This window comes from Triturus cristatus, chromosome 6, assembly GCF_964204655.1.
Source record: "Triturus cristatus chromosome 6, aTriCri1.1, whole genome shotgun sequence".
NCBI classification, from domain to species: Eukaryota; Metazoa; Chordata; class Amphibia; order Caudata; family Salamandridae; genus Triturus; species Triturus cristatus.
Genome location: NC_140589.1, coordinates 1,850,953,505 through 1,851,097,683, shown reverse-complemented (window position 1 = coordinate 1,851,097,683; position 144,179 = coordinate 1,850,953,505). Strand labels below are relative to the sequence as shown.

Genomic DNA, 144,179 nt, shown 5'->3' with positions numbered 1-144,179 from the left:
CCCAAGAACTCTGCTGTGTCAGAGCAAAGTTCCTCTGGGACAGGTCTTTCACATAGGCTGAGGTCATCTCCCTCAGGAGATCGACCCTTACTGGGAGTCTGGGAGGAGGATAAATCCTTACCCTTCCCAATCCTTCTCTTGGGAGCTGGCTGGTCCATTTTTTCAGGATCCAGGGATCTGTCTGTGCCTAGTCTCTTGGCCTAGCTGAGATTAACAACTGACAAGGAATGATTTGTCTTGACATTGCTGGCATTGGTCAGTTGGAACTCTTGTCCAAGGAGGACCGGTTCTGGGCACTCAATTTTCTCAGTCACCATAATTACACTAGCCCCTGTGGCCCTGTAAGCTACAGCTTCCCGACCGTTGATGAAAGGCTGCTGTCTGTATTTGCCCAATTTAGTAGGATTTACAAGTAAGGTGGCAAGCTCCATGCCACCATCACCAACCAAAATACCCTGAGTGGGTGTCCTGACTAGGCCAGAACCCACTTCTGTACCTAAGGTTAATCCTACTAATCCCTTGGGCACACTACTACCAATTGTGCTAGTGCTAGGGGCACTAGGTGCTTAAGGAGCAGTAGTAGTATCCTTGGTGCCAGACATAGAGCAATTGGCATGTTTTGCCCTATGGCTTTTTTCTTTACTGAGATAGCACCAATGTTTCTTGTTTGAAGAGGAAGAGGTTTGGGACCCACCCCCAGAGGAAGTTTTTGGGGGGCCTTGTGAAGACTCTTTCTGGTCTTTACCTTTCTCCACACACTTTTTCTTGGGCCTTAGAAGAATCTTGCTTCTTCTGGGCGCCACCAACATGATATGTCTGCTTCACCCTGGTATAGACCCACTTGTCTGTCCTCTTTCCCAATTACTGTGGAGAGGTTAGATCTGAGTCTACCAGGTACTTGTGCAGTTGCTGATTTTGACATTTATTAGGGATGTGTTTCCTCATCAATAAATTGTAAAATCCCGCATAGTCATGCAGATTAATTTCATGAAGGCAGCTTTCCAGGGCCTAGATAGCACTGTCCGCAAAATCTACCCAGTCTTGGATGTGTGTATTCTGTGTGTCCCTAAACTTAACACTGTATTGCTCAGTGCCAAAACCATACCCATTTATGAGGGCATTCTTCTAGACTCTGTAATTATCTGCATCTTCCTCCCTAACAGTGAGAAGACTGTCCCTACCTTTGTTAGCAAAGGAGAGCCACAGGATAGCACTGCCCTTGAGGGGCCTTCTGTATCTTGCAGGCCCTCTCTAAAGCAGTGATCCATTCATGCATGTCATCCCCCTCCTGGTAAGGAGGGACTATCCTGCTCAGGTTCCAAGTGTCAAAGAAGCGTTCCTTGACCCTAGGTTTGCTAGTGCTGCCACCATTGGATCCTAATACAAAATACTTCCTCTCCTTCTGCACTTTCAGGGTCTCCTAATCTAGGGTCAACTGTTCCTTCTTGACTCTCTCGAGCAGATGGTATTCCCTTTCTAAGGAGTCCTCTCTTCTGTTTGAGATGGAGGTCCCTATGGATGAGGTTGTATTTACAGAGGAGGACCTGGACCTCCCCTGAACTCTTTGTACCCTCCCAGCAGGAATAAAGGGGGACCTGCCTCTAGGGCCTTCCTCTGTACCTTCTGTACTATTCCCTGGGGGATCAGAGTTTACCAGTGAGGTGTCTTCAGACTCCTCCTAGTCAGGCTCAGAATTGGGGTGTCTGGGGTGAGACTACCCTGACTCTTCTTCTGGAACCCCACAACCCATACCCACATTGTCCTGCCCTTCTGACCTATCTGGATTCTGAAGGTCATCCTGCAGGAGCAACTCTAAGAGCTGCTTTGCGTTAGGGTTTACCTGTCTTAAGTCTTCTAGATGCAGCCAGGATCCTAAGTTCCTGGAACTTAAGACCACTGTATCTTGAAGGTTGAGCCTCAGTAGGCTCACCATTTAAAGACACGGTACCAGGTGTAGTGTAGTGTTGCACCTACCTAGCCTAGTGAAAACTAAACTCCCAAAGATTAGAGAAAGGGTTGTGCTAAGACCCTTGACAACCAATCCAAAACGTTCACTAGAACTTACTGATAACAAAAAGTATTATATGTGCCTAGCTAGTGATTGTTTTCCATGTAACCTTCACCTAGATTAAATGGTAAAACTGTGCAGGCTTGAATCCCACCGCTGCCACCAACGTAGGAGGCTGCCTCAGTATATGGTGCACACTTATTCAACTGGTGCACCTTGCACTAATCCAGCCAACCCTTATGGTGGTTTTAGTGGTCTTTGATAACCATAGAAAGCTCTCAAGTGGTAGCTGTGGAGAGAAGCCTTCAGGCTTATCTTGAAGGAGTGTTAAGCAGCTTGTTTTCCCAGTTTAATCTGTAGTGTAGATTAGACAAAAAAAATTAAACTGTGTTTAGCAAAATAAGTCAACTATTACAACACAATAACGCTATCACACTGGTATATCTCCTACCTGGAAATATCAGCACAATACACAAAAATACTTCACTTGTACCACAACAAATCAGAGGACCCACCCACAGGTAAGCCCTTAAGTACCCTAGGGAAAAGGGTGCCTGCCCCCGACCCTGCATATTCAACTTTACTACGAAGGAGGCCTGGACGAGGGTGAGTGCCTTATCGATGGTTGCAGCTGCTAAGGGAGCCGGGAGTAGGCGGGCGGCCGGGCCTTTGAGGTCCAACATTTATGGCATAGACATTGCTGGATCCTAGAGAGCTCTCTGCTAGTAACTGGCATCGCCTTCCCTCTGAGTCAACGCCAGCTGAGATGCTGACTGCCAATACAACTGTCCGAGGAGACCCAGAAGGGAGTGGTTTGAGGGGGGCCTCTCTCCTCTGTGAATCGCTACAGCGGCCACAATGTGAGAGACGCTACCCTGTAGATATGGCAACTCTATGTGGCAAGAGGGTCACGTCCATTAAGGACCTGCTTGCTAAAACCGCAGTGAAGCAGGGAGATGGCATGAAGGTCTCTGAACCCCATGCAGGAGGATCCTCAGACAAAGCCTGCAGAAGATGAATCTCCCATGGCTCGAGGTTTCATGGAAATCCTCTTCCTAACATTACAGGAAGATATAGCGACCCTGAAACAGGAAGTAGCTAGCAACATTAAGGAAATGAATGGAGAAGTGGGGCAACTACGTCAACAAACTGATACGCTGGAGCAAGGAAATTACGCTACAGAAGAGGAACTAGAAGCTTGCAGTGACCAAATCCTTGAACTTCAAGATCAAAATTCACACCTCAATTACCATCTAGAAGACTTGCGCAACAGGTTCAGAAGATCCAACATTCGAATAAAGTGTTGTGGCTCACCGTAGAGCACTGACAGCCCGGGGGCGACATGCCCGTAGGAGACGGGCGTAAAGGAACTACATATCCCAGCGCGCTTTGCGAGATGACGCTCCGACGTCATCGCGCACGGCGCGAAGACGATGAAAAGGAACTTCCGGCATCGAGCGGGTGCCGGTTATTTTGGATTTCCAGGTTCGAGTACGGACGAGATCGAGTGCGGACGATAGTGGCGTTCTGGTAGGGGTGCTTCGCACCAGCCTTGACTTCCCGCTGCCCTTGTCGCGCACTGGTGTGTGTGGTTTCCCCAGTCCGTGCTAAAAGACCGTGTTTGAAACAGAACCGCTGCGGTTCCGTTGGACGCCTTTCCAAGGCATTGCGGAATCGCCCGAGCGGTGAGACTAGTGCACTGTGTTTATGATAGATTGCATACCAGCGACTCCAAGGATCTGAGCCGTTCCTTTTTTCCTACTGTCAGAGGGAAGCCTTCCCGGGGAACGATAGTAGGCTCACCCGCTGGTGTTCTCTTTAGTTCACGCTATCCCAGGAGCATGGGAGTAGCGCTCTAAGTTTGTGCAGAAACTGGTGACGGAGCTGCAGGCACCGAACAGGGCTTAAGATATGGACAGGACAGGACACTGGTGAAGGTGAAAATGAGTTTCCCTGCTACATAATAGCTTCACTGAAACCTATACTGTGTGGTATTAAGCACTTTGTATTTATAAATGCATGCTTATTCCAGTGATGGATTTATTAATATATTCACTCAAAGGGCACCTTTTGGTGCATCCTGAACCCTACTGGCTTTCTAGTGAGCTGGCTGACTGGTCCAGTTCAGCCTGCCGCCACAGATGAGTTTCTGACCCCATAGGAGGTGAGAGCTCTGCTCTCAGAGGACAAATAAAATGCCTGCTCTGGGTAGAGGTGTTATCATCTCCTCCCCCTGGGAAGGATAGTAAATCAACATATCAAGGCAGGAGGCTTCAAAGGCCTCCTCAGCCTTTGATATGTGACCCAAGGTTTAGGAACCAGGCTTAGTATATGGTGCACACTTATTCAAGTGGGGCATCTTGCACTAATCCAAGCAACCATTATGGTGGTTTAGTGGTCTTTGATAACCATGGAAAGCTCTCAAAGTGGTAGCTGTGGGGAGCAGCATTCAGGCTTATATTGAAGGAGTGTTACCCAGCTTGTTTTTCCAGTTTAATTTGTAGTGTAGATTAGATGAAAGGTAACCACACAGTGTTTAACAAAAATACTCAATATCACTATCACATCCTACATGGAGATATCAACACAATACACAAAAATACTTCAAAAGCAATCAGGTTAGTAGCACCAAATACAGGGGTCGCCAGGGGGAGACCAAACCATACACTAAAAAAATGGAATGAGAACTGCGAAGGAGAACGGGACTTGGACCAGAAGACCCAGAAGAGCCAGGGATACAAGGACCCACCCAAGGCAAGTACCAAGGAACCCCTTGATGGCTGTGTACAGAGAGTAAACACAGCAGTGCTCCCAATTGAAGTCAATTGGGAAGTTGCAGTCTTGAAGAAGAACCCTTCCTAGAGGACCCTGAAGAGATTCTTTAGAAGACAGAAGGCTGGAGAGCTACCCCACCTGTGGATGCCCAGGGAACCAGGTTACCTACACCAGGGAAGCCGGGTGCATAGCGGTGAAGTGACATCAGAACATGCCGTAGACAACAATGGAAGACTAGGAAGAAGATGCCTCTGAAGAAGATGGTGAAGGACTCCAGTGGAATCCGAGAGTGGATTCTGGAAGTGAAGAACCTGCAAGCAGAGTGGACAGAGTCTATGTCACTTGGAGGTGACCAAGATGCACGGAGACGCAATGCACACCGATGTCAGGAGGTACTGAAGAGTCAACAATGACCTTGTTGCTGCAGCTGTGAGGACCAGGTGACACTGAGGAGCCATGCACGAGCTGTCCCATGTCTGATGTCTGTGACTAGGTGGTCGGTGTCTGGCGGGACCACCAACAAGCCTTTGTAGCCGCTACTGGCATGGAAGAAGAAAAAGGAGCAAGAGTCAGAGCAGGCCCTGAGCAAACAGAGGGGCCCACTAAAGCCCACTAAAGCAGTAGAAGACCCTCAGGAGGACCTACAGGCTAAAGACAGAGGAGTCACAAGAGGACCTTGAGCAGCTCGCCAGGGTGCAGAGGATGTGGTGAGGATGCTGATCTTGGAGGGAAGAGATGCTGGAGGCTGGGGTTTTGTGTAGCCTGCAGATCTCTTTAATGCAGAGCCAACAAGCCTTGGCAATGTCAAGTTAATGCAGTGCACAGGGGTTTGGTCCCATTTGTTCTAACAAGGAATGGGAAACAGAGTTTACAACGCTGTCTCCACAACGCGGTACCTATACAACACGGTCGTTACAATGACTGCATTGTTACCAAGCGTACCATTACATTGCAAGTCGTTTCAATGACTTGCTGTAGGGGGCGCGCTGGTATTGCATTTACAATCCAACACCTTCCCTGCTATTGCACAAACTGGAGTAGGAATAGTAAATAATGCTATTCCTAAGTCCAGAGCGCCCCCTACAGCAAGTCATTGTAATGATTTGCGATGTACTGGTTTGCATTGTAACAACGTGGTCATTGTAACGACTACGTTGTAATGGCATGCGATGTATTCACATGCATTGTAAGGAGACATATTACCAAGGGATACTGGCCTAAAATTGCAGAAAGGACAGTATAGGCCTCGAGGGAGTTGCAGAACCACCAACTGTGTTGCTAAGCCTCTGGAAGTCCGGAGCATTGTTGCGGTGCCTGCAGATGCAGGGGAGTGACTCCTTTACTCCAAGGGAAATTTCTTTGGGTGTACTTGATGCCCAGTGGCCTGTTGAAGAACCTGACAGAAGCACAGACACAGACGATGAAGAAGACTTGAATAACTGCGAGACCTGGAGCAGTAGGATTCTTCCTTGGTCCAGTCTCGGTTCCATTCAAAGTCCAACGAAGTCCAAGGGTCCAGATGGTTGAAGAGCAATGTAGTTTCAGGGTTGAGTACTGTAACACATCAAATCCAAGGACCCAACCATAGGTATGCCCTTAAGTACCCTGAGGAAAGGGTTGGAACAACTCGGGGGTCCCTCCCAGAGGAGGGGCTGGACAGAGGGAAAGATACTCCCACGTCCTTTGTCCAGTTTCATGCCAAAGCAGGAGCCAATGGCTCCCTGAATTGGCTCAAACTGGAGTATGCAAGGAGGGCACCAAATGTGCCCTTCAAAGTAGTATGGTGGCGCTGGCAAGCACTCCCACCCCAGCCCAATACACTAAGTCCTGTCTGGGAGGTGGTCATACCTCCCTGTGACATGAAGCGGGGTGTTCTACCTTCCCCTGCTTGAGCTCAGCTCAGCAGCAGGAGGGAAGAATCGTGTCTGTGGTCAGCAGCAGCACTAACTTGATTGCAGACCTTGGAAGGCTGTTACCAGGAGTACAGGGGTGTCCCTAAGGGGCCGCCCAGCACATGGGATCATACTTCCAACACTAAGCGGTGTTGGGGTATGATTACAACATGCTTGATTCCAAACCTGACCTGGTTCGGTGCAGCCACTATATAGTTAGACATCTCGTAATGACTGATGACCAATATATGTATTAAAATGGCTGACCGCACTTACAAAGCCTGGAGAATTGACTCCGGAGTTTGTAAGGGTGACCTGCTCATGCAGGGGCACCCTCACACTCATAACCATGCACCTTGCCCTCAGGACTGAAGAGCCTGCCATAGGGGTGGCTTATAGGTTTTAAGAGCAGTGATCACAGATATAAGGAAACTTATATCTGTTGTAAGAGGTGCAAGAACCAACTCACACAGACTGCAATCGCAAGCCTGTAGTCACAGTTTAAGTGGACTCCCATGGGTGGCATAATGCATGCTGCAGCCCATGGGAGTCCCCTGTCACACCTAGGCCCTGATACTTGAGTACCATATACTGGGACTTATAAGGGTACACCATTAGCCAATTATGGAGGTACCAAAGTACTTAGGGGAGAAAGCATAGGTGCTGGGATGCTGGATCCCAGTGGACTAGGCCAAAAACACACTGGCGAAAAAGCAAAAAGTGAGTGTAACCATGAAAGCAGATCCTACTTTCCTACACAACCCCCCCCCCACCTCCAAACGTAAGGAGGGGAGACTAACCTTGCCTTGTTAAGTCTTCATTTTCTAAATGGAAATATCTGGAGAGTCCATCTGCATTTGCATGGCTACTCCCAGGTCTATATTCCACAGAAAAATCCATTCCCTGTAGGAAAACAGACCACGTCAAAAGTTTGGGGATTTTGCCATTCATTTGTTTAAGCCACAAGAGGGGCTTATGGTCTGTCTGAACAATGAAGTGAGTGTTAAACTGGTATGACCTCGACTTCTTCAAGGCCCAGATCACAGCAAAGTCCTCCCTCTCAATTGCTGACCAACCCTTCTCCCTGGGGGTCAAACCTCTGCCTATAAACACTACTGGTTGACCTGGCTATCTGCATCAAGTGGTGACAATACTGCACCTACCACCAGCTGAGAGGCATCTGCCTGGACAGTGAAGGTTTTGGAGTAATCTGGACTTTGTAGAATTGGAGCATAGCACATGGCTTGCTTAAGGTCATCAAATACCTTCTGACGACTATCTATCCACTGAACCTTCTTAGGCATTTTTAATGAGATCATTAAGGGGTATCCATATGGATCCATAGCCCTTAACAAACCTCCTGTAGTACCCAGTCAGGCACAAAAAAGCTCTGACCTGAGTCTGGGTAGTGGGAGCAATCCAGTCCATGATGGTCTGAATGTTGCTCTCCAGTGGTTGAACCTGGCCTCCACCCACAAGGTGGCCCAAGTACACAACATTACTCTGCCCTATATGGCACTTTGTGACCTTTATAGTGAGGCTTTCCTTCTGCAGGTCCTCAAGTACATTTCTGAGGTGGAATTGGTGATCTTCCCAGGTGGAGCTAATGGCAGCAATATCATCTAGATATGCTGCACTATAGGCTTTCAGACATGTCAAGACTTTGTTCACCAACCTCTGAAATGTGGCAGGTGCATTCTTCAAGCCAAAAAGCATCACAATGAATTGATAATGCCCACAGGGGGGTGAAAATGCTGTTTTTGGCTTGGCATCCTGAGAGAGTCTGATTTGCCAGTAACCAACTGTCAGGTCAAAAGTACTCAGATACTTGAGAGGGGTAAGAGCATCAATCTGCTCATCTACCTTGTGAATTGGAGGGGCATCAGTCCTAATGATTGCATTGAGGCCTCTATAATCTACACAAAACCTCATCTCTCTCTTACCATCCTGAGGTTTTGGCACAAGGACTACAGGACTAGCCCAAGGGCTATTCAAAAGCTCAATGACCCTCAACTCCAGCATCTTTTCGACCTCTGTCCTAATACAATGTCTGACATGGTTAGTCTGTCTGTAGATGTTACTCTTCACAGGCAGACTGTCACCTATGTCCACTTCATGGGCATAACAAGTTGTTTTAACTGGGAGTCAGAGAAAAGAGATTAGGAAACTGATTGAGAACCTGCCTACAATCAGCTTGCAGCTGGTCAGTCAGGCTGCCTGCCAAGGCTACCTCTTCAACTGATCAATCAGCAGGGTCTTGTGAGAGGAGATCAGGGAGAGTGTCACTCTCTTTCCCCTGCCCCTCATCAGTGGCCATGAGCAAGCTCATGCCAGCACTGTCAATGAAAGGCTTTAGGCAGTTCACATGAAATCGCCTGTGGGGACTTCTTGGAGCACCTCGGTCAACCAAGTAGGTAATCTCACCTTTTTTCTAAAGTATAGTGTGGGTGTCACTCCACTTGTCCTGGAGAGCTACTGGGGCCACAGGCTCCAACACCCACACTTTTTTGTATTGGCTGGCAAACAGTCAGTACAGCCTTTTGGTCATGCCAAGTTTTCTGAAGCTCCTGGCTGGCATCAATGTTTTTGCTGTCCTTTTTCAAATAGTTAGCCATACGAGAACGAAGGCCAAATACATAGTCAACTATCTCCTGTTTAGGATGTCTGAGAGGCTGCTCCCATCCCTCCTAAACCAGATACAATGGACGCATAACTGGATGTCCAAACAGAAGTTCAAATGGGCTGTACCCCCCCCCCCCCCCCTTCTGAGGAACCTCTCTGTAGGCAAAGTGAAGGAAGGTAAGTAAGACATTCAATTTTTGCCTCTTCTTTTCTGGAAGTCCCATGATCATGCTCTTTAGGGTCTTGCTGAACCTTTCAACAAGCCCATTGCCCTGTGGATGATAGGGTGTGGTAAACCTACAGTTTACCCCACACTCCTTCCACATAGCAGTGATGAAGCTAGACATGAAGTTGGTAGCTCAGTCTGACAGGACCTTCTTAGGAAACCCTGCTCTGAAAAAAATCCCAGGAGTGCCCTAGCCACCACAGCAGCTGTAGTGGTTCTAAGGGGAATAGCTTCTGGATACCTAGTGGCATGGTCTACCACCACTAGTATGTAACTATATCCAGAGGCTGTTGGAGGCTTTAAGGGACCTACAATGTCTAGCCATACCCTCTCAAAGGGAACTCCAAACACTGAAAGTGGGATTAAGGGGGACTTTGTAGTGCCACCTGACTTATCACTAGCTTGGGAGGTGACAAGACTCCTTGGTGTCTTCAGACTTCTGTGGTGCAAGTGAAATTGAGGGACTACAATGTCCTAAGTCTTGATTTGCCTAAGATGTCCTGCAAGAGGAATGTCATGTGCCAGGGTCAAAAGAAAACCCCTGAATTTCTGAGGTATAACCAACCTCCTGGTGGCACCAGGCCTGGGGTCTCTACTCTAAGGAAATAGGAGCACATCTTCCCAATAAGTCCTAAGGAACCCATTGACATTCCCTGCCTCCTCCTCGACAGCTTGCTATCTGAGTTATTCAAGAGAGGAGTAGGATTTCTGCTCCATACTCAAGTCTTCCCTGGATGGTTCCCCTGCCCCCAAGAACTCTGCTGTGTCAGAGCAAAGTTCCTCTGGGACAGGTCTTTCACATAGGCTGAGGTCATCTCCCTCAGGAGATCGACCCTTACTGGGAGTCTGGGAGGAGGATAAATCCTTACCCTTCCCAATCCTTCTCTTGGGAGCTGGCTGGTCCATTTTTTCAGGATCCAGGGATCTGTCTGTGCCTAGTCTCTTGGCCTAGCTGAGATTAACAACTGACAAGGAATGATTTGTCTTGACATTGCTGGCATTGGTCAGTTGGAACTCTTGTCCAAGGAGGACCGGTTCTGGGCACTCAATTTTCTCAGTCACCATAATTACACTAGCCCCTGTGGCCCTGTAAGCTACAGCTTCCCGACCGTTGATGAAAGGCTGCTGTCTGTATTTGCCCAATTTAGTAGGATTTACAAGTAAGGTGGCAAGCTCCATGCCACCATCACCAACCAAAATACCCTGAGTGGGTGTCCTGACTAGGCCAGAACCCACTTCTGTACCTAAGGTTAATCCTACTAATCCCTTGGGCACACTACTACCAATTGTGCTAGTGCTAGGGGCACTAGGTGCTTAAGGAGCAGTAGTAGTATCCTTGGTGCCAGACATAGAGCAATTGGCATGTTTTGCCCTATGGCTTTTTTCTTTACTGAGATAGCACCAATGTTTCTTGTTTGAAGAGGAAGAGGTTTGGGACCCACCCCCAGAGGAAGTTTTTGGGGGGCCTTGTGAAGACTCTTTCTGGTCTTTACCTTTCTCCACACACTTTTTCTTGGGCCTTAGAAGAATCTTGCTTCTTCTGGGCGCCACCAACATGATATGTCTGCTTCACCCTGGTATAGACCCACTTGTCTGTCCTCTTTCCCAATTACTGTGGAGAGGTTAGATCTGAGTCTACCAGGTACTTGTGCAGTTGCTGATTTTGACATTTATTAGGGATGTGTTTCCTCATCAATAAATTGTAAAATCCCGCATAGTCATGCAGATTAATTTCATGAAGGCAGCTTTCCAGGGCCTAGATAGCACTGTCCGCAAAATCTACCCAGTCTTGGATGTGTGTATTCTGTGTGTCCCTAAACTTAACACTGTATTGCTCAGTGCCAAAACCATACCCATTTATGAGGGCATTCTTCTAGACTCTGTAATTATCTGCATCTTCCTCCCTAACAGTGAGAAGACTGTCCCTACCTTTGTTAGCAAAGGAGAGCCACAGGATAGCACTGCCCTTGAGGGGCCTTCTGTATCTTGCAGGCCCTCTCTAAAGCAGTGATCCATTCATGCATGTCATCCCCCTCCTGGTAAGGAGGGACTATCCTGCTCAGGTTCCAAGTGTCAAAGAAGCGTTCCTTGACCCTAGGTTTGCTAGTGCTGCCACCATTGGATCCTAATACAAAATACTTCCTCTCCTTCTGCACTTTCAGGGTCTCCTAATCTAGGGTCAACTGTTCCTTCTTGACTCTCTCGAGCAGATGGTATTCCCTTTCTAAGGAGTCCTCTCTTCTGTTTGAGATGGAGGTCCCTATGGATGAGGTTGTATTTACAGAGGAGGACCTGGACCTCCCCTGAACTCTTTGTACCCTCCCAGCAGGAATAAAGGGGGACCTGCCTCTAGGGCCTTCCTCTGTACCTTCTGTACTATTCCCTGGGGGATCAGAGTTTACCAGTGAGGTGTCTTCAGACTCCTCCTAGTCAGGCTCAGAATTGGGGTGTCTGGGGTGAGACTACCCTGACTCTTCTTCTGGAACCCCACAACCCATACCCACATTGTCCTGCCCTTCTGACCTATCTGGATTCTGAAGGTCATCCTGCAGGAGCAACTCTAAGAGCTGCTTTGCGTTAGGGTTTACCTGTCTTAAGTCTTCTAGATGCAGCCAGGATCCTAAGTTCCTGGAACTTAAGACCACTGTATCTTGAAGGTTGAGCCTCAGTAGGCTCACCATTTAAAGACACGGTACCAGGTGTAGTGTAGTGTTGCACCTACCTAGCCTAGTGAAAACTAAACTCCCAAAGATTAGAGAAAGGGTTGTGCTAAGACCCTTGACAACCAATCCAAAACGTTCACTAGAACTTACTGATAACAAAAAGTATTATATGTGCCTAGCTAGTGATTGTTTTCCATGTAACCTTCACCTAGATTAAATGGTAAAACTGTGCAGGCTTGAATCCCACCGCTGCCACCAACGTAGGAGGCTGCCTCAGTATATGGTGCACACTTATTCAACTGGTGCACCTTGCACTAATCCAGCCAACCCTTATGGTGGTTTTAGTGGTCTTTGATAACCATAGAAAGCTCTCAAGTGGTAGCTGTGGAGAGAAGCCTTCAGGCTTATCTTGAAGGAGTGTTAAGCAGCTTGTTTTCCCAGTTTAATCTGTAGTGTAGATTAGACAAAAAAAATTAAACTGTGTTTAGCAAAATAAGTCAACTATTACAACACAATAACGCTATCACACTGGTATATCTCCTACCTGGAAATATCAGCACAATACACAAAAATACTTCACTTGTACCACAACAAATCAGAGGACCCACCCACAGGTAAGCCCTTAAGTACCCTAGGGAAAAGGGTGCCTGCCCCCGACCCTGCATATTCAACTTTACTACGAAGGAGGCCTGGACGAGGGTGAGTGCCTTATCGATGGTTGCAGCTGCTAAGGGAGCCGGGAGTAGGCGGGCGGCCGGGCCTTTGAGGTCCAACATTTATGGCATAGACATTGCTGGATCCTAGAGAGCACTCTGCTAGTAACTGGCATCGCCTTCCCTCTGAGTCAACGCCAGCTGAGATGCTGACTGCCAATACAACTGTCCGAGGAGACCCAGAAGGGAGTGGTTTGAGGGGGGCCTCTCTCCTCTGTGAATCGCTACAGCGGCCACAATGTGAGAGACGCTACCCTGTAGATATGGCAACTCTATGTGGCAAGAGGGTCACGTCCATTAAGGACCTGCTTGCTAAAACCGCAGTGAAGCAGGGAGATGGCATGAAGGTCTCTGAACCCCATGCAGGAGGATCCTCAGACAAAGCCTGCAGAAGATGAATCTCCCATGGCTCGAGGTTTCATGGAAATCCTCTTCCTAACATTACAGGAAGATATAGCGACCCTGAAACAGGAAGTAGCTAGCAACATTAAGGAAATGAATGGAGAAGTGGGGCAACTACGTCAACAAACTGATACGCTGGAGCAAGGAAATTACGCTACAGAAGAGGAACTAGAAGCTTGCAGTGACCAAATCCTTGAACTTCAAGATCAAAATTCACACCTCAATTACCATCTAGAAGACTTGCGCAACAGGTTCAGAAGATCCAACATTCGAATAAAGTGTTGTGGCTCACCGTAGAGCACTGACAGCCCGGGGGCGACATGCCCGTAGGAGACGGGCGTAAAGGAACTACATATCCCAGCGCGCTTTGCGAGATGACGCTCTGACGTCATCGCGCACGGCGCGAAGACGATGAAAAGGAACTTCCGGCATCGAGCGGGTGCCGGTTATTTTGGATTTCCAGGTTCGAGTACGGACGAGATCGAGTGCGGACGATAGTGGCGTTCTGGTAGGGGTGCTTCGCACCAGCCTTGACTTCCCGCTGCCCTTGTTGCGCACTGGTGTGTGTGGTTTCCCCAGTCCGTGCTAAAAGACCGTGTTTGAAACAGAACCGCTGCGGTTCCGTTGGACGCCTTTCCAAGGCATTGCGGAATCGCCCGAGCGGTGAGACTAGTGCACTGTGTTTATGATAGATTGCATACCAGCGACTCCAAGGATCTGAGCCGTTCCTTTTTTCCTACTGTCAGAGGGAAGCCTTCCCGGGGAACGATAGTAGGCTCACCCGCTGGTGTTCTCTTTAGTTCACGCTATCCCAGGAGCATGGGAGTAGCGCTCTAAGTTTGTGCAGAAACTGGTGACGGAGCTGCAGGCACCGAACAGGGCTTAAGCTTCGCTGCACCTCAATTGTTTATTTGTATTCCAACAGGGGCGGAGAGGTGACTTCTGACATACGTCCTTCCCCTCCCCCTGTTATTCCCGAGATTCAGGAATTGTGGTAGGTCCGTTTGTTCTGGGTGTAAAGGAGGAGAAGGAGGGGAACAGCCAATAGGGGTATCTTGTGGCTAAACCATGTCCTTTCTATAGGTCACGAACTGCTTTGTTCCTCGGCTCTCCAGGTCTCCCAGTCAGGAGTGCTTTCTTTCCTTTACAGGTACAGCAGGGGAAGTAGGGGAAAACATTGGGTACTGGAGTCTAGGGGTTGTCCTAACCATATTGCCTTGTGATTTCTCTTTCAGATCTCCCTCCCCGCAGTCCCCTTCCTTTCCTTCCCTCGCCTGATCACCCTTTTGTGTCTGTCATATACATACCAGACCAAGGGGCTATCGGGAGGTGGACCCCTTACAGCATCGTGCGACCCTGAGGACGTTGGACTGCGACAAAATAACCGGCCCACGAATAGCAGTCCACCTAGTCGCACGGTGGGATGGCCACCTTAGAGGACGTGTTGGCTGCTTTGGCCCTGTTACAGGCCGAGGTAGTCGCCTCTAGAACAGAAACTGCCACACTACAGGCGCAGGTAGACCGCTTGGAGCGTAACCCCTTTGACGCTGGCACCCCCGCGCTATCCCAGCTGCTCCTGTGGTGGTAGAAATCCCCACGCCTGTTCCGTTAGCCCCCCCTGAAAGGTATAGCGGGGATAGCGGGAAATTACAGGTCTTTCTCACACAGGTAATGCTACATTTCACCTGTAAGGCCAGGGCCTTTAACACCAACCATTCGAAAGTCGCCTTCTTGCTCTCCTATTTATCCGGGGACGCTGCACAATGGGCCGTTCCATTGGTGAGAAGAGACGATCATATCTTGTATGATTGGAACGCCTTTTTGGTAGAATTTGAGAAGACCTTTAATCGACGAGCGGCCACGCTCTCGGCCGACAGAGATCTCCTGGAGTTGCGTCAGGGCAATCGGGACGTCATCTCCTATCTCAACGACTTTAGGAGACTGATTACGGAAACCGAGTGGCCTGAAGGGAAACATGCGGCCATCTTCCACCAGGGTCTGAGTGAAGACATGAAAGATGTGTTGGCTCAGATCGACTCGCAACCCACCTCCTGTGAAGCTCTCATTAGTTTGGTCCTAAGGCTGGACCATCGCATGAGCGAAAGAAAAGGGGAGCACCGAAGGAGGGAGAAACCCGTGCCAAGCGTGGACTACTCTCGATCTACGAACTCCGTGGTACAGAACAAGACAGAGCCCATGGAAATAGGCGCTGTTCGTTCCCCGCTCTCAGCGGAAGAAAGAGACTACCGGAGAAAGCGAGGGCTGTGCCTGTACTGTGGTCGAAAGGGACATTTCATACGAGAGTGCAGCCTACGGCCGAAGGTCCCCCATCCAGAACAAAAGGCCGCGGTAACCCGCACAAACGGCTCCACTGCGGGAAACGACTCTGCTTAAAGGAGGAGGAAGAGAGTCCTTTGAGCGCAATGTACATCCCTTCTTTGGAAGACCTACACCTACACAACAAAAACCACTTCTATGTCGAAGTACACATCTTGGTGGACGAGGAGTGGATTCCGGTTAGTGCATTGGCGGATTCGGGGGCCACGGGGTGTTTTATGGATCAAGCCCAGGTGGTAAGGCTAGGGATCACCTTGCAAGAGAAAGACAAGCCTGAGATGGTGTTCGCCGTAGATGGGAAGATGTTGGATTCCGGTCCGGTGAGATATCATACTGAGCTCTTAACGATGAGACAGGGGACTGAGCATCAGGAACTTCTTTCCTTCAATGTCATACCGGCACCCCATTATGGATTAATCCTGGGGTTGCCGTGGCTACGCCTCCACAACCCTCTCATCAATTGGCAGGAGAAGACCATATTATATACCTCAGGCTACTGCTTGGTTAATTGCAACGGCTCACCCAAGAACCCAGCCTCATCGTTGGCTATCTGCTATCAAGTAGCGACTGCAGTAGAACACGCAGTTAACTTACCAGACGCATACAAGGAATACGAGGACGTTTTTAATGAGGACATGGCAGAAGTCTTACCACCGCATCGGTCGTACGATTGTCAAATCGACCTGATCCCCGGAGCGGTCATTCCAGCTGGACGCGTATATGCCCTAACGGAGCCCGAAAATAACACCTCAGGGAGTATTTGGATAAATACTTAAGCTTGGGCTTTATACGAGTGTCGAAATCTCCCGCTGCATCGCCTCTCTTTTTTATCCCTAAGGCGAACGGCGAGCTGCGCGCGTGTGTGGACTTCAGGGCCTTGAACGCCGTTACGGTGAAGAACCGGTATCCCCTTCCATTAATCAATGTATTGCTGGAGCAGGTAAAAGAGGCAGTGATATACACATGCCTTGACCTAAAGGGGGCATACCATCTGGTCCGTATGAGGAGAGGAGACGAGTGGAAGACCGCGTTTAAAACGCGCTTCGGTCTCTATGAATATTTGGTTATGCCGTTTGGGCTGTGTAACGCCCCAGCGGCGTTTCAGTTCTTCTTAAATGATGTCCTTCGTGAACACCTTGACCGCTTCGTCGTAGTATATATAGACGACATCTTGATCTACTCTACGGACACCAAAGATCATACACAACACGTTAAGACCATTCTGCAAACCCTGCGACGACATCACTTATTCTGCAAGATCAGTAAATGTGAATTTGGGGTAACATCGGTAGAGTTCCTAGGAGTAAACCTCACCCGTGGGGTCAGGAAATGTCGGAAAGAAAAGTATTGGCCGTAAAGGAATGGCCAACCCCACGTAACCTTAGGGATGTGCAGTGTTTCCTGGGGTTTGCTAATTTTTATCGTCGTTTTATCGATCGCTTCTCGGAAGTGGCAAGCCCTCTCACGCAACTGCTGCGTAAGCAGTCGACGTTTCAGTTGACTGAAAAAGCCCAAAAAGGATTCGAAGAGCTAAAGGAAGCCTTTTCGACAGCCCCGGTGTTGGCCCATGCTCACCCTGAATACCCCTTCATCGTGGAGGCAGACGCTTCCGACACAGCGGTGGAGGCAGTCTTGTCACAAAGACATTGCGAGACAGGACGTTTACATCCGGTGGCTTACATGTCCAGAAAACTGAACCCCGCTGAATGCAACTACAATATTGCAGAAAAGGAGCTGCTAGCCATCAAGAATGCCTTCAGTGAATGGAGGCATCACTTGATGGACGCCAGACATGTAGTTACGGTCTACACGGCCATAGAAATTTACAGTTTATGACTGCAGCCAGACACCTCACACCCCGTCAAATGAGGTGGACACTCTTTTTCGCAGGGTACAACTTTCTTGTCACTTACAGACCCGGAAAGGATAACAAGAAAGCAGACGCGTTATCCCGGCAAGCATCCCAAGACATCACCTCAGCTGGTACTACAGGAGCCATAATCAGCCCAGAACACGTAATAGGGGCGACTTGCACGGATCCATTCTTAAGGAGTGTATCACAGAACGTTCGGACACCAAAGTGGAAGAACTGGCTGAAAGACAATCCTGATTGGAAACTAGTACAGGGGCTACCGATACGAGGAAAACAACTGCTCCTGCCCATCAGATCATTAAGGCTACAAGCGTTCAAATGGTGCCATCAACTGCCCTGTGCAGGTCACAACGGCAGGGAAAAAACACTTGACAGAATCCTGAGACAGTTCTGGTGGCCTTCGGTTCGGAAGGATGTGATCACATGGGTCCAGGAATGCGGGGTTTGCAATCAAATGAAGGCTTCCCATACCAAACAAGCAGGTTTATTGCAACCTCTTCCCACACCCGACCTCCCTTGGGAGAACATCTCGGTAGACTTTATTGTGGGCATGCCGCGTGATAAGGGATGCACAGTGATCACGGTGGTGGTGGATTATTTGACGAAGATGGCGCACTTCGTCGCCTGTAAAGCTCTGCCCTCGTCAGGTCAGTTGGCGCACTTGCTCTTGGAGAACGTGGCACGCTTACACGGATTGCCTAGAAAGATTATTTCCGATAGAGGCGGCCAGTTCACTGCCCATTTCTGGAAGGCCTGGTGTTCAGCCTTGGGAATCGAATCCAACATATCCACCAGCTTCCACCCGCAGACGGATGGGCAGACAGAGCGGGTTAACCAAACCCTTAAGCAATACCTTAGGTGTTACTCCATTGCTTCTGATAACGAGTGGGTGGATTTCCTATGGTTGGCGGAGGTAGCATATAACAGCGCTACGCACACGTCCACCAAACTTACACCTTTTTATTGCTCTTATGGGTTCCATCCTTGGTTTTCCCCCTTCCTGAATCCAGCGCAGGTAACCAAAGTCCCTGAGGCGCAGAGTAGGAGAGAACGCATACAGGCAAACTTACACGTAGCAAAGAGCAATCTGAGGGCCGCGAAGCGCAACTACAAGGCATCTGCGGACAAGCACAGAAGGTCAGGGCCTGTCTATAAAGTAGGTGACTACGTGTGGTTGTCCACAAGACACATACGTTTTAAACGCTTCAGCGTTTTTAATCCCAAATTCATCGGTCCATATCGGGTGCTTAAGTTGGTAAACCCTGTGGTAGTGAAGCTATCCCTGCCTTCAACGTTACGCATCCATCCTGCATTTCATGTATCCCTAGTGAAGCCCACACGGGTGGGGCCCAATCGAAAGCCTGCACCAGTGGTGGTACATAGCGAGGCAGAGTACGAGGTGAGGGGTGTGCTGGACTCCAAGATTTACCGCAACAGGTTGTGGTATCTCCTTGCGTGGGAGGGATACGGGGAGGAGGAAAATTCTAGAGAACCTGCCTCCCAGGTCCACGCTCCTAAACTCGTTGCCCTGTTCCACAAGAAACATCCCACGAAAGCGTGCTTATGTCAGTGCTCTTCGGGGGAGGGATGTACTGTTGTGGCTCACCGTAGAGCACTGACAGCCCGGGGGCGACATGCCCGTAGGAGACGGGCGTAAAGGAACTACATATCCCAGCGCGCTTTGCGAGATGACGCTCCGACGTCATCGCGCACGGCGCGAAGACGATGAAAAGGAACTTCCGGCATCGAGAGGGTGCCGGTTATTTTGGATTTCCAGGTTCGAGTACGGACGAGATTGAGTGCGGACGATAGTGGCGTTCTGGTAGGGGTGCTTCGCACCAGCCTTGACTTCCCGCTGCCTTTGTCGCGCACTGGTGTGTGTGGTTTCCCCAGTCCGTGCTAAAAGACCGTGTTTGAAACAGAACCGCTGCGGTTCCGTTGGACGCCTTTCCAAGGCATTGCGGAATCGCCCGAGCGGTGAGACTAGTGCACTGTGTTTATGATAGATTGCATACCAGCGACTCCAAGGATCTGAGCCGTTCCTTTTTTCCTACTGTCAGAGGGAAGCCTTCCCGGGAAACGATAGTAGGCTCACCCGCTGGTGTTCTCTTTAGTTCACGCTATCCCAGGAGCATGGGAGTAGCGCTCTAAGTTTGTGCAGAAACTGGTGACGGAGCTGCAGGCACCGAACAGGGCTTAAGCTTCGCTGCACCTCAATTGTTTATTTGTATTCCAACAGGGGCGGAGAGGTGACTTCTGACATACGTCCTTCCCCTCCCCCTGTTATACCCGAGATTCAGGAATTGTGGTAGGTCCGTTTGTTCTGGGTGTAAAGGAGGAGAAGGAGGGGAATAGCCAATAGGGGTATCTTGTGGCTAAACCATGTCCTTTCTATAGGTCACAAACTGCTTTGTTCCTCGGCTCTCCAGGTCTCCCAGTCAGGAGTGCTTTCTTTCCTTTACAGGTACAGCAGGGGAAGTAGGGGAAAACATTGGGTACTGGAGTCTAGGGGTTGTCCTAACCATATTGCCTTGTGATTTCTCTTTCAGATCTCCCTCCCCGCAGTCCCCTTCCTTTCCTTCCCTCGCCTGATCACCCTTTTGTGTCTGTCATATACATACCAGACCAAGGGGCTATCGGGTGGTGGACCCCTTACAGCATCGTGCGACCCTGAGGACGTTGGACTGCGACATAAAGGGGGTCCCCACATGATATTCTTACATGCCTGCATAACTATTATCAAAAAGAAATGATAATGGCTTCAGTGAGATATCGGCATGCTATTACTTTTGAAGACGTACAACTATGGCTCTATAAAGAATTGTTGCATATCACGCTTGGAGCAGGACCCTGAAACCAGTGACCAAAGTACTCCAGGAGAAGGGGATTCGCTATAGGTGCGGCCACCCATTATTTTAGTGTGGAATGGAGAAACACATGCAGTCCGTACACCTGGCAAGGTATCTTTGATTTTGGGGTTGGAACAGGAGAAATCTGATCTTTAGTCAAAGCAGCATCAACAGTCCCACTCTCCGCCACCTCATGCCACAAGAAGTTCCTGACACCGAGTCTGGAAGAAGGCCGGCAAATCGTAAGCTGCTGAGAGTCTAAGGGAGCACTTAGCCATGGTGCAGCACCTTACACAGAGGGAGCGGTCCATGGGCTCTGCCACAGAGTGAGAAGGTATCCCATCGCCTTTGAGGGAAGACTACCTTTTCAGACGTCAAAATAAACCATTCCCTAGGTGGTATATGCACCGAAAAGACAACCAAACAAATGAATGAGGTATACTATAATCCATAAATCACCACCTCCTACAATCAGAGATAATCATGTGTCAAACATAATATGACCCCAAGTGCAAAATGAGAATTTTGATGTAAATAGCATGCCAACTAAGTAAGTCATACAGCGTAGCCACCAACGGGTTTGCTGGCTGTCAATAAACGTGCCACATCCGGCAGATATTAACGTCTCAACACCTGATGAGATGAACAATGGGCCCGAAGAACCAAATTGCCTCACAGATCTCAATTGGTCCAAAGGAAAATTGGTCAATAAATTGCCCTGACCGTGGTAGACCTTCAAGATAAATTCACGGTCTCCGCGCATATAAATCAGGACCAAATGAAAAACAACATTTGAACTATTCAATAAAGCAGGCTAGCTGACTAGCAGTAGCCCCACCCTCCAACAATCCTGTTTAGATGCGTACGGTCGAAACACGGTGTCGGAACCCAAAACGCCCCTCTAGCCACTGGACATGAGTGTACCAGATCCCACACACATTCCCAAACATAATTGAATACACCTTCTGTCCAATAGTGTCGGAGCCGGAATGCTTCTCAAGCCACGGGGCATGAGTGTTTGAGACCCCCCATGGTTTATCATTCATAAATAAATAAATTTGCCCATATTGGCGGCCAAATGTACATTTGGCATCACGATATATATGAAAAGTAGTGATGCAGCGCAAAGCTTACCAAAATGTACTTCACCCAAACAATGAATTGTGGATCACTAGGCCCATTTCTTTATAGTATCTCTCTAGCCTCAATTGACTTGATCGATAACCGTTTACTACAAACCATGATCCTCAAATGGATCTTTTAGTTGAGCTGCCAGGGACTAGAATACTTGGAAACATGAACAATTATTCTATGAGGACCCTGAATAAAATAATTGTTACCTCAAACTCAATTCAAACCTTTCTCAGCTACTTGTATAAATGCCTTAAAATAAGAAATATGACTAAAAGAACATGATAAAATCAAGGAAGATAATTCAAGGAAAGTATTCATCTAATCCTCGTATTGCATGGAAAGGTCAAGATAATGCATTTCAAATTGGATTTACTAACACATTTCTATTACAGATAGCCTCACAAAACAAGGTACAGATTATTATTAGTCAGCTGAAAAATATTCTGTACAGAAAAACAAGATAAATCTAGAGGTTCAATAATTAATCATACAAACCAAAGCAAGTTTGTCCCCAGTTAGATCTGGTCAAGTCTGGACTGCAACACAGTGTATCACAGTAGGAGTCAGATAACCTCTCTGCCAAAAGGCTATTTTCCTGCACAACTTTACCAGCCGGCAAAGTACAGGAGTCGAGGTTGCAGTTTGATATAATTCAGTTCATTAAAGTCTATACCACCTAGTGTAGGTGAAAGGGAGCATAGAAAAGTCAATCGAGATCAAAATCTGTCCGACAGCATGCCAGGCAGAAAAAGAAAATGGCAGCCAGAACCCGACTCCTCCTCCGATGGGGCAATTGTTCCTCAAAATGTTCCTGGTGTACACCCCTTAACGTATCAATTTCATCAGTCCATGGGGGTCATTCACAATGGGCTGTTGAGGGTTGAGCAATGAATCACACAAATCCAGAGGAATTAAGTAATCCTTTTTGCATACTCCATTAAGATTCATTAAATTCAATTGTATTACCATTTCGTCACTTTCACGGAAATGGGTGGTACCTTACTTTGCTCACAGTCAGTCCGTTCTGAGGCGCCTTTCCCTGGGTTTGCAACAATATTGTTACATTTCTATCAAATATGCTTCTTAGCGAGAAATGACCCCACTGTTAATCCAAACAGAAAAGAAACTTCAAAGAAATTTCTCATAGAGCTTAGATGACTGTCTCACATGATTTCATATTAACGTAGTGAAATGGAAAGCACTTGAGGACTACATGAAAAACTAGCTGAATCACTACTGTTCAATATTGCCACTTATTACACATTTACGAATACTTTTTGACTTTCTTTATTATTTAAATTATAGTTTATCCTCTTCAGGAACCACACATCAATATTAGGTACTACTAAAACAAAATTTCTATAGGCATTATTTGTACTTTACCATTGTCAAGCATTTTTAACTATTAACTCTTCACTCTCAAATACATGTGTTACTTTATTAACGTTAGAGAAATTCAGGTTTGCACTATCTCAACTTTTCTCTAAATCGAGCAATTTTGCATTTCAAGAATTTCAATAGCTATATATTTTCCTGTTCGATGCACATTTAAATGTATATTGTCACAAAACTCTCGATCTTAACTGTATATTTTATTTTTTCATAACACGTAGATACATTTATGTGTGGTTCTCATTGTTTCTCTTTTTATTTACATTTTTGTTTAATTATTTTTAGGACACACTGCATGCTTTTGCGATGCAAATGCATTCTCACAGTTTTTTGACTTAGCCGGTTAACATGTCTTCGTCAAGTAATATTTGTCATAATGATCTTTACTGGTAAGAATTGATAAAGGTAAACGTCAAATAACATCCACGCTTCATCAGTAGCATGGCCCCTAAGCCCCCATTACGTGCTAAATGCCAGAAAGTCCAAAATCTCCCTATATCTAGGTACATCAGGCTCACCTGAATACGTATCAATGCTTGTTTCACATGTTCAATGCCTCTCCATAGTGGGTACTTGCTGTCAAAAAGGTGCCCTTATATTCGAACCTTATGCTCGTGATCCCAATCATGTATATCTGTATGTTGACAGCAAACAAATGCACTGCCCTAACTGTGAAAACAACCACATAAAAAGCATGGCGGCCATGTTGAAGCGTAGAGATTAAACTGTAGGCAATCCTGTGAAGAGAAGCAACCTCCCGAAAGAGATAATACATAAAACCCCATGGTACCAGCCATCTATTCTGTAATAACAGTAATCGACACAGTAACAAGCTTTATTATTCGAATTCCATGAGAGAAATGGATGTTGACTGGAACGTTAGCACTTAAAGTCATTCCCTGTTTATGAGTGTAATGACAAGAATGCAACGCGTGTCAAAATTCCGACGAACCAGTATTTAGAACATGTAAGGTACAATATGATAGATTTGGGGATGCTTCTGTGGCGACATAAGGTTATCCAGCATATACATGGACGGAGTCTATTTCTTTTGGCAAACATATTCAAAAGAAGTCCACAGCCAAAATATAATTTATCCTTTAACAAGAGAGAGGCACTCCTCAGGCTGCGTAATGATGATAACATAATAATTCAGGAAGCATAAAAAGGTGGGAATGTAGTCATTATGAACAAAGGGGACTACATGAATGAAAACAACTGACAGCTAAATAACCGCCAATGCTATGAATGAATTAAGACCAATCCTATGAAGAAACTCACTTTGTTCATCAATATGAAATTGGGTGACTGGAAAGACATGTACCTTTTGTCTGATGATGAATATCGAAATCTGTTGGTTTGGAATGCAAACTTCCTGTGTATTTATTTGTTGCCCACGGTCCATAAGGAGGGACCCTTCTGCCCAGGAAGACCTATCTTATCGGAAAGATTGTCTGAATTTGTGGATATCAAACGCCAGCAATTTGTCATCAACCTGCCATCTTTTATACAGGATGGCAAGAATATCCTCAACAAATTCAACAGCCTACCTTGGTCTAAGGAACTTCAATTTGTGCCATTTGATGTAAAAAGTTTGTGCACGTGCATGCACAAGGGTTTTGGGTTACTCGCAGTTAAGTTTATCCTGGACCGGGATAGGGCAGACCATTTTGAATGTAATCTAATGATACTGGATATGACCAATATCATATTGTTCAGGAATTACTTTATTTAAGATGGTCACTGGTACCACCAACTCCAGGGTACAACCATGGGTTCCGGGTTTGCTCCCTCTTATGCTGGCCTATTCATAGACTGGTATGTTAGGGAGCATGCCTGGGTAGAGGTTCCTATCCCTGGATTGAACATATAGTCTATTGGAGGAGGTACATTGACAACATTAGCTGCCTTTGGAATAGCTTGACTGAGACACTGTAGGAGTATTTCTCACATCTCAATGATAATCCCTATAAAATAAGACTGACAATGAGCCACATTTTATGTAAAAGATTGTGTGATTCATAGCACTGTGTTCTGCAACAAAACAGCATGCAACATCATTTTGCACCAAGCTCTAACTCATTGGAACTGTGTCTAAAGTGCGGTTAGTAAGGTCCGCCGTTGGTGCTTGGCTTCTGTGCTATTTATGCTTTTATAACACCTCTGCTCAGCCTAAACTGTAAATTGTATTTTGTAGTGACACAATTTCTTTACTTATACCCGGTCAAGGTCTGCCTTTGTTTATGAAGTACAGCAGACTGCCCAGTACTAAATGTATCGTCATATCACGACTAGTGGGTGTCAATGATTATGTTCAGAGTAAGTGGCAGAGTCAGGCTTTCACTTATGCGTGTGAATGCAGAAGAGCCAGAGTTCTGTATTGAGAGTTTAGACAAGATGGCAATGCTTGCCTGCAGGATCATCCAGGTGAGGAGAGGCAAACGTGCACAAACTGTAAATTGTTGGGGGTGTAAGGGCCCTGGGAATGGCTCATTCGTACAATTGCAATTAGTGCATTCTGGACCACTGCTGACACCCATTAAGGAAGAAGGAGGAGGGCTGTGTGAGCCATACGCCACCCCACTGCAGCATAGCAGAGAAACCGAGGTCAGAAATGAGGGGGGGGGAGAGGTCATAGGTTAGGACATTAAAGCCAGAATGCGCCTTTTGTTTGCTCTGGTATCAAGGGTGGGGTGGTTCATGAGGTGCAGGGTGGGGCTTGATCCCTGTTGGGCCAACGGGGTTCTACAGTGGGGTGGCGAAAGTAAAGTAGCCAATATGCAAGTGTGGGGTTGGGGTGTGTGACTCATTTAAGATTTTGTTCAACATCTACAAGGGAGAAAGGGCCACATAGCAGGTGCTACGTAGCCCCATCACTGTTTGGCATTCCAGGAAGATTTTGACAGTGACCTCTCTGAGGGAAATGCACGGGGCTAAAGGGCGGGGTGCCAGCCACAGTGTTAGCATAGTAATTACAGCAGGGTTAGACCTTTCTGTTACCTAGATGTAGCACCCACGCATGGGAAAGCACCATTCTCGAAGGGCCAACGTGTCCACTTCAGGGGTGTCAGCTCTGCCATCTTGGGTGACACAAATTCAGTGGTAAATTACAACAATCTCTACTGACACCAATTAGAAAAACAGAGTTTCACAGAAAAGCATCTGCTTTCCCTTCCATTTCTTTTGTGGCTCTCTCAGGGCCTGAGGATGTTTTACAGACCATCAAAAATACCAAGCCAGGGGTTGAATGGACACTGGGACTTGGTTAACACCTCCAGCGTGGACCAACGGAGAGGTGCGTGGCTGCGAACGCATTTGAGAAAGTTGATGAGTTGTAAAACTGGGAGTAATCTGGAGTCAACTGCACCATTACAGCCCTTGAACAGGCGACTCGAAGGGGCGGGTCTGCCATTTTGTCTCCTGGCCTGTGAATTAACAGGCTGTTAATAGATTGCCGCTCATAAAAGTTCCATCTAAATGCAAAGAACCTCTACCTTATTCAAACTCCATACCACATGACAAAATGAATTATAAATTAAATATATAAATTACAAATTAAACATAATAAAAACTGCATGGGTGTTCTGGACAAGGTTGGTACCCATATGCACGACACAAAGGAAACCATACTTAAAAGCAATGGAACATCTTGCAGTATCACCTAAGCAATATTTTAATATCCTATTCTAATTGTCAGGTCTTTCAAATAAACATTTTATTTTGTATTTTTTTATGTAGTATTTTCAAATGAAAAATAAAACATCAATCTTTTTCAAGGTTTTATCATTGTATTGCCATAGTTTGCTTTCTCTTTTAAATGTTCTCGAGTATTGAGATTGGGTTTTAGCAGGATAATGAAACATTTAGGAAAGAAAATGCAGCCCAGTAATCCGGCACTGGAGGACTGGATGGTAAACACCTCCACAGCCACCATATACTTTCCTCGGGTGCTGGTGTACGCTGGGATGAAGGACAACCACACACTGACAAACACCAGCATGCTAAAAGTAATAAGCTTTGTCTCATTGAAACTGGCAGGCAAAGCTCTTGCTAGAAAGGCCACAATTAAGCTAACCAGTGCTAGAAGTGCCATGTATCCCATCATACAGTAGAAGAAAAAGGAGTGCCCCTCGTTGCACTGGAAGATGGTCTTGCCCTCATTAGCTTCTGTGTTCATTTCTGGGAATGGAGGGGACTTCAGTATCCAAACAGTACATATGAGGACCTGGAGCACTGAGCAGAGGCAGACGACTCCATTGGCTGTGTTGGGCCCCAGCCACCTTCTCCAAGGGCTGTGGTGGCTGGTGGCCTTGAAGGCCATGACCACCAGGATGGTTTTGGCTAGGACAGATGAGATACTGACAGAGAATACGACCCCAAAGAGGGTTTGTCGGACCATGCAGCTGAGGCTGGTGGGCTGACCGATAAACACCAAGGAGCAGAGGAAGCAAAGCATGAGGGCCATGAGTAGGAGGAAGCTGAGTCCACGGTTGTTGGCTCTGACGATAGGTGTCTCGCGGTACCAGACGAAGGTGCACAAAATTGCAGTAGTGAGGAGTGTGAGGATAGTGGCTGTAGTGGCCAACACCTGGCCCAGCGGCTGTTCATAGGAGAGGAATTCGATTACTCTTGGGAAACACATATCCCACCTCTCATTGGGCCATTGATCGTCCGGGCATCGCTGACACTCGGCTGCATCTAAACAAGCGAAAGAGATGATATCCTTAGGAAGCATGAAATGGTGACTCATATAGTGTGGGATGGAAAGATAACATATTGCTAGTACATTGGTCAGATGCCTGTTCTTTCATATACCATGATCTAATTCCTGGTATGATTCTTTACATTCAGATGTAGTGCTCTATGCAACGTTTTACATGTGTTGCAAGGAAGCATCACAGGGTTAAGACAGTAAGTCCTCTTAACATCTCTGTTTTGAGGGCGAAGGGTGTAATCATCAGAGTGGGTAGCGGAAGAAATTGTTTCCCCAAAACAGGACCTTGTTCTGTAGCATGAGACTGCTCCACATAAAGTGTACTTTGAGTTGGTCAACCACATTGCCTCTGACTGCTCCGGTACTAATGCACCTAGTGCTGTTACTTGAGAGTGTGAAGACTTACCTACTTCATTTTTCCTGTTTACCTTATAAACCTCTTCCATGCTACTGGTGATATTATTCAAATAAATTCCTTACAGTAATAATGTCCTACATGTTTTGGGTTTTGTTAAGCTTTTTTTTCTTCTTCTCTGATTGTTATTGTCACATGCATGTTATACATTTGAATCTTCACTGTGGTCAGTTATGCTCTAAATTAATGCATTTATTCAATGGTTTTATATAGTGCTCTTTTCACAATATTAATTTTAGGGCACATTCTAGTGAACAATGAGAGATACCTGTATAAAAAAGCAACAGGTCATAAGTCACTTTACCGGGTGATATGAAGCAAAAACATATAAGAGAATAGTGACATGACTGGCTGTATAATGAGGGAAAGGGGAGTGCAGTAGGATAGGATAGGATAGGATAATTATTTATAAAGCGCGTACGTATGCCGGAGCGTCTTGGCGCTGGTAGAGAGAGAGGGAAAAATATTGTCATCATCAGCGGGTCTCGTTAAAGAGCCGTGTTTTTAACTGTTTCCTGAAAGCCTGATGATTGCCTAATATTTTCATAGAGTAGGGAAGCTTGTTCCAAAGACTAGCGGCACGGAAAGAGAAGACTCTCCCTCCCCATCTGGCTTTGCGTGTCCGATTTATCTTAATAAGGCCTTGTGTAGTAGACCTTAAGACCCGGCCGGGCACATAAGGAATGAAAAGCTTCTGAACATCCCTGGTTCCTCCTCCAAAAATAGCCTTGTGCACTAAACATATAGCCTTAAATTCTATACGTTGCTGGATTGGGAGCCAGTGTAATGTTTTAATGCCACTAGAGATAGATTGGTCTATGGGTACAGCTATCAGGAGTCTGGCAGCAGCATTTTGCAGAGTCTGCAACCTCTTCATCTGAGTCTTATTTATGCCTAGCAGCAAGGTGTTGCAGTAGTCAAGTCTCGATAGTACGAGAGCCACCACCACTGTCTTGCGAAGGTCAGATTCAATTATAGGAAAGTTCTTCCGCAGCGTCCTTATTAGAAAGGAACATGCTGAAGCAAGGTTGCTAACATGTGATGAGAAATTACGTTGATTGTCAAAAAGCATACCCAGATTCCTGACTTTATGGACGGGACAAGGACATTCCCCGGCCTCCACCGGCCACCAAGATCCGTTCCACACGGGGCTGCCCTGGCCAAACTCTATGATCTCGGTCTTCTCTGTATTGATTTTCAGGAAGCTCTCCCGCATCCAGCTCATAATCTCAGACAGGCAGCTATGGAACTTAAAAGCCACATCGTTCGATTGGTCCTCAGTCGAGACTATGAGCTGGGAATCATCGGCATAGGAAATAATGGTAAAACCATATTTCCTAATGAGCTTGGCCAAGGGGGCTACATAGATGTTAAAAAGTGTTGGTGATAGGGCGGAGCCCTGCGGTACCCCACAGGGTAGCTGGGAAGTGCTAGACTGTAGACCATCCCATAGCAGACCCTGCTCCCTACCTTCAAGAAAAGAGGAGAGGAGGGACAGAGCGGTTCCCTGCACACCAATCTTCTGAAGTCTCTGCATCAACACCGCGTGGTTGACAGTGTCGAAGGCCGCTGACAGATCTAACATCACCAGCACTGCTCTGCCTCCTGAGAAAGGGAGATCTTTGATCAGAGCCCCAAGGGCGTGGTCACTGCCCCTCAAGAATGCGAAATACCTTCCGTGGGTGATCACAGGCACCAACTCGACAGTTACTGAAATGAGGAACAAAGAAGTGAGATGACGCCGTGGAATTTATTTTGGAGTGGCACATTTTATTTAATTAACTCAGCATGCTAAAAAGAGGATTCACGTTACACAGGCTAAACCTTCAGCAAAAGCCTGGCTTCACTCTGCCAGGGAAAGCATTTAAATATCATAAGCACATACCTTTAAGCAATATACTGACCAAAGATAGATGATTAGATGGATCGGTTGGAGATCCCTTAATGATTAATGATATGGCGTATTTAAACCCTCAGCAGGTTTAGATGCTCATGCAATGCATTCTTTTTGCAGATAATCGTTTGAAATAAAGCTATGTCTGTGAATAAAGATCTAGGTAGCTAAAACATTTCAGAGTGGCTACGTTTGCTACGGCTAAGACCTTGAAAATACGTTTTGAGACACTTAAATGGAAGCAGAAGCTATCCTAGGGAAGCATAGTGCCCAGAGGCAACCTCAATTTAAGACAAATAATCCTCTAAAACTTAGTTGCTAAAAGCTGAAATGCAAGGGAATGGGTGTGGATCAAAAATACAGAGCTAAGAAGGATATCTTTAAGAGATAAAGGAAAATCCCCAAATGGGGGATGTACCACCTGAAATAGGCTGTAAGGTCCCAAATCAGATAGGCAGCCGGCTGGAGAACAGGCCTGTGGACAGCACAGAAAAGTTCTACCTTCTAACTGTCGTGTTGGATCTTAAATATCTTGATATGGGGAACCAGGGGTGGACCTGACGTATTTTCTGACGCATTTGCCAACAGGTGGCTTGACCGCATGTGTTCCAGGATACAGGAAAGGGTCAACCGCATGTGTTCTAAGACCGTGGGTGGGGTAAGGTGGCCAGGTGGCACAACGGTTGGTAGGTCATGCCTGACCGCAACGTATAAACAAAGAAAATGTTGTGATCACGTACATTTCTTACAGAATGCATGTGACCAACGCCCACAAGGCAGGTGCAGTTTTCATCAGACATTGTGGTTTATCTTTGAGCAAGCTAACTTCCAAAAATAGGACTTCAGCGATGAAAAACAATGTGTCAACTGGTACCAGCTGGTTATCTGCCTACGTGTGGGTGTGCAGTGGCCTTGTAACAGTGGAAAGTTACTGTGTTTTCTCTACTGGCTTGGGCTGTCTCGTGTTTTCTGGTGCAACTGAAATGTAAGCTCTGGCAATCCTGGGCCTAGTAGCTTCTGAAGGTTACATATTGATGTCGCGGGGCGGTGGGCTTTGGGCCTCCCATTTGGGCTTATGTCTGTTGGGTTTACAGGTTCTATGGGCTTCTATGTGTATGCACTATGCTCAGTGGACATAGGGCCATCAGCACTTCATCTTGTCAGGGTAGGTTAGGGAATGGCATTTAAGTTTATTAAATGGTGGCTCGAGACCCTCCATCATCTCCCTACTCTTGTTCATTCACCATGAACACATTCCTAACTGAATATCTGCTGGCTAGCAGAGGTCTCTCGGCTACCGGCGAAGTCCATGGGGTGTCGTTGACATAGCATTCAATGTTACCGGGGAGTTGCCCTTGCTGCCTGGCCGCTCCTTCATCAGTCTCGGTACTCCACTGCGTATAGCCTGGGGCTGGCTCACTGATCAGACACTCATACCGAACAGCAGCAGATGTATTGTTATATGTATTTCTGGCTGGTGGGAGCGGAGGTGCCGTAGGCACACCATGGCGTGAGGCGATGGGGGGTAACTCGATCATTGGTACCTGTACTCCAGACCCATCCCCAGGAGGCCTATCCATATCTTCATATTTTGGTGCCTGGTAAATCCCTGTGCTAGCGTAATTTATCCCTACAGCCTTTGTGCTCAATTTTCTAATACAATGACTCCCTATCTGAAAGGCGCAACACAGAACCAACATAATTCCAACTATAGGTATTACTAGTTTCAGTATGGCTGTTAGCCAGGATGGCATCCAGTCAAAGTCAAACCAGTTCACTGGGATAATGTCCGCAGGGGCACCTCCTTCGTCGAGCATCTCCTTTCCCAAGTTCGTCAACTCCTCAATGGCCCTTGCAATTGATCCGTTGTCCTCGTCGTTTCCTGGTATGAACGTGCAGCATGACTTCCCTATTTTGTGGCACAGACCACCCTCTTTGGCGGTCAGCATGTCCAGGTAGTAGCGGTGCTCCAAGACCATCTGTCTGAGGGGATGTAGCTCTTCCCTAATTGCATTGAGCCCATCCCTAGTACTGTTGATGGCCTTCATGACCTCATACCGGGTGACTTCCAGCCAGCGGGCATTCGCCTTTGTTTGAAATAAGGGAAATGCTCCTCCAAAGAATAGTTGGGCCTCGTTGAAGAGGCGGAATTCTTGGGGAACGTTACGATGTGTCTCTGTTGCGAAATATTCAGCTGCTCTCCTGTGGCGGTGCAGGAATGTAACATCACCTGTCATTGGATGTGATAGTATGTGGGAGACGTTTGATGCTGGTACCACCAGATGTATCTCATGCAGAGTCACCAATGAGCACAGTCCGAGCCACTGAGGAGGAAGTTGAAGGTACAGGTGTTCACCGCAGGCCCAATAGTAGTCCATCAGGGTGGAGGTGCCGTACTGCATATCGAAATTGAATATTGTAGAGTTACAGTCTGTGTTACGCCCAACAGAGACGGAGACATTGCCTATGAAGCAAAGAGAAGGATTTTTAAGTTTAAATGCTTTTTTATGTTTGTACAGTCTGTCCCCACCCCAGGTGTATCTGTTCCCTGTCTCATTCCAAATTTGTGCACAATCATCTTCTACATCCCAATCAATATTTTCCTCCCACTCTGTTTCGCCCGACCATGGGGGGCCCAGGGATGCTGCTTTACAGTATATGTGGCCAGGATCGCTCCACTCATCGTTGTAATATACTCGGGCTTGTACTTCCAGGAGCGTTCTGTTCTGGCATGGACATTGTGGGCCAGGGACCCCCCCCGGGTGGGTGTGATGATGGAGGCGTGGTTGTACGTCACAGTCCGCATAGGGTGATGAAATTGAAATGTAACGTGCTCGCCTATACATCTCTGCTCGCCGATCCATATTTGGTCTATTTCTCTTGTACTTTGCTTGTATCATCCGCTCTATGTCCCCTTTGTCAGAAGTGATCTTGAATATCACTTTGTTGTTGTCCCATTCTGATGTGTTTACAATTCCAACCCATATTTCAGCCCCTCCTACTAGCTGTACTAACCCATCAATGCGGCAAAGGTACAGGTGTAGCAAGCACATCACTGTTTGTGGTGGGACTTCTTTAGGGAAAACTAGTCTGTCTGCACCAACTGCATGGGGGACATATGAACACACATAGCAGGATTCGTTTGAGATCCTTTTCCCTACGGCTGTCATGTCCCGGTACCATGGATTTTCTTCCAGGGAGGAGTGTACCGAATGTTCTCTTATGGATTGGGGTAGGCTGAGCATAGGCCCTAGGCCTTCCTGTATTGTCACGAGGTGTTGGAACGTTTTAAATGGCATTCCCTTAGGCTTGTGTCTCTGGTCGATAGGGAGACCATGGATGACCCGGTGTTTTGATTTCCCTATATATGGGGAGATGGGGGCGAATCTGCGGGCTCTGTGACGGCGTGACGGGTGTCCATGGGCTGCTCGTTTTTCCGTCAAATTGGCAGTCTTATCCCAAGTGTTCCCTTTGTCGTCTAGTATCACCATTGGGGGCTCGGGAGGTGAAGTGGTGTGTACGTTACTGGCTCTAGAGGCTGGGAGTTCGGGGCCTGTCGTGTGGTGTGGGGCTGTGTCCTTGTTTCCGGCGAATCCTATGCTATGTGTCGTGATATCTGTGTTCCGTGTGACCGCTGGTGCAGTTGCTGGGGTGGTAGGTAACATGGCATCAGTGGATGCTCCTGTACCACTATTGCTTACGGCATGATAGCTCCTTACAGCAAGGAAAAAGATATACCAATTAAATGTAGCCAGTGCCACTCCAATGATAATACAAAACAGTACTATAGACAGTATACATATCTTTGCTTCACGGCCACTGTATTCGTGGATCAGTACGTGAGTGTCCTCATCTTCTTCCTCCACAGTAGAGGGACAGCCGCTGTCTTCATTTAGGGGGACGCTGGCCATTTCTATTTACTCAGTTAGTTCATTGTCTATTGTGGCGGCGGGGCAGGGTCGAGCCGGACATCTTTCCTGTGGATCCATGCCTTGCGCTCAGCTATCCGGACAGCCGTTGGGGATGAATCGATCACTTGGAAAGGTCCTTCAAATTTGGGGTCTCTCCAGCGCCGGACGTGCTTTCGGATAAAGATCAAGGTTCCAGGACGTATTGGTGGGAGCTCCGGATCGGTGGGGCCCTTCTCCTTCCTCTTTGATACCTGTACAGTAAGGAACTGCGCAGCGCGGGTTAGTGTGCACAAGAATTCGTAAAGCTCAGCTTTAACAATCTCAGAAGATGACTCACTATCCGTTTTGGGCCTTGTGGGAGGGACAGCTACATTTATGGATCGTCTGGTGACAAGTTGGTGGGGTGTGAGGTGGTGATCCGAACTAGGTGAATTTCTTAGTGAGAAGAGGGCAAGCGGGAGGCAGTATAGCCACTTTTTGCCGATGGTGGCGCTGATTTTGCTTATTTTGTTCTTGAGTAGGCCGTTAAGGCGCTCACAAATGCCGTTACTTTGGGGGTGGTAAGCAGATGTCAGTTTGTGTCTGATGCCTAGCATCGTGGTTAGGGAGGAGAAGATGGCATTTGAAAAGTGACTGCCGTTATCTGTCCGGATGGCCTCAGGGATCCCGAAGCGGGAGATGACATCACGGAGTAGGAATGTGGCTGCTGCTTTGGCATCGCAGTGGACGCATGGTCCAGCTTCGATCCAGCGTGAGAATGGGCAAACTACAACAATGAGGTATCGGTAGTTTTGACATCGATCAATCATATCGACATAGTCGATATGGAGCTCTTTGAAGGGGCCAGAGGGTTTGGGGATGGTGGAAGTCACTGTTTTGAGAGTCGGATTTGGTGAGTATTGTTGGCAGATGAGACAATTATTAACGAAGAGTTGTATTAATTCGTAGGCGTTGGGAATGAACCAGTCTGCCTGTAATGTAGTGGACATGTTATCTCGGGAGACGTGAGCAGGAAGGTGGAGTTGGTCTAGTGCCACTTGCAGTAAGGCTAGTGGCATAACGGGCTTTCCTGACAGGGTCTGTCTGTAAATGAAATCTGCAGGGTCCTGCTGTACTCCCCTCTTTTTCCATAACTGTTTCTCTTGATGTGGTGCACTTTCTTGTATTTCCCTGAGGTGCAGTTGCGCGAGCTTGTCATATTGTTGCGTGTTGTCCATAGGACAGGCAATGCTAGAGTCCAGTGTCTCGTTAGTCGTGTCTGTGTGTTGCTGTGGATCTACACTATCTTCGTGTGTTTCTGTCTGCTGTATCGGAGCTTGTGTGTCATTATGCGTGGAGACCTTGTCTGCCGGTGTCAGTGCTTGGGCAAGGAGGACAGGTGTGTTATGAGTATGTGGCCATGTTACAGGTGGGGGGCCTCTGGCTGCCGCTTTGGCCGCCCAATCTGCCAGAGCATTACCTCTGGAGACAAAGTCCTGTCCATTGGTGTGTGCAGCACACTTGACAACAGCTACCTCAGCTGGAAGTGTCAGAGCTTCAATCAATTCTTCTAACAATTGCTTGTGACATACCGGTGTTCCGTCTGATTTGAGAAATCCGCGCCTTTTCCAGCGCAGTATGCTTGAATGTGTTGTAGTTGTGACGTATGCAGAGTCTGAGTATACTGTGAGGCGGTCGTCGGCCCCGTGTTGTAAAGCGGCAATTAATGCCACCAATTCGGCAGCTTGGGCCGAGTAATGTGGAGGCAATGTTATTTGCTGTATAATGTCTAGGGAGTCAGAGGACTCGTGCTGCTGGGCCCGAACTACTGCTGCCCCGGTATACCTGATCCCTGTCTCTTGGTCAATGGTAGAGGACCCGTCAACGAAATACACAGTGCTGTCTGGCAGTGGGTCCTCTTTTGCTGCTCCTGACTCATCTGGAGAGTACGTGGCGCAGTCATGAGTGTCATCGTCTGAGGCTGCAATGGGATGGGCAAAAAATATAGCAGGGTTCACCGTGTGACATTTGACGACTTTCAGGGAGGGCAATGACAATATTACTTCATATCCTGACACTCTTTGTGTGGTTAGCGTTGTCTTGGCTTTTTGAATTATGGCGAAGACGGCGTGTTCAGTGTATAGTGTCAGGGGGGATCCCATGACTATGGGGGTGCTCTTTTCTACAGCAAAGGCGGCGGCAGCAAGAGCCTGCTCACAGGGGTAATGACCCCTCATGACAGAGTACAGCATGCCACTAAAGTATGCAATGGGTTTGTGACCCATAGGGTACTTCTGGGCGAGCACAGCGGTCATGACATGACCATTGCAGTGGGTGAACAGGTAGAATTCTTTAGTGTAGTCAGGTGAACCCAACACTGGTGCATTTGTCATTTCATCTTTTAGCTGTTTGAATGAGGCTGTCATGTCTGGTGACCAGTTTATTTTGTTGCGTCTGTCTTTAGCTGCTTTAACTGCTTTCAACAAAGGGGCTGTTATTGTTGTGAAGTCAAAGACCCACTGTCGGACATAGTTGACCAGTCCAAGGAATTTCTGCATGTCTTTTACAGTCTGGGGTTCTGGCGTTCTAGTTATGGCATCAACTCTATCTGGCGTGACTCGTCTCCCGGAGGCTGACAGCATTTGGCCTAGATAGTGTACTTCTGTTTGGCAGTACTGGAGTTTGTTCCTATCTACTTTGTAACCTCTGTCGGCTAAGGTCTGGAGCAGAGTGATGGTGTCGTCTCTACACTGCTGTTCCGTGGTGCTGCAGAGCAAAATGTCGTCAACATACTGCAACAAGGTGCTGTCGCATTGGAAGTTGGATAGATCTTCTCTGACAGCCCTGTTGAAGACGCTAGGGGATTCGCAGTACCCCTGAGCTAGACGAGTGTACGTCATCTGGACCCCTTTGAACGAGAACGCCAATAGGTACTGACTGTCTAGGTGGACGGGGACGCTGAAAAACGCATTTTTCAGGTCGATTACGGAAAAATATTTCGCGTTCGGGGGAATGTTTGTCAGGATGATGGAAGGGTCTGGGACAATGGGAAACTCAGGTACTACTATGATGTTCACGGGACGGAGGTCGTGTACCAAACGCCATTGGTTTGTCTTACCCTTCCGCACCGGAAAAAGACAGGTGTTGCAACAGGAAACGCATGGGTATATTACCCCTTGATCAAGCAGGGCCTGTATTGTGGGAGCTATGCCTTCTTCTGCTTCCTTTGACAATGGGTACTGTTTTATTCTTGGCAGTATTGCTCCGACTTTCAATGTTATCTTAAATGGAGCGGCAGAACGAATGAGACCTACATCATTGGGGCCGGTAGTCCACAGATGTGACGGAATTTGAGCTAAGTCTTCCTCACGTACTGAATCATATTTTGGATGGGCAGTGGGTGTTCTTTTCTCTACTGTTACCGAGACGGGCACCTCATACTGGTACATGATCTCTGTCATGGGGCACTGATCGGGATCGCTAAAAAGTTGGTCGTCTGAAATGTCTTTCACCTGGTGTCCGGGCTCAATGAATATTACACAGGCCCAGGAACGCATATAGTCGTCACCTGCTATGAACGCCCCATATGTCGGTGTAATATGGAGGGCGAGTATGCCGAAGATCATGCTTTTTTCTGATATCTGGGCGTTCCTGGATTGTGGGCGGAAGAGGAACTCCTTTGGGAGCTGAACAGTGCGGTCATGCAGTTCTGGGGTGTTGGCCACAACGATATGTACTGCAGTGGAAAATGCTTGCTCGTCTACAGGGCGGGCTCGTATGTGGGCTGCCAAGGAGGAATCAACGGTGAGTGCCATCATCCTTGCAAAGGGGGTGCCTGGTATCGAGCAAATCATTGTTCCATTGTCATGGAAGTGAATGGACATGTTTAGTTTTGTCATGAGGTCGCGCCCCAGAAGGTTCACTGGAGAGCGGGGGGAATAAAGCAGTGGCTGTTCCAACACCCGGTCTCCTATTTGTATGGGCACTGGTTTGGTGAAAGGGACCCTTTCTATTGCCCCAGAGAATCCCTGTGTGTCCGCTACCTGGTTGGAAATGGGCAGAGGTCCGCCAGTAATGCAGGAGTACGTGGCGCCTGTGTCAAAGAGAAAGTTGTATGTTTCGTTGTTTATCGTGACCAGGACGGTGGGGTCATCTTCACCGCTCATGGTGCAGGACAAAACTGGGCACACAAGGGTTGTCTGTGGGCTGGCCTAACAAGTGTACCCCCCTTGTTGGTATTGGTGGATGGTGCCTTGTGGGGACGAATTGTTGGGGGTAGACGCGACTATGATACCCCCTAAGGGTGTCGAACTGGGGCCTTGGGGCATCACTTGGTATGTTGGTATCTGCTGCTGCTGAAGCATAGGGGTATGGAAGGTAGCTTGTGCCTGTTGCATGGGGACCAGTTGTTGTTGGGGTGCCTGTTGAATTTGTGCCATTACTGGCGTTTGGAGTTGTGCCAGCTGCATGTTCTGCTGGGGGACAGGTTGGGCGAAGGTGTACTGTAGTTGGTGTTGCTGCGGGTATGACTGTTGTTGTTGGAACTGTTGTCGCATCGGCTGTGCTTGGCCCCTAATTTGGTCCATGGACTTAGTACGACAGTTTCTTTGTATGTGGCCTTGCTTGTTACAATAGAAGCAAATTGTCGGTCCTGACTGCTGTTGGGCCCTCTGCTGGCCCATACCATAACTTCTGCCTTGCATGCCTGTATTATTTCTGTTCATACCGTAATACTGTTGCTGGTCGTTATGATAGGGCTGTTGTGCAGCAATGTTTTGCCCTGGGGGTTGCTGTGGCGTTTGTACATACTGTACTAGTGACTGGGGCTGGGGCTGCACTTGGTGCATAGTATGATGTGTCGGCGCTTGCACATACTGTATGGCCGGTTGTTGTACTTGTGGCTGTTGTGTCTGTGCATATTGTACAGCAGGTTGCTGCACCTGTTGCGGAATAGACTGAGTATTAGCGGTGAGCACATTTTGAGCTGCCTGAGGAAATGTGGCGACGGCTGTCATTTGGTTGACTGGAGCGGCCAACATGACAGTTTCTACCGTGTCTCGTTTTTTGTTAAGCTTTTGCTGCACCAATTTTGCAGCTGCATTTTCTATGGCAAGTTGTCTGTTCTTTTCGTGTTCTAGCTTCTTTTTGCAAAAATGTATGATGTGGTCTTGTATTTCAGGCCATGGTTTGGCCTCCATGGCTACTACGGCATCTAATTTTTCTTGTACTTCCTCTGGCAGGCCTCTCTTAACCATGTGATAGAAAAGTCTGCTGTTCCCCCCCGTGGTATTCCAAGAGTCGCCTAATTCTTGGTGCCACTTTTCCTTCATCCTAGAGATGAAGGTAATCGGGTCCTCATTTACTTGCATTGTCAATGACATGAGTGAGCCAATATCTGGGACATCGGGGTATTTTAGTTTCAGTTTTGACCAAACCCCCGCTCTTATTTTGTCAAATGGTTCTCCGTCGTATGTTGTGTCGTTCATAGTTATCAATCCGTTACTGATACTTTTAAAAATTTCTTCCGCTTCTCTCCCCATCAGGGAAATAAGTAAACTTTTCATATCGCCTATCCCTGGTACTGTGCCTGTTGTATTTTTCTCTAGGGCCACGATCCATTTGCTTGCACCCTCCGTGAGGGGGGGGAGGGTCTTTTTAATGGCTTCTATTTCTGCAAACGACCAGCAGTGATATACTGGGGGGTCTTGCTTCCTTTTGTACAAGAGCGTCATTTGGCGAGCAAATCCCGCATCTTGAAGCGTTGGTCTTGTGGTGTCATACCGTCTGGCATATTTCTGCCATATTTTTAGGCTGGCTCGCATGTAGGCATAATCCCAATCCTCATCCCCTGCACCTTGCAGGATGCATTCTACGGCTGTAGCCAGATGCTGAGGTTCGAAAGACCCGTCTCTGGGCCAGGGGAGCATCTGCGGGGCCAGAGACTCCGTCCAGCCAGCCAGGTCGTCCGTGAAAGGGTTGACAGCATAATCTGAACCCTCTCCTGCTTCTACTATTTCGTTGGGAGTCATGCCATTATTCTTTTGTAGGGCATGTGAGCTACAGAGGAGCATGCCGTTACCTTTCTTGTGTCGAGTGTTGCGCATGGAAGCGGCACCAGTGACATCATAGCTGATGTAGGCGTCAGTAACAGGGAAGTCATTATCAGGGAAGTCATATACGGTGTCATCGGGGCGCCCGTGCGTTCCTAGTACCCTTAGTCTATCTACTTCTGTGAGTCTAGGCCTCCTTTTTCTCCCTGTATCCCTTGAACTCGTCAGTCCCTGATCCGTTTGGTGGAAGGGGTTTGTATTTGTCGCCGCCCGTGGTTGGCTGGACGATTGTACCCTGGTTGTGGCGGATGGTGGGGCGAATGGGTTCGCCACAGGTGCCGTAGTTTGTGGGGAAAGTGTGGGCATCGATGCTGCTGCCTGCAGGCGTGGGGACTGGCCACTGTGGCCTGGTGCGCTATCCCTGCTTGTGCCCTCAAAAGCCCCCAAAGGTGGTGTCACCTTTGCTTGAGAGGGGTCTGCGCCTCCCGGGGGAGGAGGGCCGGTGGTCTGTAGTTCATTATAGCCTAGTGTTCCATCTACTTCTATGGCTGTGGTATGGTTTTGCACACGTTGTGTGGTTGGAAGACGTGGCGGCGTTTGGGCCACATATTGTTCCGGGCGGGCCAGGGTGAGTGTCTCAGTTATTCTGTCATTTATTTGTTCCATTTTTAGCGACATGCGTCGTATTGCGGGAAGTAGTGAGTCTGCCTCGGAGCGGTGCAGCACCGTTCTGCCAAAGAAGTCTGTGGCGGTGTCTTCGGTCGGACTACATTCTAGGCTTTCGTGTGTGTTTGGGGCCGTTCTCCATTGATCGTAATGGACTAGGGGTGGTGCCGGAGAGAGCCACTGCCCCTTGCCCATCTGCAGTTGGACAGAGGAGAATGTGGTCTTTTGGTCGGCGGTGTCAGTGTTACAGAATGGCATGCGGTCTCGGAGTGTGGCTTCCTGCTCCTGGAGCTGCGGAGCAGTTGCGGCACGGAGGGCGTCGAGGTCTCGGCGGGGGTACAGTGTGGGGTGAGATGTAGTGGACGAATGATGCGATGATGTGCGGGAAGCGATGGATGACGCGATGGACGCATTATCTACATCTTCATCGCTTTCTTCGGTGGGTAGGGCAGAGGCGGACGTGGGGAGGAGCCTTAATGTAAATTGCGCGTCTATTGGCCCTAGTAGGCCAGGTACTGCGGCCTGCAGGGTTGGGCCGTTGTTGGTGGTAGGTGACGGGGGCTGGGCGGCTCCACCCGCGATGCTCGGGGCTGGTCCTGTGATGGGGGAGTTTGGGCCACTGCTGGTGGCCGGTGCTGCCGGTGGTGGCTGGGCAATACAATGGTCGGTGGGAGGCGGAGGGGGCTCAGATATTGCGTTGATATCGCAGGGAAGCTGACTGTATCCTATTGCCGGCATGCTATTGGTGGTTGTCTGTAAGTTTAGTTCTTTTTCTTCCGTGGTTGTTATCACAGGATACATGCCACTAGCCTGATAGGGTGGGGGTGCCGAAGGAGCAGTGGGCATGGTAGGCGTGTGCTCCTGCGTATTGTCTTTAAAGATACGCCAGAGATCTAAAGTGGCCTTCCTTTTTTGCAACTTGGTACCAGTGTATTTGGTGTTCAGGAAGGTGGTGGCGTGCTCCAGAATAGTCTTATTAAAGCTCCCTTCCCAGGGCCAAGGGTGGTCCATATTTTTTGTCAACTTATGGAGCTCTCTACTATGTTTGAGTATCCTTTTCTCTTGCCCGCCGAATACGCTCAGGACGTGCTGAAGGGGTGTCGCCAGGGTGGGATATGGGTGTGGTCGCAGAATATGTTCCTGGGGTGGTGTATCTATGCGCCCCTAGAGGTCCGGCACTAGTTCTGTACCTACCCCCTCAAGGATGCGGTCATATATACCGTTCTGTAATTCAATGTTTTGGGAGGGGGTGCACCCAGGGAATGTCAGCTGTCCGCCAAAGCAGGCGGCAGCTATTTTAGATTGGAGTGGATTTCTAGGCCAGAGACCCGATACAACTGTGGTCTCTCTCGGTGGGACCTCCAAAATAAAGTATATTTGAAAGCCAGCATGTGTTTTATACACAGAGGAACTCAGTATCCTATTCATAGGGCTAGTTAGTGCCTGTGTGTGGCACCTGTAGAGCTACGTGGAAATGGCGGGGGATGTGTGGCTGGAATAGACGGACAGCCTGTGTCTGTGTTGTTAGGCTAGTTGTTGGGGCTGCTGGGGTCTGTGGAGTGTGTGTTTTGGTCAGGAGGAGGCAGGTCTCTGATAAGTTCCTCACCTACTTCTGTACATATAATATTGTACAGTATGAATCTTAGGTTCATTTCATCAGGTCCCCTGTAGTTTCCTTCTGGGGAAAAGTCGGGAAATTCGAGATTGTGGCGGGCAAAGGCAAGACGTATTTGGCTTTGCAGTGGGTTTCGTGGCCAAGAGGATGTAAATACGGTGGGTAGTTCTAAGCCTGGGGACAACAACCGAACCCTTATGTAGATCCAGTCGGGTGTTTTGTGCACCGAGGTGCCAAATATTCGTTTATCGTACACTGCATGGAGCGCCTGCATGGGGTTTGTTTCGTGTCGGGCTCCGGGCGAGTGACAGGCCGGTATTACAGAGGGGTAGTGAGTGAAGGACCACTATTTTTGTTTTATTTTTGAGACTTGTTTGTGTAGTCAGCGGGGCGTGGGAATGCTGGTGCGAGAGATAAAATAATTTGGCAAGGGCGACTGAAGTCAATATTCAGCGTCTGAAAAATTGTGAGAAGGACAGCACTAGTGAGGGGCGTAACATATATAAAGGAAGCTGGGTGGCCGTCAGAGAGGCCTACGATGTTGTTATTGATCAGGTATACCGTGATATGATTGTGGCAGTTTTTAGTCATTCCCTTTATTTCGAGAGGGAGCAGTGCGGTAGGCTAACAATATTGGGCAGTGGTCTGGAATCTGTAGAATTTTGGAAATAGTCGCCCAGAAATGCTCTCAGGAGTGATACTGTGTCGTCCTGGGACTGTTGGGAAGAATGGGAATCAGAGGTGGAAGGTGTTGGGGAATAGGGACCGTCAAGAGGGGGGATGGAAGCCGCTTCAGAACAAGCTATTGTGTGGATGGAATCTAGTGATGAGTCGTTGTCCGTGAGAAGAATGGTGGTGGGGTGGTCGGGGTACCGTGGGTATGCAGGAGAAGCGGTGTAAGGGACAGAGAGGGTGGATGAATTGGAATGTTCGTCGGTGTACAATAAGTTCGGATAAGTGGTGTCCGGGGATGGTGGGGTGAGGGATATGGCAGGTAGGGTGTCAACTAGGTCGTTCAAGGATAGTGGACAGATGCGAATTTGGGTGTTTGTGGTGAATGGGACCCCTAAGATTGCCCAGGCGTCGTTCAATATAGTGCGGTCGTCGTCATCGAGCTGAGTGAATGCGCCAGTGGAGGTATTGTGGACAGCTTGTGGAACGCCGTGTACAAACTGAATAGTGCGATAAATAATATGTGGGGGGGTGTGGGACATTACTGGGGTAAGGGGAAGCTGGGCATGGTGGGCAGATGGGGCACAGGAGGGAGGTAAGGGTGCAACTAAGAGACCCCTGATCCCCCCTTTTTGTCAATTATTGGCGGGAGCAAATGATAGACAAAAGATAAGGAGGCGGGCTGGGGGATGGACAGTGCGTGTGGAGTGCAGAGACCGTAGCGGGGGTACCCAGCTGAAGGAAGGAAGGAGACTACCAGTGGGCAATGGAGCATGTGCGGGGGAATGCAGGAACTGTGGTACTGGACAGAGCGCGCGCACTGAAGCACATGAAAAAGCAAAAGGTGCTGGCACTGAAACAATGAAAGCACCTGATATGCATAGCACAGAACGGAAGCATAAAAGCACAGAGGGCGACGAGGAACAAAACGCAATGCACAGGGAGACAAATAGATAAAAAACATAAACAGAAGGGAAAATAATGAGAATACAAATAAAGAACGACAAGCTGATCCCAAAATAGAAACATGCCAGCACACCCTGATCCCAAAATGAACTGTGCAGGAGCCGACGCGTATTCAATGGCGATAGGATGGAGAGAAAGAGATGTGGGAAGGGGTAGGAAGAGGGAGAGGGGCATGGAAGTAGTGGTAGGAAAAAAGACAAGGGAAAAGTAGAGGAAGGAGTGCAAATGGTAGAGGAAAGAAGTGCAAGTGTAGTGGAGAAGGTAGGACGGGAGAGTCAGGGAGGGGAGGTGGAGGGAGGTGGAGAAACGTGCAGGAGCCAGGCGAGGAAGTGCGTGCTTGTCGGATAGTGAGATCTGCAAATACTACAAAGAGTTACCGGTGGGTGTGGGTGCGCAGGGCGAGGCACCACCAAAGGCGGTGGGCGAGGGGTGTGCAAAAGTGGCGCAGAGAGCCGAAAAAGGAGATCGAATCCGATGAAAAAGACACCCAACCCTTGCAGACAGAGATCAGGAGGAGGCGAAACAGAGGGATAGTGGCAGGCGGCCCCCATGGAGGATGTTGTGGGGGGGGTGTCAGATGGAGGAGGAAGTCACCTACAGTCACCTAGTCGTGAGACACACATATCATGGCTACACACACCAGGGCTAATCCTGTGTGTCCTCAAAAAGCACTGTCTCACAGTCACCTAGGCGTGAGACACACACATTATGGCTACACACACCAGGGCTAATCCTGTGTGTCCTCAAAAAGCACTGTCTCACAGTCACCTAGGCGTGAGACACACACATTATGGCTACACACACCAGGGCTAATCCTGTGTGTCCTCAAAAAGCACTGTCTCACAGTCACCTAGGCGTGAGACACACACATTATGGCTACACACACCAGGGCTAATCCTGTGTGTCCTCAAAAAGCACTGTCTCACAGTCACCTAGGCGTGAGACACACACATTATGGCTACACACACCAGGGCTAATCCTGTGTGTCCTCAAAAAGCACTGTCTCACAGTCACCTAGGCGTGAGACACACACATTATGGCTACACACACCAGGGCTAATCCTGTGTGTCCTCATGGCCCATTAAAGCAGTATAAAATATTACAATGATAAAGAAATATAATACTACCCGCAAGCCTGCAGGCGATAAAAAAATTACAAAGGAAGTTATGAACAGAAGAGAACGAAGCAGGGCAGGACCACACAGGAAGGAAAGAGAGTTCGAAAATCGTGACCAGAGAGAGAGTGCCGTAGGGTGCGAGGTGTGCATCAGTCAGTGCCAACCGACAGCGGTACTCGCAGGCAACCAGGCGTGACCAAGGAAATGCAAGGAAAAGAAAAAAAAAAAGCCTTGGCTTACCCGAGGTCTGCACTGGTGCTGCCGGACCCCCGACGGTGGCCCCTGGAGGAGCACTCCCTCCACCGTAGGCTGTGGTACGATGAGACGTTGGGCGCCAGATGAGAAAGGGAGATCTTTGATCAGAGCCCCAAGGGCGTGGTCACTGCCCCTCAAGAATGCGAAATACCTTCTGTGGGTGATCACAGGCACCAACTCGACAGTTACTGAAATGAGGAACAAAGAAGTGAGATGACGCCGTCGAATTTATTTTGGAGTGGCACATTTTATTTAATTAACTCAGCATGCTAAAAAGAGGATTCACGTTACACAGGCTAAACCTTCAGCAAAAGCCTGGCTTCACTCTGCCAGGGAAAGCATTTAAATATCATAAGCACATACCTTTAAGCAATATACTGACCAAAGATAGATGATTAGATGGATCGGTTGGAGATCCCTTAATGATTAATGATATGGCGTATTTAAACCCTCAGCAGGTTTAGATGCTCATGCAATGCATTCTTTTTGCAGATAATCGTTTGAAATAAAGCTATGTCTGTGAATAAAGATCTAGGTAGCTAAAACATTTCAGAGTGGCTACGTTTGCTACGGCTAAGACCTTGAAAATACGTTTTGAGACACTTAAATGGAAGCAGAAGCTATCCTAGGGAAGCATAGTGCCCAGAGGCAACCTCAATTTAAGACAAATAATCCTCTAAAACTTAGTTGCTAAAAGCTGAAATGCAAGGGAATGGGTGTGGATCAAAAATACAGAGCTAAGAAGGATATCTTTAAGAGATAAAGGAAAATCCCCAAATGGGGGATGTACCACCTGAAATAGGCTGTAAGGTCCCAAATCAGATAGGCAGCCGGCTGGAGAACAGGCCTGTGGACAGCACAGAAAAGTTCTACCTTCTAACTGTCGTGTTGGATCTTAAATATCTTGATATGGGGAACCAGGGGTGGACCTGACGTATTTTCTGACGCATTTGCCAACAGGTGGCTTGACCGCATGTGTTCCAGGATACAGGAAAGGGTCAACCGCATGTGTTCTAAGACCGTGGGTGGGGTAAGGTGGCCAGGTGGCACAACGGTTGGTAGGTCATGCCTGACCGCAACGTATAAACAAAGAAAATGTTGTGATCACGTACATTTCTTACAGAATGCATGTGACCAACGCCCACAAGGCAGGTGCAGTTTTCATCAGACATTGTGGTTTATCTTTGAGCAAGCTAACTTCCAAAAATAGGACTTCAGCGATGAAAAACAATGTGTCAACTGGTACCAGCTGGTTATCTGCCTACGTGTGGGTGTGCAGTGGCCTTGTAACAGTGGAAAGTTACTGTGTTTTCTCTACTGGCTTGGGCTGTCTCGTGTTTTCTGGTGCAACTGAAATGTAAGCTCTGGCAATCATGGGCCTAGTAGCTTCTGAAGGTTACATATTGATGTTGCGGGGCGGTGGGCTTTGGGCCTTGGGCCTCCCATTTGGGCTTATGTCTGTTGGGTTTACAGGTTCTATGGGCTTCTATGTGTATGCACTATGCTCAGTGGACATAGGGCCATCAGCACTTCATCTTGTCAGGGTAGGTTAGGGAATGGCATTTAAGTTTATTAAATGGTGGCTCGAGACCCTCCATCACTCCCCCATCCACAATGCCACGAATTTTCTCCGCTGCCACCTGGAGTGCTGACTCCGTGGAATGCTGAGCGCGAAAACCTTGCTGACAGGGGTCGAGCAGATCATGGGAAACCAAATATTCTGTTAAAGCCCGGTTTAACTCCCTCTCCATGACCTTGGCCGCCAAAGGTAGTGCAGCGATCGGACGGTAGTTCTTCAAGATGTGAGGATCCAGAGTAGGTTTTTTTTAACAATGGTCTGATTATTGCCCTCTTCCAACTTGAAGGATAGCTACCAGACTCGATTACTTGATTGATCAGTGGGGACAGCTCTCTAGCGATAACCTCTGCCGCACGATGAAATACAGATGGGGGGCACGGGTCTAGAGGTGATCCTGATTTTGTCATGGTAATCAACCTACATGTTTCCTCCACCGAAATGGGAGAGAAATTGCTAAGGCCCGTGTCATCCTTGAGATTAGCTGCCTGCTCCTGGCCGCCACAGTCCGCGTTAGTGGGAGAGCTCATAAAGTCGTTATGAATTATCTGAACCTTCTCCTGAAAGTACAGAGCTAATCTTTGACATGTTGCTAGGTCAGGCCGATATGTGCTGTCTTGGGGAGGCTTAGAAAGAGCGGATATGGTCTTGAAGAGCTCCTATGCTGAGTTACCGGCTTCCCTGATCTTGGTGGCAAGAAAGGCGCTTTTGGCTGCGATTATTGCTGCCCTGTAGGCTGTGAGAGCATAATTGTAGTGTTCTTTACCCTCAACACTGTAATCCCTTCTCCATCTGCGCTCTGCCCTTCTACAGGGAGGAGAAATAGGTAAGGGGCAGGAGGAGGAGGATGCATGAAGAAGGTGAAGCATACTGCTATATACCATAAACATAAGAGGAGCTTGTGTATAGTCCTGGATCTGCATATTACTCACTTCTAGAACATTTCCTGGGTCAAAGTAGTGATTATGAACAGCTTCTATGATTGAGGGAGTGGGCATGCCAATGTATTTGGGGTAGGGCTCATGGGGCTCAGACCTTCAAGGTATCATTTAAAAGGTTGAGTCTTTAGTCCTTTTCTGAAAGTCAAGATATCCATGCTGTTCTCAAGTGAAGATGTGAAGATGTGAAGGCTTTCAGAAGCCAGAGCTGGAACCCATGAAGGATTGCTTCAGGAGAAGAAAGAGTTTGAATTTGAACTTTCCAGGATGAGAGAGCTCGTACTCTTTCATTCACTTGGGCCTCCTGAGATGAGAGAGCTCGCATTCCTTCTTTCTCTTGCGCCTCCTGAGAGAAGAGATCTTCTACTCCATCATTCGCTTGGGTTTTCTGAGATGATAGAGCACCTACTACTTCATTGCATTGGGCCTCCTGAGATGAGAGAGCTCATACTCCTTCAGTCACTTGAGCCTCCTGAGATGAGAGAGCTCGTATTCCTTCATTCTCTTGCGCCTCCTGAGCCGAGAGATCGTGTACTCCTTCATTTTCTTGCACCTCCTGAGTTGAGATAGCTTGTATTCCTTCATTCTTTTGCACCTCCTGAGATTAGAGAGCTCATACTCCTTCATTCCCTCAGGCCTCCTGAGATGAGAGAGCTCATACTCCTTCAGTCACTTGAGCCTCCTGAGATGAAAGAGCTCGTATTCCTTCATTCTCTTGCGCCTCCTGAGCCGAGAGAGAGTGTACTCCTTCATTCCCTTGGGCCTCCTGAGATGAGAGAGCTTGCACTCCTTCATTCTTTTGCACCTCCTGAGATTAGAGAGCTCATACTCCTTCATTCCCTCAGGCCTCCTGAGATGAGAGAGCTCATACTCCTTCAGTCACTTGAGCCTCCTGAGATGAGAGAGCTCGTATTCCTTTATTCTCTTGCGCCTCCTGAGCCGAGAGAGAGTGTACTCCTTCATTTTCTTACACCTCCTGAGTTGAGAGAGCTTGCACTCCTTCATTCTTTTGCACCTCCTGAGATTAGAGAGCTCATACTCCTTCATTCCCTCAGGCCTCCTGAGATGAGAGAGCTCATACTCCTTCAGTCACTTGAGCCTCCTGAGATGAGAGAGCTCGTATTCCTTCATTCTCTTGCGCCTCCTGAGCCGAGAGAGAGTGTACTCCTTCATTTTCTTGCACCTCCTGAGTTGAGAGAGCTTGTACTCCTTCATTCTTTTGCACCTCCTGAGATTAGAGAGCTCATACTCCTTCATTCCCTCAGGCCTCCTGAGATGAGAGAGCTCATACTCCTTCAGTCACTTGAGCCTCCTGAGATGAGAGAGCTCGTATTCCTTTATTCTCTTGCGCCTCCTGAGCCGAGAGAGAGTGTACTCCTTCATTTTCTTACACCTCCTGAGTTGAGAGAGCTTGCACTCCTTCATTCTTTTGCACCTCCTGAGATTAGAGAGCTCATACTCCTTCATTCCCTCAGGCCTCCTGAGATGAGAGAGCTCATACTCCTTCAGTCACTTGAGCCTCCTGAGATGAGAGAAGTCATATTCCTTCATTCTCTTGCACCTCCTGAGGAGAGAGAGCATGTACTCCTTCATTCCCTTGGGCCTCCTGAGATGAGAGAGCTCATACTCCTTCAGTTCCTTGGGACTCTTGTGATGATAAAGCTCGTACTCCTTCATTGTCTTGCACCTCCTGAGATTAGAGAGCTCATACTCCTTCATTCCCTCAGGCCTCCTGAGATTAGAGAGCTCATACTCCTTCATTTTCTTGCACCTTCTGAGATGAGAGAGCTCATATTCCTTCATTCCCTCAGGCCCCCTGAGATGAGAGAGCTCGTACTCTTTTATTCTCTTGCACCTCCTGAGATGAGGGAAAGCCTGGTCTTAAACAGGTGAAATAAGGAGAAAGGCTTTATTTCTCCTCGTTTTTGCTGATTCCATGTGTGCTGCGTTGTGCAGCACACATAGAAACAGCAAATTGCCATTGATTATTTATGTGCAGGAAGGTGACCCTTCCTACACATAAACAATAACAAGCATTGGCAATGCCAATCGGTCTCGCCATTAGGATCTTATATGCATCCCGTGCCTGAATGTGCCCTTGTGCAACGTAACCGGAGCTTATGTAAAGCACTCCAATACCTTCAGGTAGTGTTCGCGCAATAGAAATCTGTTGCACCTTGTGGTGAACAACTGTAACATAGCTCCATCGTGTTTTAACAAGGCGGCATTATAGGTGAGGTCAGTGCTTTAAATAACAGAGGGCCATATTATCAAGGAACGGCGATAACATTATCGCCGCTTTAGCGGCAGGAAACTTTCGCTAAAGCGGCAATAATGGGCTTGATAATAAGCCCTTGTGAATTCCCATAGAAGCCCAGGTTCACACCAGAACCTGGGCTTCTATGGGAATTCAGAAGGGCTTATTATCAAGCCCATTATCGCCGTTCCTTGATAATATGGCCCAGAATACCTGCACTACTAATTTTCCATTTAGACTAGAGTAGCTGTTACTTCTGAGAAGTGGCGGGCCTCTCCCATTAGATGGATTACAGCAGTTCTCAGAAGTGCAGGTACTCTGTACAGGACAGTGCCTGCCCATTTAATGCATTGGGTGAGGCAAAAGTCTGTTGCACCAATGGGACTGCAGGAGCAGCCAACACGTTATTACTTTTGCAAGTGGTGGCCTTGTTAGGAGAAAGAACACCCGTTGTCATCCAGGAGAACAATATAAACACTGTCAACGGAAGAAGAAAACTTTTGTCCACTCAATGAAAAGTGGGCAAAGCCAAAGCACCTCTCTGTAGTTATCCGAAAACTATTTTTGAGTTGGTCATAGGTATGGTGACAGCTGTGATTTCAAGCTGTACCTTAAAACCAAATGTCGCAGACCACTTGCAGACTCGGCGCCCTTAAAAGGCCAATGGTGCAGTGTACATACACTGTGCTTTGAATCACTGCCGGGACGTTAAATGCCACTGCTTTGAGCTGACCCACACACGAAGGAATCTTCTAGTCTCTGCATCCTACAATAATAACACCTTCTGCATTTAAAAAAGGTTTCCTTCCTCGGCCTCCTGTTAACTCTCTGGGGCATCAACTAAAGCTGCACTGGCAAATAACTGCACCCAAAGAGTGGACACAAGTCGGAATCCCGCAGACTACATCATACAAATTGACTGTCAGGCTCAAGCCCCTCTTGGCACGCCATGGAGGGCTCGCATCTGGACCTGAAGTGACTAATCACTGAAACCGGTAACATTTACCAATATTCCAGAAGAATGCTTTTTTAAAACTCTGCCGCTGAAATGAGTTTCCCCCACACAACTGTTTTGAAAAGATAGTATAGACAAACTGATTGCGGTATTTACAGACAACCAGAAAAAAACGATTCAGATACTGGCACTGCAATAACTTCTTGGCGAAGTTACCTTCTTGGCGATCACACGCACACATCTGCTCATAGATGCCATGCCATTCGATAATGTTAAATCTGCTGTGAAGGAAGCGCGTGGATGGCAACCCACTCCCTCCCAGTGAATGCATTCAGTCAGCACTGTGCATCGCTTCCACTAGGCAAACAGACGAGCTGTATCATGTGTACGACGAAACTACAGACAGACATGAGTATTAGTTAAAGACTGGCCGGGGGAGAGAGCACAGAATTACCGGCCGCGTTTTAAAGTCAGTTTTAATTACTGCCGGGCATGTAACCTGGCAAGAACGGTTCCGTTGAAAAGCCCTACTCCTACCCCACCTGTGGAAACTTAGCATTGGAAGGTCTGCAAAAGTACACATGAACACATACATTCACGTTATTATAGCACATATGACGTTATACACCGAAAAGTACAGCCCTGTAAATAAAAAAGGAGTAAACTTGGATGTATTTACCTCTGAGCTCAGGCGCCTGGCTAAACTTCTCCGATGGCTCCGTGTGTTGAGTGGCAGACGTGCCTCTGGGAGGAACCTTACTCGCCTGTAGCCGGCGTGACAACCACGCACCTATACCTCTTCGCCATGTGTTCCCCACTGCCCCTGAGGGCATTTTTGGGGCCACGAGTAGCGTCCGCCATTCGCAGTCACCAGTCCTCACAACGAAATAGCGAACCAGGGTGAGATTTAAATATAGTCACGTGATTCTCCGTTCACCATTAGGAAACACCCCACGGGCATGACAAAGACAGTAACAAAGTTGTCACGTAACTAGTGCTAGCTGGGATTGTGTTCCAATTAGGCTCGTGGTGAGACTCAGCACCTTGGGGGGGAACAAGCACTGGCAAAGCCAATAGGGGCGTTGTCAAAGTTTTTTATTTTACATTTTGCACAGTGGAAGTACCTGCAGTGGGCACTTCCACGGGGGAGGAGGCTGAGACACAATGACCCGCGGAGCTGGCAGTGCATGCGGCAGCTGAGGAGCCGTCTCTTATCCCCTCGGCCAGCATTGCCCAGGGCTGCTGCTCGGGGGATTGCCACTTTTATAGTGCTTCTGGAGTGATAACGCAGCAAGCGGGCAGTTCCCAGCAGCCCTGCCTCCCGCCACAATCGCCATTGTCCGGGCTGCTTCCTGCTTCGAAAGTGGAAGCGGGCGCGGCACGGCCCGGCAAATGTAAGCAAAGCACGTCCTGCTTAACTGGAAACCAGGAAGAGAGCACGTCATCACGTGCGCGATGTTGTGATAAAACTGCACACCAGAAAAAAGTGCGCCGGTAAAGGGGCCAGTAGCCTTGGAAGGCTACCAATGACGACATAATCGTCATGAGGCGGAACTAACAAGCCGTAAACCAATTGCAAGGCTGTATTTACTGACCTAAGCCAATAAAAATGATGGGCGGAGAGTGGGCGGAGCTTAAACAAAGCTTCCCCACTGAAGTGTATACTGCATGTCTCGGAGAGACAGCGCATGCGCGCTGCCTAGGCGAGACCTAAAAAAATTACGTTTTGCTGCGTCCATGTGTGCTGCATTAAGCAGCTCACATAAAAGTTACAAAACATCATTTAAAGATTGAAGGGACACCTTCCTTCACATAACAATCTTCCCCACAGCGCAGACACCCTTGCGCCATGGTGCAAGGGTGCTTGCGTTGGCTCTAGGCTGCTAAGTTTAGCGCCAGCGCAGGGGGATACGCAGGGCTTGACCATATTGTTGTGAATATGGTGCAGCCTTGCGGTTCTGAACTGGCGGAGTGCAGCGTTAAGCCAGGAAGGCTACCACCGCAATCCGTCACTTCGTTGTAAATATGCCCATAATTTCTCAAATTTGCAGTCCTCCCCAGGCCCCTTTCATGTAAAGCCAGGATTCAGTCTCCTGGTGGATCTGGCCAAAATCCTGGAAAAGCCCTGATAAGAGAGGCCAGAGGCCTGGCCAGCAAGCAGGGACCCAGCTCCCTCACCCCCTCTATCAGTCCCTTGTAATATTGTCCATTCTTGCCTCAGTGCCACTAGGAGGAAACCTTTACATTTCTATCACATGGTGGGGTACGGGGCAGGGCTTATTTTGCACTTCTTCTTTTTCTCCTCTGTGGGTAAGGGTTGCCACTGTTATGCATCAAGCCGGAAGGCACATTGGTGCAAGCATGGACCACTGACCCTGTTTGATTGACACTGAGGATGAACAAAAGATGGAAATCATTGTTCATTCTCATTCATTTTCCATGGGAAGGAGTGACTGCCTATTCCAGGCATTCTATCCCACTACATGAAAGTATTCAAGTAAATCACACTTGTTTTTGTAAAAGTAGAAAACATACAGACAGAATATAATGAATAGCCCCCTTAAAACGATGGCACCATTTAGAGACCACTTCTATTTGTTGCATACTCTTTCCTTCATGTTGGTGTGATGTCATGATTGGTCTATTAGTCAAACTCATTCTTCTTTCTCAGTCTTCCTGCTGTTTCACATTTCAATTCATTTCCGGATTTGTGCTTTTATTCTCTTGCAGGTGAGTCTAAGGTGCAGCCACATATTCCTGCAAGTACAGGGGGTCAGATGGTGTTAAACGCACTGCATATGGGAGTGTTTAGCAATTACCAGTGATAAAGCATTGTGAATATTTGACTAAATGGAACAGAACTCTTTTATACATTGCGGTGAAACCTTTGGGAAGGAAAGCACAGAGTAATGGCTCCCACCAGGTAGGTCTCCCTCTGCTCAGCAGTGACAGGGAACATGATGTCACATTGTTAGAAACGGGGGTCTTTAGATGGCAGTGGCTTACACCGTGTCCAAGTAGGGATCCTCCCTTCTAGTCAGAGTAAGGGAGTTACACACCCAAGATAACCCCTGCTCACCCCCTTGGTAGCTTGGCACGAGCAGTCAGGCCAATATCAGAGGCAATGTGTAAAGCATTTGCACATACAACGTACAGTAACTCAATGAAAACACTCCAATGGACACCACACCAGTTTAGAAAAATAACCAATCTTTAAACCAAACAAGATCAAAACATCAAAAATCCAACGTATATAAGTACCAATATCACTTTTAAAGGTTTAAGCAAGTTTTTCCATAGAACTCAATGGATGCGTTGATTTTAACATAAAGTACGTTGGATACTTCAAAATCTAAGAAAAAAAACAGGCGCAGATGAGGGAAGCACCAGAAAACACAAGTGATGCATCGATTCTTGACTCCAAGGGGAATGGGGGCATCAGTTCTACTGCACTTAAGATAAGTGTTGCGTTGATTCCTTACTGCGAGGAGAAGCGATGCATCGAATTCCGGAAGTGACTATTTACTGCAGGGCAATGTGCTGGAAACTTAGCTCCCAGGCTCGATGCTTGGAAAATCCAGACGTGCTGGGGTTGATGCAGTGGCGGCGAAACAGAAGCTGCATTGATTCTTACAGCCGGGGTCAGGTAATGCGTCTATTCCTTTAGCTGCACAGCAGGGCCTGTGTCGGAGTCAGAGCGGGGGTCTCGGATGTTGAAGACACGGTGCTCTGGACTCAAGCTGTGGTGGGTTTTCCAGCTGCAAACGGGTGCTGAATTGATTTTTCGGCCACAATGATGCGTTGGTTTCTCAATCGCATCGTAAGTTTGAGGCTGGAAAAACAAAGCTTAAGTGTGATGTGTGGATTCTCAGTCCTTGAAGCAGCAAAACCACCTCCAGGGGCCCAGAACTTGAATTGGCACCACTTGGCAGGTCACTCAGAACTTCCAGCAGTGGAGTTAACTGGAGCTGCGAAGGGCAAACACACACAAGGCCCTGGAGAATGTTGAAAAGCAGGATTCCAGAAAACACAGTCCAGTTCTTTCACTGCTCACAGACAGAAGCAGCAACTGCAAGCCAAGCCAGCAAAGCAACACAACAGAGGGGCAGTACTTCTCCTGACAGCTATTCAGCTCTTCTTCTTGTCAGAGTCCTCAGTCCAGAAGTGTTAAAAAAATGTTGTGTTACAGGTCCAATACTTGTACCCCTTTCCATGCTTGAAGTAGAGATACTTCAAAGGACAGTCTTTAAAGTACACAAATCCTGCCCTGTTCTGGCTCCAGAAACACTACAGGGGGAGGACACAGCATTGTGTGAGGCCAGGCACACCCCTCTTCAGGTGTCAGTGACAACTCCTCCCACTACTCTAGCTCAGAAAAGGCCCATCAGCCTGGTGAAGGGCAATCATGATATGCAGGGCACACCTCAGCTCCCTTTGTGTGATTGTCTAGAGTGAATGCACAAACAGCCCAACTGTCAGTCTAAACCAGACGTGGATTTCACAGGCAGGCAGAGGCACAGGGAGGCAAAGCAAGAACATGGCCACTTTCTAAAAGTGGCCTTTACAAACACAAAATTTAAAAACCACCTTCACAGAAAGATGTGTTTTTAAATCCTGAGTTCGGGGACCCCAAACCCCAAATCTCCATCTCTTCTCAATTGAAAGGTAAACTTGTAAGATGTTATAAGCCAGCTCCAATGATAACCTATGGGAGAGATAGCCCTTGAATTAGTGAAAAACTAAATTAGCAGTATTTCGCTATCAGGACATGTAAAACCTACCTTTCACATAGACTGCATCTTGCCACTAGAGCTACCTTGGGCATACCTTAGGGGTGCCTTATATGTAGTAAAAGGGAAGGTTTGGGCCTGGCAAGTGGGTGCACTAGTAGCATTTGATTTACAGGCCCGGGGCACACACAGGTGCACGTTACTAGGGACTTACGAGTAAATCAAATACGCCACTCATGGATAGCTGATCCCTATTTACATAGGGACCACTTTAGTACTGATCAGCAGTGTAAAAAGTGCCCAGAGTTCAAACCAGCAAAAACGAAGTCCAACATACAGTAAAAAATGCAAACGCCACAAGCAAAAAGACAGGGGAAACCACGCCAAGGATGCCAGGTCTAACACGCACAAGTAACTGATACAGTGGTGGAACAAAGGCTGCAAGGGCATTAACACAAGCATGGAAAATGTGCTCTCTACCCTCTCTCTGTTTTCTGTGTTTCTATTTGTCTTTGTCATTTCCTCACAACTTGCTCCCTGTCTCTGTGTGTCTATTTTTCTTTGTCTGCCGTTTCCTCACAACCCTCTTTTGTCTCTGTACCTCTCTACCCTCAGTTCGGTTCCCTTTCCAACTGCTCATTATCTTTCTCCAAATATATTTTCTCTTTGTTGACACTGCACCCTCTCTGGCTCTTCTCCACTTCCTCTGCTGTTCTTCGAGCTCACTTTGTATGTTTTGCTAAACTTATATCTGTCCCTGATCTCTCTCATACACCTCTTCCTCTGTTGTTCTTCCTCCTCACCTTCTTCTTGTGAACCTACATCTGCCCCTGATCTCTCTCATGCTCCTCTTCATCTGCTGTTCTTCCTCCTCACCTTCTTTTTGTCCCTCATCTCTCTCATGCTCTTCTTCCATCTGGGTTTCCTGGTATGAACCTGTTCACTCAACTTCCTTACACTTTCTCTCACTTTATCTTCTCATTCTCTCCTTGTTGTTCTCCTCTACTTGTATAATCTGATCCTCACTTCTATGTCCTACTAAGTGCTTTCTAATCTATCAGTTGAGCACTAAATGCATGCACTGCTCACCCCTCCCTTTAGGTCACTGACATCAAAACTCCAAAGAATGTCCCTAAAACTTGGCCATGAAGCATATTTCAACCAACAAAGAAGAAACGCAGGCAAACAGGTCACTGGAATATATGAAATATTTCTAAACCTAAACAAAAATAAAAGTTACATAATAGTGATTATTAAATCAGGCAAGTATAAATGGAAGTGCAAAGACAAGCTTCATAAATATATGGGAGTACAAAGACAAGCATTATTGCAGCCCCAACACAGGCTGCCCCACCTTGCAGAGGATATGTGTGATTCAAAATAACCAATGCCTGGTTACCATGAGGAAGTGCAGAGAACATCCCTCTCTCTCCAGATAACAGCTCAGGGCAAGATACCCTCCCCTGCCTTGTATTTTGGTTACACCCCCTGGGAGAAGCACCCACACCCCTCAGTAACACCTCCCTGGGGGGGTTACTACACTATAACACTGTGTTGTCCCAAGGGAAAGGGAGCAGTTTAAGAGATGTGCTTATGGTTCAGGGGGATGTGGGGAGGTGAAACTCACCTCTCAGCTGCCAGTGAGCATGCTGAATACAGAGATGACTCCTGGGCAGAGAATGACCTCCTTAAGAGTGAGAATGACAGGACCTGTCTGCCCCTCCCCCTTCTTCATGGCGTTCCTTTTGTTACCTCAGTGGAGAGGGGATTTTCACAGACCCAAAATGAAACACAGACCAGTCTAAATCAGCCCATTCATCATCTATTCATAGAAAATCTACACTAACACATCACATGTAACATCATTTAGCATAAAAAATCACACCCACAAATTCAGGATCACATTAATACCTAAAATCACATTCACACCAACAACCACAATAAAAATCCACAATCACACTCCCATTCCTATTCACATCGATAATTAATCCACATTCACAGTCACCATCCCGATGACATTCACAGTCACATCCACATGCGTATCCACATTCAAAATCACAACCACATTCAAAATCACACCCACAATTACATCTTTTGAAAGAAAACCAAGGCACTGAAGAACAATAGCTCCGAGCGGCATTACCCCCGGCTGAGCAGTGCTATTTCTCAGGGCCAGCTCGTAGGGAGGTGCGACTGGTTTCAGGTGGTGGGGTCACTGTTTGGAAGCATATCATGGTTTTAAAAGCCCCTGCTGCCACATTTCTTGCCTCCAACAGTTTTCAGGCAACAATAAAAATGTCAAGATAACTCCGCTGATTAATGTTCTTCCTGGAGAGAAATCGTAGTTTTGTCTAGTGGAAGTTTTGACTCATCATAAAGTAGCACAGAGGATTAATATGCCTGCTGCAAAGAATGTGTATCATGCAGATATCAGAACTGAATTTTATGTGGCTAACTCAGTGGGTTAATGCTTTGGTCAGAGAGATCCTTTTGTTACGTGCGGTTTACACGTTTAAATCCAAATTTAGAACTGTGAACTATAAACTGGCATCAAAGAGTTGCATGCGAACTGCAAGGTATAGATTAGAGAGTTATGATTTTTTCCTCCAGTTTTTCATTATCCTAATGTTGCAAAAAGGTCTGATTCAAGGACATAAGTCAATTCTAATTATTAAAGAGAACCCCCAACCATGGTGTTACATTTTTAATTCTCAGTCTGTGCTTCTCCAGACCAAACACTTTCAAACTATACTGCCTACCAGTATGAATGACATGTGACTCCTACACCTTATAGTCCTCTGTCTTATGTAACATTTCCGATACACTGATTTACACACATATTATTGATTGTCTTGTAATGTGTGTGTGTGATGTAAAGTGCTCTGACACCCTACACTGATATGAGTGGCGCTATAAAACGAATTAAATACATCTGAGATTATGGAGACTCGAGGAGCACTGTTAAAAGGCGGTAGTGAGGGAACTCGTGGCGGAGGTGGTCATTGAGCACCGGGCATCACCAGCGCTAAAGCCAGCCTTGCAATAGCTCATCGGTTTCACATTATTTTTTGCTTGGATGGCTGGTCTTACTCACAAGGAGCAGAACCACCTGTTCTGCTTTCACCTTGGATCAGGGCCTGAGTCCCACATAATGACATTCGCTCATCATGGAGGATTGCACAGGCTTTGTTAAAGGAGAGTCTGTCTTGCAGAATGTTCCATAATCTGTAAACGTGAGATGAGGCAGAGCTGCACACAGAGCATTAGAATAACCTCATCTGGTAGTCACAGTAACACATCTTTTCCTCTGAAAATGTAGGAAAGACAGGCATTTAGAAGAAAGCTGGGAAATGATTCCTGAATGTCTTCAGAGACAAAGGACGTTTTTCAGAGAGGACCCCTAGGTTCCTAACAACAGTGGCAAGAGAAGGATGCGGGTCCAGTGAAGATGGGCATGAAGTGTCTGAGTGTGCACCTTAAATATTCAACCCAGAATATCGATGGAACACAAAATTGAGGACAAAATATCAAAAGGAATTATTGAAGGGTAAGTAAGTCTATATTTTCTATACCAAAGTTCACATATATGTACATATATGTGCCTACGTATGTCTTCAAGGTACGTAAATGTGGAGTTAGGAATGGTAAAATTATAGTTCCCTATATGCACTTAGCTTCTGATTCTTTGTCCCTCAATATTCAGTCCTCGATATTCTTGTACCACGATATTCTGGGGGTCACTGTTCAATAGCACAATCAAGGACAACTGCATCAGTTTTATGCAAATACACCTGAAAGTGTTTTCAAACATCCAAGATGCCACCTCAGCCACAAAATTATGAAATGAATTAATGCAAGACCAGTCTATAGAGTACTCGTCTATCACCAGTAAGCACAAAACGCTAAAATGCAAAAAATCTAATGAAGCATTGTCCCTACTGTGTGTCAAACACAGTAAGGACAAGCATTGCTCCTTGAGACACAGTGCACTGAGAGAGGAGCTGTATGGTATTAGACTGCCAGCTGGGATCCTGTCAGTAAGGAACTGTCAGTAAAGGCAATTTTACTAATAGCGAGGAAGGTGAAGAAATCTCCTCAAGATGGCAAACTTATGCAGGCTGCAAACATTTGGACTCTCTCTCCTTTGAGCACAGATGCCTTTTTAGTTAGCTTGACTGAGGAATAAAGTGAATACCTGGCTTTTTAAGCTGCTATGATCTTGCCTTGCAGTACATGCAGAAGTTCCAAGTTGACGGGTAACTGCACGCTCTACACATATAGTAACAGCTTACGCCTGTCCGAGGCAGGAGGTTTAATGCACATCCTGAAAGATCCTCAGGTGAGTCTAAGGGGTCAACTGAGTCAAAGGCTGCAGACCCATCTAAAAGGATCAGTGTTGGGACACTGCGCCCTCACATGTCATCTAGTGCTGCAGATAGGACAGCCAAAAGCCAGGGGCTGCATGACACCCAGCTTGAGCTGGGTCTACAGTAGATGGACTCTCAAGATGTGGAGAGAGCTCTCAACTCACAGACTTTTCAGACCTTTTGTAGTGATGGATAGTATTGATGTTGGGTGATAGCTGCTCATAACTTTAGGGTTTTTCGCAAGCAGTCTCACGAACCTACACTCCAGACAAGTTGTGACAATGGCAGAGAATAAAGAGAGAGTGAGGCAGTGATATATAATAGAGGCAGAAGAAGGAGCTGTCTTTGTACAAGGTTAGAGTGGGGGGCCTGATTTTGTGCAGCCTAGGCTCAAAATAAGAGCTTCACAGTGAGTCATGAAAGAGAATCATGGTGGCCATTGGTTACTATGGAGTAATTGTAAAAAGAATGGTGGTTGTAGTTGGAGTTGGAGATGAAGTTGTATCTGAACCAGAGGGAAAGGTGGACGATGCTTGGATAACATCAACTTAAACAGTTTGAGGAATGGAGGGAAGGCTTATCACATAATGAGGTCATGAGTTAATTCGACATGTTTCCGTGGGTACCATTCCAGACTGAAGTCTGATTCAGGTGGTGGTGCTGTGTTACAAGCAGGGTTGTGTTACAGGGAGGGTTTTGCTTTCTGGTTATTTCATGTGGTTTCTTTGCTGTGAGAGTTTATATATTCAGGGGGTTATTTACAAGCCTTTGCACCTCGGGTTATTCACTTGTGGAAATATGGATTTTTCTGGTCAGTTATGTCCCCTATCTTGGACCCCAACGGTTCTATGTGCATGTCACAAGTACATGAATGCTCCCTCCAGTTCCAGTAATGATGACGCAAACACATGTGCGTCCACCGTCAACATGTCCTCTGTCAGATCCGACATAAATGGGCTGGATATTTCATTCCTAAATATGAAAGGCCACCGGCTTTATATGGTTCACTTATGCCATTTTACAGTCCAGGCAAGAAGGCCCTGATTCTGTCATCGAACTCCTCTTGCCTTCTGCCTCTGAAAGCTCCAGTTCAAGCCTGCATCTGTGACCATGAACTTTGTCTCATTCTCTGCGCGGCTCGCAAAGCCTGACATCAGCCTATTCTCTGCCAAGAACTGTATTTCACCTTCGAATTATCTGCTTCCCCCTCAGCCGATGCATTCCTGCCTAGTAGCTTAAGTAAACATTCTTCCAGTTACCAAGCAAAAAGGCCCATCTTCTCTGTCCTCATGCAAGTAATTCATAGCCCTGTTACCATGGAATATTCCTACCCCCTCGCATTCAGTGTAGACACCTAGACGCTTGTACACGCACGCACAGTCAGTATAGAATAGATTCTGTCCGAGAGTCCTTCTTTTGTGGATAACATAGTTCTTTAAACATAGGATGTTAGATATGATTTGGGATTAGGTTGACTTGACCCCCCAGACTTCCTGTCTCCACACGTAGAGCTAAATGTCAAGTCCCCGTCACCCCCTAGTTACACGTCAATTACACGTCAGACTGCTGTGCGCGCATCAATGCCAAGTATTATCTTATAGATCCACCTATGTATTACATCATAGCCAATCATGTTCCTTTTTACTCATTATTACACCCATTTTCGGTTACGTAAAACCAAACGTCAATGTCCTTATCAATTGTTACGCCTACTGTATTCACTTCATTATGATGTATGTATTATAAAAGTTACTGCTTGTCAATAAAGTATGTACTTCACTTCCTGAACTCCCGTGGTGATGGAACTTGAAGCATCCGATTATAATCGCTTATTGGAATAAAGCCCATTCTGAAACTCTAATATCACGGATTCTGCCTCTCATTTTACTGAGCTATTTTACTATGTTCCTGTATCAAATTCAGTCCCGGTAAAGGAGAAATATTTACCACATGATGGCGCCCGAATAGGGACACTTTCTCATCTCACGCGCCGGCGGTGCGTTGCAGGCCCGGTCTCCTGCCACAGCTGGACGGACAATAACGCGTACCAGCAGGATTTCCTGTATCTCCCTCCGGTCAAGCGGGGGCGACTGAGACTGCAATCAACACCCAGACGAGGCGGTGAGAAGTGCGAAGTATCCCGACCAGAGCCTAGCTGAGAGAGCAAGATCCGAGGTATACAGAGACCCACCAGTCCGACGTCAAGCCCAGTGTCCGACGAGTCGAGTCGAGTCCAGTCCAATCCGAGTCAAGTTCAAGTTACTGAGGCCTTCCGTTTCCGAAGCTACCCGGTGAGTACCATTGCTGGGGAGGCATTTCTGACGTGCACATAGGTTGTGCCGGTCAAGACGGGTTTGGGTACACAAATCCGGTCTGCACTGTTTTAGCAGTGTATCTGTACTGTTTAGCAGTATATCAAGTATTCCGAAGTATTCCGAAGTGTCTAGTTATTTATCTAGTTATTGTCGAGAATTAAGCTTGGTGATTAGTTATGCAGACGATCATCATTGTTGTTTCAGTTAAAGGGTTAATGTTTAATGTTTGAAGTGTTTAAGTATATCGTGGTATGAATGACTGTTCATTATCGTGTTTATTGTATTAAGTCTGTTCAAATTCAAGTATCAGGTCGAAATCAAGTATAAGGTCAGTTCTCAATATGCCGTTCTTTTCGAAATTAAGACAGATCACTACCAGAAAAGGGGTTCTCGAAGAAGCCGTCCCTATTCCTCCTAGGGACACTCCAGGGCATTTTATGTATCACAAACATGGCTTAGACGCTATATTATTTCTTGACTTATGGGTAGACTATACCAAGGGATTACCAGAAAGTCAGAGGTGGCCCACAGCGGGGACCTGGGATGCAGAGTGCATCATGAAAGTCGAGGAAGAGTTATGGAAAAGGAAAGTCAGACAGTCACAGAAAGACGCCGTTGAATTATGGCGTAAAGAATCACATAGACGAACAGAAAAAGCACGTAGACAGGAGGAGAAGAGTAAAGAGAGTTCCAATAAAGTTCGAGAGAATCTATTAATTGAGGAAGGTATCCGAGTGAAATCAGAACAAGTAGACAGACAAAGAAATGCCCTTATGAATGGTATGTATCCCCTTCTGGCCGAAGGATTACCTAAGGCTACTCCGGAAACGCCAAAAGACTTGCCAACCCCATTGTTCCCCATAAAGGTACATCCTAAGGGGCATCCTAGAACCGCAGAAGATGTTTTTCTTTCCTCATATTTAGATGACGCAGCTCCCGAGTATGCCAATTCCGCCCCACGTAGACCGCCTACCAGGGAGGTTCAACGCCAAGATCCAGTACCCGTATCCCTACAGCAACAAATCGAGTCACAAGTTCCGGCAAGCACATCGGTTTCTGTATCCGCTCCTACAGCTACTTTTATGGCTGTGTCCACACCTGTAGTTGCTGTGTCACGTTCAACGAATCCTTTTACACCCGACGCCCCAGATGGAGCCGCGGGAGGAGCTACCAATGTCTTTTCTACGCCACCCAGAATAAATAAGCTTACTTTTCAAGAGTCAGCGCATTCACGTACACCCAAACTCCTTAGTGCCCATGCGCTTAAGGAACTTCTTATAGATTGTAGATATGACCCGGTGCCTGGAAAAGAGGACGAAATGACCCTAGCATCATTGCGTATCAGACGAGCCGCAGTGTATTTAGCGAAGTTACCAGGAATGACTGCGCATCTAGATAATATATATCATTTTGTCCAAACAGGGCGAGATCCAGAATGTATTTACAGAGCTATGGAATACCAGAAAGTAGAGATACAGGGGGAACTGTTACGTTTCCTCATAAACTGTGTGATCAGAAATCAAGACCGACCGGGGGTAGACCCGGAAGCCATGAGAATTCTTACAAGATGGAGCCAGAATATATCAGAAGGGAGACATGATAAACAAAATTGTATAATAGCCATGTGCCGAAAGATCCGTAAAGAAATAGAACGCCTACACGAAGAGAGATTAGAGACAGACGAGTTCGAACAAAACGAGGAAGAAGGGCCAGGACTGCCCACAGGACAGTCAGACACCATAGCCTATGTAGGAAGAGGAAGATCTTGTAATAGGAATCAGACTAGATATCATACTGACTCAATACATCCGACGTGTCCAGACAATAACAGGAATTTTCAAATACCTATAATTAATATAAGGTCTAACGAGCATTCGTTCCAAACCGCCGACAAACTACTCCGAGAACGAAGGGGTTATCATTTCCTCGATTCTATGGATGAACAAGATTTAGCCAGGGCAGCTGTCCATTGGGTGGACAGTCCCGGAAAATACAGTGATGATACAGTAGTACGCACATTTTTGAATCTTACCCCAGATGAACAAAGGTTAGCTGGGATTTATATGATCCAACAACTCATTATACTATATCGGAGTCAGCATTCGGACCCTGGTCCCTTGCCTGACATACTGACTGAATTACTTATGAATAAATGGAGAGGTCCAGGTACTGAATTAATTAAAGAAATTCTAGAATCAAGAAAGCAGTATATTCTTTTCGTATGTTCAGAACATGTTCCATTGTCCGTCAAGGAAAGAACTACGTATCACATAGATAGACAGAATCCCTTACGAGAAGTGCACCCAATAAAGGGTGAGGACAATGAGTTTAAACGCGTATTTGTATATACGCCTATATCGAAAATAGAATTATTAGAAATGAAGAAAGTAGTACCCAGTCATGACAAGGACCCAGCGGGGTTTCACCAAGAAATTAAAGACATGTTACTCATGGGAGAGTATACCTACCCCGACATTATGACAATATTAAAGGTGTTGATGCCTGCTGGCATTTATGAGAAACTCAAAGAAAAAGAGTGGGAGGTAGGTGATCAAAAGATAGAATGGTCAGCATTAGAAGCAGAAGAAAGAGCCCGAGGTCCAGGTTCGGGGCTTGGGGACAAAACTAAGGCATTACCAGGACTACTAGTACAGGTACTGCCACGTTTATTAACTACGAAAAAGGAAGATTGGGGTACAATTTCAGCCTGTAAACAGAAGCAAGATGAAGACACTAGTGATTACTATGCCCGTTTTGAAAAATGTTTTGGTATAAATAGTGGCATAAAAGCAAGTAGCGAATCATACCCACATCTGTTTGTAACAAAATTAGTAGAAAATGCTCTGCCTCCAGTAAAGAATAGAGTATTAAAATTCTAAAGTACCTGGCAAGGTAACACTCCAACACAAATGTTACAAATGTTACAGTACCACCACAATAGAATTAAAGAGGAACAAGAACATGAACACAGACGCATGAAAGACACAAAAATGAAAATGCTAGTTTCCCAGACAGTTCCAGCTGAAGGACATAAAAAGGGTATGACACATTCCGATTCGGCAGGACCTGTAAAAGGGACATGCAATTATTGTAAAAAGCCAGGCCATTACGTACACGATTGTCCAGTTTTAAAACATAATATCGCCATAGGTAAAACACAAGAAAGATCACGGCCACTCAGACAAGACCAGAATGAACAAGGAGCTATACAGCATGTCCAGGCAATACCAGCCGCACAACAGCCAATACAGTTTGTGCCAGCTGCACCCCCATTGCCTGTTGCTGCCACACAGACAACAACACGACAAATGTATCAGACCGCACAGTATGAATATCCCGAGTATCAGCGTTACGCATGAACTAGCCTAGAGAGGGAAGTTGACTTACCCCTTATCGAGATTCCTGTAGATCAAGAAGGACCTTATGTACATAGTAAATTATTAGGTCAAGATAGAAAATTTTTACTCGATACAGGGGCAAGTCGAACAACAATAAAACGTAGTGAAGTTCCAGGGGCACCCCTCTCAGGCTCACAGAATATTTCCCTTGGTTTTTCAGGCAAACCTATTGTTAATGAAGTGTCACAGCCTCTTCCACTTACGATAGGACCTCTGACCCGAACTACAGATTTACTGCTTACTAAATCATGTCCAGAAAATTTATTAGGAATAAAAACGTTAAAAGCTCTAGGAGCCATAATATGTTGTTCTCCGGAAGGAGTAAGATTGTTTTTACGTGATTTTAAAGGTCACTATGTATCTAGAGACATGGATCCCCGACTACAGACTTTACCTACACATCTATGGGCACAAGGCCCTACTGATGTTGGTTGCATGAATATTACACCATATCGAGTCACGCTAAAGGCAGGAGTGGTGCTACCACGAATGCGACAATACAAGTTACCACCAGATGCTGTAGTGGCTTTACTACAAATCATTGACGAGCTCATTGCCCAAGGAGTAGTTGTGGAAACAGACTCCAATATATGTAATTCACCGATAATACCGATTCTTAAACGAACAGATCCGAAGGCCCCGCCAGTATATCGATTGGTTATTGATCTGCGCGAGTTAAACAAATGCATTGTGCCACAATTCCCTGTGGTCCCAGATATCTCGTCATTACTGACAGCTATTGATTCCGAAGCGACATTCTTCACTGTAATCGATCTCAAGAATGCCTTCTTCAGTGTCCCAATAGATCCGGAAAGCCAATATTTGTTCGGATTTAGTTTAAATGGACGTAGCTTTAAATTCTCACGCGCACCTCAAGGATTTACAGAAAGCCCCAGCATCTATAGCCAAGCATTGAAACGAGAACTTGACAGTATCCACATGCCAGTTAACACGGCTCTGTTTCAATACGTCGATGATCTGCTGATCACCGCAAGAAGTGAACCTGAATGTGAGAAAGCATCACTGACAGTTTTACAATTTCTAGCCGAAAAAGGGCACAAGGTGTCCCCTTCTAAGCTGCAATTCTGTGTCCAGCGAGTTGTTTATCTTGGACACTCGCTGGACAAGGAGGGAAGGCAGCTTACACCCGACCGCATTCAGTTAATAGCTAACATGCCAATACCCAAGACACAAAAAGAGGTGCGGGCTTTCATAGGCCTCACTTCATATTGTAGACAGTGGATCCCGCAATATGCATTCCTAGCAAAACCACTCATTCAGTTGACAACCCAGGAGGCAGCCACATCGACTGTTCTCCCTTGGACTCAGGAACACACACAAGCTTTTGAAAAACTAAAGAAAGCTTTATGCCAAGCACCAGTTTTAGCAACACCATGTTACAGAAAACAGTTTACACTCTTTGTTACAGAACGCGAAGGTACTGCTTTGTCAGTACTCACACAGGAACAAGCAGGAGCACACAAACCATGTGCTTATTTTTCTAGTACATTAGATCCCGTAGCTCAGGCTTTGCCTGCATGTCTGAAATCAGTGGCAGCAACAGCCTTAGCAATCAGACAAAGCGATGCCATAGTGTTAGGACATCCATTAACAGTTCAAGTACCACACGCAGTAGAGGTTCTTGTAAATAGAACACAAACACAACACTTGACCGTAGCACGACTTACAGGGTATGAACTTACATTGTTTCAGCCACATATAGAAATAAGACGCTGTAACACATTGAATCCTGCCACACTTTTGCCAGTAATCGGAACAGACCCACTAGCCCATGACTGTATTGAAGTTATTACTGTAACGACAAAACCCAGACAAGACTTGACCGATGTTCCATTGTCAGATCCAGACCTGACATTTTATGTCGATGGTTCATGCATGAGAACAAGTATAGGAGAGTTAGTAGCCGCTTATGCAGTCACAACAGATACTGAAGTCATTGAAACTAATCGTATAAATACTTTGTCAGCTCAAGCCGCAGAGCTCATCGCTCTGACACAAGCCTGTATTCAAGCCACGAATAAAAAAGTCAACATATACACTGATTCACGTTATGCATTCGGAGTTGTACATGACTTCGGCGTGCTGTGGCGAGAGAGAGGCTATTTAACTTCTCACGGTGCCCACATTCAGCACGGTCCCCTCATTCATGCATTATTAGATGCAATACATCTACCCACTGCAATATCAATTATGAAATGTAAAGCCCATACAAAGGTTACTGATACCATTTCCCAAGGCAATGATCTAGCCGACAGAACAGCTAAACTGACTGCTCAAACTCAAACCCCCGATATGACAAAGACAATAGTCCCGACACCGACACATTGTATGACAGTTAAAGATCCTACTCTTGACATAATTGACATACAGACACATGCTACACCGGACGAAATAAAGAAATGGACTGAATTAGGAGGGATCCAAACGGACCAAGGATGGATGATGAAGGAAAGGTCTGTATGGTTCCTTCCTGATTCAATGGTCCAAGTCATAATTAACACTATACATAGTCCAGCACATCTAGGAGAGAAAGCTATGCTAGACAGCATTCAACACATTTGGTTCAATAAACATTTACGAGCAGCAGCCAAACAAAAGGTCCGTACCTGTATGATCTGTTGCCAGTTCAACCCAGGAAAAAGTGTTCCCGTAGAACAGGGTGGATTTCAGCCTCCTGATCACCCTTTTGAAGTCCTACAGATGGATTATATCCAGATGGAACGATGTCGAGGATTCAAATATGTTCTCGTAGTTGTCTGCGCTCTGTCCCGTTGGACAGAGGCGTACCCGGTTTCAGATTACACTGCTCCGACTACTGCCAAACAGTTGGTTCGAGAATTCTTCCCACGATACGGTTTACCACGTGTTGTCTACTCAGATAACGGCCAGCCGTTCTCATCCGAATTAATGAAACACGTTTCACTTCTGTTAGGTTATCAGTGGAAATTCCACTGTGTCCGACATCCCGAGGCAGCAGGTCTCGTAGAAAGACATAACCAGATACTGAAAATCAGACTGTCCAAAATATGCAGAGAGAAAGGGGTCGACTGGATAGTAGCATTACCAGTTGCACTCTTTTACATGAGAATGGTAGCACACTCTAGAACAGGGCTATCCCCGTATGAGGTGATCTTCGGTAGACCACCGAATATGTGGGGGACGCCCATACCACGCAAAATAACTGATATTGACTGTAATATGCTGACAGATTACTTGGCTTCCTTGATGTCTGCACTACAATCTTCTCGTTCACAGGTAGCTGCAGCCTTTCCCGACAACACTGAGGTGAAACCCCATGACGTTGTTCCGGGTAATCTTGTCTTTGTGAGAAATTTCGACAGAAAAACTCAACTGGAGCCCAGGTGGAAAGCACCCAAGTTGGTCCTGTTGACCACAAGAACAGCCGTGAAGATCGAGGGCCGCAAGGGCTGGATTCATTCAAGTCACATAAAAAAATTTCATGGACTACCTTCGGATATAGACACTGTGCCCTGCACTCCCTCCCAGACTGATACAAAACTCCCTTTTGTTGAACCTAACAAATCTGAAAATTACAAACTAAAGCTTAGGCCCACCAAGTCGAGCAATTTGATTGTTTAAGTCCTCTCCAAGGTGAAGCGGTTGAATTATCTCTGACATGTATCCCCTGGACCTAAGTAGAAGAAATACCGGAAAAATGTTGAAACGACAGGCGTATTGTAAATCACTGCGTAGCCACTGCATAGTGACATTATTAATTTTGTTTTTATTGAGTCTTTTAATAATTATTACAAGTATGTTGTTGCACATATATTACCCTATTTCTAGACATGTTTATAATGTTGCTGCAGAACATTCTTTTAGTGACTTACCTCCGCATGAATTGTCTTACAGACTTGCGCTGCGCAATAACACTTTCATTAGTATGTTACATCATTCCCATCAGACTAGTAACGCCACCAATTGTTGGGTGTGTGGCCGACTCCCTCCCTATCAGAATTATGAAGGAGTCCTGCCTTTCTTTCCGCATCCATTTACACATAATGGCTCCTGTGGAGCATGGTTTAGTTTAATTAATTCCATAGACTCAGACACAGCAGTTTACCAAGATCATTGGGTATGGGGAAACCTGAACCTAGTTTTACTCAAAGTCTGCTACCCTGACAAAGAGGGTCGCCCCAAAAGAACAGGAACTGATCTAGAAAATGAAGTATATGGATTAGGTAATTTTACACCTAATCTCATGATTCTAAATGTCGTATCCGAAGTTGAGCTAGTCTTACCCACCATGTCAGTATTCCCAGCAAAAGGTGAATTGTGTGTAAGAAAGGTTGGTTCTATACATATGGGCCATAGTCAATGCACTACTACAGTAGAATTCAGTGATCAAGGCAAATCTTCATTCAGAGCTTCCCGCCACTCCTACTTTATATGTGGTCAGACTGCATATATGCGTCTACCTCTAGATTGGGATGGTACCTGCTACATAGCATTCCTTTTGCCACCTGTTTTCCTAGCTCCTCCTGATTATTACAGAAATATTCATTTAGTACACAACAGAGAACGGAGAGATCTCCCCATTGTCGATTACACTGAGACGGCATGGGACAAGTATGTAGATTTTAATAAAGGCATCTTTCCCTATATAGGTACTGTTACTAATAGTAAGCTAATACGTAGATTAACTAGAACCCTGGAAGCAGTAGTGAATGAAACTATTTCCGCCTTAGGCAATTTAACGGAAGAGCAGTCTGCTATGCGGATTGTTGTGCTTCAAAATCGTCTTGTCCTTGACATCATCCTGGCTGATAGAGGCAGAGCTTGTAGGGTCATCGGATCAAGCTGCTGCGTATTCATACCAGAAAATTCGCCATCCGTATATAAAGCCATCACTCGCCTTCATAAGATAGTAAGCCAGATACACCAGAACCCAGGCACTTGGACTTGGTCCAGTTGGTTTTGGAATACGGTATCAGCCTGGGGATGGAGAGTTTTATCCTTCCTAGGTATTGGCCTTCTCATACTATTCAGTTGCTGTCTATGTCTACAATGTGGACCAGCAATTTGTGGTCTATGTGCCACATCGTGCATTCCACATCAAGATTTTCATTCAAGATCCCGGAAGAAGAAAGAAGAACAAATGATGCTATATGAACAGATCAATGGATTGATGAAAATTGATATCTCTTGAAGGGCAAGAAGGGGACAAGGAGGGAATGTGGAAATATGGATTTTTCTGGTCAGTTATGTCCCCTATCTTGGACCCCAACGGTTCTATGTGCATGTCACAAGTACATGAATGCTCCCTCCAGTTCCAGTAATGATGACGCAAACACATGTGCGTCCACCGTCAACATGTCCTCTGTCAGATCCGACATAAATGGGCTGGATATTTCATTCCTAAATATGAAAGGCCACCGGCTTTATATGGTTCACTTATGCCATTTTACAGTCCAGGCAAGAAGGCCCTGATTCTGTCATCGAACTCCTCTTGCCTTCTGCCTCTGAAAGCTCCAGTTCAAGCCTGCATCTGTGACCATGAACTTTGTCTCATTCTCTGCGCGGCTCGCAAAGCCTGACATCAGCCTATTCTCTGCCAAGAACTGTATTTCACCTTCGAATTATCTGCTTCCCCCTCAGCCGATGCATTCCTGCCTAGTAGCTTAAGTAAACATTCTTCCAGTTACCAAGCAAAAAGGCCCATCTTCTCTGTCCTCATGCAAGTAATTCATAGCCCTGTTACCATGGAATATTCCTACCCCCTCGCATTCAGTGTAGACACCTAGACGCTTGTACACGCACGCACAGTCAGTATAGAATAGATTCTGTCCGAGAGTCCTTCTTTTGTGGATAACATAGTTCTTTAAACATAGGATGTTAGATATGATTTGGGATTAGGTTGACTTGACCCCCCAGACTTCCTGTCACCACACGTAGAGCTAAATGTCAAGTCCCCGTCACCCCCTAGTTACACGTCAATTACACGTCAGACTGCTGTGCGCGCATCAATGCCAAGTATTATCTTATAGATCCACCTATGTATTACATCATAGCCAATCATGTTCCTTTTTACTCATTATTACACCCATTTTCGGTTACGTAAAACCAAACGTCAATGTCCTTATCAATTGTTACGCCTACTGTATTCACTTCATTATGATGTATGTATTATAAAAGTTACTGCTTGTCAATAAAGTATGTACTTCACTTCCTGAACTCCCGTGGTGATGGAACTTGAAGCATCCGATTATAATCGCTTATTGGAATAAAGCCCATTCTGAAACTCTAATATCACGGATTCTGCCTCTCATTTTACTGAGCTATTTTACTATGTTCCTGTATCAAATTCAGTCCCGGTAAAGGAGAAATATTTACCACACACTTTTAATGATGCACCGGCAGTGCAATGGACTTCACCATATTTACAAGACCATGTAAAGTCACCTTGCTAAACTTTTCATGGCCTTGTAAATATGTTTTCCTTTCACGCATAACTCTGCATGAAAGGGGCATTCCATGGATATTGTTATGAGCGTTTCCATGCAACATCCATGGAACTTGACACATTACCAGATTTACAACATTGTGTAAACCTGGGGTTGCGTCAGAATCGTACACCTCCACAGGGGAAGCATAAGGAAGCGCATCAAGGAGAAATACTTTTGTTTTTTCTACAGCATGTATAGAAAGAGGAAAATGTCATTAGTGATTGTTTTTGTGCAGGAAGGTGTAAAATCATTCCCTCATTGCAGACACCCTGGCACCATGGCACAAGGATGTCTGCATTGGCGTACAGCTGTTGTTTGTGCCCCTGCAGGGGAGAAGGACAGGAATGCACTGTATCTTGTAGATAAGCCGCATTCATGCTCTTTTATTTTGACGCACGGCAGCGCAACAGGAAGGCTTGCTCCGTTGCTGTGCCTCAAAATAGTTTAAATGAGGTCCACAGTGTTTTTACAAGTTTAGACTGTGGGGGATCAATATTTAGTGCAATGAACTCTGCTGTACATTGGTGTGTGGTTTGTTCTGGTGGAATGTGCTATTTTGAACACAGTGATAGCTGACTTGTGAAGTAGGCAAGGTGGTCTATCAAATGTGGTCTGTCAGATATCTTTGTGTTTGTTACACTTGCTCAGTAGAGTTAATTACTGCTCGGTGGCAGGGGATTGGGTTTGTTAGATTTTTCTAGGCATCTTCATGGTGTAACCCTTGTGAGAGAGCAACAGAGAGCTGGGTGTTTACAACAAAGGAGCGTCATCGCTGCAGTCCCAGAAATCCAGATGAAGACACAAGGCAAAAACAGTCCCCACTGCTGAACACTAACAGTAAATGAGTGGGCAGGAAGCAGCATGTGGTCTCCAGACTCCACAGCCAGAGCACTATGCACTTGGACTGGGTATAATTGGAGTTTTGTTAATTCAGAGTTCATTTGGCTCCCATCGGCAGCAGTAGTACTAAAACAATATTTCGGCCGCAAGACAATAAAAGTACAACAAAGAGAGTAAAATACATAGCTGACATGAATCACTTGATCAAAGAATAACACAACATATAAGAACCACAGTTTGAAAATGTGAGGATACATTAAGAACAAAGACAAATAATGTCCAAATAAAATATGTGAACATAACATCATATAGCAATGGAATATTCTTAACAAAGTAACATAATACAGTTGAGTACACACTGAGCCAAAAAGAGCAGTGAGTGCCCATGGATGTTCAGAACATTAATTAGACCAGTAAAGCGGATAACAACGCGACAACAATTAGAAGCACCTTGGACCAAAGTACCAGAATTAAGCAGTTTGCTTGTTCAAGTAAAGGTCTCAGCAGAAGAAAAAGGAAGGAGGGCAAAAACCTCAGATATAAAGGTTGGGACCATCAGTGCTGATGTTTGAAGAAATAGAGATTCCTCTGAATTTGCGGCATCAGATGGAGCTACAGTGTTTCGAGGAGCACCAACATGATTAAAACGGGCCTGCAGGCAACCACTTAGAGTTTGCTCACTGTCTCTTATACAAGGCGGAGTGTAGAGTGATGAGTGCTTTCTGTCAGTTATGCAAGGTGAAACTGTAGTCATGGGTATGCATGGAATGCTCCATGTAAGAATGAAATCTGTTGTCAAGAGTGTTCATGCAACCTCTTCCCAAAATACACCACAGTGTCAAGGGGAAGGTGGCCAACCACTCATACAAGTTGGAATATATTGTCACAGGTGTCAGTAGTGTGCCCAGTCCCAACGCATGGAATGTTATAGAATCTAATGCCAGATTTAAAGTGCTGTGTCAAGACTATGCATGCAATCACACATATACATTGCAGTGTACTGCTGAATGATATACACTCAATCTGAACGAGATTAAGCTATTGTATTGATGTTTTTGAGAACAGGGGTCCCTAGACAATTTAGGATTATATGAAGAATAAATATAGTCTAAATAGAAGCTATATTCTCTGTCCAGTCGGACAAGGTTTTAATCTCAAGATAAATACATGACAAAAGATATATACAAAAGGTTCAAGTGGGACATATCCAACGTCCTACTAATACAAGGCAACAAAGAGACAAAAAAACAAATAAAGAAAAGGTTTAGGCAAAACAGAACGTGTCTGCGTAGTATAAAGTATAGCAGACTCATGTAACGTGAAAACATCATTGCACATTAAGCTTTACAATCTATTAATTGCATTTGATGTAAAGACTGTCGACGGCGTTTCGATCCCTTGCAAAAATTATTGGGACCATCTTCAGGACATTATATTTATACATGCCTGCTTACATTTGCTTAAGATTAGATAATATCGCCAGTGTATATACAGTGAAAAAATGCTAAATTGCGTAAACCATGGAGATAAGGGAGGGTTAGAGGGAGAAAAATGAGAAAAACACATACGTTTATAATGGGCATTGGGTAAACCACACATATTACAATATTGACTGTGTAGTGAACATTATTAATCAAAATTTGCAGAGCAATGAGTGAGGACGAACAAGTTAAAAAAACGGGTCGTGTTGAGATTAAAAATAAAACAAGAAAGACACAAGAGATAGTGTTGCGAGTAATTATTTGAAAAAAGAGAAATAAGAAAACAAGAACTTACAAGAGAATGATGGCGGGCCACGTTGCAAGAAATGGCAAGAATAGACAAGGTGGCTACTGTGCTCACGGGGGAATAGGTGCTGGTAATTATTATGTAGCGAGAGGGCATAAATGCTTACTGCTTGAAGACCGATGGAGGGGCAACAAACGATGATCCGTTGTTGTCATGGGGCAACCAATTAGGTGCTTGTGCATCGGGTTTGAATATGTCTAAAATTAAAAGTAACTAAGTGAGAGTGCCGCTATAAGACATGTGGTGGAAAAATCAGGGGAACGGGAGGTCCAGCTTACCGAAAGGGTCAATGGGAGACGATGGAGGGCGCCGGGATGGTTTAGAATCAAGGGTTCCAAGATGGGAATCCAGTCAATCGAGTCGCTGTAATCACTTGGGATTGCAGATGTATGTATCAACGATAGATATCTGCAAGATGAGAACCAAAGTAAGCGCTATTCCGGGGTTGGGGGAGTACGTAAATTCCCGCAAGTTCAGGAAGACTTACCGAAAAGATTCCAATACAATAGTTGAATTCCCGGCGCCAAACAGCCTGAGTCAATGCTCATGGTCTGACGGGAAGGTAATGGGAGGACGGGTGTAAATCGAGGCGGAGGGTCATTTTATTGGGATCATGTGACTGGCAATAGCGGTGGCCATTTTGAGAAGGGAAGCGTCACATTGATAGCATTGTCTCAATGTCGATCGTAAAGCCCCGTGTAGAAGCTAAAATACGGCGGCCATCTTAGTGTGAGTAAGAGAAAGTGAGAATATATAACTTAGTGAACTATAAGGTTTCAGGAAATAGTGGTGAGGAGAAACAAAAATAATTAAATGAACAAGGAGAACAGCTAAGATGTAATATTTACATATTGGTTAGCAATTGAAAAGAAGGTTAAATGCGCGTATATTCCACAGCGAAATAGGGCTATTCATTCTAAAACATTATTGAACATTTAAATGGTTCAATTACAGACAGAGAGGTCCCGTCCTCAAGTCGGTTCAGGCCATTGTGGATACTATTAGTTTTCAGTATCCACTTTAGTTCTTCTTTATTCAACAACTGGTGAATGTCACCCCCTCTTGGTGGTATTTTGATCACAGTTATGATTGTACATTTTAGATCCATTTCAGAGTGTCCAGTCGCGATAAAGTGATCAACCAGTGATGCATTGGGGGTTCTGCATCGTATCCTACTGCGGTGCTAACTGATCATGATACGGGCTTTTTGTGTGGTCTGTTCAACATATATTTTGTTGCAAGGGCAAAAAATCGCGTATACAACATTGCAGGTGTTACAATTAGTGAAATATTACCTCTCATACTTAACTTGATTAAACACAAAACCTTTACCTTCAATAGTGGTCTTACACGCAATACATTCGGCACATTTTACATGGCCAGTGAGGCGCGGTAGCCCCCATAGATCATTTATGGTACCCTTGGTTTCTGTGGTGGGTAGTGCTGCACGAACCAAGTGGTCCTTGACATTTTTAGCCTTTTTGAAAGCAAAAAGGGGGCGTTAAAGGCTCAGTGCCCCTGCATTAATTACGTTCCTGTGTTTCATGATACTTTTTCTTATGGCATGTGAGACTGGTGAAAAGGTAGTAACGCAGACCAGCCGGTTTTGCGTCTTTTTGGGCTTAGGTTCCAGAAGTACGTCTCTGGGACAATACCAAGCCCTTTTGAGGTAATTTCTTACAAGTCTGCGGGGGTAACCATGATTGCAGAATTTGTCACTTAAAGTGTTTGCTTCAGTGAAGTAATCTTCCTTTCGGTAGCAGTTTCTCCTTATACGCAGGAACGGAATAAGGGAGTGAATCCCGAAGGGCACTGGAGTGATGGCTGTCATAACTGAGTAGTGTATTGCGTTCAGTGGGTTTACAATGCAAACTGGTTATCAGTCTCCCTTCCTCATGCTGTATTTTTAAATGAAGAAAGTCTATGGTTTCTTTGTCATTGGATAAGGTGAATGTAAGGCCACTGCAATTATTGTTGAGCCAGTGGAGGAAATGCGTCATAGAATCATGGGAGTCACGTCAGATAATGAAAATGTCGTCTATATACCGCTTCCACAGTGCAATGCCACTGTGGAAGGGGTTGGTGGAGGTAAGGATGCGACCTGTTTCTAGGTAGTCCATCTACAGAATAGCTAAATTAGGAGCGAAAACTGCTCCCATGGACGTGCCTCTAACTTTTCCGTAGTATTGCTCATTAAAGAGAAAGAAGTTCTTTCTTAAAACAGATTTCTAGAAGTTGTAAAATAAAAAGAGTAGGGACGGCATGTGGGCGTGTGCTCAGGACTTTTTCAATGACCAGCATGGAGTCAATTTGAGGAATGTTATTATAGAGTGACTCCAATGGTATTGATGGTCACAATGCCCTCCCTTAAGCATGACTTAAATATAGAGTCTATTTCAGGCATGCAATCCCTTATTCAGAAGCTGGAGTGTACTTCTATTTGTCTAACTGCAAAGTGACAGGATTTTGTAAAAGTGATCTAGGTGGCAATGCTGCTGGGGTACAGGAAACAAAAAGAAAGGCTGCAGCATGTCAGCCTTTTTCCAACACATATAAACATTAAGAATCAGGCAATTAACTAAACTTACATTGCAAATTATATCAGCAGTTTGCAAAGTACAAATGAAGCACTTTTTGACATTCTGAAGTTTGATGGAAACAAAGATTTTAATAGGGCCCACGCTCCTCTTCGCTTGCACACACACCCCACATCCGCCGCACCAGCAGCGGCGGCTGCTCCTTCTCCTACATTGCAGCCAAGACCTGAAATGACCTCCCCCTCCAGCTCCGTACGCTCCCCTTGCTGGCAGACTTCAGAAAGACACTCAAGACCTGGCTCTTCGACGGACACCCAGCACCTAGATACCCTTAGGGGTGACAGAGTGGCACTTTACAAATGCTGATTGATTGATTGATAGGATCAAATGAAATTAAGACACTTTACTTGGTGATGCGCAAATGTTAAATAATCACTGAAACCCGATTTGCACTCATTATTATTTGTGCGCTATATAGTCTTATCTGTAAAACTGCATGTCTACGTGGCCGGTTCAACTGAAAATGTGTTGTCTGTAAATGACAGTGCACTACCACACCAGCGCGCCAAAATACACCACCAGCTTCTTTCCAGACCCTCTCCACTCTCCTGATGAATGGGCGTGGATCGTTTTATACACTTTTTCACAATCCTTATTAATTCAGTGATATAGTATTAATGGCAGCATCCACACTCTAAAAAATTTCCAGCACCACTGTAGGTGTCAAACCTATCTATTTATGAAGAACTTTATAAATCACTATATTTCACCTTGGCCACTTTGTAGTGCTTAAACACCAAGAAAATCATGTCTAGGTTTTTTCCCGAGTCATGAGAGTAAACGTCCGGTTGGATGCAGAGGCCTTTTGCGATTGTTACCAAGGCGCTGGTAGTCAAAATTGAAGAGCAGATTGTTTTTCAGGAGTTTTCTGTAACCCTGGGCATAAAATTCTGCTTCGCTTGCGCAGTTTGTGGATTTTTGGCATCTCCGCGTTCCGCGTAGAACAGTGAGTTGCCGGAAAACTCTGCACTCCGCAATGGAGTGGAGTATTTTTGGGGTTTGCGAGCCCAAAATGCATTTTCGCGGATTTACCGGGTGCCTGCGATTGCCAATGAGATTTCCCATCCGTTCGTGAGCGCCATGAGATTTGCTAGGTGGCCGCATGGTTCAGCAATAGTTTGCATTCACAAACACGTCGTTCGGGCGTGCCATCGGACTTCCGGCAGAAGTTTTGTAAAGATCGCGATCCCGAACACACAGAATTTGCAATCTGGAAAAAGTTCTCTCCCGAGCATAATCAAAACCTTCTCGAAATGATGATTTGGATTAAAAAAAACTCCTCAGATTGACATGTGGCTGTACTTTTTCGTGCAAGGAGTCCTTTTTCTTTTGTAACTTTTTGTTTTAAGAGAAAGGAAGTGCGCCAGAGTCTCCAACTTCCTGTTCCTGTTTATCAGGCTCCTCCCAGTGCTTTGTCCATCTCCTATTCACTTTTCAGTTGGATTTGGAGCTGGAAGGATCGTTCTTTGTGTCTGCTGCATCATATATCATTGGATTAGAGGACTTTTGAATTTGAGATTTCACAAGTAAGTTTGAAAATTGGTGTTGTTTATTTGATTGGGACATTGAACCTACATTTTTTTTTATACTTTTCATCATTCTTTTTTAGTTTATTGTGGTGGGTGGCCTGTAGTTGTACTAGGGACCTAGTTATTTCTTTGTAAGTCATTTTTCTTCTTTTATAAAGGAAACATGTTGCACAGTTCACTACATTTTCTCCAACTTTTGAAATCAGGTTGAAATATTCATTTAATTCACTAGCCCAGTATTCTGCCAATAGGCCTATCAGCCAGTAGGCCCAGAGCTACTTGTGGGTGCATGAAACAACTGTTTCTGTGGTGTTTGTTGAATTTAAACATCATTTAGGGCATGGATGACATTGGATTAGAAGGCAAAAAAAAAATTGTTTTGGTATTTCACTTTTTTCATGTGTGTTAAATAAATGTCTTTGTTGAATGTGTGTGGTTGTTGTTTAACTTGCAAACCTTTTTTAGCCCTGTGGATTTTCCTTTTTGGCATTGTTGCATTAAAGCTGTGTTGTTTAGCATGCCTCATTTGTCTAGCCAATGTGTGAGTGTGTTGGTAATTGTGGGCCAGCATTTGCCTTGGCTAAGCCTCCCCGTGTGGCCAGGGGCCATTTTGTAAAGTTTGTGTCCATATAGGTCTGCTTGAGTTCATTGTTTTTCAGGCCTCCTGCTTGTTGTTGTTGTGAGTGACCATGTGGCTGTTAGCCATTTTGTGGTGGTTGTAGTTAGTCTGCTTTTGCCATAGACCTGCATGTCTTCTTTCCTTTGTTCCGCTTGGCTTATTGGTTCTTGTTGTGGTAGCCTGGCCATGCGGCTGTCAGCCATTTTGTGAAGGCAGCCAGTGTCCTTTTACCATTGTATCTGAAGAAAATGGAGAGGGACCCAAAAACCAAAGGAGAAGGGTACCAAAATAAACCTTAGTCAGAAAGAACCACCTTTGGGTAAATACACATGCATAAAACTACACTTACCATAGACACCCTGTGTCACCAATGTATAAACCATAGACAGGGGAATAAAGAAATCAGACAGCAGATTCAAATAAAAATGGTACAAATTTAATCAAATTAATAAGCAAATATATATGCGTTTTAGTATAGAATGTTTACTCCTCATAAAATATACATTGAGAATTCATCATAAAAACAAATTATTAAAAAACCATATGTAATCCACTATGGTTAATGCAATTAAAAAACATACATACACATAACGGCAAAGGAAGAATAGAAATTGGGAGAACAAACAGGAAAATAATTCCTATTCACAGAAGGAACTGCTAAATATCACATAGATCAATTGTCATATTATGAGGAAATTGTCAATCTTAACAGTTGTCTACATAAATTTACAGTAGGACTTCATCATAGTGCTTTCAGTGGGCACTCTATTTTGACCGTCACCTTCTTCAGGAAAGGACTAACTCCCAAAAGTTAAAAAACAATTCTGTAACAGATACAAAAAAGGTACAGAATACAATTATTTGAGCCACTTGTGACTTTACCCCCCTGTTCAAGCTACATCAAAACACTCATGACATAGAGGTTACCATATTCATTCAACACCAATACTCATATTAGTATTCATCAATTCATAGTGCTCCATAATCACTATGAAACAAAAAAGGTAAATACCTTGATATTGTTCAAGAACTAGACTGAATCAACCTCAATTCAAACCAAGAAGGACATGCAAATTCCTCTTTTTCTTACTCCTATATGTGTCTGTAATACAATGTCCAAATATTTTCATCAGACTAAAAAAGTTGGGTCAGAGTGAATGCGATCAAAGTGGCATCTATCACCAATTACCTTCGATATGATGTCAGCACTAATACCAGAGCGCGACTCTCTTCAAGTATCCACATATATTCAAATACGGTCCAAATTAATATATAGATGTAGCCAGTACCTATTAAAAAGAAGGCAATTATCACTCTTCATATCCAAAAGGATCTTAACTTTCATTCCTCAACATGCTATGGTAATCAATTCAATTATATCTCCCAAATGCAAAGCATAAATGGCTCGTATTGTCACTAAAATCCAGGATTCCTAATAAAGAAAAGAAATTTCATTTCTCTATTCTTGCATGAACCTAACCTGCTATATAGCCAACAAATATCATATTCATATTGGATTACCTATAAGGACTAAAAAAGTCTCTTCTGTGGTGCTCACATCCACTAGCACAATCCTGTCAGTTTTTCAAATTTGGTAATCCACTTCCGATTTCTAAAAGATGACAATCATGACAGTTTAAGCACTGGGCAATATGACACAAAATGGTTACGCAAAATAGTTACAGAAAGCTGTGATCTTATAAAAATAATAATAATTCCCACATCCGACATATAGCTCACACATTTCCCGCCAGGAACAAACTATCGCCGTTGTTTCCAATTGCGCTAAAATTAAAGGAATTCAACGGCATCCTGCATCTGATGTAACTAAAAAAGATCCTTTTATAAGGCTACAACAGCCCATATTTAAAAAATCTAAACTACAGCAGCTCATATTAAAAAAGGTCTATTTATATATGTACGCCCTACAGTTTACCTGTTTGATGTCAAAGGTAAACATTGTATACTGAAACGCATATATATTTGCTTATTCATTTGATTAAATTTGTACCATTTTTATTTGAATCTGCTATCTGATTTCGTTATTCCCCTGTTTATGGTTTATACATTGGTATTTACCCAAAGGGGGTTCTTTCTGACTAAGTGCTTTTGCCATAGGCCTGTATTGTCTGTCTTCCCTTTCTTGTTGTGTGGCCTGGCCATGTGGCTGGCAGCCATTTTATAAAGGCAGCCAGTGTGCTTCTGCATTAGGCCTGCATATCTTTCCTTTGTTCCTCTTGGCTTTTTGCTTCTATCCCTTGTCATCTGCAGCTCCCTGAATACTAAATCCCACGTAATGCACAATGCGAAACCTGGTCCGTTACATTTGTATTTTTGTTGTTGTTCTTCTTCTTTCCTATCCTTCCTGAGTGTACTGTATACAATAACACCAACCATGAAAGTCCTTTTTATTGTCAAAGTCTCACAAATGGCTACCCTGTATTGTTATTTTTTTTATAACTGAGGTAATAAATGTAATAATATCAATAACACACACTAAGTTATATATTATATTTGTTTGTTTGTACTAGTAGTAATTGAACCACAACACTGAATGCCACGTTTCACTGATGTTCTTCTTGCTTCTTTTAGGTGCACAAAAGAGGAGGAGATTACATCACCCATTGTACTGCCAGACAGAAGTCCTGCTGTGCACGACGTCACGGGACGTGTGACCACAGACATCTCTACAACTTGTGCCACTGCGTGTTGCTAACATCTTCAAGATGGCCCCAAAGAAAGGTACCAGGTTCAGTACCAAAAAAGTTGCCAGTGAGAAGAAGGCACTGCCACTTACCAAGACCAATATGTCGCCAAGACCTTTTTTGGGAAACCAAAAATTGCAGCTGCGGTGTACTGGGAGCAAGCTGTTAGCAGCACCCGCACATCAGTAGACCCACACCATCAACCTAGGCCCAAACCCATGTCTGTCGCAGAGGCAGCCAGTCTAATCAAGAGGTCAACGCTGACAAGCATTGATGTTGAAATTGACTAATCGTTATCACAAAGTATTACCCAATCAATGCAGGAAACTCAGATAAGTGGGAAACAGCAGCTGCAACAACCCCCAATAGTAGTTGTTCCTCCCAAAGTAGTGGCAGTTCAGGATATCGAGCTTCCTGCAGAGGAAGAAGAAGAAAAGCAAGCCACTCTTTCACTAGATCTGTTGTCTTCCAGATAACCAGCAAGGAAAAGGAGGGTTAGTCCATCAACTTTTCTCCAAGCCCCCCTTCTGATGATCTAGACACCACTTGGATCTCGCCTCAGTCTGAGTTGGAGACACGCCACCCTCACGAAACAAGGCTAGGGAAAAAGAAGGTTCCAGAAAGCCTTAGAGTTATTGCGGTAGATGTAGAAGAGGAGGATGATGATGACAAGCCAGTCATCATGAACATTAGTCTCGCCCAGTGGAGACTGATATTACCCCATCCCGAATTAATGTGAGGGATGTCGTACGGATACCACCAACGCAGATGACAACACCACCTCCAGCTTCCATATTTCGCTGGCAGCGACCTACATCCATCACAACCCCTTCAGTAGAAGTAGGTACTGCAGAGAGTCAAACTTCACTCCCACCTACCAGTTCATCTGACATTGCAAGTGACACCTGCAGCGCCAGAAAGTTGTCCTCCCCAGCTTGGGACTTCTCTTCGGTTAGCAGGAAGGAGGTGAACATTGCTTTATGCTCCACTTGTAGACAAGGTGTTAGTCTGGGTAATCTTGGTACAAACTATGGTACCGGAGGCCAAACAACTCATCTGAGAAAACACCACTTGATCAGGCCTGGTCGTAGTTCGCGGAGTTTTGCTATACGGAACTCCGCGAAGTTACAAAAATTCTCAGCGAAGTTCAGCGAGTGGCAGAGTGCAGTGCGAACTGCAGTTTGTGCTGGTATTACTGCAGCTCGGGTAGAAATTCTACCCGAGTGGCAGCTCGCGCTCGCGAACTTACCGTACGCAATCACGACCAGGGAAAAAACTCCGCTGCCCATCGAAAAGCCGAGTTTTATGCACTCCGCGTGCTCCACGGAGTGGGCATGCAGAAAACTCCTCAAACTGAGCAGAATTCATCGCCCAGGCCTACATTTGATCCAGTAAGAGGCGCACCATAGTGGCCAAAAAACTGCACATGTTATTGGTGGAGGGGATGAAGAAGAAGATCCGATCACGGTTGAACGCGTAGAGGGAGACATTTTCTATGTTACACAAAGCAGCCCTGTCCCCAGCAGTGCAGTGGTACCACTCACATCATCATCAGTAACATCGCAATGGCACAGGAGTCAGGCTGATTCACCAAGAGGTCCCAGGCAAGAGAGTACTGCAATAAAAAAAATGCATTGAGCCTAACAACATCTGAGGGCGGTGCAGTTGGCTCACAGCAGCCAAAACCACCAACAACATCAAGAACAAAATCAATAATAACAACAGGGGCATCGTCCCTAAAATCGGCACAGGAATGGTTTCTAAAGCAAGGGCTTAGGTCCTGTGCTGAGGCAAAGGCAAAAGAGGCCGAGCAAAGTGGAACAGCCCCTGAGCATTGAGCGGATGGTCCAGGGCTATCTGGATGACCCAACAGAGGTCTACTTTGATCAAAACCCATTGCTGTATTGGTATGGGAAAAGGCGCCAATGGCCGGTGCTCAGCAGGTTGGCGATAAACTATCTGGCTTGCCCTGTTGCAAGAGTCTCTTCTGAGTGTGTTTTCAGTGCTGGTGCCTTTCTGACATTGAGAAAAACCAGTCTCTAGCCCCAAAACGTGAAGAGGTTAACCATGATCAAAATGAATCAGCACTTTATACCACCGGATTACACCATACCTGAAGTAGCACAGCAGTAAGATGACGGCAATTCAGGTCATGGAAATAGTGTGTTAGGTGATCTACTTCTGGGCGAACCACCAGAGGTTGAGGATGAGCTCTACTTTCCTGACATTTAGGCTCTTTCAATTTCCACTTACTTTCCTTCTTTGACGCCCCCCCCCCAAAAAAAAGATATAGCTAAGGAACATTATTTTCTTTATTATTTATTTGTTTTTATTTGTGCCTGTCTTTCTGGTTCACAAATCCATCCAACCGTCTTACTCTTGTTATTGCCGGATCAGAGTTGCAATTGTGTGCAGTCAATGAAGAAGTAAAGTCCACTCCTGACTCACCCAAAAGCGATTTCTCTCAAGCCAGACATTGGATATAGAATTCAAACAACGTGTACCTGCCTCCAACCCTGGGCCCTGACTATCTATCTATTCTTTCCTAACCTAGAGGTACTGCCACGGAAGAACAGGTAAATGATGGCATGCATTGCACGGTGAGTGATTGTTGTTTATTGTGAATGTCTATTCTACAAAGTGACACAAGTCAATTCAATTCAATTCAAATATCTTTATTCGGTTACCATGAGAAATAGCCATAAAAGCACAATACATTTCACAATTAAAAATAATTTCAGTGCCAAGAAAATACATAATTAGGAATCACATTATAATAGATTTCCGAAAATTAAAAACATTTTTTAGAAAGGCAATAACAGATGCAATAAACAATTCATTTTCTAAGGATTGCAGTGCAAAAAAATGCGGGTCGACACTGTCAATCTTCCCTTCTTGTTGTTCAATAACAAAATTGTACTACTACAGGCTGATCCATTGCATTTTGAGTTGGTAGTAGACGAGTCTGGAGGACTCACTCAGGAGTTGGACACTGTTGGTACGGATTCGAAGTTGGACACCATGACCACCATACTTCCAGTCAGAGTCAGGTCAGGAGGATCAGAGATGACTGATGGAAAAACTCAAGGCGTGCCACCAGAAGAAGATACATTTTTTTCAAATTCACTGAAACCAACTGCTTTGGATGAGTGATTATGACTTTGAAGTGGCCTAAAGGTAAACAACAACAAAGACCAGACCTACATGTCTGTGTAGTGGTGGTGGGCGGTGAGTGTGGTGTGACTGGCAGCGGTGCATTGATTTTTTACTTCATTTGGAAAATGCTATGTTGCTGTATATACTATGTATGTGTGCTCAGTTCTGTCTGGCTTGAATCCAAAGCTAAGTGGAGTTTTGGTGAGGGTGGCCTGTTGTTGTAGATAACTGCCGTAAACAGAGTCTGATTTAGCCATGCTGTCTCTGAAAATCTTCTTGTTGCACTCCTCCTTATGCAGTTTAACGTTTTGTTTTCTCCTTGATTTTTCAATATCCTATTTGTTTTTCCATCTACAGGCCCTATACTCTGCGCCATACTGGAAAAACAACTCACACTTACCATACCAAACAGCATCCGCCAGGCACCCAATTTATACAGTATCTTTTTTTTCTCTTCAATCACTATGATGATTTGTGTTGTTTATGTTTGCTTTTTACTCCTACAGATCATTTAATTGTATTTGCTATCTTTTTAAGCACGGTACAACAGAACATAAATATAATGAATGTAAAGGGGGTTACTCTGGGGGAAGACATACAATTGCATAATTGATATACTTCCCTGTACTTGTCTAATACCACTCATCATCATGCATTTATTTCCTTTTCCTCCCATAACAGATTTATGATCTTCGGCTGCCAAGATGAGTGTTGTCCATGTGTAGTGTTTGTCTTTATAAAACCTTTTCCTCAATCCCCCTTCCCAACCAAACCCCTAACCCTCTTTCCCTAGGCTGTGTGATTTATTGAGGTGTGACTTAATAATGGTTTACACCATTAATTGATCACACACTTGGTGGGGCGGATGTGGTGAAAGCAACACAACTCAGTGCAGGGTGAGGAGAATCTTATTTTTATCTAAGCTCATATAGCCCACGCTGGCAGTATATATTATACAATATCCTCCCCAGCCAGCATAGTGTATGATATATTTTTTCAGAGGAACATCTCATTGCCAGCATCATCATTCAGGCACTGTATTCATTTGCGTCTAAGCCGGTTAAGCTTGTCGACTTAGTACAGTTCGTAGTAGCTGAACATTGTTCCGATTAATTCAATTTTTCATTGCTTATCATACTCTCTTCTTGTGTCTGAGACTGAGTCTGTTCTAGTAGTCCAATTTCTGACGACTGTCTTAAAGCTTGCATATAATAATAACGGAATTAACCTATATATTTTTTATTTCAGTTTGTTATCTTCCCTTTCGATGAATAGTCCCCACTCTCTGAGTCCTTATCCTACATTTCTTGTTCGCCTAGGAGGAAGTGGAACCTTGCTTCAGTTCTGATGAGTTTGCCTTCAATATCGCTAGCAATGCATGCTGCTCTGACTACCACCACCATGATGGCACCTTAGCAAACCATGGAGCCCTCGCTTCATCTAATCAGGTAAGAGAAGTGAACTGTGGTTGATTGATCATTCTTGAATGGCAATCATTCTATACAATGGTAATTCACCCCCCACCTCCTCCGAGTCCTTAGGGTTTAATAATATTATATAGTAGAAGCAGAGTAGACTGCAGAGACTAGGAGGAGAGAGTAGTAGGACAAGGGAGGGTACCGCATCACTATTTCGTTTACACTATCAGCAGACTTTTAAAACTGGCCGCGGCAAAGGCAACACTGAGGGGCCGATTCCGATCCGGGTCGGAAGGGCACTGAACGCGATCTGGCCGGAAAAACTACGAGCCGTACACGTGTTTTCCGCCTGACTCGTACAGCTGTACGAGTGAGCCAGTACGATGCGAGCTACATGAAATTAACCGACCGAGTCGTTTCCGGGTCCAAACCGTTCCGTATGTCTCGGTCGTCAGCTAACCGTAGCGTGCAATGGATGCGATTCACGACCGAGCCAGTGTGATGCACGCGTCGGACAGCCTGTGCTAGCTTGAGTGTCTGGCTCGCAAAAGCTCCCGGAGTCGGACTTTGGGGGTCCGTGTCGGACCCCCCGACACCCGCAGCCATACGACTCGCACACAGGGGGAGACCCATGGGTCTCCCCCACACAGGTATGTACAGCGCAGATAGCACCGCAGCGTACCCACGGTAGGGGGCACACTTGTTTGAGACGTATCCATTCAGTCAATGGGAGCCCATGTACGCGTCGTATGACCGGCTACCATTGACTTCTATGGGAGTCCGACCGAACCGAGTCCGACAGCATACGTGCGCATCGTACTCGCTCGGTCAGACAGTAGGGGTCCGGCTCGGACCTCCCGGACCCTCACCCACCGCAGCCCTCTTCTTGCCCCTGGATGCTGATTTAAAACATAAGACAAAAAAAGTTTAGTGGTAATAAATAATATCTCCCCAAAATGTATTTGATAGTCAAAGGCAATCGCAATAACATTGAACTTTTCTAAATCAGATCAACCAGTAATAGAATATCACGGACCGCTCTATCCTATTCAAAATTCCCCAAACCTACCTAGTCCACTCCTATTCCAAATTTAGGAAACTGCATTTTGGAATTACTAATAATAAATTGCAACAAATCATGATGTTTGCTTCTTCTCAAATCTCATTTGCAATCTCTCAGTCTCAAGTCAACCCCCTTTGACGGGCTTGACTTGACGCTTAATCACTAAAGGCCTTATTATAATAATTACAATGATGTCAGGCGGACGCCATTGCGGTTCTGAAACCGCATGACCTTAGGTCGGCGTCGCGGTCATGGCGACCGCACTAGTCTAATACGAATCGATGCGATCGCCCATAGACCATAGGGCGGTCACAAACCTCCATTTGTCAATTGAAGCTTGTGTGGCAGGCGAAAAAAGCCTGCAGCACAAGCTTCCATTGAAAAATGGATGTTGTTGTTTACAAACATCCCTACACCGTCCATGTGGCATTGGCATGCACCATGCGGTTACGAAATTCCAAATAACTAATTATAGAACGTCTTACATAATCATCACTAATCACATCAGCCTAAACGATTGGCAACAAGTACGATTCAAAACCTAGGTTAGGTGGGTAGCACCAAGTAAGCTAAGGACCTGTTTAGAATAACAGATTATTACATAGTATTTGAAAATTTAACTTCCCTGCATGTAATCAGCATGCCTGCTATTATTTGGCGGAACAATATTAGCTATAGCATAAAACACACAAGTAATAATAAAAAATAATCATATTAATAATTAATCACCTAGCCCCGCAACCTCAAATCCTAGCAGGTCCTGCTCTCAGTCCAGGATATCGGACCATTGGTGCACCAACTGCTGATGTGTGCGCAAGACCCAAGAGCAGCAGTAAACTGCCTGGCGCACCCTCGCCCAGCGCTGCTGGAGCTCCCACATCCTGTACCCGGATCCAGGTCTGACGCCTGCAGCCAGGCTGGTGGGGAGGTGGTGCTGGACATAAAAAAACAGCCCTGCCACCTCCACCTCGGAAAACAGGGCATGGGGCTGCACCCCTGCCTGGTGCAGCCTTCCGCAAGAGAGGCGGTCACTCCTTGGTGCGCCCTTATCTGCCATGGGTGTTGGGGGAAGGAAGACAGAAAAAAAGAAACGGGGAAAAAGAATGAAGGACTGAGTAGTAATAAGGAAGTAAGAAAGCTAAAAAATAAATTACAAAACTCACCAAAAACACTCCACTTGCTCGCAGAACTCCTCATAGCACGATGGAGTTTTTTTGAAACTTTGCAGAGTTCCCCGTAGCACTGCTACGCGAACTCCACACAGGCTTAGGTTTCTGAACTGAAACACAGAAGCTTCTCTTTAGAATTGAGATCAAAGCCTTCAAGTTTCTGGATCTTCAAGTAGTTTCCTCCACACTTTAGTCTTTTAAAGGGATGTTGTTGGATCAGATGATTTGTGGCTGAGTGTAGGTTCCTGGCTGGAGTGCAGCTCAGTTCCAGTTTTTGACCTTTTACCCTGTACATCTTGTGCATCGTACATAGTGCTTTGAAGCTGATCTTGAACCTAGCCTGAAGCCAGTGGTAAGCGATCTAGTTGCTTTATGTTGAGGCACATGTTGGCTGTCAGGATTCTGTACATTTTGCAGTCTGATGATGAGATTTTGGGGAGGTCGGTGTAGACTACATCATTGTCATTCAGTCAGGTCAGGACAAGCTCCTGTATCACTTCCATGCAGCGCTCACTCTGGAAGAACGGGAGGATTTCCTGCTGGAGGGAGAGTTTGACATGGGTTTAATAGACCCCTACTTTCATTAGAGGGGTAAAGATCAGGTTGAAATTGAACACTATACCTAAGTGTCTTATCTCCTGGCAGGAGGGTGGATGGGAGTCCAGGTTGAAAGGCTGGTTTAAAGGTGGCATTTCTAAGCCCACCCTTCTATGATTAGCACTTCCAGTTTTGGGCTGTTAACACAAAAGTAAGTTTCCTTCATTCAGAAACAGACAGGGTCTATGCTCTTTCCAATGCTTGTGTGGTCCTCAGCATTGATCTCCAAACAGCTGTGATTCTGCATACCACTGAGGCGCATATTCCATTTGACCTGATATGGCCAAGAACTCACATCAAGGGAAGCAGGGAGAAACTGAAGAGGAGGGAGACCACAGGAGATCCACGATGGACTCTGCTGGAGGATAAGAGGGAACCTATATGTATTTGTTGAATCTGGCTGGGATGAAACGGGTGAATCCAATCAATGGCTTTGCATGAGACTCCTGCGCACAACTTAAGCCTGCGCAGTAATAAGATGTGATCAACGGGGCCATAAACAGATAAATGGTGGAAGGTGGTCAGAGCTGCTTGCTGTCCACTATCAAGGAAGATGAGAAGTTCTTCTGTGGTTTTTGGAAACACAAACTTTCTAAAAGATCTGAACCCAAATTGCCAGTCATTACAAATGTGGTTCTGTTCCACATGCTCTTGGAATTGCGTGGTGACTTATTTTGCCATGATGTCGCTTACGCATGGAATGTGTGAGATAGGGAGGAAGTAGGCTAGCAAATATGGGTCTGTTGTAAGCTTCTTAAGGAAGTAGAGTGATCATTGAATGTTTTAAAGTGTTAGGAACTGTACCACTTGGAGCTGTAACACTAACTGTGAGGAATGGGAGAGCTTCCTTTATGCGTGCAGCTGGGTACAATTCCTCTGGGAGATCAGAGGCTTTGGTGTCCTTGGCCAGCCATGTGACTCCCTCTTTCGACATGAGTTTAAAGCCTGAGTAGGCAGCTGGAGCTAGGGGTGCAACCTGGTCAAGAGGAGATCAGGCAGAGTTGCTTATGATGGATTCTTAGATGTTAGTGATCCTACCCTTAAAGAAGTCCCCCAAAACTATGTAATACTACTTGGAGGCTTTGAGTGAGGCATTTAACACTGGAGGTTTAGAAATGTCTTCATTATTTGATTTGTCAAATTAATGTCTATATAATATTAAGAAATCACATTTAAAAGAAGATGACAGCAATAAAGCACCTTCTTTAATTACCACAAGCTAAAACAATTTCTAGATTTTGTATGGATATTACAAAAACTGTTGCAGATTGTCCTACTTATTTGTCATACTTCTTTAACAAACATATATAAAATATTAAATATCTCTTGTGTTTGGTTCAGAGGCTTGTTCATATGAATTGTGAGACAGGCCTTATTTACTAACTTTACTGCATTTCGATAACCCCAGCTCTGCTTACAAGTTTTTCATATTCAGAAAAAGTGGCACACAATTTGGAGTCCAAGTTATGGCCTTTTAGTTTCGGGTAAGTTATTGGCATGCACAATTGCAATGTAGTTCAAATGGTAGACTTGCAATCTTTTACGCAAGGCTAAATTGTATTCCCAAGGGTATGTATGCAATCTCTTATATACGTTAGAAAGCAGTGAGACTTTTCAAGGGTATAATTTCAATTTGCAATGTAAGTTGAGCCTGTATTACTGTTGAAATTTAATTATAACAGTATGCATGTTGTGGGTGCTCTGTACCCCTAAAATATTACACCTCAAAAGCATGCCCACGTAGTGAGTGGATCAGGGACGGTGTTAACCTCAATTTCATGAGACATTGTCTCCTAAAATAAGGTACAAATCAGTTAAGAAATGACTGACTGAATAAGTGAGCTCTGGTATGGAACTAGAAAAACAATCAAGTTTTATTCCAAAAAATCCCAAGGGTATGAAAAATGCAAATGCAGAAAATCCCTTAAAGACGCATAATATTATTGCCATGAAGGCTCTCTGTAAAAGAACAAAGAGAAGAATTGCCAAAATCACTAATAGGCTAAATCTCAAATGTGCAGCAAAATCATTAAGAAATCGGGCCGCTTGCCTAGAACAGGGAAGTCATCCAAAAGTTCTGTCTCTCCCCAAAATTCAAAGATTTATATACAGTTTTCTTGCATAGGAAAGTACAGTTTCTGCAGTCACAGTGGTATGATTATTGTTCAACAAATCATTTTACTCTTCATTAGATGTCACATAACCCAGATTCTAATCCCACATCATGGTTATTGATTTTGAACTTCTGACCTAATGTCATCTAAAGGTGTCAGAACAAACTAGTTACATAAACAACAATGAACCGTCTGCAAGCGGAAGAACCTTGGGAATATATTAGATTAGTGAGCACACTCTAGAGACCCTTTCTTCGAGAACAGTGTTATTCGGAAATAAACAAACGCATTTTGATTGGCTACATGCAGTAAAGAAATAGGCAGCGGATAATCATTATTATACGGAGACCATTTTGAGCAAGGTAGCTTCCACCTCTGACTGAAGCCTAGTTAACAGAAGCCATGGAAACGCTCTTCAGAACATTATAGCAAGCTGGTTTCAATCTAAGCAGCCTGGTGTCAGTATACACATGTGAAATCAAATGTGGAATATTATTCTTCACACATGTAATAAATGGAAATACATGTTTAGTGCACAAACGTGCCCACAATGTGTTCCTTCATGTAAATCTGAAATGTGGTGTGAAGATTATGCATGCAGACCTTTATGCAAGACTGAACTGTAGTGTCAACAGTATGATTGCAATTTTTACTGTAATAGTGCCATTTAGGGCCTGTATGTATCAAGGTAAAAGGAGTATTATCTGTCAGCATGGCAGTTTAATTCATGAGCGGCTTGCTGCAAGTACGTCGACCCGTCGTATTCAGAAATGTCAGTCTGGCCAGAAGACATATCTAGCATTTCCAGGAACCGCAGTCATGGCGGTTCATGGAAATACACTGAAAGTTAGACAGGCGGCTCCATCAACCAGAGGGTCCATATGTCAAGCCTTTAAGTTTTTTCCCCCAAAAACAATGTTCTTCATGGGAGTTATCTTTCATAGTCAGGGGGTCATGTTATTAGCTTTATGCTACCAATTACCACCAGGGTTTGCCTAGTGGTGACGGGGAGTAAAACATGTCCATATGTCTGCCAAACTTAATGAGGCCATTACATATAATGGGGTTCCCCTGTGTCCCTCAGAACCTGGGTATACAATTATAAGCTACAATGAGTTCTGTCGGATGACACAATTCTTTACCAAGAATTGTAAAAAAAGTTGACCACTCAAAATTAATCCCAAAGAGTTACAAAATGAGCCCTTCGAGGAAAAATAGTAACTTACTTCTGAAAGATGAATCCAGCAAACAGAAAACCACAAACACAACAAAAAGCAGTTTTTAGCTCTTTCTTCACATGTTAAAAATCATTTGTTTTGTTTTTTGATATTCAGCTGCCTATAACAAATAAAAAACATACAGTAAATCACAAAAACATACATAGTGAAAATGAAATATTACCAGTGTTCACACACATAACACTTGAGACAATGAAATCATATAATGTATGATGTGCAAAGTTTAAAGTTCAGGTTATCCTTATTTCTTCATTTTATATATTAGGATAACTGACGTAGGACATAAAACTCTGCTGTTGGCGTTTCGACCCTATGATCATGTGTTAGTAATCATACTGTGTCTTCCTCAGGACTAAAGAAGTAACAAACCAAGAGACAGCCTTTAAACAATATAGTAAGGTACACACAGTTTGGGTACTGTCAAGTATCAACATCGATATGAGTTTCATACTACTGTAGACCCCAGCCGGGGTTCACTTAGTGTGTAGGGGGTATGCATCACCAGCTAAATCCCTCTGTATAATTCCCTTTGAATAATGCAACTTCTCAATTGGATTTGTTACTCTCCATAGAATGGATTCCTCACAGTGGCTAGCTCACGCCTATGTCTAAATTAGGTGACCGGACATATAGCCAATTCTGAGACAGCCCTTACTCTGTCGAGTTGTCGGAGAAGTTCGGCCATGGCGGAGACTGAGTCGTTTTTGCCATGGTCCAAATATATTGCACCACATTTAAATCAGATTTAATTTGTGACGGAGTACCCCTATGCCAATCAGTGTCAAGGGCATGCATGTAATCACTTATGCATGACCGACTGAAATAGAGTGTCAGTGGTATGCCCACAACAACATATGCAAAAATGAAATGTTACTTTAAGGCTGTGCATGCAAAGTCTTATACATAATTAAATCTGCAGTAGCACAGATGTGCCTGCAGTCTTCTATTCAATAAGCTGGACTGACAAGTAGTACCAAGGGTATGCATACTACCACTTATGCTATGGTAGGATATAGTGCAACTCCTTGTGTGTGATTGTAATATAGTTTCACAGTTTGCTATGCAAACCCTGATGCAAGATGAATTGATCTGCAGTGTCAGTGATATGCAATCAATCCCGTATGCACTGATGCTTCAAGGGTAGTCAGCACACCCTATGCAAAATTACACTGAAACAAACAATAGTGTACACGTAGATTGTCATACAAGACAGGTATTTAGTGCCACTAGTGCACATTAAATCAGTTCTACAAAATAAACATGAATTGTTAAATCCATGCAAACTCTAAGGGAACACCAGAATGTTGTGCTAATAGTGCCATGTAATCTCTCATATATGGCTGAAATGCAGTGTCAAGACTGGCATGTAGCTTCATTGGTGTTCATGCAGTACCTAATGCTGGGGTAAAATGGAACATCTTTACAATCTCTTTCATGTGATCTGAATATAATATCAAGAGGAACTATTCATCTCATATTAAGAATATTGAATGTCAGTGGCAAGGAGATGCATTAAATCACCTCTGTGGAATCAGAATGTAGTGTCATGGAATGCATGCACTCTCTTACACAAGATTAAAATGTGGGGCCAATGGTATGTGTGTAATCACTTATGAAGGATCATATTGTAGAGTAAAGTGTGTGCGCGGTAAAGGTATACATGTTATCCTTAGTGCAGGACTTGACATGGACGTATAAGATCCTGGAGGGTGAAACCCCAGTGACACAAGAAACGATTTTGTTTGTTTTATTTAATATAAAATGGTCTGGCTTAAAGTTCCTTTTGCTATCACAGGATGCAGGACACCAATCTTCTCTCTGCTGGTGACACATAAGCTAATCAGAAACACTGGTCAGGTGAAGCCAAGCTTCCTTCGTGCCATCTGCTCCATGCCACCCACCGCTCTCATTGCTGAATTCCCCTAAGGAACATGGAAGACAGTCATAGCAGCACACTGGCTGCCCCTCCCGAGGGGCTTTTCGGTACCCAGGCTGGCAGTGCTCAGTGCAGATCGCACGCGGGACCTGCATGCAAGGGGGACACAGAAAGCATTGTTAAAGAGTATGTCATGTGAAATAGAAACAAGCATTTGCAATGCAATAGGTCTCGCATTTGTTGAAGTTAGAGATGTTGGCGTTCAAAATGACAATGTTTTTAACTTTTGGCTTGTTATACCATTGACAATAACGCTATGCAAATAAAAATAAAAAAAGCAACAGTAAAAACATTGTCATTTTGAACACCAACAGCTCAAACTTTAATAAATGCTGAAGTAATGTATTTGTACCAATGTGAGCACAGTAACAAATACTTCACTCAGCTAAGGATAAAACTTACAATGCAGTAAACAGACACTGGTAAAAGGTAGGTTTAACAATAAATCTATAAAAAACACTTCTACCGCCAACGATCCTAGGTACCTCATTACTGGTAGAAATCTGCGTTGTCAGATAAATAAGAAAATAGTAGACACTGCAGCAGCTGACAACAACAGGGACAGCGCAGTGGACACCGGCAGGCACTGCAGCAGCTGATAACAATAGGGACAGCGGAGTGGACACCGGCAGGCACTGCAGCAGCTGATAACAATCGGGACAGCGGAGTGGACACCGGCAGGCACTACAGCGGCTTCAGCAGAGGCGCAGATGGGCACAACAACAGCACCAGGTATTGCATTAATAATAGTAATAGCCAAGTCAACTGAAACTATGTCAAATACTGGCATCACACCATACACAGTAGTGAGTAAAATGCTATTCAAAAGTTGCCCTCCACAATCCCACTACTGAGGGAACTTGCAGGGAAGTCATCAAAAAGTTCTGTCTCTCCCCCAAATTCAAATATTTATATACAGTGGTATGATCATTGTTCAACAAATCATTTTACTCTTCATTAGATGTGACATAACCCAGATTCTAATCCCACAACATGGTTATTGATTTTGAACTTCTGACCTAATGTCATCTAAAGGTGTCAGAACAAACTAGTTACATAAACAACAATGAACCATCTGCAAGCGGAAGAACCTTGGGAATATATTAGATTAGTGAGCACACTCTAGAGACCCTTTCATCGAGAACAGTGTTATTCGGAAATAACAAACCCATTTTGATTTTCTACATACAGTAGCGAAATAGGCAGCGGATAATCATTATTATACAGAGACTATTTTGAGCAAGATAGCTTCAACGTCCAACTGAAGCCTAGTTAACAGAAGCCATGGAAACACGCTTTAGAACATCATAGCAAGCTGGTTTCAATTTAAGCAGCCTCGTGTCAGTATACACATGTGAAATCAAATGTGGATTATTATTCTTCACACATTTAATAAGCATCTCTGACAGTTGGGGGACGTGCGTTCCTTCTGCACATGTCTTTTGATAATGCGCCCGCTGCTTTCTAGGGCCTCCTGCAGAGTGGCGGACGAGGATGGGGCCGAGGGTGGTGTGGGGGCCGGTATGGCTGGGAACACCGGGGCGTGGGGAACCGACAAAACTAGTACTACAGTGAGCACTTCAATCCGCATTCAATGAGTGCCCAAAATGTCAAAGAGGAAACACCCTGGAAAAGCAATGACGTATTTCGGACAACAGGTACTGAAACTACAAATGAGTAGTCTATGTTCACATCAAATGCTCCCCTTACTGTTTTCAGAAAGAAATCCATCTGCAGCATATGTGGGGGGCTCACTCACCTGAAGCCTGTGTAACAAAAGACGAGTGGTGTGCACGCCACAGCAAGACATGTGGTTTCAATTTTCGCGCCCGTGTCTGGGCACGATAATTGAAACCACATGACGGAGGTGCACGGAACAGACACAAATAGGCCATGGGCGGAGCAATGCGCCCGCCTTTGGCCAATTACGTGCTGTCTTTCATAAAAAGACGCACGCAAAGGCCAATAGCGTGGCCCAAAAGGAATCGTGTGCAATTCCTAGGTCTGTTTTCAAACCCCCTACATCAGGTCTCTCGCTGCGCGAGCAGCGCTGCGCACTGCAAAGCTAGGCGCAAGACCTAAAAAGTGCTGCTTTATGCATAAAGGCCACCATCAGTCATTATTAAAGTGTTCTAAAGTGCTTAATTTGTATAAAATATAATTAGTGCCAGAGCCCTCGTTAGGAGGCCACTGCAGCTTACACCACCCGTTGCCCCCACCAGTGCAGCCAGTGCCAGTAACAACCCAACTATTAGCCATCACACTCCTACAGGGGTGACTATTCCAGGCCCCCAAAGCTATAAGATTAGCTTGAGCGGCATTTATTAGTCCTTTTCAATGTATATTGAACTAATAACAACTTTTGGTGTGCTCATCTCCAAATTACACAAACAGCGCCACCATGTGTCAGGCTGTCATATGTGCCAGTGTTGACAATTAAGTGCTGGTGCTGAGCACCGGAAACCACAGGCTCATATTAAGCACTGTAAATACCTGTCTGACGATTAATTCAGGTTGAGGAAAGAAGAAGTGAACATCTCATAAGCTGATTGTCCAAACCCAGACACCTGATCTGAATTGTGCAGGCATGACGTTTTATTTGCACGTCCTTAATGTCTATCAGTTGTGCCGTGTGCTATACATGGTTAAGTATTAACTAATAACAGGGAAATTAATCTGTAACACAGTTGCCATTTAATCAATTTAGTTTTCACCCTAGCTACCCAGAGGAACAAAGCACTGGAGCAAGGTAGAGGCAATGGACATAGATGGAAACAGATATTTCCAACTGGACCCCGGAGAGCAGGTGCGTTTATAATGCTTCAGCTCCAGTAAATTGGAGGTAGGGACCGCAGGAAATATTGCCAGAGTTTGAGCAGAATGGCGTTACTACTAAATGTTATATTTAAACACAGTCATGAGAGGTGTGATAGAGAAGGCCACATTAGTATGGTAATAGTGGATGCCACATGTTAACATGGGGCCAAAAAATGCCAACATCGGTTTGAGGTTGCTTGTGTTCCTGTTCAGAGGGGCCAAGTATTAGCAATTTGGGCTGCACTGTCCCTTTTGGGGAGGGCCCGAGGCTGGTTTGCATATATTTGTCCCTGTCTATAGTGGCAATGTGAGCACCAAAGAACTGGAATGCAGTACAGAGCAAGTACCTCTCAGTGAGATTAATAGAAGCATTTGAAACATGATTTATTGAGTTTTTCTCAGTGAAATGAGACAGGTTTGCCCATACTACAGTCCTGTGCCTCACTGTGCCATATAACTCAACCTATACCTAATGAGGCTCAGGAAAGCAGGCGCATGTCAGGGGTTGACTGTGATCTCATCAGAGGGGTGTGGTCTAGAATTTCAGGCTAGACTTGAGCAAGAATAGGAGTTATTTGCATATGGCTGTTCTCTGCCTAGAAAAGCACTAGCAAAAAAGCAATAGACTGGATGGGTCCAAGAGGGGCCAAGATTCATTTTAAACAATCCACCCAGCACCCATCCTTAATTTTCTTTCCCCTCGGTTCTTCCAACTACAACAGGGCTACTGTAGTCAACTTAGCAGCAGCATTTCAACTTGAAAACCTGTCATGGAGAAAAGCAAGCAGTGGAATTGAGTGGTGTCAGTGGTGTCAGTGTCATCAGGTGGTGAATTTCTGTTACTTTGTGTGGAAGTGTGGCCCTTTCTGAGGGGACACTATAAGACCATAACTGGAGTTGCCTATTGTGTCACTGATAGACTGCATCTTTATCCCTGATGACCAGATTGTCTTTATAACTTGGGCTTCGGAAATCTGATGGGGTTATTGGTGCAGAACTCAGTATGCATGATTCCCTCCTCCCCCATCAAGGCAGGGCTGAGTATTACCGAGTAGTGTGCCCACTGTACTGACATGGTCTATGCTGACCTTCTGTTCCAGGCTTGATCCACAGAGGCCACAGAACATCCTTGGACAGAATAGATCCCTTTATGGGATAAAGTTTTAAGAAAGGCCCTGGCTTAATGAAGGTCACAGGAGCAGGTAGGCCGCATCCTGGAGCTGCGCCTGGGCAGCGAAGTAGAGCTGTCTGCACAGACTGGCCTCTGGAGTCAGACAAGCTAGAGACTGACAACCCTTCTTCTAGAACTTAAGCTAATCGCCTCATCCAGGAGTTATATGATCTGTGCACATCGCTATAGTTTTAATGTCAATCATTGGCTCATCTGGTAATACTAAAAGGAAATATTTCTAAAGGACTGTTACAAACATTGCATATGTATGTTTATCCTATTGCTCCAGCAGAGGGGATTTGGGCCCGTTTTGTCCCCTTCGACTCTGATCTTTTTAGGGAGCTTGAGGTATAAAGGAGGTTTCAATTAATTCATAAATAGAGTGCAACCCATTTGCCTACACAGTAAAGATCCAGATCAGAAAGTCTGGTTAAACGTGGATTTATTATAAATTCAAAGCCAGTAATATAAATCTGTCACAGAAACATTGCATAGCAATACAGAATTATCAAAGGACTTTCAACTCTACGAACAAAATGTATTCTCAACAGTAAATAACCAATGAGAGCCTCAGTAGCGATGGTACAAAAAAACAGAAACACAGCAGAATGAAAAGATTGAAGAGTCTGATCCTCCTGTCTATGATGCATGAAGATTTCTAATTCCCCAATTAAACTACACTAAGATGCTAACTTAAGTTCAATTAGATCCATACAATAAAGAGAAAGGTGCAGCAAGAAACCTTAGTAGAAGTTTCTAAATTAAAGTATTGCACAGCATGAAGCCATACAACGAGAATGAAGCATTGAATGTAAGGCAAAGAGGTCTAAACCCTCCTATCCTAAAGAAGTCTCAGCGTAGTGTGCGTTCAAAGCCACAGAGGATGGCCTACCTATACCCTCAAAGACCCTCCTAATTTATTGTCATGGACCCAATAAAATATGAACAAAAGGAAGGTACGGCTGACCAATGTTGAGCACATCAATTTCAAAGTCAATGTACAAATTTTTGATGGTGCAAAAACACGTCCAGAGCAGGCCGTACTTATGCTCTACTGGGAACCAGATATACAAACTTTATTGCAAGGAACTGAGGATGTAACCAAGAAGAGAACAAGGGAAAACAGAGATGAAAGTGAGGAAACAGGTTCTAACAGCAACCTGTCTCTGTCTTCACTTGGTAGCTCTATATCAAGTCATGTATTACCAGACGTCCCTTTAGAAGAGGGGGCTTCGTCCTTTCAAAAAGAACTGGCCAACCTCAGAATAAGCAACCGCCTCCAACAGAAAAGAGATCAAACAAAACGAGGCGGGGAGGGAGGCGATCAAAGAATAGACAAAAGGGGAGGCTTGATAAGCAAATCAGGTGCAGTGCCCAAATTGAAGAAATAGCTAGGGGTGGACTTGGAACTACAGGGGATTCTATGACTTGTCAGAATGTGAATACGGATTTAAAGATCGTAAACCTTTCAAATAAAATCTTGGATAATGACGAAAAGAACATATTGAGTAAGGGTCTTAATTTCTGCCCTACACAAGGGGGTGACTTTGCAAACATACATATTGACCTTTTTAAATTTACTAGGATATTGAAACTCAAGGATTTTTTTGCGAACAGACCTCATGACCCTGGGGGTAATAAGGGTACTCAGAGTGTTGGAACACACACCATACGTGAAGTTCGTGATATACATTGTCTACTTTCTCTGAACCCCGAAAATGAGGTAAATATCACCACAGTCCTTGAGGATCTTGACATCTGTCGCAGTGCAAGTACTGATAGTGGACTTCGTCCTCAATCGAAATTTATACCCACACATTCTTATCATCACAATATCGATGATTTTCATGATAAGGTCACAGAGGACCTTTACAACATGGAAACTCCTCGAAGATTTATTCCCAAATCAGCTAGTAATATCACGGTGGCAGAAAGATCGGCTCTTAAAAGGTTGAACAAGCATACAAGTATCGTTATAAGAGAAGCCGATAAAGGTGGGAATATTGTTCTAATGAACCACGAAGATTATATGCAGGAGATAGCAAATCAGCTTGGTAATGAGTTGTATTATCGGAAGATTAAGGATAATCCTATTCCCCTAAGTACTATGAAGATCAATGCCAAACTGTTGGAATGGAGGGAGTCTGGTCTTCTTAATGAGGATGAATGTCGTTTTATGTGGGTCAACTGTCCAAGCTTTCCATGTATTTATGTACTGCCAAAGGTTCATAAGGGTGGGCAATTTCCACCGGGCAGACCAATCATCTCTGGGGTGGGATCACCGACGGAGAAAATGTCACAATTTGTTGACTTAAAACTACAAAAATATGTCCCCAATCTACCATCGTTTGTTAGGGACAGTAAGGACATCTTAATGAAATTTAAAGACTTTGACTGGTCTGAGGACCTTATGTTTGTAACTCTAGACGTAGAGAGTTTATATACCTGCATTAATAAGAACTTTGGTATCAGAGCTATCCAATCCTTTCTAGATAGAGATGATGCAAGCTTTTATGACTACAATGAGATGATTGTTTCTATGATCAATATCATCCTTGACAATAACTTCTTTCTATTTGATGATCAATGGTTTCAGCAAATACACGGAACGGCGATGGGTTCCAAGTTTGCTCCCTCTTACGCATGCCTCTTCATGGGATGGTTTAAGAGGGAGCATGCTTGGAACAGAGATGCCTCCCCCTGGACCAATCACATCGTGTACTGGGGGAGGTATATTGATGATGTGATCTGCTTTTGGTCCGGGTCCATTGACCAACTCAATCAATATGTGTCCTTTCTAAATACCAACATGTACAATGTAAAATTTACTATGATGTGTCACAAAGAACGTATCAATTTTCTTGATATTCAGTTCTATATTAAACAAGGACAAATACACAGTACATTACACAGGAAGGAGACTGCATGTAACGCTGTGTTACATGCAACAAGTGCACACCCCCGTTCAGTCAAGAATAATATTCCCTTTGGTGAAATGGTAAGAGTCAGGCGGAATTGTAGCGAGGAAGTGATGTTCCATACACACATCAGTGACACCAGGAACAGATTCTCCAAAAGGAGATACGACCAAACGATCTTGGACAGAGCTGAGTCAAGGATCAATAAGATGAGTAGGAACACTTCACTACAGGATAAACAAAAAAGGGCTATCACCAACACTAGAGCTAGGTTTATAACCCAATACACTTCCCATAGTAATGCCATTTTCAATATTTTTCAGAAACACTGGCACCTTTTGGTGGGAGTTCCAGGCTTGAAAGATGTGATTGAAAGGAAACCATCCATTACATATAGAAAGGGTACCTCTCTAAAAAGAACATTATGTCCCAGTTATGTAGCCACTCCTAAAACAACGAAAACCTGGCTACCAAACAAGCCCAAAGGATTTTTTACCTGCGGAACGTGTAATGTTTGTCCATTGGGCAAAAATAAAACCCTTGTTTTCTCTTTTAACACCTCTAGACAGTTTATGATTGAGAACTTTATAAATTGTAACACGACTTATGTGGTGTATGTTCTGGGGTGTAGATGCGGCATAATCTATGTCGGCAGTACCATCCGCAGTCTAAAACTTAGAATTCAGGAACATAGACGGGCAATAAGAACCAATGACACCAGGTATCCAATCACCAATCATTATGTCAGGGAACATCCCGAAGACACAACGTTTTGGTTTCATGCTATTGAACATGTTCCAGCATTAAAGAGAGGTGGCAACAGGGATCTGTTGCTAAGACAGAAGGAATCAAAATGGATTTGTCGTATGAGAGCAACCAGTCTGGGGCATAATACGGATGGGGAAATGCACTATTTCCTATAGACATTAATAGTTGGGGGCTGCAACAATTAACACACTGATTTCTCATTATGATTGTTTGGGTTTTTTTGTTTACTCTTAGGACATTCAATACCTCTGATGTTTTTGCTATTTATTCTATTTCCCACTTCCTTCAAGCCTGTTGGGATATAAGGCGTTCTGTTGCATATGTCAGCAGCTACGGGTTTTTTAACTTTCACCATTATGCTTCATAATGGTACTCCCTACCCGTATTAGGTAATTTACAATGCACTGCCCACTAGGGTTACCATAAATATCAACATATGGAATGACATTGTTTGCACTTGTGATCTAGGGTTAACCTTTGCATAGAACGACCGTTCTCCAAACCCTACTATTGATTAATAGGGCTTTGATATTACATTATATTAAGTACCAGCCAATATAAGTCACTTTACATTGACTCTTATCGCTTGACTTGACTCTTCTCCATAATTGTATTTCTACTATGCAGTCAACCATGCACTACATATCAAGTGCACTGTAGAATATATTGTCGGTTACTATGCTAAAGACAATTTGGTATAGCGGCGCGTTTATATTATTCACTTGGTGCATCCAATGAAGTTTTTGTAACAACGATAAAACGCAACTCTTTGTTCCGCTAATTTTTCCAAAAATGTTTCATACATTTCTCCAAACTCTACTATTGATTAATAGGGCTTTGATATTATATTATATTAAGTACCAGCCGATATAAGTCACTTTACATCGACTTATATCGCTTGACTTGACTCTTCTCCATAATTGTATTTCTACTATGCAGTCAACCATGCACTACATATCAAGTGCACTGTAGCATGTATTGTCGGTTACTATGCTAAAGATATTTTGGTACAGCGGCGCGTTTATACTCTTCACTTGGTGTATCCAATGAAGTTTTTGCAACGACGATAAAACGCAACTCTTTGTTCCGCTTTTCTTTCCAAAAATGTTTCATACATGTTTTCTATTATGTCTGTCCCTTCTCTCCTCCTCGAGTGGTGTTCTCTCACTCATTTGAATATGAATGATCACTTAAGCATTAAACAACATTCACCAAACCCGATTAGGTATGGTGATTCCGTTTCTAAGTGTCACATGTTCACTATGACACGTGATCTATATTATTCTCCTTGTATTGAATTTATAATAATTATTTCATGAAATCAACTTGTCTGAATTATTGTGTTCAATCGGGAGTAAGAAAATCCCATTTATTTGTAATATCCGTATACCACTCTAACATGGCGCCCATACATCCAGGAACTTGGATCTTACACCGTAACTTTGTTTCAAATGTATTCGTGCCTTTTTTTTTAATCACGTGACATGAGGGGTGGTCCTACTTAAGAGGTTTGACCGACGCTGCACGGTTTCGCCGCAAACTTGAGGGAGCACTCCTTGATACGGTAAGACGAGAATACCGGTGTTTCTCTTTTCTTGCGCTCCATTTAGGAGATAGAACCTTAACGTAGTATTTTTATATTGAGCGGGTTATAGAGGTATCCTGTGTAAACTATCGGTGATATCGCTTTTAACATAATAAGTAACACAAGGATTTGGCTTGTACGTTTAATTTGGTCTTTAAGGTGGGAATTCGGGTGACACTTTAGGTGCAATATTGTTTGAATTTAATTAACGCACGTTTCGATTATAGCAACTTTACTCTGCTGAATCCGTGCCAGCAATTGCTGATGGCTCTTACTTTAGCATGATATAACAGATGGATTTTTATAATGGTATTTTTCTGAAGGGGATGCCCTTTGTTTTAAGTATGTTGTGTATTACCGCTTTTCATGAATATTAGGAACTGAGTAATGTCTTTTAAAATAAATGCCTTATAAGACAGTATTTTTCATGTACCGCAGATAAATTTACAGCGGCTGACATTGAATGTCATAAATAGTAGCCCCCTTGATTTCCACGAATGTGCAGCAATTGATTACTGATTCATGGTCAATCCGGCGGCAGTGGGTTAGAGAATGATGTTGTGGTGTGAGATTAGGAATAGGTGCTCATGGCATTCTCCATTTCTTCTTTTAGAAAATGGAGCCCACACATTGGTATTAAATATGCAACAACATTGTTGACTTATTACTGCTATCGTTTCCTATGGACTAACTGAGAGTCCGGTCTATAATTGACCTAATTGGTGATGTACATAGGATCTAATCGGTATATGCACCAATCAACTATTTGAGAGGTAAGATCATTCTTGCTTTCCCATCGGATTCTCTTGTTCTTCGTGCTTTTTCTTTTACCTTAATCCATCGTGCCCACAATTGGTCATAATAATTTTGTAACTCACCTTTACTAGGTCACAAAAAGATTTCCTTGAACAATTACAAATCACGCCAATTGGAAGTTGACTACCCTTTGAAAGTTCTGGAGGTTGTCTCTAAACTACTATCTATGGTAAGAATTGGCATACAAACCTTTTGAATGCGGGTGGTAGTCACATGAATCTTAAATACTATCCTCTAAGCACTTATGATAGACACTACCTTCATAATCCCTTAGGTCCTTTATAGATAGGGCCATTGATTTAAAGATCTTTAAAGTTTTTGAATTCATGTTACTCATGTAGTGAATCTGGTTATATTACCCTCAAACTGGATGCTCTACCTTAGGTGTCGGACCGTATACATACTTAGGCCAGACAGACATGTGGCGGCTCTAATTGTTTAACTCTTGTTTCTTATATTTATTCGATTAATGTCTCGAAACACCGAATATTGTTTGTGGTGTATTTACACATAGAGTCTGTGCTATATGTTTTTCTCTTTATTTGTATATGAATGTATAGTATTGTATCATTTTTATGTATTAGGAACAATGTGGTATGTTGTGTTTTATGTTGTACATAATATGTTTTATATATATGTTTGTATCTATACTCATTTTCAGCCCTGACGAAGTTCGTAAAGAACGAAACGCGTTGGCTGAGTCTGAAATCTCTAAAAAGTTGACTAAGAATAAAAGAACAAAAATTGGAGTATCCGAAAAGACTTTTCCTTGGTGCACCGTCCTTTTGCAAAAAAATGGACCCAATAAAAGACCACCTTCAAGCAATACTCCCTTTGGCAAAACACACTCATAAGTCCTTCTTTGATGCATGTTTCAAAAACACGTCCATGACTCTTTTTTCTTGGATCCACATTTCTCGTGACGACCTTGAATTTATGCCTTCATTTCACCCGGATAGTAAGCCTCCCCTCTGGCCACAATTTCTTTTGCCCTTGACTCCCCTCTCGCTTCCTTATCTGTTTCACACAAACAGCCCTTTTTCCATTCATTGGGTTATCGTAATAAGCACATATAGATGGAATAAAAACACTCCATCCAAGAAAACATTCACATCAAAGGACAGACATTGCGAAACACAAATGCAGAAAGCCTTCGATCAAATTAACAAATTCAAGGCTTCAATACATGTTATAACTAAACCAATGCTAATACATGAACAGTCACATAAAAGTAAATGCATTTCTCATGAATACATATTCAATTATATAATGAAAGAAAAACATTTTCATATAAATGCATACAACTGAAAACAAAGCATTGGAGAACACATACATTTATAAATCCCATGAATATATAGCAGGTGAATTCAGTATGTTGCTTTAAAAGCACTTTTCTCTTGTGGGTTATATTATATCTCATGAATACATAAGGCCTCAATATAAATATATGGCCTAATCAGGATAATAAGGGTAGAGCCAATTTTATGCTGCTTCACTATTAGCACGTCACCTTTTGAGTGAGATAGACTTCAATAGAAATTCAAATCAATCCCTACATGTCCTATAAAACACAGAGGGCCTACTTATAGTTTGAAGGTCCATGGGACAGGCGACCCGACTGCCGTATTTCGAGTACAGCGGTCGGACCTCCCTAGGACTGCTGCAACCGCCAGGAATCCATAATCCCTGGTGGTGGCGTGGCAGTCTTGAGGCTGCAAAATGCTTGGTAGTGCCGCTGCGGCACCACCAAGCTTATTATGATTTTCCTCACTGCCAGTGGACCCATGGCGGTTCTCAGCAATGAAACTGATGATGGTAAAGAAACAAAGGGGACCCTACAGGCTTCCCTCTTGTCACTGTGCGTGGGTGTGTATGCATGAGAGCACGTTGTGCCCCCATGTGTGCATGCAGCCATGGTCCTGCATGGCATACACACTTTCCTACACAGTCCATGCCGTGTCGGAATGTTCATTGGTGTTCCTGCGGTGGTGCAGTTCTAAGGCTCATGAATGACCCTTTGTACTGCACTGCTGTGAGACCACCACACACCCCCACCCGCCAGACCACAAAATAATTCAGAATCTTGTGGGCGGTTGGCAGTGAGGTTTGGCAGTGTGGGCGTGGGGCGGTGGCGTGACGGCCCGTTCCCACACTGCCAAACTCATATTCAGACCGATAGACTGTTGTTACTAGATCAACATATATAATATTCAATCCATCTGAAATAGAAAATAATGTGCACGCTGGGTGGCAGTTCTGGGCTCAAAAGTACTTGAGCAAGGAGGTGAGCAGTAAAAATGCACCTTAAGTTCTGTACATGTGCTGAGACAGGTTTACATATAGTACCTGTCTTTTTTGTATTATGCAGAGCACCTTGAATCAGGTTTTATTGAGGATATTTGTACACTTTTATACAGCACACCTTGGTGATAAGTAGCTATGTTTTCCGATTAACTCCATTTCCAATATACTATTGTCATAAATATCCTATAGCTGAAGTCAGAAAGTTTCCAGAGGCTCTATGTAAGCCAAGAAGAAAGAGCAGGAAGTCACATTGATGCTCAGCATGCATGAGAGTGCTGCATCTTGTGGCGTCACACTGATGCACAGAATGCATGAGAGTGTCGCGTATGGTGGCATCACCATGATTCAAAGCATGTATGAGAGTGTCGCTTCTGGTCTCGTCACACTGATCCACAGTGTTTGAAAGTGGGGTCTCCGTTTGGCAGACGTATGCACCCTGTCCAAGTAAGGACCACAATCTTAGTCAGGGTAGGTCAGATACACACTAAATTACCTGTGCTCACCCTCTGGTATCTTAGTTGAAAAGTGACAAGGGAACCCGGTAAGTCAAAAGAGACCTAGGTTATGCATAACAATTTTTAGGAACATCGGTCCCTACAGGAAGGGTATAAGAGCAATGGCACACAGAACCACCTCAGTGGAGATCAGTACATTTATTAGGTATAAAACAATTGAACGAACAGAAGGAAAATATATACAAATTTAAGTGGGTAAAAAGGTTGGAAGTCAGCTGAATTCCAGACATCAGGCATTTAAGTACAAGGTGACTTTGTGAGGAAATACTAATTCACGCAGTCACTATTACACAAACATCTTATGCTCCATCAGAAAATCAAAATGAAACAATTTTGGAGTCAGGACTTAAAGGTCCTGAGGAGAATACCAGCACAGGGCTCATTGTGGTTCTGTGTGCCATTGTTTTTATACCCTTCCTGGAGGGACCGATGTTCCTTAAAATCACCCTCGGGTAACTTGGCACAGAGCAGTCAGGCTAATCTAAAGAGGCAATGTATAAAGTATTTACAACGCAGGCCACATTAACACAATGAAAAAACCCACAAAAAAGACTCCATATAGGTTTTGTAAAATAGACAATAATTGTATGAATAAATCAAGACCAAAATGACAAAAATCCAAAAAATAGAACTGCAGTTATGAACTTTTAAAAAATATTTGAAATTATAGTGCTGATAGTCTTAAAGCACCAACCGGGAATATCTGGCTGCGCTTGACCGGGGTAAATCCAAATGTTCAGCTAACTGTGATGGACGGTGGGTCAATACAGGGACCAGCCTTGATTGGGGGTTGCGTCGACATCAAGGACATGAGGTGAGAAGCAGTTGTTGTCCATCCGTGGGATTCGTAGGCGATGCGTCACCGTGGAGCCGCGCACTCAGGGAAGCATCGCCGTTGAGCAGCAGGATAGAAGATGTGTCGTCGTCAGGTGAAATGCACCGGTACCGATTGGCACAGCGGGGGCGATGCATTGTTGTTGAGAGCTGCAGCACAGGAATAACTCCCTTCCACCGGACCAGGATGGGGAATAGCCTTTACCACACAATTAGTGCTACAACATGCATTTATAACAACGTCTTTACCGCGCATGTAACATTACGACACATGCCATTACAACAAATATATCTTTACAATGAATGTCTTACCACGCATGCCTTTAACACACATTTATGTGTAAGTATATAAGTAAATATTGGAGTAAAAAAATTGGGGGAGTATATAGGGGTTTGAGGGGGAAGTATTAATACTCATTTCTCTTTTTTAATACTCAGGTATTAATGTATTAATATTAATTAATTCATCCATTAATTAATTGTATTACATGTTAATAATAAAAAGATACTAATATTAATATTTATCATTCTAATAAAATAATAATAGTACTTATTTAATTATTCTTGAAGTTATAGTGAGGTATGGGATGTTTGGTATCTAGGGGTTTATAGGGGGAATGTTAATCAATACTCTAGTGTTATTCATAATACTTACGCAGGTTTTAATGTATTGTTATTAAGTTAAAAAAACTTTTGAAGAGTTTAAAAAAACATACATTTGATTTAGTGGTAGCATATAATTCATATAGGGTTTTAGGAGGGGGATCATTTTAATACTTTGGTAGTTATTTACATACACGAGTATTAATGTAATATATTTTATTCTAATTGAAGGAGAATACTGCATATGCAGTTAAAAAAGGAAGAAATTTGGTTTTAAGAAAGAGATATGGGGTATAGGGTTGGATAGTGTATTCATACTCAGGTATTAATTTTAGTGGCGGAGAATGATTATTTTTTTTTTAAATGCGTAAAAAATGTAATGTTATGTTATTATATATCTAAGACAAATGATTTTAGGGACAATATGTAAGGGATATAGTGTTATAGGATGTGGTTGTGTAGTATTACTGTGAACAACATTTTTGAAGGAAAAAGAAGACAATATTATGTATGTAGTTCAAAATTTAAGACATGATTTCAGAGTCGGGATATAGGAGTATAGGGCGGGGACGTGAATTAATACTCAGGTATTCATTTTAATACCTGGGCAATCATTTATACAAAGTTTGGTGGAAGTCAAAAAATGTAATATAATGTAGTTAAAAATCTAGGCCAAATGATTTAAGGGACATGATGTAAGGGATACAGGGGTATAAGGTGGGGGAGTGTACTAATTCTCAGTTATTCATGTTAATACTTGAGTATTCATTTGAATTCAAATAAAATACTCCCACATTTTCAAAAACAATATACAAAAGGTTTATTTTAATTTTAAGAAGCAACTTAAAAGTTTTTAAAACACATACATAATCTAAAACAAATGTCATTTAAAACATTGCTGAAGTAGAAAAAAAATTAAGACAACACTAACTTTTATATTAAAACGTTTATTAAACATTTTTTAAATATAAAAAATATGGTAAAAATGTATTGAAAATTATTCATTTTTAAAAATTATTCGAATAAATATACAACTTTAGAAAGAGTACTTAAAAAATGTAAATGCAGAATCCCCAGGATGTTCCATTGGTTTTAATGGGCAAAATGATCCTTTTTTAGTTTTTACACAATGTACGTGGTTCTGCGTCTCCTTCGACCGTTTGGTGGAGTGTCGTAGAGAAATCGGATGGAAGAGAGAGTTGTGGTCAGGTAAGACCTCTATTTACTTTTTAAATGTATATAGGTGACATCATTTGTTATAAGGATAGAAGGGGGAGGTATTTAATAGTAGGGTTGTTGAATGATGTAACATTTGAATGTTTAACACATAGTTCTCCTGAGGCGGAAGCCGGGAGTGAACCCTACGCTTTTTTTAAAAAACTTGATTGTGTGTTTTTACTAAAGACCTACTCACCCCCTGCTCTTGAACAGCGTTCTCAGCGCTGCAACGATCCCTTCTTCGACATCACAGAGGGCGAGGCGCGTCCTTAGACACGCCCCCTCAGCTGGCCACGCCCCCTGATAGCACTTCAAATAGCGCGCACAGCTGACAGCGCGGCATTATAGAACTGTGAGTCTCCTGAGGCGGAAGCCGGGAGTGAACCCTACGCTTTTTTTTAAAAACTTGATTGTGTGTTTTTACTAAAGACCTACTCACCCCCTGCTCTTGAACAGCGTTCTCAGCGCTGCAACGATCCCTTCTTCGACATCACAGAGGGCGAGGCGCGTCCTTAGACACGCCCCCTCAGCTGGCCACGCCCCCTGATAGCACTTCAAATAGCGCGCACAGCTGACAGCGCGGCATTATAGAACTGTGAGTCTCCTGAGGCGGAAGCCGGGAGTGAACCCTACGCTTTTTTTAAAAAACTTGATTGTGTGTTTTTACTAAAGACCTACTCACCCCCTGCTCTTGAACAGCATTCTCAGCGCTGCAACGATCCCTTCTTCGACATCACAGAGGGCGAGGCGCGTCCTTAGACACGCCCCCTCAGCTGGCCACGCCCCCGTGACGCCCTCCTTCTTAGGTATAATTCATGTGCCTCGCCAGGAAGCGCAGCAGACGGGCGCAGCGGGCGCGCCGTCTGCGCGCCGAAGGCGCGCCAAAGGCAAGCCCGTCTGGGCCCGTCCGGGCCTGGACCGGGCCCAGGGCCTGTCCCCCTGTCCATGCTGCTGATTCCGCACGTGTGTGCTGGACTAACTCCCAGCTCCACTCTCTTAATCCTTTTCTCTGTGCGGCCACTACCCCCTGCAACCCTATCCATCTTGAATCAGCTCCATTTCACTGCCCTCAATGCAACTTCACTCTCCCGCCCTTCCTTTCCCATTCGTTACCTTATCCCATGCCGCAGCTCTCAACCCCTAATCATCGGACGCTGAAAGCAGGCTTAGTTAACTGCCGGTCTCTCCCCCGTCATGCCAACGACATCTGGTTGTTGATTTCCTCCGAGGAGTGGGACATTTTATTCCTCACTGAGTCCTGGATGACTGACTCCTCCTCTCCGGACATCTATCTAGCCATTCCATCAGGCTATGACATAAAATGTGTTAATCGTGCAGGGGGAAAATCGGGAGGCGGATTAGCAATCATCTCTAAATCTTATTTTCAGCTGACCATTACCAAACTTACCAACATTGGTATCATTGAAGCCCTCTATTTCTCAGTATCCGATTCCGCGGCTGTTATTCTTGCTGGATCTCTAGTCTACAACCCCCCCTCGGCGGCTTCTCTTTCTCTTACCGCTCTCACTCACCAGTTAGCTGATCTAGCCCTGAAACATCAATACTTTTTAGCTCTAGGTGATTTTAACCTTCATGTCGATAATTCCCTCTGCTCAAAAGCGAATAATTTACTGGAAATCATGGACAGCCTTAATTTTACTCAACTTGTCACTGGTCCTACTCATGTGGCGGGTCACACCCTGGACCTTATTTTTGCTAATTTCCCCACTATCACCGTCTCCCCCTCCCTTCCTCTTACCTGGTCCGATCATTACCTTATCCCTTTTTCTTTCGCCTTAGACCGTAAATCTATCCCTCCTGTGCCCAGGAAAGAGCTGGGAAGGAAGTGGCACAAAGTCACTTGCGCTTCCCTGGACCCGATCTTTCATTTCCAGACGGACCATCTATCCCCGGACATCGACTCTAATATCGTCAGGCTCAACTCCGCCCTCATCAACGCTATTGACCTCATTGCCCCCCAGAAACTCATCACTTCCACTAGATCCCGTCCTTCCGCTCCCTGGTTCTCCACCTCCCTCCGCGAGGAAAAAAGTAGCTGTAAAGCACTCGAACGGAAGTGGAGACTAAATTACGATCTTGAAGCTAAGCTTGCCTATAAGGCGGCCTTGAAAAAATTTCTCAAACATAAAAAAGCAGCCATGAAAGATCACTTCTCGGTCCAAATTACCAAAGCCAAAAACTCTTCAAAAACTCTCTTCTCCATCGTTAAAGATTTCATTACCCCTCCGGCCAGGACCACTCAGGTCTCAGCTAGCCAGAAACTATGTGAAGGACTCTCTGACTTTTTCCTCGATAAGATCGATAGACTCTGCGTTTCCTTCCCTAAAGGGCCAATGCCTCGGCCTCCTTCTACCGATCCCCCTCCCTCTTCGTCCCTCCTTACCTTCAATAAACTTGCCCAGGAGGATGCTATCAGACTACTTATTCATTGCAAGTCTGGTGCACCCTCTGACCCCGTTCCGGCCAAAATCATGGGTGAACTGGCCCCCCTGCTAGCCGACCCTTTCCTCTCCGTCTGGAATGCCTCTCTGCACCATGGCTTTTTCCCTACCACCTGGAAGGAAGCCTTGGTGATCCCAATTCTAAAAAAGGCAGATGCCGATCCCACTGTTTTCTCCAACTACCGCCCTATTTCCCTTCTCCCCAAACCTGCTAAGGTTTTGGAAAAAGCCGTGCAGTTGCAACTCTCGGAGTACTTGGAGAACAACTTACTACTGCACGACTCTCAATCTGGATTTCGGGCGGGATACAGTACAGAGACGGCTCTGCTGGAGGTCTCGGAGACCATTCGGGAGTGCGTGGACAGAGGCGAGGAGGCCATGTTGGTCCTCCTCGACCTGTCCGCGGCATTCGATACGGTTTCCCACTCCATCCTCCTCGACCGACTTCGGCATATGGGCATTGGCGGCACTGCCATCAGTTGGATCGAGTCCTTCCTCTCTGGAAGAAGTCAAAGGGTGCTATTGCGACCTTTCAGATCGGAGGAAAAACCCTTATCTTGCGGTGTGCCACAGGGCTCGGCCCTCAGCCCTCTGTTTTTCAACATTTATCTTGCCCCACTGGCCGGCGTGGTGGAGTCCTACGGAGTCAGGGTGGTCTCTTATGCTGATGATACTCAGCTAGTGTTCTCCTTTAGGGGCCACTCCGACTCCGCGTTCTCTAACTTCCGCCGGTGCCTTAACAACATCAGTGATTGGATGTCTGAAAACCATCTAAGACTCAACGCAGACAAAACAGAGGTGCTGTTTTTTAACCAGAAAAATCCCATCCCCTCCTCCTGGTGGTGGCCCACGGCACTCGTTCCCGCTCCCCTTCCCGTCCATTCGGCCCGTAACCTGGGCTTCCATTTCAATGACTCCCTATCATGTAAGACTCAGATTCAAAAAGTGACCTCTGCCTGCTTCCTGAAGCTACGCATGATCAGGAAAATCCTCCCCTACCTCCCTTTGGATTCCCGCCGGACAGTTACTCACGCTCTCATCACGTCCCATCTGGACTATGCTAATAGCCTCTATGCCGGCGCTCCCCAATACCTGATTGACCGGCTGCAGATTGTCCAGAATGCGGCGGCGAGGCTGATTGGCAATATTTCTTATCGTCAGTCAGTTGCCGCATATCGTAAGGAACTGCACTGGCTACCTGTGGCCAGCCGTATTCAGTTTAAGATCCTCACTCTGACTCACCGAGCCATTAATGATCGCGGACCAAACTACCTAAAAAAACGAGTTTCAATATCCCGGTCCATCAGATCTCTGAGATCCAATGACCTTCGCCTTCTGATCTCTCCCCGCTTTAGACTATCTAGAATGGGTGGCAGAGGATTCAGTGTCATTGCTGCAAAACTATGGAACTCCCTGCCAGTCGATCTCAGATTCTGCCCTTCCGAATCTATCTTCCGGGCCAGACTCAAAACCTGGCTCTTTTCCAGACTCTGATTTATCATGCCACTCCCCCTGTTGTTCCTTCTCTCCCCTCTAAGACTCAGGTTCTAGCGCCGGGACACCCCTCCGGGGGTAGCTGTGCGCTTTATAAGCTACATAAATAAATAAATAAATAGTTCGATTCCCATACAGGTTGCAGTAGTATGCCCGCGTCACGATGGTTGTCAAAAAAATGTTTAAAAAGTACAAAAACAGATGAGCAAGTACTTTTAACAATTGTTTCTGACAAGAAAAACATTTTGATTTTTTATATGTATCATTTTTTATTTTTGAAGAAACATCACACACTTAGTTGAAACAGGCCGCTGCACGTGGAAACAGAATATATGGGATTTTTTCGGGATGTGGGAATTTCGCTTTTGCAGGGCTGTCAGCCTGTTTGGATTTTTCCTTGCTCTGAGGTACTTTGATCGGCACCTGTCTATTTTTTTTGTGCTAAATACTTTTTTAATTTTTTATCAAACTGCCACATGTGGAAGGGGAAGACTTTTACTTTTGGAGAAAGTGGATGGGGTGTTTTTTCAGGTCATGGACTTCGTTTTTTTATTTTTTATTTTTGCGGGATAGGTTTTGTATTTCGATGTGGGAGTCACATTTAGATATTTGGGACACAAACAACTCCTGGTGACAGGTGGACTTAAAAAGTTACCAAGAGTTGAAGACAGAAGACATCATCAGGTAGGAAAATGTGTTTATTAACATTTTTGAAGCAAAATTAAAAACAGAGTTTGGTAAAAAAATAGGCAAGTAATTGGAAATAGTGTTAGAAGATTTTAGTAGTGCAATGTAAAGGCAATTTTTTCCCAGTAGGCTGAAGCACCCATCCAAAAAATCTCTTTGACTTTTGCCAATAATCTCTCTGACAATTCTTTACTCCTTTTGGATAATCTATAAAAGATTGTGAAATTCTCATTTCCACGAACTTTTGCTCCTGCTTTGAAATTGCCAAAAAATGATAGAGGTTTGGATGATGTCTATAGATTTGTTAAAGGAGTTGTGCCATCCCTCAATGACATTGTTAGTCTTCGCACCACACTCTAAACAGGTTGTGTAGCAGTTCCACAAATCAATTGAAAAGCTTGGCTTCCTCCTGCACCCCAACCTGCTTAGATGGCCAATCCATTTATCTTCAAAATATTTTAATAAGGGTACCAATTTGTCATCATCTTGTGTAAAACATTCTGATTCAGTAATTGATGTGTAGAACTCATCTGCACTTTCAAGTGGTACGAAGCAAAGGGCAGGAATTTTACCTAATTTGAATTTCAATTTACTGTCAGACATATAATATACAACTAAGGATGCTTTTGGGGTTTTATGCCAAAATGCTTAAAAAAAGTGGAAAAAACATCCTTGAATTTGGGTGGTGTGATATAATTTAGTAATGGTATTAATCATTGAAAATTTGAAGCAAATAATGACTTTTCTAGGGCTTTTATGTAATGTTTTGGATCTTATCACTGACAAAACAATCTGAATATGTTGAGGATTGTTTATCTAGGAGTAAACTGTTTTCCAAAAGTTAGATAGTGTTATTAATATTGACATGAATATTTGAGTGAATGTTTGGGGTGCAGATTTAAAAGTGCCATCCATAATCCAAATGTCACCATTCTCAACAGTTACCAGGTTATCATGCAGTAGAAAAGTTTATTAGTGAAAGTAATTGTTAGTTCTTGGGGAATGTTAATATCAGAAAAGGCCTGTGGGTTCACACGTTGGGGAATACTTGCTTGTTTTTGCCTCTTTTTACATCTGTATCATCCTTCTAAGGTTGGATATTACAGGCACACTACTAGCAACATGGATGGGAATGTTTTGTGCTATCTCCCTCAAGACTGCGCCACAGGGTTCATTGGAGGCGGATGCAAGATTTTTTATTCGTTGGACTTTCTCTCTAACTTCTATCTCCATCGCAGAGGTAGAGTGGTTATGCTCAGAGGTGCTTTCAACACAGTCACCTAGAGTAGCAGTTCTGCCTGTGCAATGGAATAAAAAAAAAATTGCACACACCTCCAATGACTCCCGGGCTCAGTCAATCTATCCTTACAGTAAAGAGAACAACTATATTTGAGTAGTTGGTTGGCCTTGGTGTATCCATTTCTTTAGATTATGTTGGGGAAAAAAAATGAAAAAAGGTAAAAGCTTCAATATTGTTTTGCAATGTTTATTTGTTATGTACAGTGTTTTATTGCCTGTTGGGGTAAACAACTGTTTGTTAACCTAATGGTAGCAATAATGAAAAGGAACATTTGTGAAACCTTGTTGAAAATGTTACATGGCAATGTTAATATGCATTTTTCAAAGTATGGAAAAAATGGTGGTTACAGACCAATTTGAAAAGTGAGATTCCACAGTATTTGGAGAACATGTCAGGTAATGTAAGAAAGAAAATACATGTTAATATGTTTCCAAAATCAATTGCAATCACCAGTCCTGTCACTGTCCAGTTGGCTTCCAAAAGAACACACCAACTGGAGTTAAAATAGTAATTTTGCACCCAGTCACTCTCCAGCACCTGCCCTGATAAATGCCCCTAGCGAAGTTAGAAGAGACATTTTGCCCCAGTCACTGTCCAGCACCTGCCCTGAGGGACGCCCCCAGAGGAGTTAGAATAGTAACTTTTCACTAGTCACCGTACAGCACCTGCCCTGAGGGACGCCCCCAGTGAAGTTGGAATAGTAACTTTTCACTAGTCACCGTACAGCACCTGCCCTGAGGGACGCCCCCAGTGAAGTTGGAATAGTGAGTTTGTACTCAGTCACTGTCCAGCACCTTCCCTGAGGGTCCCTTCCAGCAGAGTTAGAATGCACATTTTGCCCCCAGTCATTTTCCAACACCTGTCCTGAAGAACACCCCCAGTGGAGTTAAAATAGAAATTTTGCCCCAGTCAATGTGCAGCACCTGTCCTGAGGGACATCCCCAGTGGAGTTACAATACTAATTTTGCCCCAAAGCACTGTCCAGCACCTGCCCTGTTGAATGGCCAGAGCAAATTTTAGATTGTAAGTTTAGCCAAAAACAGCACCTGCCCAGAGTGACGATTATTGTGGAGGTTTAATAGTAAAAATTCCCCCAGTGTCCATTACCATCTCCCTTGAAAGTCACCCCTGGTGGTGTTAGAACATTTATTTTTTTAATTATTTCCAGAAATGTTTCAGAATGTTTTTCTAATTGCTTTCATGTAAAATGTAACTAATTTGTACTCACATTATGGTAAATGATTACTGTATGGGGAAATTATTTTTTTCCCAGAAGTTGCCTAAATCTGCAAAATAATGTAGAAAATAACTTAAATTGATCATGTGGGATAATTTGCTCACACTAGGTATGTTACTCGCTTAAATGCTGTATTTACTTTCTCTGGTAGACGGCAATATCTCTACAGCAAACTGTCACTGCTCAGAGAGAGAAAGAGATGTGTGGTCAATACCAGTGTCAGTGTACCACTGGTCAAAAAATGATGGACGGCTAATTTTATACTTCTCTTGAAAGGACAACCACATTTCAAACAAAAATATGCACTTGAATGTACATTTTAACATGATTAATATTGTGACTGAACTTGTATTTATTAGAAATGTCTGAGGAAAACATTTTGTAAGGTCGTCACTTACTACGACAGCCATTTTAGCCTTGCCTAGGTAGTTGTACGAGTATAGACACAAACGAGGACTACAGTTGTAACAAGATTGTTCCTAAGTTATATGGGGCTTATTTACAAGCCCCTTTCGCCACCCTTACGTCACTTTTCCTATGTTAAAAATGACGCAAAAGTGGCGCAAGGGGCTTGTAAATAAGCCCCTATATATCTTGTTTATTTTGTATTGAGAAGTATTTTCAGGAAAATGTTTAGAGACAACAATAACTGCAATGTTGCACTGTTAATGCATTTTAAGAAATGTGCTAATTTGTTTTTACCACATTTACACAAATAATTAGTGCAGAAACTTTAAAAAAATATGTTAAATATATTTGCATTGTAATGGTATGCTTGGTAAAGGCATGTGTGGTAACAGTATGCATGGTAAAGTTAGTTCTCGTGTATCTCAATGTGCATAGTGGAAGTGGCATGCATGGTAAAGACGTGATTGGTTGAGACTTATACATGGTTTAGTCCTTGTTGTAAAGGCTTGTGCAGTAATGGAATGTGTGGTTCCATCATACATCCACCCAGGACTGGATTGGCACTACTTGGCAGAGCAAGACTCATAGATGGCAGAGTACAGGTGCTGTTGCAGGAAGCCTTTGATGTCCCTGAGACTTCAGAAGAGGGGCAAGCCACCATGCCATTGTAGTCACTCTGGGTTAAAGTAAGATGGGTCCAGGCCTTTCCCTAGCCGGGAAGCACATCAGAGCAGAAAAGCAGTTCTTCAAGAGCAGCAGTCCAGCAGAATGGCAGTCCTTGTAGCAGCACAAGAGTCCTTCCTCCTGGCAAAGTTCTTCACAGGTCCAGTAGTGTTTGGTTTGGAGGGGTCAGAGACCCAGTACTCATACCCAGTTGTACCTTTGAAGTGGGGGTAACTTCCAAGATGAGTCTTTAAAGTGCTCAGAAGTCCTTTGTTCCCATAGACTTAATTTGGTTGGATGAGAGGCCATATATGAAAAATAAATATTTAAACACATTTAAAAAATGTAAGACATGGACAATTACAAATAAATGAATTTTGGGATGTTTTTTATTCTCTGTTGTGCTTCACAAGGTGTAAACAGCCAACGAGGTTTCGCCCAAACATGGGCTTCTTCAGTGCTGTAGTAGCATAAAACATAAAAACACTTTAAAAACAGAGATATGTGACCAAAAAGGCACTTGTTTTCATAATATCAGAAAATCAAAAAAGAGAAAGGATATGTCCAAAGGCAGAAACCGAAAGGACAAAGCGTGCACGAAGTGAGAGGAATAAACAGAAGGAAAGTGAAAAGAATAATGGGGAAAAAAAAACGAAATTAGTGCTCATACCAGCATGAGCGGAGCATTAATATGATGCTACCGTGCTCCCTAAACAAAGCTTAAAAGATTAATTTAAACTAAAACTCTAAGGATTACTAGGCGTGAGATTACAAACTGCCCTAGCGAAAATGAGTGTGCGGTCATGCTAGAGCTAGAGAAGCTGGCTTACCTGTATAATGTATGAAAAAATGCAAATCCAATAGCGCATTTTATCCAAGAAGGACAATAAAAGATGACTCCTAAACATCACAGAAACAATAAAAAACAAATAAAAAAACATATGAGCTAACAAACAACTATAGTGGATTCAAATCTAGAATCACCAAAAACTCACAACTACGAAAAATGGCGGTACTCCACATACCTAGTATATTAATTATAAGTTCATGGTAGAGCGAAAAAGAAAACCAAATGGAAGTGTAGCTGGCAATCCAGTCCATGAATAGGTTAAAGTATTTCCGGCGTGGTAGTTGCCAAAGAACGGAAAACAGTCAATTACAATCTGTAGAAAAAGGATGGGAAAGACTTATATTCCTTAAACTATATAGCATCCATATCGTATTTAGATTGCGCAAGCAAAGCAGGAAAAATAACAGAATACTGTGAGTCGAACAAAAAAGTGACACCACCGAAAATCAATATCTGTGAGATACAGATTTTACAACAAGCGAAAAAAATAGCATTGAGTGCTAAAGTCTAACTATAAGTGGCAAAGTCAAATAATAAAGACCTACTAGTGTTTGTAACCAAAAACAAAAATAATAAGGCAATGAATAGCAGTCTAACTTTAATGCTCATAAAGTCTCCTAACTATTAAAGCGCAATACATTAAAGACAGGACAGTTTAAATCCTCTCTTGAGATGCGAGCAATTGGGGCCCAAAATCCCGTAAGTAACACAAGCGCTTCATTCCAGACATTATTTAGAAAGAACCACAAGCAAACTAGCTATATCGTGGTAAATACAGAAATGGACACATAAAATGAAGCCCATATCGAGCTAACCGACTAGATTTCAGCACAAAGTGCCGGACAACCTAGAAGCACCCACACACGGAATTCCACCCAAACCATGGCAGGACATTATCAACAAAAGGCAGAGTGTTTACTTACTTTCAAAGCGGTATTCACCGCATATTGAAACCCCGCGCCTGGTCCGTTACGCGACGTTAGTGAGCCTGGTTGCAAAAAACAAGAAAAAACACTTCCCACTCATCGTTTAAAAACAGCCGTCAATTAGCAAAATGTTCTAACGACTGGACCGCACAATCAAACTAGGTTGAAACCTAACTTCTGGCAAAACCTCCCACCACAGGAAGTGGGGGAGAAAAAGACAACTAGACCGTCGAAGCGAATTGGAACATATTCTTACTTTCGTAAAGCAGAAAGTCACATGTTTATTTGAAAGAGAAAAAAGAAAGGAAAGATGAAAAACAGCACACGCGCAACCTGCTTGACTAATATGTATAATTTCCCCAAGTACGCAAAAGTGCAATGATAATTTTTATCTAAAAAATAATATAGAAATAAGTAATAAGATCATGGCCACAAAGACTAGGTGTTGTGCTGTATACGCGCAAGTGGCCATACATTTCTAAAACGATTATATTTGACCTGAAACGAGGTAAATAAACCTCTTATTCATAGTAAAACAATTGATGCCTCTCGAACGATGTATTTTCAGGGCGTCAAAGTCTGTTTGATGAGGGTCTAGCTCAAAAAGGAAATAAACATAAGAAAAAAAAATTGATTTAAATTCTACGTGAATTGAGAGGAGTATAGCTCTTTCAGTGTCAGTAGAGTGAAAACACCATTATTATAAAAAGTGTTCATTATAGTAAAAGATAGAAGAATAGAAATAAACCATAGTATTGTCATGGAAGACAGTAGTACAACCAATCCTGACTCCTGACTCACTATAGGGAGGGGTAAGCTAACCATTTTTGGGGGGACAGTACCTTACCTAGTCAGGTGTAAGTATCAGCTCCTCGCTCCCTTCCTACTGAGGATGAGCCACCAGAATGCAGGGCACTCTCACACACCTAACCTTCCTGTATTTGTGGCTATTTAGAAGGAATGAACAAAATGACGCTATCACCCACCCCAGATGTGTATTGGAGACCGGCTGCAGGCACACAGAACTTTAAGAGCAGAGAAATATCCACTTTCTAAAAGTGGCATTTCTAAAATAATAATATTAAATCCAACTTTACTAGTACAGAGGATTTATCATTAACATTCTAAAGATATAAAACATGACAAAGCGACTCCTTTGTATTCAGCTTAAGTAAGATTAAGTGTAATAAGGCATTCTCAATGCTAACCTATGAGAGGAAAAGGCCTGAGAGAAGTGAAACACGCATTTTCTTCTTTTTTCATTACCAGGACCTACAAAACATAAAAGTACATGTCCTACCTTTTAGCTACACAGCAACATGCCCTATTTGCTACCTAGGGCCTTTCTTAAGGGTGACTTAAGCATAATAAAAGGGGAGTTTAATTGTTGGCAACAGATTTTAACTGCCAAGGCAAAGTGGCAGTAGACTGCACACAGGCCCTAAAGTGGCAGGCTTGAGATAGGTTTGAAAGGCTACTTGTAGGGATGGCACAATCATTGCCTCAGTCCCACTAGTAGCATTTAATGTACATGTCCTGGGTATATGGTGCTCCGCTTTACAAGAGACTTATAAGTAATTTAAATATACCAATTGTGGATAAACCAATGTTAGCATGTCTAGGGAAGACACACATGCACTTTAGCAGAGGTCAGCAGTGGTAAAGTGCTCAGAGTCCTGAGTCAAATAAAAAGAATCAGCAAAAAAAAGAGGTAAGCAGGCAAAACGTCTGCGAAAAGACCATCCTAAGGCTGACAGGTCTATCACACAGCATGTATGAGAGTGTCACATCTGGTGGCATCACACTGATGCACAGCATGTATGAGAGTGCCGTGTCTGTGGCATCATACTGATGCATAGCATGTATGAGAGTGTCACATCTGGTGCGCTGCTGGGAGTCCATTCCACTTAAGCTGCTGTGGTATTTTCTTCCTCGGGATGACTGGAGGAGCGTTTCACTGGCTAGTTGGTTTCCTGGGTGTGTATGGCAGAGCTGTGGATATTGGAAGGTGGCTTATTAGTAATGATAAATAATGACTTACCACTAGTAATAAGGTCACAAACACAATTAAAGGTTCTGTTAGGGTCTCAAGAAAGGAATTCGTTTCTCAACCCTTGGTAGCTTTCAACGATCAGGCATCCTTAACTTAGGAGACAAGTGTGTAAAGTGTTTAAAAACACCAATATATTAAACAAGTCAGAAGGCACAATGAAAATCCAACACTAATTTATATAAATAGGAGTTATTAGTATCTGTACAATGACACCAAAATGACTAAACTCCAATGTAGAGAACCAGAGATATGAATTTTTAAAGAACCCTTTCTAGTGCTTAAAACCAATAGCACCAAATTGGGACATCTGGTCATGCTTGACCGAAACAAAGTCAAAGTTTGAGGCCAACTGTGATGGAGCGCTGGTTGGATACACTAAGGGGGAGGCCTCAGTCATAATTTTACCTTCAAACTTGACAACTTTTTTGGGGCTTTTTCTCTTGACGTCGAGCAAGGCACTTCATCAGGCCGGATTCATAACGGGTTCATCGGCTTGGTACCGCATGACCCCTTGGTTAACTCCTGGAAGTCTTGAGCTCTGAAGCTTTCCGAGGACCAAACCTGAAATCCAGGCAGGGTTGAGGTTTGACATAGTAAGCTTGACTCTCAACATCAAGTCTGTCTCCTTATGTTTTTTTTTCCAAAGGTTGCTCCAAACTTCTTCTAACGTCTGGAACTTCTTCCTGAAGTTCCTCTTGAGGGTTCAACGTGTCCAAAACATCAATGGAAGGGAATAGAAGCTCTGAAATGGTCCTGAGATGCTCCTTGGAATGTTTTACTGCAATTCCTACAATGTACTTGGCCAAATCCTTAAAAGTCCACTGGCCATACCCCAAGATGGGGACTTGTTGGTGGAGATGATGCAGTCGGGCTCTGTTAACTTGTAGCTTTTAGGGAGTCTACTCCTTAAGCCTTGTGAAACCAGGCAAAGGTTTTAGGGCAGTAGTACCAGATTGTGCAGCAGGTTCAGTCTTTCAGAGTGCAGTCGTTTGGGTGCAGATCAGAATTCCAGCAGGGCAGTCCTTCTCCTTCTTGCAGGCTGTAGATCTGGGTTGCCATGCAGCTCTTCCATATTTATTCATTATTCTTGGTAATCAATCAGGGAGTAACCCCTGACCTATGGGATGCAGGGTGCTGTGCAGGTGCATGATCACTTCCTCCAAAGTGTAGCATGTTCTTGTCCCAAAAAGCACTATTCTTCCGAAATCCAGAATGGAGAAAGTCTCTCCTGAAGGTTTAGATCTGGCTAAGAGTTTCTAACGCTCCCTTTTAAGCCCCTTCACCAATCTAATTCCAGGGGCTACTGTGTGGCTGGGGGTGCAGGATATTAGGGTGAGCTTGTACTGTCCTAAAGTGCCATTCTCCCTTTCAAGACCAGTCTGGCTACTCCACCCCCATCCTGCCTTTTGCTTTTGCACCTGCAGTTCTCTACCCACAGTAAATCCTTTGTCTATGTAGCAGGCCACTTCACACCTCATTAAGACAGCTTGGTTCAGGCTGGCAGTGGCTCGCCAATCAGGAGAGGGCAAGCTGGATTATGGCTTACAGAAAAGAAAGTTCTATAATGTCTTTTCTGTAATATTTACAACAAATCTAACAATGGCAAGTTGTTGGATTTGTTCTAACTATTAATTTATGTGATTTAATGATATTACTAGCTCGCTCCTGTCAATATTTATACTTAAATATAATATTCCCATGTTACCCTATGGAGCTAGTTTTCTACAATTGGAAAAAATAGAATTGGCAGTTTTTCCCTCACCAGGGCATATAAAACAAATGTTATAATGTCCCTGCTTACAGTTCTGAGGCACCCTACCCATGGAGCACCCAGGGGAGACCGTAGGGGTGACTTATATATAAAAATAGGTAGTTTGAGACTTTGAAAGAACCTTTAAATCCAATGTCGAATTTGCATATACATTTAATTTATAGCCTGAAAAGCAGTGCTGCATTTAAAGTGACAGCAGGCAGCACAGTAGTGCACACTTAAGTGTATTAAGTCTACTTGGCCTCTTAACCTACATGCCCTCTTATACACTAGGGACTTACAGCTAGACTGTCAGTACCAGTTGTAATTACACCTAATTACCATATACCTTATAATCAGAGCACTGGCCCTGGGTCTGGTAAACAGCGTCAAGGGCACAGTCAGAGTCAGTAACCACCAGTATCAAGAAAGAAAAGGGGGTGACCAGTGCAAAAAAGATGGCTTTTTCACAGTGGATCAGAGCACTAGACGAAGGATGTTAAACACAGGCTTGGTCTTTGGCTAAAGGGGGCACGGTGAAGCCTAATATAAGAGCCTTATCCAAGATGGTGGGTTGTCCATGAAATGTTTAAGGAGATTCCCAGACCATGATAGGACTGAGTTTTTCCTGGGAGGTCAGTTTCTGTTCATAATATATATTGGGGACATTGTTTGTACTATTCTTTGCCCCTTAGTTTTAATTTTGTCCTAGATATTTTGTCCTAGTTTTTCTACATTCCAAGGCACTTGCTTCTTTTCTCATTCCTAAAGTGAAGAGGAGTTTTGTTCATTGTTGTTATTCTTCAATTCCATATTAATCATCAATCAGGAACTACAAGATTGCCAAGGAGTGATTTCCCCTTGCTGGATTTTCCTCTTAACTGTGCCCATATTAAATAGACATACACTGCTCTGTACATGGTGGCACAGTGACTACTGGGAATAGCCGCCTTGCCATTTTTCAGGCAATGAAGAAGTTAATCAAGCAGATCTTCGTAGCATCCAGTCCTTGAGGATCTATCTTGTTGATTTCACACTGTAAAGTAATTTTATCCTTTATTTATGTTTTAGATTTTGCAATTCTTTTCCGGATTCAAATGAAGGTACAGTATTCCCTTCTTGATTAATAGGTTTGATATCTTTCCATTTTTTTCAAAACGAACCCATTCACCTTTGGTTAATGGTACTATGATACTCATTCCTCGTTGCCCATTTCAGTTCTAATGAAAGATGTTTCTTCTGGCATCACTCTCTTCCTGATAAAGACTCAGGATTCCCTCCACTCGGTTCAAAACCTCAACAACAACCACATTGTTTAATGAGTTAATAAACTGGAAATTGCAATAGAAAACAGACAATGAGAAAAGGTAGAGAAGAAATGGAGGAGGAACTTTGGGGAAGAAGATAAAGTAAGATACAAATTATTACTCAAAGCCTATAGAATATCTATCAAAATTGTTGAAACTAATTTCTTTGCTGCTAGAGTTAATAATGCTAAAAATGGACCCCAATATATTTTTTCAATAACTCAACTTCTTTTTACAACCAAAATCTTTTAATATTGATGCTAAACCCTTCTTCAAACAAAATATGTTTTTACAATGAAGCTGAATTTAATACAAGCAACCAGGCCAACTCTGATTGAGTAGTCCCTTTAGATACATTTTATATACTAAATACAACATTGTCTAAATACAAATAAAAAAACTTCCAACAGACAGAGTAAGCGGGTGTTGACTAAATCAAATGGAGTTATGAATCCAGTATCAATGCCGTGTTTAACAACTCGCTAGATTCAGCCACGGTCCCTACTCTCAGGAAGCAGGCATGACTCAAACCTCTTCTTTAAAAGTCATTCACCAATGCTAACAATCTATCCACTTTACATTCCATCTTTTGCTGCTAGAATGTTTTAATATGCTGGAAAAACTAGTTTGCACACAATTATCTGAGTATTTGGAGTAATCTCAACTTCTGCACTCATCACAGTTGGGTTTCAAGCCCTAATAAGGTACAGATCAAAGTAGTGTTGTACGCCAACGATGCAAAGTTAAATCTAGACATAGATAAAACCACTCATGTTTCAGGAGCCTTCTTCAAGAGTTGTTAATCCAAGGTTAGTGATTGGATGCAGCAGAGCGAGTTAAAGTGTAACTCAAAACCAAGATTCTTGTTTTGGGAAGACCAGCAATGTTTTGCCAACCCATCCTCTCCCAGATTTGATATCTTGAAACCTGGGAATAAAATTTGTCAACAAATTCTCTATGGAGCAGTAAATCCCAACTCCCACGGGGATGTGTTTCTCTTTACTTCGCACATTAAAAGCATTTTTGGATCTTATCCTGTTGGAGGCTGATAAATCATTGGTATATACATCAATTATTACAGAATTGACTACACAAACAGCCTTTACATAGGTTTACCCAAATTCCTGATTAATAGGTTCGAAATGGTACAAAATGCTGCTGCAGGATTGACTTTGAGATTCCCTCGCCATTCCTCTACTTCTCATCATCTCAGGAAGTTGCATTGGTTGCCAATGCATAAGTGTTTTCAGTTTAAGACCCTTGTCTAGGTACACAGAGTATATTATGACACCGGACCTAAATGTTTAAGAGAAAGGTTTCAACAGTATAAATTAGGGAGCTCAGATCTTGTATGGCCATCCTTTAAATTAAAAAGAAAAGGGAGGTAGATCCTTTTTTTTGATAGCAGCAAAAGCCAGGGCCATAGCCACGGAAGCTATTCGGGGGCTGGCCAGCCTAAATTAATTGTTGCCCCCACCCCTCAAATGACCCAGGCAGCTGATGCAGCATTTACAGAAAGCTTGGTTAATCTAAACATTTGAATGCGCACAATATAATTGAAAAAAGCTACGCACTGGAACTAGAGGAGTGAGCAAATAAAGCATGCTGAAGTTATGAAAGTGAATGGGCAATAAAATGTCTTTAGATTTTGTTTTTATGTTGTCACATTTGTGTGTTCAAAACCAGAGGTCAAATGACAGGCTATGTCTTCCGACAAATTGCTGCTTATTCTTTTAACATTACTAACCCTCTGAGGGGCTCTGACGCGCTCACCCTTATGGGCCTGCAAGCTACGCCATACAGAGCGTGATTGGAAGGATGCTGTGCTTGTTTTGTGATCCTATGTTAGAAGTATTTCATGTCATGTGTGATGACCTCTGAGATGTGGTTATCGTGTTATGAGATGGTACGTGTAGCAGTTTGATAGATGATAAGGTGTGGTAGACACAGCCATACAGTATATGGTTTTCATTACAAGGTCAGCTTAGAACAGCTCTGTAATTTTTTTATGATTATAACCGGCCTAGCTGGTTACTGTGCTGCATTGTCCTGTCAGACATTTTTCATATATTTGTGGGCCTGAGCTGGCGTGGTTGGTGGGAGAGAGAAGTAGAGAGATCTGCTGGAATTGACATTGTTACTATCATTCCATTTCTGATTGTCGTTGTGAGATGTAAAGAAGCCTGCAGTTGTGGACTAGACTAAAGTCTTCCGATTAACCAGCAGTGTGTGACAGATCTCTTCAGGTATTCCATGCTTGTTCATTTGGTGATGGCTGGTTCATTGTCTTCACAGTTCTGGTGATGGACAACCCTTGTAGCAGATACATCTTATGTGAAGGTAAGATGTGGAAGTTACAGTTGGCTGCCAACTGCGGAGTATTTGTGGTATTAGTATCAGTGTGGGCCAGAATGGTATATATGAAATTACATAACATAAATTACATAACTATATAGTACCCTGGCGAACCATAAGTCACCCCTCCATAACTTATCGAAGGCAGTTTTCTGGTTAGGATTTTTCCAATCTTTGGATTGTAAACAGAAGATTGAGTTTGAGGGTGGACCTGCCTGTCCGGGTTCTGTTGTTGGGATGCTGAGTTGTGTCATTGTCTTGGAAATAGACATGTTTTCAACTGTCTTCTGAAGTGCATATGCTGCTGGATGCTTCGAATGCTAGCTGGTAACGATTTCCAGCGCTTGTCGGCTTGTACTGAGAAAGCAGTACATCGTACGGATTTCTTATGGTAAGGTGGTATGATGATAAGTGGTGCAAGCCTGAAGAGCAGTATCCTGTTTTGTTTGTATTGATTGAACTGAACTAATGGGTATATCAGATCTCTTCTTTGGAAGGTTCTGTGGACAATACAAAGAGCCTTAATCATTTCCCTTCTTGCTATAGGTAGCCAGTGGAATGATTGCAAAACTCAAGTCATGTGCTCTCTTGGTTAAAGGGAGAGAAGAAGTCTTGCATCAGCATTTTGGATGAGTTTTATTTTGCGAATGAGGAATGTAAGTGCGGCAAGGTGTATGTTGGTGACATAGTCAAAGCGTGGATAGTTTGAGTGTGAAAATGGCTTTTAGTTTCTATTGGTATCCAAGGTATGGGAAGATGCAATATAGTCTTTTTACTGTGTAGTAGGCACTTTGTGTGACGTTGATAAAATGTGTTATTAGGTATAGGTCTGAATCAACAGCCGCCCCTGTATTTCTTATTGTTGGGTGAGCATCATGTTCCTCAGGCCATATGGTGGTATACTGGTATTTTTGCCATGTTGCAGAGCTTTAGATGTTATTCATCATCCATGCGTTATGGCCTGAATGCAAACATCTAATTTTAAATTGTAGACGTCTTCCAGACCATATAAAAATAAAGAGAGGAGAGACTCAGTTTCTATGGAAAGTGTGCCTGTTATTTGTTTTCAAATATGTGAGCGAAGTGCACCCAGGTAAATCGGTGCTCGCTTCACAATTTCTCAGATATGTCAATTACATGATGAGTAGTATCCCTCTATAGAGTAGTCTAAATACAAATAAGTAGAAGTATATATGATTATATATATATATATATATATATATTACCTACTGACGGTCGCCAGTAGGTAGTTATAGTCAGAACCTATTTTCCATGGGAAAAGCATTTTTTGATTTGCTAATAACTTTGGCCTCGTTTGACGAATCTTCCTGAAATTCTCCCATAAAAAATGTCTATCCAGGTCAGCTCCTAATCTGAAAGTTTGGGGGAAATTCGTAAAGCGGGGGCAAACAAAAAAGGGGGGGTCCCAAAACTTGTTTTCTCTATGTTAATTTCCATAGGAAATTTAGCGATGAGCTACAGCCCGAACTGCTGAATGAAATTACCTCAGATTTGGCAAAAAAAGTAGAGCTTGGTTCAGAAAGCGACCTTTTTTTAAATGGTGTATATCCGTTCAGTAGTTTTTAAGAAATTCAAAAAATAAGAGTCAAAAAATCAATTTCCCATAGGAAACTTTGTGCAAGGCTACAGCCAAAATTACTGAACAGAATTACTCTAAATTTGGCAGAAAGGTAGTTCTTGGCTCAGAAAGCAACCTTTTTATAATGGTGTAAATTCGTTCAGTAGTTGCTGAGAAATTAGAAAAATAAAAGTTTCGATATCTGGGCGGAGTCTAAGTCACATGCGCGAGCTTCATTGTGATTGGCTGCTAGTAGTCCAAACCAGGAAGTGTTGGCAGCCATCTTGTGGCTTGGTAGAAGCGAGTCACCTGAAAACGGAGAAACAAAGGTATAAAACAAGAGAAGGGGGCAGGGTAGAAAAGCCCTGACCCCCTAGCCCTGCTCAGGGAGTCCCAGAAGGATCCCCAGGGCCCCAAAAATCATTTTTTTTGTTTTTTAAATCGGCAAAAATTTGCGCTGGTATCACGGGTTCTCGCGTTTCATTTTAATGAGGCCCTTGGGTGGGCTAGGTTCCGGGGGTATTTCTTAAAAAAGAATAGCAGGGGTTGTGGGGGTGCGCTGGGGTCCGCACAGCCCTGGGGCTTCACTGTTGGGAGGGGGGTTGCGCGGCCCCCTTCTAAAGCCTACTATGTGCTTGTAAATTTGGCGTCGTTTGACAGAGGGTCCTAAAACGTGTTTTCTCCATGCAATTTCCATACGAAACTTCACAGAACACTACAGGTGAAACTGCTGAACGGAATTACGCCAAATTTGTCAGGGAGAAAGGTGATGGTCCAAAAAGCACGCTTTTGTTCAAATGGTGTAAATCCGTTCAGTAGTTTTTGAGAAATTTCGAATTTTAGAGATATTAATATTTGAGAATTCTTACATGTGATTGGCTGAGGGGTTACAAGCACCAGCTTGCTGCTTATTGGCTGTGAATGGTTGAAACCAGGAAGTGTTGGCAACCATTTTGTGATTTACTCCGTCAGCTCGCATCTCTCTGTGTAGAAGCCATTGGGTTCGTAGTTTTACCTCTGCGAGGCAACACTGGCATATGTGTCTGTGTGAGATATGCCTTTCACAGTGCCTCTCTTAATATCACCAGGTCGCAGCTATGCCTTTAGAAGTCTGTCCGTCGTCTCGGAGCTCTGTGAGTCAATCTGTCGGTACGATCCCCCAACTTACCAAAAGACTACCCAAACACCACTGCACTGTCGTAACTCTAAAACACTACCCCAGCACGATCCCCTACATACCCAAACACCACTGCACTACCCTAAACCCTAAATCTACCCCCAGCAAGACCCCCTACCCAAACACCACTGTACTACCCTAAACCCTAAAATACTACCCCCAGCACAACCGCCTACACTACCCAAACACCACTGCATTGTCGTACACCCTAAAACACTATCCCTAGCAAGACCCCCTACTCTACGCAAATACCACTGCAGTACCTTAAATCCTAAAACACTATCCCCAGCACAACCCCCTACACTACCCAAACACCACTGCACTACCCTAAACCCTAAAACACTACCCCCAGCATGACCCCCTACACTACCCAAACACCGCTGTTCTACCCTAAACCCTAAAAGACTACCCCAGCATGACCCCCTACAGTACACAAACACCACTGCTGCACCGTAAACCCCAAAACAGTGATCCCAACATGACCCCTTACACTACCCAAACATTACTGCATTGTCGTAAACACTAAAACACTACCTCCAGCATGAATCTTACACTACCCAAACACCACTGTACTACCTTAAACCCTAAAACGCTACCTCCAGCACGAATTCCCTACAGTACACAAACACTACTGTACCACCCTAAAGCATAAAACAGTACCAGTCCGTTGGTTCACAGGTCTGCGTCTGCGAGCCGTCATGTCCCTAGCTGTACATGTGCGAGCCAGTCCGTTAGGTGATAGGTGTGTCTCTGCTAGCAGAGCCGTTGGCCCGTTGGTGTCCCTTTGCAAGTTAGACCAGAGCTCTTTCTCTGCAAGCCAGCACGCTGGTGTGCGTTTGCGAGCCGACGGCCCGTAGCTCTCCCTGTGCGGTGCGAGCCGAGTCGACGGGCCGCAGCTCTCCCTCTGCGAGCCTGCCCGACAGCCCGCAGATCTCCCTGTGCTAGCCAGATCGCAGCTGTCACTCTGAGAACCGATATTGGGAATATAAGGTGGCTCTAAAAAGAGCCCTTGTGTTTATTAGTTGGAGCTACATATAAGTGCGAATGCACAGCTTCAGGTTATTTAGAAAAACTCTAGTGCCCTGTTTTGTGAAGTGTACTCCATCATGGCTATATCAAAACTTAAGTTGTTGTTGCAGATCGACCCCATTCTATTGTCTGGTATGCAGAAACAGCTTTGTTGACATTCTTCCTAGATTTTTAAATCTGAGGACAAAATTGGTTTGACCATTTCCACTTCTGTCTTTGGCATATATTGGAATATACAAAGACAGTTTGAGGCAAAAGCAACATCATTTGTGGAAAGGTGTCTTTCATTAGCATTTCCAAACCTACACCAGTCAATGTGCCTAGGTCGTTTCCACCACAGTGCACAATCATGAGGTCAGGGTGTTGCAGATGCAAACAGGTTTTAACCAAAGGCAACAATTGGTGCCACTTCAATCCTCTGTCCAAACCATTTAATGTCCACATTTTGTAAACCTAGGTCAAAGTCAATACGTCTCTGTTTTGCATACCTCTTGCACCAGAAAACATAGCTATGTCCTACGATCCACACTAGCGTTTTGAAGGTATGGCTGGGAAGTATGGCTAGATGTCTGTAGCTCATGCAGTCCATTCGTAGAATAAGAGATATGTTTAAAGGTGGGGAACTACTTTTTTTTCTCATTCAAAACGATAAATGATTGGGAGATGAAAAGCATTGTTTTTTAAAAGTAGGGTGCACATTCGTTTTGTGGCAAAGCATCTTTGTGAAAAGCAGTTAAAACGTGGAGTACAAGTCATAGGATAACATTTGGTCAACTCAACCACACCTGCTACTTGCATTTGGAAGGCACTGTTCGAACTTAAAACAATTGTGAACTTTTAACCTGCACGTGCCGTTAAATGTTCGAGAAAATGTTGCAAAAAAATATCGTTAGGTTTAAAATAATTTATGAACTTTTAACCTGCACGTGTTGTAGAATGCTCTAGAAAGTGTGTTGATAGAATACGTTGCACTTCTGACTTCTATGTGTCCTTGAATATTAAAAAAATTGTTTATATGGAAAATTCAAAAATAACCAATAGAGAGAAGTTTTGCAACCTAAAAGAATCAAGGAACTATTCTAATTTGTTCTTTACATGTATTTATGTGTGGTGTAACAACATTACAGACACAACAGCACCAGGAAGAGGAACAAGCAGGGAGTGGGGGGACGAGGGGAGATGGGCACAATGGCACACATGCGCAATTAAGTACAGCACAACTACAGACAAACCATGGCCAAAATGAAACACACTAACAAGGAGCACAAGTCACACAAACCACCAACATCACACCACTGAACAAGCACAGAAGTGAAAACCACCCTGCCTGAAAGGGAGAAGGGTGAACAAAACCTCACATGAAGGGACATCTTACACACAATGCAGCACACACACATAGGAAAGAGAGCACACAAACATCCAACACAATGTTGTCCAAACACAAACATTCGCACAATCGAACACAGGACACAAATGCACTCGCCTGTGGTGGATAAACATCCAAAAGCATCAGTACGAAACAGGCACATGATAGTGCATAAGTACAAACCCACAGTTCGGATGGGGTAGCAATTCATGTATGGCAGGCAGCCAGAGAGTTTGTGACACACATATTGGCATACATATGAAGACACCACACATTTGGAGACAAGTGAAAATGTGGAAACTTTATTTTTTTAAAAGTGCGTGTCAGTATGGCCAAGAGTAGTGCCACGATATGCAGACAAATGCAGCAGCATGCCTGAATAAGGAACGTAGGAAAACATCCATGTTCACCTCGGGGTAGTCCATCACCAACACACGTCAGTGTCAAGCAGTGTTGGTTGTACGCGCCTCGGACATGAGTTGACGCCAATGCAGCCATGTCCACTGTCGTCTTGGGACATGTGACCAGATGCACAACATGCAATGATGCAGCAGGACACGTGCAATGTGGCACATCGAGTCGTGGTTGCAGGTACCTTATCACTCGTCCATGAACGCGAGTGCAGCTGCGTAAGCCACTATCTCTAATGAGTGATGGCTGGCCACAATATTTGACATGTCGTTGACGTAATCCATCAGCTGACCGGGACAGATATGCTGACCCCAACCACTGTACCCAATGTGCACCAAAGCAGAATCGGAAAGTGGGTCAATTTGCTCACTGCATACTATGACACGTGTAAACTCCCAGGCCCAGTTCCCAACATGCATGCCAAACATCCATGCATGCCATAAACGGGCATCACCATGACACTTCTGGTCGTGGGAAACAGGGGGCGCAAACACCCGTCGTAATCCATGTCAGCTACCCACACGTTGGAGAGGCACACGTCCATGCACCCCTCGGATAAGCACGTGTGATATTGCAATACAGGTTGAACGCAGGTGACGTCCGCAATGCGGAAGCTCAGCCGGTAAGTGATCCTCAGCACTGCCAAAGGCAGTGCACCCAGGACATGCAGCAGACGTGCAAGGTATAGGTGGATGTGAATGGAGTCGACCATGTGTTCGGGATGGCCTGCCATTGCGTCAGTGGCTGTGCTTGTAGCTGCACTGGCTTGCCATGAGCCAGTCTTGTGGATGAAATGGCACAGCTTGGTGCAATGAGCCGGGTCTGTGTGCAATGGGTGCAGGGCAGGGTTGTGGTGGGAGTACGTGTCAAGGCCATTTCACGCACGACTAAGGACTTTTGAGTGTGGGATGTGTAATCGTTGTTCTCAAATGGGGCAGTGCGTAGTGTGGAAGACGGATGCAAATATTATTGTAGCTGTCAGGGGGGACTGGACACTTGCAAGTTCCTTTTCGGAGCAGCAGAAGTGTTAGCGCAAGACAGCTCAGACAAAGAACCTTTCATCCCTACAGTAACTTCTCCAGCTGCATTCATACAGGATGTGTACAAAGGCTGGTCATGGATGTTGTGGGATGTCTGCGACCCTGGTCATCATGGATGAGTTGCCAAACAGCTGCTCCTCCCTTCCACGAGCCCCCACACTCTTGTGCGCTGCGCTGCGCTGTTGTATCCCATGCATACCTACGGCACACCATTGTAATGCCTATTCGCGCATGCCCTGCGGCATTCCAATCACACCGTGACACTGCCATTTGGAGGTGGTGCATGCCACTTTACATCAACTGCTGTGGCCCTTGTGGTGGCCACACCAGAACACAGAGACACACTTACCGCACTTCTTGCACACGGACATGTCCGAGACACCCCGTTCCCCTTGCCGGATAGGCACACCCCTGCGCTGACCTGTGTATGCCGGACCAGCACACGCCACTTGTGCATGCAGGAGGATGCGTGCGTAGCTACATGTCCAGGCTCACTGCCAACGCTAAGGTGACATGGTAAGACAGCACACTGTGATGTTGCAGGGCCCGTGCCCATCATGCTGACAATGACCACACGGACACACTTGCTCAGATGCGGGTTTGGGGGATGTTGGCGGTCCTGGGGTTGTTGCGATGAGTGTTGTGGCCCTCAAGGGTATCTGTGTATCATGCTCATTGACTCTATGGCACCTGAGTGTGTTCCAGTGTGGCTCTTGGCTGTGTTCCCTTTTATGCTGCAGGTAGTCGTCTTGATTAACACCAGCAGAAAGCAGGTGTAAAATCCCTGGTGCCAACGTGGCTTATCGCCGGAATTTGTTTCGCATTGCAGTTTTTGCCTTTCGTTGTGAAAGTTGTGATGTGATTTTTTTCGTGTACAGAAAAATAAACGAACTGGGCAATGTATCCCGTCAAGAACCAGCACCTGACCCACTATTCCCAATCAATATAAATACAATGAGATTTCTTCAATGATTTTGTGTGTACACTGTAAATGCACCCACTACCACAGTGCAATTCAATACAGGATTTTAGTATTTAGAATAAATTGCAAAGGTGCACCTCGTGTGTTTTTGCACGGGAACGCCTACTCTGCATCTCATTATCAGCACTTTAATGCAACTAAAGTTGAGATAAATTTAACACACTATTCAGAAGCTGGTGCAAACTGCAGATTTCACCAGTATTCCCACGATAACTGCCCCAAAATTTAACACCATGGTGGACACCACCAAATAACAGTAATAAGAACGAGAAAGAGTCACACAGCACTTAAGTAACAACCAAAAACTTTATTGAAAATGTTTTTTCAATCTTTCTTTTTCCGTTTACGTACATATAGAGGATAAACTAAATTTAACAGACTCAACACAAAACAACAAGGCCGAAGACTCCTGTCGGGTCCATCAATATCGACAACACAGCCTGGAAAATAAAGCACAAAATGAGGACGTGTGTAATGCGCATATCAAAGGAGTGAGACACAGAGAAAGAGAGAAGGAAAAAAAATACAGAGTGAATAAGAGAAGGAAGGAAAGAAGGGGAGTGAGAAAGGGAGAAGGGAGAGAGATTGAGAGAGATAGAAGGAAAGGAAGGAAGAGAGTGAGAGAGAGAGTGAAGAGAGAGAAGTGAGAGAGAGAGAGAGAGAGAGAGAGAGAGAGAGAGAGAGAGAACTGACACCCCAGCGCATCCATGACTAAATAATTACCTGCTGCCACCGGGGTGTCTACCAGTGGGCACTCCACGTGCCCGTGAAAGCTCCAGGGCCCGGTCCCGCCACCATGGCTTGGTGCACATTATATGGACCCACTCCGCAGCCCAGCAGATCCCACACATGTCGCTGAGTCCTGAGTCATGAACGGCAGAGACCACATCAGCTTTTGGTGCCGCTAACCCTGTGCAAAGCAAGTCTGCGCCACGTGGTGGTAGGCCGCTGACGGCCATACATCTTAGGGTGCGACTAACCCTGTGCAACTCAAGTCCGCGCCACGTGGTGGTAGGCCCCTGACGGCCACATCAGCTTTGGGTGGCACTAACCCTGTGCAAGTCATGTCCGCGCCACGTGGTAGTAGGCCCCTGACGGCCATACAGCTGAGGGTGCGACTAACCCTCTGCGCAACTTTTCATGGACTCTTTATGATTGAGTGTCCGCCATCCAGTCACCACCGGCAATAAAGGATGTGACGTTGTCGATGCATTATATTTGCATGGTCACATGGCCTGTGACGCATGTGCCGGATGGGTGTGGTGTGTGTGTGCGAACCTGCCCTCACGGAGTGGCAGTGTCATGTTGACAACTAGACCACTGACCGCACACCTACAGCGAGTACCCCTGCGACAGGTAGCTATGTGGGGGGTGTGAAAACATGTTTTCTCAATGGATTTTCCAGAGGAAACTTTAGACAAGGCTACAGGTCAAACTGCTGAACGGAATTACGCCAAATTTGGTAGGGAGAAAGGTTTTGGTCCAGAAAGCGCGCTTTCTCGCATCGAGTGAAAATATAAAAGAAAGGTCCCGGGGGCACTTTAATATACCGGAGCTCTGTCTGTGCGAGATAACCCTTTCACGCTCCCTCTGCCCAACATCACCACTTCGCAGCTATGCCGTTAGAAGCCAGTTCGTCGGCTCGCAGCTCTCTACCTTTGCGAGCTAGTACGCTGCTGTGCCTGTACCTCTGCGAGATGCTACGCTGCTGTTCCTTTGGGAGTGGATGGCTCGTAGAACTGGATCTGTGAGTCGAGCAGATGGGCCGCAGTTGTCCCTCTGTGAGCCTTGGTGTGAACTGTTCATAAGTCACACTACTTAAGAATTGAAAAGCCATTTTGTGATTCAGTCCATCAGCTGGCATCTGTCCGAGGCACTTCTGAAAACATACCAGAGTTTTTTTCTATGAGAGATACCCCTTTCACACTGCCTCGCCCCACATTAGCAGGTAACGCACTCTCTTCCCACATTACCAACTTACCCCCAACAACCTTCTTGGGCCTGAAATTGTCCCTGTGCAGTTGGACAAACAAGAATCTTAGTCATGTATAGATTTACATATAAAACATTTTATTTAAAAAAAACAAGAACAAATAAAACTGAAGGGAGTCTGGTGCTGTGGTCGCTGCCACAAAGTTGGGGTCACTGCCATTCAGGACTCAGGACACAGTTCCACATGTGGGATTAGCTTGTATTGAACAGGGTTAGTGGCAGCACGAGTCGCGCCTTGTATTGTACAGAGTTAGTGGCACCACGTGTCGCCGGCCTTGCATATGGAAATATGCCTGACTGAACAAAGGGAGTCTGGTGCTGTGGTCGCTGCCACGAAGTTGGGGTCACTGCCATTCAGGACTCAGGACACAATTCCACATGTGGGATCGGCTTGTGTTGAAGAGGGTTAGTGGCACCACGTGTCACGGCTTGTGTTGAACAGGGTTAGTGGCACCACGTGTCCAAAATTCGAATTGCGAGCTCTGCTGCCCGCAGTGTAGACTGTTATTGAGTGTGCGTTTGCACTTGAAGATGAATTTGGTGATTGTACTAAAGCTACAACTGATATAAAAAAAGTTCTTGAAGCAAGGATACTAAAAGGATATTATGTAGGTTTTAGGCCTTTGATAGCTACTTGCCTAGTGGACTCTGTAATTAATGAATCAAGATTTAATTTTAATTGTGAGCCCCACTGACCACAGTGTAGGCATATCATTAAAAGATGAAATATGTATAGAATACACTGTCGAAGTGTATGAGCCTGTGATGCTGCTTAGTGCGGACGGGTCACACTGGGAGCAATATCTCTTGCCTATTGCGTCATCTGCAATCGCGACTGTATTTGAATTGTGAGCCCTGCTGACCGCAGTGTAGGCCAGAGGTAGCGGTGAGCAAGGGCCCACTGCCACGTGCAAAGGTTGGTGGCCCCACCGGCCTGCGTAGTTTAGGTTCAGTGGCACCACGTGTCGCCACGTGTCGCCGGCCTTCCATATGTAAATACACGTCACTAATCGAAGGGAGTCTGGTGCTGTGGTCGCTGCCAAGAAGATGAGGTCACTGCCATTCAGGACTCAGGACACAGTTCCACATGTGGGATCGACTTGTGTTGAACAGGGTTAGTGGCACCACGTGTCGCACCTTGTGTTGCACAGGGTTAGTGGCACCACATGTAGCCGGCCTTGCATATGGACATTTGCCTAACTGATCAAAGGGAGTCTGGTGCTGTGGTTGCTGCCACGGACTTGGGGTCACTGCCATTCAGGACTCAGGACACAGTTCCACATGTGGGATCGGCTTGAGTTGAACACGGTCAGTGGCACCACGTGTCACCGGCTAGTGTTGAACAGGGTTAGTGGCACCATGTGTTGCGGCTTGCGTTAAATTCTGCCTCAATAAGGCCACGTGGCAATGACTTGTAGTGCAGTGAGTTAGAAGTACCTTTGGCGCTGAGCGTGTACGTACGCTGCGACGATGCGTGGTCCGGGGGGGCCGCACTCGGACCAATGTCTTTTGTCTATTTATTTCTGCCTCAATTCGATTTTCGAGTAATAGTATGCCTCACTGCTGACCTAAAACTGTTCACTCTTCCTTGTGATTACTTATGGTGCACTGAGTTAGTAGTACCTTTGGCGCTCAGCGTGTACGTACCCTGCGATGATGTGTGGTCCGGGGGGGCAGCACTCAGACAATGTCTTTTGTCTATTGAATTCTGCCTCAATAAGGCCACGTGGTGTGACTTGTGGTGCACTGAGTTAGTGGCTCTTGAAGCACTCAGCGTGTGTGCAACCTGCGATGATGTGTGGTCCGAGAGGGCCGCACTGGGAGCAATGTATCTTGCGTACTGGACTGCGTCATGAACGTGCCTGAAACCTATGGTTTTTTTAGTGAATTTCTAAGGTTTTTTAAATGCAAATTTCTAACTGTAACATGCCTGAAACCTATGGTTTTTTCAGTGAATTTCAAAGGTTTTTTAAATGCTAATTTCTAACTATAGCGTGCCTGAAACCTATGGTTTTTTCAGTGAATTTCAAAGGTTTTTTAAATGCTAATTCCTAACTATAATGCCCCTGAAACCTATGGTTTTTTCAGTGAATTTCAAAGGTTTTGTAAAAGCTAATTCCTATCTATAACATATGTGTAATATATGGTTTTTACTGAATTTCATAGGTTTTTTAAATCATAATTTTTAAATATCTTATTTGTTATATTTGGTTTTTTTATACTGTTTTTCTAAATTTTTTAAACTTCTTATTTTTACATATTTTTTTTTTTTTAATTACATTACGTTTTTAATGTAAAATTAAAAAAAATGTTGTTAAAAATATTTAAACTCTAATATTTTTATTTTTATTTTATATTTTGTAAAATATATTTTTAATATTTGTTTATAGTTTTTTTCTATTTTTTTTGGAAGTCGCGCACCCAATGCGTACCATTCTTGATCACTGCGCGGAACCTAGCCGCCACTTTACGACGGTTGTGAAGGATCCGCGTAGGGTGTGCGATGGGTGCGTATTTTCCTGCGTGATTGCTATGTGACCCGTAAGCGACTTCAGGCGCATACGCGACGCATATGTTTTAAGTTACGCGACCCTCACGTGCTTCCGCGCTATGTCATATACATATTTGGCGCGGTGGGTGCGCAAGTCCCGCAAATTTTTTTAATGTCAAAAAAGATATATATCTGTATTTATAAGTCGCGCCGGATGCGTGCTGCCTATGCGCAGGGTGCGCGGGCGCAGGGTGCGCGGACCCCATGTGACCTGAAAAAAAGAGATTTGATTGGTTCATTAGACTTCCTATTCTAACTATCGAAGGACCCCACCCTTTTCAATCATTCTTCTTAGACCTTCTTTGGAGGAGCATCTCTGTACTTTGAAGAACCTTTTTTTTGCTAATTGTACAATTAGTATTGATTTCTTTTCTAAAACAGTGGCTTCAGGACAGCAGCCATCATCTCAATCTGATCATTCATCAGATGATGAATATGTGACTGAACCTCCACGCCCTGAGAGGTGCACCTTTATTGTTTGGAAATTTTTTACATTTCCAGAGGGACAAAATAAAACAAATGCCACCAAAGTGACATGCAAAATCTGCCAAAGGGTCCTGTCATGCGGAGATCCCACGAAAAAATACTCTTGCGGGACCGCAAGTATCATGAAACATCTAAAAACTCTGCATCCTGTCAACCTGGCACATGAGGAGTGTAGAAGAATGCGAGTTATTCCACCACCTGCAGTACTTCCGGGACGTCTGCCTCTACAGAACATCTGGACATAAATCCACAATTTGCCACCCTGAAGGTGCACTGCATGAAGTGCAACAAATTACTCTGTTAAGGAGAGCAGTCCGTGGATTTAATTTGCCGGTTGCACGAAAACCATCGGTGCTAGAATTTTTTGGTTGTTTTTCCCTGAACTTCATTGTTTTGTTCCTCCAGTTCTCTTTTTTTCCCTTTTGAGAAAAACCCCCAAAAATCAAAAAATTGTTCAGAAAATCAAAAAGAATATATAAAAGAAAAAAAAAAGTTATTTTCAGAACTTACTTCTCTGGTTAAAAAAGAGTTATATTTGTATGATAGTGTGTGAAAGTTTAGATGAATGTATGTGTAGTGCATAATTGACTGAAAGAATGCATTAGAAGTGTATGGTGAATGTATAAGTGCAGAACTATGAGGAAGTGCTGCAGCATCACACAGTAAGCTCTTTAGCTGCAGTGTGCTGTGGTACTTCTGAAGCACAGGGATGCAACATATGTACATAAATATGTTGCAAGTCTATGCTTCCCTCTGCACTGCTGCTTAAACTGCAGCCATGTGGTGACACAGGCACCCTTGCACCATGGTGCAAGGATGTCTGTGTCGTGTGGAGTTTGTTTTTGTGCAGGAAGACACACCTTCCTGCACAAAAACAATCAGTAAAGGCATTTTTCTCCCTCAATGTATGCTGAGCATTGTAGCACATATTGAAAGAGAAAAAATGAGGAGAAATGAAAACAATTCTCCTTGTTGTGCCTTGCTACAACAATTGGAGGATGGTGCAGCATTCACACACATGTCCAGATTTATGATTTATGATAAATCTGGAAATGTGTCTTGTTCTATGAGTGTTCTGTGCAATCACGCACAGCAACACCTATAGAACGCCCTTTCAACGCAAAGTGGTGTGAATGATGAGGTCGTATTTACATGGAGAAGAAAAGGTACCTTTTCCTCTCTTTGTAAATATGAAAGAGTGTCTTGCGCTATAAGTATGTTACAAAAAGTGACATATTTTTGGCACAGGATGCTTCTAAAATTGCCCTATAAGTGCTTAGGTATTGGCAGACTATTACAATAAGAACATTTTGGTAGTACATTGTTTGAAAAATTGCACGAGAATGATAGGAAGTAAGCACAGAGTATTGTCTCCAAAGATGCTCAAAGAAGAATGATTGAAAAGATTGCGGTCCTTCAATAGGTACAATGGGAAATATTATGAACCAGTCAAATCATTTTTTTTCAGGTCACATGATATCCTATGACAGGGAGATTCCAAAACTACATAGGTATAAACTTGTTGTTTTGAAGACTGTATTAATACTTTGTAGCTTCTTGCAGATCTGCTTGCATAGTATATAAAGAAATTAACTTGTACTAGGGTTAATGGCTAGGCCAATCCTTAACTATATGACTAATAAATAGAGTAATTTTAGTACTGCAAAGAGAGAAGAAGATACATTTATAAGTACTTAGGTTTTGGCAAAGTGATATGACATGTTTTTAGAGTGGTGAAAGGAAGGGATGGAGCCTGATGTCACACCTGCAAACACACTCTGTGACGTGTTTTAAGTTGAGGAATTTAGTGTCTGTTAATTCTGAAAGTCCCTGGGCCCTACTAACCCTCCATGTCTCTCTATTGAACACCATACAGCTGCATTGCACTAAGGTGCTCTGAAACCATGTCCCATTTTATACCTCTCTCCAATGCAAGTCTTTGGCACTTTCTGCACATATCTGGTGGGTTACTTTTCCCCAGGGACACTCAGTATTCATGTTAACTTTATCCTGTAATTTAAAACGCCCACTGAGCATCTTTCCACACATATCTACTCCGTCCAGCCCCCCTTTCTTCACCATTGTGGAACCACAGCCTATTGTACATATTAATACTTAGTTAAACTTACCTTCACATTATAATAGAAAATAAAATGCTACACATTTTTTTCAGTTGTTTTTTATAATTAAAATTTCTGAAAATTTCAAATGTTAGAATTAGTATCTGTGAAAGAGAAGAAAAAATACAGTTAAATAATTTTCTTTGCCTTTTTTGCTGATCTCAGAATATATTGAATTTCACTACAAACAGTGATTTCAATCGTACTCATCACATTACAGCGGGCAAAAAAACCCAATCAATTAGATTGTTTAAAAAAACAAAACGATATCTAACATATTTATCATATAGCCAACTGTTTTTGAATATTCCACAAAAACAACATCCTCAATAACAAACCATATAATACAAATCACCCATATGTAAAATGCTTTCTTGTAAGAGAAATTTCTTACTTGAATATGAAAGAAATCAAATAATACGATGAACAATTATTCATACATCGTCAATAACAAACCATATCATACAAATCACACATATATTTAAAATGTAAGAAAGTAATGTTTATTATTTAGTTAATTAAAACCATAATAATTTAAAACAAGTAGCAAAGGCACAAAATTACACTGAGCAGTTAAAAGAATTTTTTTAAATATAAAATCATTTTGTTTCTTAAAAGTTCAATGCAGCGGATTAGACATCATTTGCCCAGCTTCCGACCCTTTTAGCAATGCTTTTTAAAGGCTTTAAGAAATGTAATCAGTCTGCTATGCAATGGGGGGTCTGAGGGGCTTAAGCACGCCATTATAGCGGCTCTGCAGGATCTAATACCTCTTTCGTTGAAACTTGTCTTTAAGAAGATTGCGCGTTCAACCCACAGTTTTTTGCATGTGCAAATTATATGAATGAAGTCTTCGTTCTGATTATTGCACAGCCGGCACGTTTTAGGGCCTGTATGCAGCCAAACTGGCTGCTCAGCCAGAGATGGTAGTGATCCAAAACGCAGTGCCATAAGTTGTTTTTTTATGTTGATTGAATAGGTTTCACATAAATAGGCCGCCAGTGCGAAGGTCTTATAGTGGTTTATCACCATCCATGCATGCGACCTTGATCTTAGAATATTTTTATCCAGTAGTAGTGAATGAGTTTTTGATGCTTTGTTTACAACTTGTTTAAACGATTGTTATGGCAAGTTTTTGTTCAATATTTCCGTCGTACATGTGGCCGAAAGGGATTTACAGAGGTATTGATTAAAAGGAGAAGATTTGTCTTGATTTAGTTCAGTCCAGATGGCCTCGGTGATTTTTGAGGTAGCAGCGTTTAGCTTAAAGCGATACCAGGTTTTCACCGTCGTGTACATTCTGCCAACTTCTTCATTTGTAAGGGCGAATTCCAGCCGAACCTGGGCTGGAGAAGCTGACCTTGGAATCTGAAATACTTTTTTATAGATTGAAGCTATTAGTTGGTTTAGGAGCTCTCGATCCTCTCCATGGAAGGCCTCGCTGGCATATGTTAGAGTTGGCAGGATTTTT

The 144,179-nt window shown here is 44.3% G+C and overlaps 2 protein-coding genes across 2 annotated transcripts; both read right to left on the bottom strand.

Moving 5' to 3' along the window:
- Nucleotides 1-26,658: 26,658 nt before the first annotated feature.
- LOC146822188 (vomeronasal type-2 receptor 26-like) lies at nucleotides 26,659-98,878 on the bottom strand. The gene is made up of 3 exons (XM_085609979.1): nucleotides 98,840-98,878; nucleotides 94,900-95,023; nucleotides 26,659-27,584 (listed from the first exon to the last, which is right to left on the bottom strand). The coding sequence occupies exons 1-3, from the start codon at nucleotides 98,876-98,878 to the stop codon at nucleotides 26,659-26,661; spliced, it is 1,089 nt and encodes a 362-aa protein (XP_085466105.1).
- On the bottom strand, nucleotides 29,773-46,100 carry LOC146822189 (syncytin-2-like). Its single transcript, XM_085613328.1, has 3 exons — nucleotides 45,935-46,100; nucleotides 45,127-45,329; nucleotides 29,773-32,373 (listed from the first exon to the last, which is right to left on the bottom strand). The coding sequence occupies exon 3, from the start codon at nucleotides 32,309-32,311 to the stop codon at nucleotides 31,136-31,138; it is 1,176 nt and encodes a 391-aa protein (XP_085469454.1). The 5' UTR covers nucleotides 32,312-32,373; nucleotides 45,127-45,329; nucleotides 45,935-46,100; the 3' UTR covers nucleotides 29,773-31,135.
- Nucleotides 98,879-144,179: the final 45,301 nt, after the last annotated feature.

Bases quoted from the DNA above. Each gene is read 5' to 3' on its own strand.
- LOC146822189 (XM_085613328.1), bottom strand. From the start codon at position 32,311: ATGCAGTACGGCACCTCCACCCTGATGGACTACTATTGGGCCTGCGGT.
- LOC146822188 (XM_085609979.1), bottom strand. From the start codon at position 98,878: ATGTTCTGTGGCCTCTGTGGATCAAGCCTGGAACAGAAG. The intron at 95,024-98,839 runs GTCAGCATAGAC...CCTTGCATGCAG, and splicing joins GATCAAGCCTGGAACAGAAG to GTCCCGCGTGCGATCTGCAC. The intron at 27,585-94,899 runs GTGGGTGGCATG...TCGCTTGTTTAG, and splicing joins GGAATTCAGCAATGAGAGCG to ATGCAGCCGAGTGTCAGCGA.